Source organism: Rhinatrema bivittatum, chromosome 11, assembly GCF_901001135.1.
Source record: "Rhinatrema bivittatum chromosome 11, aRhiBiv1.1, whole genome shotgun sequence".
In the NCBI taxonomy this organism is placed as follows: Eukaryota; Metazoa; Chordata; class Amphibia; order Gymnophiona; family Rhinatrematidae; genus Rhinatrema; species Rhinatrema bivittatum.
This window is the reverse complement of record NC_042625.1, coordinates 97,268,852-97,379,399: the sequence shown is the minus strand read 5'-3', so window position 1 is coordinate 97,379,399 and position 110,548 is coordinate 97,268,852. Positions and strand designations below refer to the sequence as shown.

The following is a 110,548-nucleotide window of genomic DNA, read 5'->3' as shown; positions in this document are numbered from 1 at the left end:
ACCCCTGCTCTAGAGTATACATGTTTGATCTTAATGTAGCTCCCCTTTTCTCAGGGATCACCTTCAGAGCTGCAGAGGGATGTGAGTGCCACTGCTGCAGCCCTGGGAACAGGTAAAGTCCACCAGGGATCACCAACTGGGCACCAGACAGTCTCTGGGAGGTCCAAGGGAAGTCCTACCAAAAATGCAAAGTCCAATGTCCACACTTCTAGTTGGTTCCAAAACAGAAGATTTTATTTTGCAAATCCAAACAAAATCAGGCAGAATTCAGACCAAGATGATTCTTCAAACAATAGCAGTTAGATAACAGCTCAGCAAAATGAAATCAAGGAAACCCTTCTTCTCTTCTTATTGGGAGGAACTTGTCCAGCAGGAATTCCAGCCTTTCCCTTAGGGTTTTCTCTCTCAGGAATCTTCCGTAGTTTCAGGAACCCTTACACTCCCCAGCTCCTCTCACAGCATCTTAAATAACTTCTCCCCAACTCTCTTCCCACGGAGGAAATGTCCCTCCCCCTGACATCATCCTAAGCTTCCCCATGCATCTCTCCCCCCCTTAGTGTACGGGTTCTGCACTTTACTCAGAACTGCCAGAACTTTACGTGATACCTGGACCGCAGGAACCATCCAGACAGTGTTAGAACCTGCAGAGCAGGTTAGTGACCCTTGGTAGGGTTGAATTTAAGTCTGGTCTCCTTTATGAGATCTATGGGGACATTGAGTATGAACTATAGATAGAGCAGGATTCTCGTTTCCAGCTCCTCAGCTCCTTGGAAGAATAAAGCCAAACAGCTTAAGCTGATCACCACTTTATAAAATCGTGAGTGGGGTGACTTGGTTATTTACCCTTTCAAATCAAGGCCAGTGGAAGCACTGGACGGAGTAGGTGACTGCCTTGAGTGCCGCAAGTTTGGGGGTGACAGCCTAGTGCTCCCACCGGTAACCATCAGCTGGGTGCAGTGATAATGAGTCTGTGCCATAGAGGCAGACGGAGGCTCACGTGTCAGATGTGAGGGGGGGGGGGGGAGGGAACTGTGAGCTCCACGTTGAGGCCTGAGAGCCTTGTACCGGCTCTGCTTTAAATAACACAGAAACAAGGGCACACTCCATGAAACTCACAACCAGCAGGTTCAGTACACATCATAGAAAGCTGTGTAATCTGCTGCCAGAGGATGTGATGAAGGCGACTGGCATAGCAGGGTTTAAAAGAGGTTTGGACAAGTTCCTGGAGGGAGACTAAAGAAAGCCATCACTTATCCTTGGGAGTGAGTAACAGGAACTAAGTCTTCTCTCTGCGATCTGGCAGGTGCTTGCAACCTGGATTGGCCACGGTCAGAGGCAGGATGTTGGGCTCAATGGACCTTGGTTGACCCAACATGGAAATTCTTATGTTCTTACTCAATCAACGATGCAAGGGGACAGGAACCTAACAGTCACACCCTGCCCATGAAAGGACCGTCCGTCACTGTTTGTAAGTTTTGTATAAAGAGAGGGCAAATTTCAAAGGCACTTCCACAAGTGCACGGCTAGTTTGGGTAGCACCATTTTCAAAGGGAACATGTGCAAGTGAGTTCACTTTGAAAATTGGTGTAATTTATACAGGGTTTTGTTAGCTTTCTTATGCAGCTGTGACAAAATTATCCCCCTTGGGGGGTGCTTTTACCTGGGGACTTTGCAGGAGAAAACGTGCAATGCCCGAGGGGGGGGGGGGGGAACACCTGCCCCGATGTGCTCCTGCTTTTTCTGCAGATACTTTTCCCCTGCAAAACACCACGCGGAGTTTATAAAACGCAAAATGATGAGCGTTGCTGCCTCTCCTGCCCTAACCCTTCTTTTTCCATGAGTAAAATTAGATCCCTGCTGTATGGAAATAGCCAATTACCCAGGGACATGGCTTTTGGCAGAATAAGCAGACGAGTCTGTGATTTATTGTTACTGAATCTGAATTTTCTCCGAGGTTCCCTTTGCTGTTTTGAATATCAGAACCATCGAGTTTGTTAATGGATGTTTTATGTGTCGCTCATCAGGCAGGCCTGGTACTACCAGCTGGCAGCTGCGGAAACACTTCATTAATGGAGCAAAATCATGAAGATGCTCCTTGCTCCTTGAATAAACCGCTGTCCTACCCATTGCTTTGCATGTTTGCTGCTGAAGTGCCAGAACGGCTCTGTGGGGATCACCCGGGGACAGGCTGCAGAACGGAGCGTGTTATGTACAGGAAACAGCTGAGAAGGAATCGGGGAGGTGAAGAGAAGCAGAGAGAGAGGGAGGATGGAGAATTAGACCAAGAAGGGAGAAAAGCAGAAGATAGGAAGACAATCATGCAGAAAGAGAGAGGAGACGTACTGAAGCAGGGTGATGTTCTGAAGGGATGAGTGGGGCAGGATCACGACTCAAAACTGCACTTCCAGTAATCTGTTGAGAACATTTGATGGCCATCGAGTGGACTACCAGAGACATGGGAAGAGATGTAGTCTCTGGGCAAACGCCATATCACCCAAAAACAGAAGGGCTAAAGGTTAAAGGAGCATGGCGTATCTACTTCCAGAACAAGACAAGGAAATGCAGGGCAGCTTTCATGCCTTACTCCAGTATGAACTGACCCATGGACAGCACAGCGCAGGCAGTAAGAACCACAGAAAACCTGTTTTGGCCTGGATGCAAACCCTCCAAGTCCCTTTCCTTTCTTGGTTACAATTATTCAGCAATAAGCCTTAGTATTCATTGTGCCCAATCCTTTTGCAGGCTGGAGTTCCAAAATAAATTACAATGAATACCTTCAGCATTATTTTTATTTCTAATTCTTGTGCTAAACTCATTTATCATGGATGTCAGTGCTTAAATGGAGCTTACAATAAACCACCTTTTCAGGATCACCAGAAATCCAAGGAAAGGGGACCAAGCAACCTTGCCAGTTACACTACAAAGTTTAATCTTGTGGGGCCCTTTGCTAGCTGTGCATTGCTGGGCTGAGCTGAATGCCAAATGGAGATGTCCACTTTCTAGTTTAGATTGTAGATGTCTGATATGGAGACAAAGGCTTGCCTTCTCAGAAACATACAACAAGCAGAAAGAGCTGGAAGGGTTTGTCAGCTGAGACATGTGTGCCACAGCTGTCACAGGGACTCGGCTCACATGCTGCTTCAGGCTGGTCCTGTGAATCTCCAGATTCTGGAGAGATTTTCTGAGTCAGCTTCTTTTTAAAATTGTCTCCAAAAGGTTTTGTACATCTGCATCCTATGTGTACGTGTATCTATTTTGCACCAAAACTAATTTTCAACGAAAGCGTTCACCATGACCTTTGAGGCTCTTCTGAATAATCCCTATTGGAAAACAATTCCTCTCCCAATCCCCTGACTTGCATTTTTCAGAGAGTAGGTTCTGGGATGTTCAGTTGCAGCTGACGTAGATGTTTCTGCCTCATCCGGGAAGGGCACACACAAGCTGGAGCAGGGAAAAGATATTATGATGCCTCTGTACAAGTCTGTAACACCTTGTCCGATGCTGGAGGCTGCATCTTCCAAAGGATATAGGCGTGCCAAAATTACGACGTCCTTCAAGATTTCCAAATCAGACTTCTCATGATCAGGGTTTGTTGGTGACTCAGCAGCTTTGCAATAGTGGGGTTCATATAGGCTTGAATATCAGAAGCAAGTTTAATCCTAAATCCTTCCTCCTTCTCTGTATCTGGCCAAGACCATGTCCCCTGCAGCTTCAGGAAAGGCAGAAGATGTTAATATTCAGGCAGAAAATCAGGTGTCCCTTCTCTCTGGAGTGAGGTGGTCATTCAGGGCTTCAGTGCCAGACAGAATGCAGTTTCCATGCAGCCGAACTAATACTCCTTGTCAGGTCTCATCAAACTGTAGATCCATCACCAGCCAGGGGGGTTCGGGAGCCTCGGTGCTAAAAAGTAATTACAATTTATCCTCAATTCCCAGAGCGGTACCTGAAAAACACACAGAGAGTGGTCAGACATGGGGGCACAATGAGCCCTACTTCAGGGGACAGACACTGTAGCATTAATCAGGGGTGAGCCCTGAGTACTCGACCCCAGCAGCTGCAGCTATGTTTGAGAAAGCACCTACAAGCAATATTCAAGCACAACAAAATTAAAAAGCAAACAGCCCATGAAATCTAGTGGAAGGGGGGAGGGTTGTATGCCTCTGAGACACAACGCTCTGCATGCAAACCGTACTCTTAAGGTGCAGTACAGATTCAGAAAGAGAATCAGCCTTTGTCACGGCTCTGCCCCGATGCACTTCATAGACACAACGCCTTTCCTATAAACAGGGCTGGTGCTAGCTTTCTTACTGCCCTGTGCCCCCCCACTCATCATTCTCTGTCCAAAGAAATGCCCAGCTCCCTTCACTGTTACAAATTTAAAAAACTGACCCCCCACTCCCCTTCCCTGATCCCATGGCTGCTGCAAGGGTAGTAGGTGCCCTCAGCGAACCTTATAGCCTTGCACATCGCCCCCCCGCCCCATTCCACACACAGTTAAGAGTTATGCCTTTATATTTTACATGAAAAATATCAAAGTACAGCATTCTGCGATAAAAATATCCCTTCCATTATATTTCCATGCACTGCTGTGATGCCAACCTGAAATCCCTGCAAAAAACACTTGGAACCCATATGGTATTAGGCCTATTGTGATGTGAGTGGGGTGTGGGTTTGACCCTCCGAAAGCCCTAAAACACTAATATACTTCCTATTAGGAGAATGCCTCACCTCAGTCACACATGCAGAACATAAACCGACCCTCACCAAATACAGAATAGCACAACCATAAAGTAGCAATATAAACACACAGACAAAAACTGAACTGGAAACCGCAAGAAGCCAGACACACTGTGCAGTGCAACAATGAAAAAAACAGAACCATCACCATTCCCCAAACATCAAACAATAAAATCAAGAAATAAAATAAATACATAATCATAATACTAAAACATACTAATAATATTATTTTTTATAAGCTGATGAATAAAAGATCAAATCATTAAAAACTCATATACAAGTTGTTGGTTTTTTTTAATGTCCCAAACATTAATAAAATATTTCAAAACAGCAGACACAGCAAATAACACCTGAAAAATAAAACTAAAAGGGATTTTAAAAATTCACCCTCTCTATACCTGGGAACTTTGATTTCCAGTCATCCCAAGATTGTCATGGATTAGTGGGAGAGGGATGCACAAACTTTCTCCTCTCTTTCTTATATATACACACACAAGCTCCTACACACAAACGCTCCCTCTCAGACAAACCCGCAGGCGTCACCAGCTTTTCTTTGGTTGGGATCTGCCAGCAGCCCCAGTCCCTCATCTTCATTTCAGCTGCTGGCAGGTTGGACTCCACCTGCAGCCCCCATTCTCACACACAGACACACCCTCAGGCAGGCACCCATGCATTCACACACATACATAGCAATCATTCATACACAGACACACCCTCAGGCAGGCACCCATGCATTCACACACATACATAGCAATCATTCATACACACACACACACCCTCAGGCAGGCACCCGTGCATTCACACACATACATAGCAATCATTCATACACACACACACACCCCCAGTCAGGCACCCATGCATTCACACACATACATAGCAATCATTCATACACACAGACACACCCTCAGGCAGGCACCCATGCATTCACACACATACATAGCAATCATTCATACACACACACACCCTCAGGCAGGCACCCGTGCATTCACACACATACATAGCAATCATTCATACACACACACACCCTCAGGCAGGCACCCATGCATTCACACACATACATAGCAATCATTCATACACACACACACCCTCAGGCAGGCACCCATGCATTCACACACATACATAGCAAGCATTCATACACACACACACCCTCAGGCAGGCACCCATGCATTCACACACATACATAGCAATCATTCATACACACACACACACACCCTCAGGCAGGCACCCATGCATTCACACACATACATAGCAATCATTCATACACACACACACACCCCCTCAGGCAGGCACCCATGCATTCACACACATACATAGCAATCATTCATACACACACACACCCCCAGTCAGGCACCCATGCATTCACACACCCCCACCCCCAGGCAGACTCCCATTCATACACTTGCACACACTAAAGGCAGACCCCCTCTCTTTCTTTTGCCAGCAACCTCAGAGCTTCTCTCATTCCTCTGCTGCCACTGTCGCTGCTGCCGCATGGTTTTGGGGAGGCGCTGATTGCTGCTATTGACACTGAAGCCCATTCTGCTGCCTCCTCTGTGCAGGCCCCGTGGGTTTCCACTTCCTCCATGCTGATCTCCTACATTGTGAGATCCGCATAGAGAAAGTGCTACTCGTGCACATTCCCAAAGATTACATGCGCCAATCACTAAAAAGTAATTTTTTTACCTTTGCTGTCTGATCTTAGTTTTCTAATTTTTTGATCTCCGGCTTTTTTTTTTCCACCTTCCCTTTCTTTTTCTTTTTCAGGGTCTCTTATTTTTTGATTGATTTAAAGGCACCTATTACCTGCCCTTCCTACATTCAGAGCAGGGTACAATCTGGAACATACATAGACAACAGAGAGGAGGGAAGGTATTGCAAAATCTTAGGTGGGGGAGAGGACAGGCATCCAGGGGTTGAGATCAGATGTGACACGGGGTCATCAGAGAGGGGAGTAGGAGGCTTGGTAGCATCCCCTGTTGGGGGACAGGCTGAGGGTAGTCCGTTGTCATCTTGGTTCGGGAATGCTCTGTTGAAGAGGAAACTTTTTAGGGCTTTTTTGAAGAGTGATCTTGCTCAGAGACATCTTATTGTCTTCCAAAGGAGGGGTCCGGCAGAGAAGAAAGCGTGTTCTCTGGTTTCCAGGTGTCTGGGTTTTGTGGGTGTAGCATCTGGTTAGATGCTCTTAGCTTTCTGGTGGGGGTGTAGATTTTTAGTGTTGAGGAGATCCATGGAGAGTTTAGGTTGTGAAACGGAGGAGTGGATGATCATTGCCAGCGTATTGAATTCAGAAGGAGATAGGGAGCCAGTGTAGAGATTGTAGAATAGGAGAGATGTGAGCTCGCACGTGAGTGCCGATAAGGAGTCCTGCTGCCGTGTTTTGGATGATCGGTAGTGGAGGTGGGACGTATAGGGGTAGGCTTGTCAGGAGAGATTGGCAATAATCTATCCCCAAGAATAGTAGAGATTGGAGGATGGACCTGAGATCACACAAACTCACACACAGAGGCTCTCACATGCTGTCTCTCTGATCATACAGGCTCTCACTCCCACACACAGTCTCTCAACTCACTGTCATGCACACACACACTTTACAAGACCTCACCTCTTGGCCTCGGCTCCGTGGCGGCCCTGATCTTCTCGGGCCGCTGCAAGGTGGGATCCACAGCGGCCCTTCTACAATCTCTACTGCTCCTCCTCCTTCCTGCCCGTGCGGCTCCAGCAAAGTTTTTCTTCTGGGGCTGCGCAGGCAGCTGTGAATTTTTCTTTGAGCCATGGTGGGATGGCTCCGTTGATCAAAGTGACGTGCCCCCTGCCTCGGTATGAAACTACTTCCTGCTTTTTCCACCGGCGGCAGAAAAAGCGAAAATCTTCCACCACCGGTGGGATCGGGTCCACTGGCGGCAACACAGAACCCGTCCTGCTCCCGACGCCACCCCACCAGGTTTGCTGCCCTGTGCAATTGCACGGTTTGCACACCTGGTGGTACCGGGCCTGCCTATAAATGGGTCCCAAAGCTCTTCACAGATCATTCACCTGTTCAAAGACACGCAAAAGCCTAATGCTGGCATGACAAACATTCCTTCCAGGATTTCCCACTTCAAGCTTGTTCAGTGTAACAGCAAAAGTGAACATAAGAACATAAGAACTTGCCATACTGGGTCAGACCAAGGGTCCATCAAGCCCAGCATCCTGTTTCCAACAGTGGCCAATCCAGGCCATAAGAACCTGGCAAGTACCCAAACACTAAGAAGATCCCATGCTACTGATGCAATTAATAGCAATGGCTATTCCCTAAGTAACTGCAGCGCTATCTGGCCAGGGTAATGCAGATCCGTACCTGCACAGGATGTCATCTGCAGAGCTATCTGGCCAGGGTAATGCAGATCCATACCTGCACAGGATGTCATCTGCAGAGCTATCTAGCCAGGGTAATGCAGATCCGTACCTGCACAGGATGTCATCTGCAGAGCTATCTGGCCAGGGTAATGCAGATCCATACCTGCACAGGATGTCATCTGCAGAGCTATCTGGCCAGGGTAATGCAGATCCATACCTGCACAGGATGTCATCTGCAGAGCTATCTGGCCAGGGTAATGCAGATCCATACCTGCACAGGATGTCATCTGCAGAGCTATCTGGCCAGGGTAATGCAGATCCGTACCTGCACAGGATGTCATCTGCAGAGCTATCTGGCCAGGGTAATGCAGATCCGTACCTGCACAGGATGTCATCTGCAGAGCTATCTGGCCAGGGTAATGCAGATCCATACCTGCACAGGATGTCATCTGCAGAGCTATCTGGCCAGGGTAATGCAGATCCATACCTGCACAGGATGTCATCTGCAGAGCTATCTGGCCAGGGTAATGCAGATCCGTACCTGCACAGGATGTCATCTGCAGAGCTATCTGGCCAGGGTAATGCAGATCCATACCTGCACAGGATGTCATCTGCAGAGCTATCTGGCCAGGGTAATGCAGATCCATACCTGCACAGGATGTCATCTGCAGAGCTATCTGGCCAGGGTAATGCAGATCCATACCTGCACAGGATGTCATCTGCAGAGCTATCTGGCCAGGGTAATGCAGATCCGTACCTGCACAGGATGTCATCTGCAGAGCTATCTGGCCAGGGTAATGCAGATCCATACCTGCACAGGATGTCATCTGCAGAGCTATCTGGCCAGGGTAATGCAGATCCGTACCTGCACAGGATGTCATCTGCAGAGCTATCTGGCCAGGGTAATGCAGATCCATACCTGCACAGGATGTCATCTGCAGAGCTATCTGGCCAGGGTAATGCAGATCCATACCTGCACAGGATGTCATCTGCAGAGCTATCTAGCCAGGGTAATGCAGATCCATACCTGCACAGGATGTCATCTGCAGAGCTATCTAGCCAGGGTAATGCAGATCCGTACCTGCACAGGATGTCATCTGCAGAGCTATCTGGCCAGGGTAATGCAGATCTGTATCCGTGCAGCATGTCACCTGTAATTGGCCAGGGTAATGCAGATCCGTACCTGTGCAGAATGTCAACTGTAATTGGGAGCCTTTTACCTCTCTGGCCCACAGCTCTATGAACTTCCTTTCCATGAAGATTTGTCCCATCCTGAACAAAAACAAAAATATTAAGGATACAAAAATCAGGAAGAAGAATAAAGGAAAAAGTTACCTCTCATATTAAATAGTACATCCTGATTATTAAAAACAAGAGAATCTAATATAAACCTCATCGTACAATAGGTTGTATTATATTCTTTCACTTTTGTTCACTTTTAAAATGTATATCTGTTCTGGACCAGACAACGCAAACAATGCTGGGTTCTTTTGGTTAGTGGTTTTATAAACCTCTATCATTTCTCCTTTCTGTTGTCTCTTCTCCAGGCTAGAGAGCCCTAACTGTACATCTACTAGGGTGCATCAGTATACACACCTTGAACATACGCCCAACACACATCATACAGCAGAACCCCTTTACAGAGCGAATTTCCACGGAAATAAAAACTCTCTTTTTATGGCTTCCGTGCATGTCGTAATTTTTTTACCCCAGGACACATTTCAAGCTTTTTTCCATTACATTTTTGCTGTGAGAACCACAGCTTTCCTGGGAGAGTTCTTGTGCTGACAAGCTCGGAACTGAAGATATGCAGAAATTGAATTATTTACAGATCTGAACCGGCCATAGATAATTCAAAATATGCACTTTGAGAGTAGATGGGATCCGTGGAGAGCTGACGGCAGGTCTGTGCGCCATGCCAGTCACACGGTGCTCTTCTATATCTCCCTCAAGGTGCCACATTGACAAGGAGGCGCAGCAGAACATGACAGAAAGCATGCGAGGCAATGTAATAAAAACAGGAAACAGAGAAAACTTTTTCTCAATCAGATTTCCACCAGGAGCTCATTCACAGCTTGCGAGACAGGTGCTGGGAAATCAAGGAATATCAGCAGCTGCAATAGGAAAAAATTCTACTAATAACACACAATTTTATCTACTGTATAATCAGCCATGTTTTAGCACAAGCCGTCTCTCTATACTGCAGTTTCTTTTTCACAATAGTCCTGACTCAGTCTTGATTTCCTTTGCCCTCCCGTCTCCTAATCAAGTAATAAATCCTAGCCTCACTCCTGCCCTGCAACACCTTCTGCTATTCCAGTACTGAGACCCTCACACACAAAGCTCTGCCAATGCACCTCACTCCTGCCCTGCAGCACCCCCTGCTATTCCAGTACTGAGACCCTCACACACAGTTCTGCCAGTGCATCTCACTCCTGCCCTGCAGCACCCCCTGCTATTCCAGTACTGAGACCCTCACACACAGCTCTGCCAGTGCACCTCACTGCTGCCCTGCAGCACCCCCTGCTATTCCAGTACTGAGACCCTCATACACAAAGCTCTGCCAGTGCACCCCACTCCTGCCTGGCAGCACCCCCTGCTATTCCAGTACTGAGACCCTCACATAGCTCTGCTAGTGCACCTCACTCCTGCCCTGAAGCACCTCTTGCTAGTTCAGTACAGAGAGAGACATACAACTCTGCCAGTGCACCTCACTCCTGCCCTGAAGCAGCTCTTGCTAGTTCAGTACCGAGAGAGACATACAACTCTGCCAGTGCACCTCACTCCTGCCCTGCAGCAGCTCTTGCTATTTCAGTACCGAGAGAGACATACAACTCTGCCAGTGCACCTCACTCCTGCCCTGCAGCAGCTCTTGCTATTTCAGTACAGCGAGAGACATACAACTCTGCCAGTGCACTCCACTCCTGCCCTGCAGCAGCTCTTGCTAGTTCAGTACCGAGAGAGAGACATACAACTCTGCCAGTGCACCCCACTCCTGCCCTGCAGCAGCTCTTGCTATTTCAGTACAGAGAGAGACATACAACTCTGCCAGTGCACCCCACTCCTGCCCTGCAGCAGCTCTTGCTATTTCAGTACAGAGAGAGACATACAACTCTGCCAGTGCACCTCACTCCTGCCCTGCAGCAGCTCTTGCTAGTTCAGTACAGAGAGAGACATACAACTCTGCCAGTGCACCTCACTCCTGCCCTGCAGCAGCTCTTGCTAGTTCAGTACAGAGAGAGACATACAACTCTGCCAGTGCACCCCACTCCTGCCCTGCAGCAGCTCTTGCTAGTTCAGTACAGAGAGAGACATAAAACTCTGCTAGTGCACCCCACTCCTGCCCTGCAGCACCTCTTGCTAGTTCAGTACAGAGAGAGACATAAAACTCTGCCAGTGCACCTCACTCCTGCCCTGAAGCACCTCTTGCTAGTTCAGTACAGAGAGAGACATACAACTCTGCCAGTGCACCTCACTCCTGCCCTGCAGCACCTCTTGCTAGTTCAGTACGTATATTCTCTGCACATATGCATGGCTCTGCCAGTACATGTCAGTTCTATCCTCAGCACCTCTTGCTGTTCCAGTACTATATATAAATAGAGATCAATGATATATATGAATCTGACCATTTTGAACTAGGGAGCAGAAGTCACTTCAGTATTCTTTTTTTTTATTTTTAAACTTAGCTTTTCCTAACTCAGGATTCAATCTCCAAAATCACATCAGAGATCCCCAGTCTCTACTACCTTCACCATGAAGCCTCTGAGGTTTAAAAGGAACCTACTGTAAATTCCATTTTTAGGCACAGCAGAACTTGCATTTTATGGTCTGTTCACATTTGATGGATTAGATTAGTTTGTTTTCTGACCCCAGAGGTTTACTGGAGGAAAAAAGTCCAGCAGGTTCTGTACCAGATGCAAGAAGCGAACTGATGTGAGATGAATTGCTGCTGCATTGAGCGGTGATCATCATACATTCTGAAGATGCGTCATTAAGAGCAACAATTAACGCGCCCATTCGGCACTGGATACTTTTCCCATCAAAGCGCCTCTTGCAATTCAAGCTCATATTCTCCTTACGATGAGATATGTCAGTTCTGATCTGTTTCCTCTAATTTGTCCTTAAACACAGGCAAAAGGAGAAATATAACCCTCATCACCGATAAATAGTTTTAAGCAGTAAAGAGAGATCCTGAGATTTGCACTGTGATAGGGTTTGGTTTTTTTTCTGAACCAACACAAGAATTCTCCCAAAACACGAAGGTGGCCTGCATCATCGGCACTGCTCAGACCGTACACTGGTCCAGTACAAGGCACGGCTTTCTGCAGGATCAGAACAATTACTAGAACTCTGCGCTCTTTTAGAAATGCCATTTCCTGTTTCTGCCGAACTTCCGTATCTCATGGGTAAGCCTGGATGGACAATGCTGCCTTTCATTTGTAAACCCCATATGGCACAAGAGAGTTTCCAAATAAACCCGAGGAGGTGGATGGAACACAGCCACTGTTTTGTTATGCTCGTATGGGGTGAAATGTGAGAGCTTTATGTCCCCTTTTTGGGATCTGGAATGATATAGAGACTCCTTAGAAATGAGGTATCATGTAGAGATTTTCTGTTGTCCCCTATTCTACTCTCTCCTACAACATCCAACATTTTGATTACAAACTTAAACCTACTTGCAGGATGTATTTGCTGGTCCAGGATTCACGCACAGTATATTTAGCATGTAAAGTAGGGATTATTGTGTGGCTCTGCTTTTGGCTATTGTTCTCTTTATTTATTTATTTTATTTTATTTTATAACTTTTATATACCGGCATTCGTAAAAAAAAAACATCATGTCGGTTTACATGTAACTGAGAAAGGAAATTACAATGATAGGTGGAGGAAAGATAGATAGTTAAGAGATAAGTTAACTTTACTGTGGTGCCAACGTGCGTCACAGTTAAACGAGATTACATGTAATAAACCATATTAGACAAAATTAGACATATACTAAATATAATAAACCATATAATAAACCATATTAGACATGTTAGACATATTAGACATATTAGACAGTATATATACATATAATAAACCATATTAGACAGTATTAGACAAAGTTAGACAGAAATTAATTATGTACAAGGGGAGGTGGTGCGAGGGGGTGGGGGGTGAAGCGCAGTGGGGAGGTGGGGGAGGAGGGGTTGAGGGAGGCGAAGGGTGGCAGGGGAATAAAGGGGCAAGATGGGGAGGGGGGATGGAGGGTAGGGTGGTGTAGGAGGGGGTGTCATATACGTGATATGGCGATCATTATGAGTAATTGTGCAAGAGGCGAGGGAGAGGGAAAAGTAAGAGGGGGAGGGGGAGGGGGTGGAACTGTACAAGGGAGCTGTGGGTAGAGGTGGGAAAGGTGCGTTGGTAACTGTAAAGGAAGCTGCTTAGAGGAAGGAAGGTGGTGGAGGTGGGTGGGGGGAGGAGTATGGGGGGGCAAGGGGCAGGGGGAAACTGAGGGGGGGTGGGAAGGTAAGAGTGTTGCGATATTAGATTGGCCATAAAATAAAAGAAGGCATGGGATGGGCTATTCAGTTTGGTTTCTGCTCAGGACTTGCCTCTTTGGCTAGTTTAGCCTGATAAAATCAAATACCTTCAAGGTCTGGTCCATATCAAATCATATTGGAGGCGCATTTAGTGAAGTTTGAGGGATGGTCTAGAGTCTGGCAACTAAGATTTAATGTTAAAAAATGCAGGGTCATGCATTAGAGTTGCAGAAACCCAAGGCAGCAGTACAGTATAGGAGGTGAATATCTTCTGTGCACAAAGCAAGAGCTGGATCTGATGGTGATCACCCCTAATGTCCTTAACATGGCTAAAAAGGTAGACGGAATGAAGACGCACGTCAGAAGGATATTTGAGCCACTAGGAAAAAGAAGGTAAACCTCTGGCGAGACTGCACACAATTCAGGAGACCACAGCTTCAAAAGGATAGAAACAGGATGGAGTCCAGAGCACCATTCCTAGGGGGACTGAGAAAGCTCTCAGCACGTATACCCTAGAGGAGAGGACGGCGAAACTGGGAGATATGAGAGAAACATTGCAATGTCTCTAAGGAGGCTCTGCAACAAGGGGATGAAAGGGGCTAGACTCAGGGCTTAGGTTTCTTTGCAGAAAGGGTGGTAGATACATGGAACAGCCTACCTGAAATGTAAACAATATTTGCCAAAATTTGTTTACCTATTTTTGGAAGAAGGGTGAAAATTGAATCGGCACATTCCCAATCGGGGTCACATGAATTCCATGAAAGAGCTTTCTGGAGCTTTGTTAGGGAATGAGAGCTTTGAATACAGATTGAAAAGGGTAAATCTATGGCCTATGACAATGATATTGCGAGAGGGCCAAATGACTCTGAAACATGTCTGCTATGAATCATTGGGTAAGTTTAAAAACAAAATGCTTGGCACCTAAATTTAGAGAATTTTCTTTTTTTTCTAAGGCTGGAATTCACTAAGGCTTTTCTCCCATTCTATGTCTATGGGGAAAAATGGTTAGGGAATCAGGCCCTAAGTTTGCTGAAAACTTCAGCTGAAAATTCACCTTAATTTAAGTCCTTAAAATTTAGCAAGGCAATTCTAACTAATTTCCTCATTCTATCATAGTCTTCCTTTTAAAAGTTATATGCTACTGCAGTAGCTCTGCTTAACATCCTCCCCTTCCGTAATTTATATCAGATTTTGATTTAATTATGATCACTATTGCCAGGCTGTACCACCACAGTAACTCCTGAACCGGATCCTGTGTTCTACTGAGTACTAGATCTAAAGTAGCTGCCCATCTTATTGTTTCTAAGACCATGAAGCAGTCATTTGTGGCATCTAAAAATGTAACTTGTCTAGCATGTCCTGATGGCATTGCCCAAATTAGTATTAGAGTAATTGAAGTCTTCCATTTGCCCTTCTGTTTTCTGCTAGCATTTCTTCACCTTGGCCAGGTGGAGGGTAGTATACACCCACTGTTATACTTCTATCCATCACACATGCAGTTTCCTTCCCTAAAGACTCCATTGTGCATTTTGTTTCTTACAGGACATTTATGTGCCTAACTCTATGCCATCTGTCATCTGACCTGTCAATATCATTTATACCCTGGCATCACAGTGTCTTATTGGTTATCCTCCCTCTGCCACATCTCTGAGATGCCTGCTTTATCTATTTATTTATTTATAATTTTTATATACTGACATTCTTACATTAAAATGCAAATCATACCGGTTTACATAAAACAGAAAAAGCAGGAAAAAATATTTCCATAGTCAAATACAGAGAACATTTATAATAAAATTGTTAACAAAGGCATAAGGTAGGAACTTGAAAAAAGGTTACTTAACAGAAAACTTAAAAGAAAAAATAGTAAATGAAGCACAAAGAGTTGACGTCGGGGGAGGGGCATGGTCACACATCGCAGTCACCCATTTCCCCTCACCTCCTGATGATAGTTCCGTTTCTTTTTTATTATTTAAGATGGTGTTCACTTCTTGCGGGGGCCCAGGATGGAGGGTGGCCTCCCTGCTTGCTGGCGCCTGATGATATTTATGTTCTCCTGTGCCATACATTCCAACTCACCAATTGTATATTTCAGACTTCTGGCATTTGGATACAGACATTTTAAAAATAACTTTTAAATTTTTATTTCTAATTATATTTGTATTCACAACCTACTAATTAGCAGATGATACGGGCAGTTTGGAGTCATTCCATTCTCTGTGCTCTTTATTTAAATTCTTCTGGGCTACTTCAGTCTCTATTGGCAAATTTTAATTTCCCTTTTTTTCCAGTATCCTTGGAAGAAATCTCCCGTAAAGCCATGCACTTCTGAGCAACTTCCAGTTTTCTCCCATGGAGTAGTTTAAAGGCTGTTCTATCTCCTTTATTAAATATTAGTGCCAAGAACTGGCTTGTACCCTGGTGGAGCCCATTCCACTGGACCGGGCTTCCTCCTCCTCCTCCTCCTCCTGGGATGCTCGCCGGTGCACAGCTGTCCTGCCTGCAGCTCTGGAGCCTCTGCATTTCAGTTTCCTACCTAAAAGCCCACATTTAGCCTCCAGAACCTCCCTCTCACCATCCAGGAGTCAAGGGCTTCTTTCACTGCAGTCAGCTCCTGAATGCCTGGCCTAGCAACAGCCAGAAAGCCAGGCACACGTGCATTACTGCTGCTGAGAGCAGAAACGTTTTCTTCCCCGGGTCCTGCTCTTTCTTCCACGTGGGTAAGGGCAAGGGGGCAGGGTCTCTCTGCTCTCCGGCCAGGAATGCTCGCAAGGACCCTGCGGTCACAAAGAGACCTAATCAGAGCCCCAGCGGCCTCCCACATGGCAGGATTAGATGAGAAGGGGATAATTTCTTATACAACATTTGCTTGTTGAAAAGCAATCACGTCTGAACATTAAAAAAAAACTGCAGAGCTATTGGAGGATTAGCCCTGAATCTCTCCTGTTGCTTCCAATTTTTTTATCAAAGGATTTGTTCCTCAACGCAAGGTTTTTAATTTCTCCCTTTTTGCTTCCCCTCCTCTCTGAAGAGAAGCAGAGGGGGGAGGTTATCTAATTGCCCTGCTTTTAATGTTCTCCCTGCTCTGTTCGGAGAGGGTTTTAAGGCTCAGCAGAGCTCGTGTTGCCAACCTCCAGAGACCAACGGCAAACGAGAAATGGAAAATGGAAAACGTGCAGTGGGACCCCAGAATAATTGGGTTTCACGGGTCCATTTGTTTCACATGCAGGAAGAGCAGCCACGATCCACACCCTGCCCCCTCTCGCCCGGAAGCCTCGCTCTTCTGCGACTGGCAAGGTTGCGCGCTCTAAACGCTACCAGGACCATTTTCAAAGGCTCTGCTGCAAATTGCTAAGCGAATGTAAGGGCTTCCGCCTTTCAGCTGGACTGCCAGGGGGCATAAACCCGATTAAACCAGGGAGGAAGATAACCTGGCTGCGCACAGACAGAAGATGTGCTTTGTTAATATTCCCAGAGAAAGCAGCTGTAAGGGGGAGTAAGAGTTAGGCAGGGCTAGGGATGGGCCAGGGGCCTGAGGGAAAGGGAGGTTGCAGAAGCCCAGGGGTCAGGTGGTGACCTAATTAAGAGGGAGGGGCTGCAGCAGATAGAAAAGCATTTGCAACCAGACCCTTTGACCCAGGCAGCTGAGACGCGGGCCTGACTGCAGAATTCCACAACTGGATTGCAGTGGGAGGAACAGGAAAAGGTTCCTTTAGGATCCTGCAGAGGGAGCTGGCTTGGAAAAGTTCAAGCTGCAGAATCCTACAAGGCACTTCCTGACAAAGGTACATGTGCTGCAAGTACTCCTCATGCTATTTGAAAATTGCTCCTGGAAACTAGGGATACACACCCAAAACCAGGCCTGATAAGGAGGAACAAGCTTTACACAAATTAAATTGGCTTAAAGTGAATTAAAACCAGCTCAAAGCGGAAGAGCATGTGCAGATCCGGATGTGAATTCTAGACCTGTGGGTACAGAGTTTGATCTTAAAGGCTTTGGTCTGACAAGCAAACATGCTTTCTAAACTCAGTTAGATAGGGACTCCAAGCTCAAGGCTGCTGCTTCCATTAGATCAACTGGGTGGTTGCCTAGAGTGCCAAACTTTTGGGGGCAACAAAATCCTTCCAGCACAAGGCCCAGACAGGTGCTGTGTCAAAGCCTCTCAAAGAAGAGAGCGCTGTGCTGAAGCCACTGCTGCCAACAGGAGAGAGCGCTGTGCTGGAGTTCCTGCCAACAAGGAGAGAGCGCAGTGCTGGAGCCACTGCTGCCAACAGGAGAGAGCGCAGTGCTGGAGCCACTGCTGCCAACAAGGAGAGAGCGTTGTGCTGGAGTTCCTGCCAACAAGGAGAGAGCACAGTGCTGGAGCCACTGCTGCCAACAAGGAGAGAGCGCTGTGCTGGAGCCACTGCTGCCAACAGGAGAGAGTGCTGTGCTGGAGCCACGGCTGCCAACAAGGAGAGAGTGCTGTGCTGAAGCCACGGCTGCCAACAGGAGAGACTGGAGAGCACTGTGCTGGATTTCCTGCCAACAAGGAGAGAGAGCTGTGCTGGAGTTCCTGCAACAAGGAGAGAGCACTGTGCTGGAGCCACTGCTGCCAACAGGAAAGAGCACTGTGCTGAAGTCATGGCTGCCAACAAGGAGAGAGCGCTGTGCTGGAGCCACGGCTGCCAACAAGAGAGAGCACTGTGCTGGAGCCACTTCTGCCAACAGGAGAGAGCGCTGTGTTGAAGTCACGGCTGCCAGCAAGAAGAGAGCACTGTGCTGGGGCCACGGCTGCCAACAAGGAGAGAGCACTGTGCTGGAGCCACGGCTGCCAACAGGAGAGAGCGCTGTGCTGGAGTTCCTGCCAGCAGGCAAGTTGGGAGTCAGAGGTGCATGGCTGAAGGTTTGCCTTGGGTGCTAAATACCTTTGCACCGGTTTTGTCCAGACTTTACTTGTAGCATGTTACTGTATCCCATGGTTTCTCTTGTAGCATAGTACTCTATCCCATGGTTTCTCTTGTAGCATGGCACTCTATCCCATGGCATCCCATGGTTTCTCTTGTAGCATGGTACTCTATCCCATGGTTTCTCTTGTAGCATAGTACTCTATCCCATGGTTTCTCTTGTAGCACGGTACTCTATCCCATGGCATCCCATGGTTTCTCTTGTAGCATGGTACTCTATCCCATGGTTTCTCTTGTAGCACGGTACTCTATCCCATGGTTTCTCTTGTAGCACGGTACTCTATCCCATGGTTTCTCTTTATCCCATGGTTTCTCTTGTAGCATGGTACTCTATCCCATGGTTTCTCTTGTAGCATGGTACTCTATCCCATGGTTTCTCTTTATCCCATGGCTTCTCTTGTAGCACGGTACTCTATCCCATGGTTTCTCTTGTAGCATGGTACTCTATCCCATGGTTTCTCTTGTAGCACAGTACTCTATCCCATGGTTTCTCCTGTAGCACGGTACTCTATCCCATGGCATCCCATGGTTTCTCTTGTAGCATGGTACTCTATCCCATGGTTTCTCTTTATCCCATGGCTTCTCTTGTAGCATGGTACTCTATCCCATGGTTTCTCTTGTAGCATGGTACTCTATCCCATGGTTTCTCTTGTAGCACGGTACTCTATCCCATGGTTTCTCTTGTAGCACGGTACTCTATCCCATGGTTTCTCTTGTAGCATGGTACTCTATCCCTTGGCATTCCATGGCTTCTCTTGTAGCATGGTACTCTATCCCATGGTTTCTCTTGTAGCATTGTCCTCTATTCCAAGGAGCAGTCCATAGTTTCTCCTGTGCTTGAAGGGTTGAACAGGAATCTAATGCAATGCTATTAAGCCAGAAAGCGCTATGGACTCCAGCCTGGGCCTATGTTTTTTATTTTATTTATTTATTTTCTGTACCGTTTTTCCACAGGAAGATTACAATGGTTTACAAAAGTAACATTTGTCCTTTAGGTCATTACATTACGGTGTAACACTTATTGGTCTACCATACCATAGAAACATCAGCAACTTGCACTCCTACAGCCTCAGGAGCAGGGAGGAGGAATCACAGACAAAGTCTTGGGATCCGGGGAAGATAGAAGGGTTCTGGAAACAGCGTGTGTGTGTGTGGGAGAGAGGAAGGGGAAATGACCGAGCTGTTAGCCAGAACAAGCGGCAGCTCACTGCTGCTGTACAGAGAGAAATGCTATTGGTAACAGAATGAAGGCTCTCCATAGGATTTACGGACATATAAATCTGGCATTTTGTGATTATCTAATAACACAAAGGAAGACATTTTCTACAGCACGGAGGGATATTGGTGTTCACTTTCCTTCTGTTTCTTGTGCTTGTAACTCAGTTAGAACCGGGCTGGGAGCTGGTACCAGGAGCCGTCATGCTCTATCCAGGTACCAGCTCTATCCTGGTACCAGCTGGGAGCTGGTACCAGGAGCCGTCATGCTCTACCCCTCCTAAAGAAACACAACCTGGACCCTAGCGAATTAGCTAATTTCCGCCCCATCTCCAATCTTCCTTTCTTAGCCAAACTTACAGAGAAACTGGTAAACACCCAGCTCTCAGATTACCTAGAGGATCACAACTTTCTGTACCCTTCCCAATATGGTTTCCGCAAATCACGCAACACGGAAACCCTTCTCATTTCTCTAACAGACCATATTATTATGGGGCTGGACAAAGGCCACTCATTTCTTCTAATTCTCCTTGACATCTCGGCGGCATTCGACACCGTCAACCACTCCATCCTCCTGAATCGCCTGTCAGACATAGGCATTTCCGGAACAGCCCACAGATGGTTCAAGTCTTTCCTTAGTAATAGAAGCTTTAAAATCAAGATTAATAATAAAGAATCGCCGTCGACAAATTCTTCCCGTGGTGTACCCCAAGGATCATCACTATCTCCCACTCTATTCAATGTCTACCTCTTCCCCCTCTGCCATCTGTTAACTAGTCTCAACTTAATTCACTACATCTACGCCGATGACGTGCAGATTCTGATTCCCATAACAGAATCCATTACCAAATCACTCTCGATCTGGAACAACTGCCTACAATCTATCACCAGTCTCCTCAGCAGTCTTAATTTAGTTCTCAATGCCTCAAAGACTGAACTACTCCTCATTTCCTCCAACCAAGACAACCTCACTCCACAGACCCAACGCAACTCACACCACAACTCCCATCTCACCCATACTCATGTAAGAGATCTCGGGGTCATATTAGACAACCGCCTCAATCTAAAGAAAATGATCAACACCACAACCAAAGACTGCTTCCACAGACTACAGGTACTAAAAAGACTCAATCCTCTCCTATTCTTCCATGATTTCAGGACAGTTCTCCAATCCTTAATATTCGCCAAAATAGACTACTGCAGCGCTCTCCTCACAGGCCTTCCCAGCTCAACCACCAGGCCGCTGCAGATGATACAGAACGCCGCGGCCAGAATTTTGACCAGCACCAGCCGGAGAGAGCATATTACTCCCATCCTCCGAAACCTACACTGGCTACCAGTCAACTTCAGAGTCCTACACAAATCACTCACTTTAATACATAAATCCATCCATAATCACCTTCACCTCGATCTCGAAATCCCTTTCGGACTCCATACCTCCAGCAGACCGATTAGAGAAAACTACAAAGGAGCACTTCAACCCCCCACAACCAAAGCCACGCGCCTCATCTCGACCAAAGACCGAGCGTTCTCAATAGCAGGCCCAGCCATCTGGAACAACCTCCCAGCAGATCTCAGGCTGGAACCCTGCCTAGTAACATTTAAGAAAAAACTCAAGACTTGGTTGTTCCGCCAAGCCTTCCCGGACCCCTCACACACACATTAGACGACGAACCGGCTCATGAGCAATGGAACACAGATCCTCTCTAAATACTACACAAGCATCAGTACTTTCATAATAGCTCAACTAGCACTAGCACGGACTTTTAGGTCTTAGTTTCTTAACTTACTACCCTTTTAAGCCTTCTTTCCAGCTGTTCTAAGCTTCCAAGTTTTGCAGTCCTTGTTAAATGTAACTTTGTTTCTCCTGATTATAATAAGTTGTTTATGTTTACTGTTTATGTCCCTGTTCGATGTAAACCGACCTGATAAGGTATTTAACTTTGAAGGTCAGTATAGAAAAATGCTAAATAAATAAATAAATAAATCCCCTCTCAGTGCAGCGATGGTCCCAGGCCTACTTCAAGAAGCCTGCAAACACAGGCCCTGAATCTGGCCACCAGATGTTTCCCTTCCATGATGCCTGGCACTCCCTCTCCTCCGCAGCATCCTCATCCCGGGGAGTAGAAAACCTGAGCTAGGAATCGAGCCCTGCCACGTTAACACCAGGACAGCCCTAGTTCAATCACGTTAAGGTAATTTGATTATGCAATGAGAAGCAAATTTCACAGCAACTGATGGTATCATCACAGGGGTGAGGCAAAAGGGGTATTCTTTTCACAGGAAGAAAATAAAATTCAGGGTGGCAAGGTAGGAGGGCATTTGACAGATGAAGCAGATCTCCTCTTACCAGCAGAAAATGGAATGGGCAGGGTCTGAAAGTGGCAGAGCACCCGCGTGCAGGCCTTCGGAAAGTGACGCAGCTGGACACCCACTTTCGGGATATGAGTTTCTGGGAACCGTGGTCTTATTTCTGACAACCCCTGTGGGAAAGTACAATGAATTATTGTTGGTACCTGCCATGGTCTTACCCTGCACATGGGCTGCAGGATGAAACATTTGCTTCACAAGCCCCGGCTGAGCTGCATTGATCCTGAAGTGAAAACACGCAGGTGTGGGGGAAATGGAAGAGCCCAGGGGCCACGCTCTGCCGTTCCCCCAGCACCCTGTGCAGCTATAAAAAAAAAAAAAAAAGGCTTGTGCGGCTGCGGTGCCCGCGTTGACAAGGAATGATTACCTGCAGACAGAGACTAATGATAAGGGATTAAAAGGCAGGCTCTGGATGACAATCACAGCCCCCGTGACTTGCAGCATCACAGGAGCGCGTACGCCGCAGTTTGCCTGCATTGATTTCCTCCTTTAATTGTCATTGTTGGGTCTGGCTAATAACTGAGCAGTGCACAGGTACATGATGTGCAGACGGCCTCAGGAGCCATTAAAGAATGTCACATTTACCTTCTCTGGCACGGCAGCCAGGCCTCGCCTCACTTTGGCAAACCGGGCAGAAGTGGCAGGGCTTTGACAGTTCTGTTTGCATTAATTTCGACAACACCCCTGATTGGGTCCAACCAGAAAGCAGCTTTCTAATGATGCCAACAAGGTCTATTACCATAAACACTTATAACGCTAAGTGTCGTCAGCTCGTATCTTTTTTTTTTTGTGAGATAATTGCCCACCACTGAAGTTTATTTAATGTATTATTATTTTGTTACCCAGCTTTCTGAAAGAGAATTTAAGCAAGGCAGGGCACAACAACTTAAAACAGCCAGAACAGCAGGAAATGTCAATGCAGACAGGGCCTTACAGAAGGCACATAGGATAAAAGCAAAACAGTTTTAAGATGGCACTGTTTTGTTTTGTTTTTTAAAGGATGTTTTAATATTTTATATGGTTGATTATATATTATTTTTATTATGTTGTAAACTGCTCTGACCAGCTTTTTCTGTTGTGCGGTATAGAGAAGCTGAAAAATAAATACAAATAGAACAAATAAATAATCCTCATGCATAGCTGCTGCTATGTGCTTATAGCTAGTACATCAGATAAATAATAATACATAGAGTAAATACTGCACAAACATGGATATTGTCACATGAGTGGGAGGGGAACAAGAGCGTGGAGAAGTGAGTGACAGAGCATAAGACAGGAGAAAAGAGAGATTTAAACATCACAGCCAAGAGAGAGCCAGAGTTCAAACATTGCGTTTCAGCCGGTCAGAAGGGTCACCATTAGAGGGCCAGGCAGAAGAGCCAGGCTCTCACCAGCTTGTGGAATTGGAGGCAGAGCTGCAGGGAGTGAAGCTCTTCTCAAACATTGCGTTTCAGCCGGTCAGAAGGGTCACCATTAGAGGGCAGGCAGAAGAGCCAGGATTTCCCCAGCTTGTGGAATTGGAGGCAGTGGAGTGAAGCTCTTCTGGGCAGAGTTCAGAGGGTGGACGCTGCTGCTGCTGCTGAGAAGGCCTGCTGATGGCTATCGTACCTATTGATTTCTTTCAGGGATGACACAATTATGGCGGCTGCTTGGGAGGATCTTAAAGGTCAAGCAGGGGCACAGAAGGCTAACCTGGTCCATTTCTTCACAGGGTCTTGAAGAGGAGAGTCAGGGTTTTACATAAGGCCCTAGAAAGAACTGGAAGCCAGGATATGCTTTGTAGGCTGGGTGTATTGTGATCCTGTCGCTCATGTTGTGATGTTCAGGATGGGCTGAAGCTGCCGTCAGTCCATTAGAGAGAGCATTACAGTGATCCAATGTAATGGCCCAAGTCGGGGTCAATAGGTAATCAGCTCATTAAAACCCACTAAAAAGCAGGATTTAAATAATTCCTATGTTTTTTATTTACATCCCATTATCACAATTTCAGCTAAAAGTTTCTGCAGACAATCTTATTTTATTTATTATTTATATATGCGAAAGCTTCTCCTCTGCTCCCTCCACTCACAGAAATTTCAGTGCAGACTACGACAAATCTGTAAAACACAATGGGCCAGATTTTATAACATGCGCACGGGCGTAGATTTGTTTGCACAACCCGGCGCCAACAAATCTACGCCCGATTTTATAACATGCGTGAGCTGCAGCGCACGCATGTTATAAAATCCAGGGTCAGCGTGCGCAGGGGGGTGCACAATTGTGCAAACTGCGCGCGCGCCGAGCTGAGCAGCCTGCCTCCTTCCCCCCCGCACCTTCCCCTCCCTTCCCCTATCTAACCCGTCCCCCAGCCTTAACTAAACCCCCCTGACCTTTATTGAAGAAGTTACGCCTGCCGGCTCTCCATCCCCCGGCCCGGTGGCTGTTCCGGAGGCCTCGGCCCCACCCCCAGGCTGGCGCCCCACCCCGCGTCCCGCCCCCGGAATGCCCATTTTTTTCCAACCCTGGGACTTGCTCGCGTCCCGGGGCTTGCGCACGCCGCCCAGCCTATGCAAGATAGACTCGGCGCACGCAGGGGGAGGCAGGGGTAGGTTTTCGGGGGGTTGCGCGCGTAAGATACGTGCGCAGCCCTTTGAAAATCTACCCCAATAGTAATACAGTAAAATGAATAAAACACTTATAATAAACATAAAATAAACTACCAGGCAAAAGCTTCACTGAACAGAACTGATTTTAGCTGTCTTCAGCCGTCCTTTACATCTGTTAAGGATCTCAGTTGAAGAGTAAGAGTTCCACAGAAAAGACGAACCCTAGCTTTCCTGGCATTCCACGTCGAGACAGACAAATACAGAGACGCACACACGCGTGCTATCAAAGAGGAATGCACTACTGTTTTTGCCGCGGGCTTCTGAGAGCCCATAAGCATTATCCAAAGGCAATGAGGATGACCCATGTGTGTAACACGAGCCCTCACAACTCACAAGCAATCCTGTTCTCTCCGAGATCAGTTTGATTACCAGGATGCTGAACACTGAGCTGTGGGGCTTTTCTTTTGTTTGTCACTAACATGGGAAGAGAATCTGATATTTAAATCTCTGACCGGCTGTAGATAAACATGACCCCATGATGCATGATTCATTGAAAACTGCCAACCAGCAGCAGCCAGAGAAGTCTGCAAGATGGATAAGCAGAGAAGGCCCTGACAGCCAGGAGAATGAATCTTGACAGATACCGATTTGAAATTCATACTGGCTGCCTTCCCTTCATCCATATTTATAGCTGTGCTTGGGTAGCAGGTAGCAGCGAGGGTTAAAAGCAAGGCAAAGAAAAGACAGAAATCTTTCAGCCCTGAGTGAGGGCCCGGCCCAGCTCCGCTCCATCTTCCCCTCTATCTGCGCCCAGACACGTGGAGAGAAAATGTGACATCTATTGGCAGCCAGTGCGCAAAGTGAGGCAGGAAAATAAATTAGAAAGATGCAGAGGCATCAAGCTGTCTTTTAATTATAAGGTCGTGCTTTGGAAGCATCAAAAACGGTTTAATTCGTTGCAGGAAAGTCATTCATCTCAGATCCTGGTATAGGGGATTATGGCTCACCAGCTCAGACTGAGAAAAAAAAAGAAATATATATAGAAAGAGAGAACAATTTCAAAGCTATTGAAGTGGGTAATCAGCATTTTACCCCCGTTAATTGACTGTCTAAAAATTCTCCCCTCTCAACGTGGCTAACGGCGTGGCGTGCTCGTTATCCCACAACGTGCAGACTCTTAGTCGCATCTAGAGGCAGAGCTCCCAGGGAGAGGGGACATAATGCACAGAGATCGCATTTTCAGAGCTACAAAAAGCATCTTCAGAAGATCAGATGCAAACGGCCATTACCATAGCAACTTTCAAAGTCAAAGGAAGCGTGAACTTACACTTTAGTAAAAGGTCCGTGGGTAAAATGTACCCGTGGTCTGCGTCCCAAAGTGGACATTTTGAAAATCGCCCCCAAAAAACAAGAAAAAGCATAATTATCTCCAATTCTGGACTGTAGCATGATAAAGTGACATCACCTTGCATGGAGCAGCAAGGCCTAGAAAATCATCTTCAGTCCTGGGGAAGTTAGATTTAAGCTACCCGTCAGGGTGGAATCACTGCCTCCCATGACCTTCACAGAAACAGACCTTACGGTCCATCCAGTCCCCCCATCCTCATCTCCTGCTTGGCTTTCCCGTCCCTCAGAGATCTTCTGTGCTTGAATTCAGATCCCGCCCTTGTCTTTACCTGGAGGCGGGTCCATGTCTCCTCTACAGATGTGCATTCACTTCTTCTATTTCAACAGGAACACGCATTGTTTTATTCCTTTTTTTAAATTTGAAGTAAAGAAATCTTTTAAAAGGGATTGTTCAATAGTGAACAGACTAATTTGTATGTACATATATTATTCACATAACTCATTATTAAAAATACATGAATATCCATTTTTTGTGCGTTCTAGAAAGTCAGCGAAGTACACGTGTACTTATCAAAATGGAAGAAATGAATGCACGGCCCTAGCGTCAACTACCCTTTCTGTAAAGAAATATTTCTTATCCCCGTTCACCCTCATCCCGAGACTTCTCATTCCAGAGTCTCCTTTACATAGAAACATAGAAATGATGGCAGAAGAAGACCAATAGGCCCATCCAGTCTGCCCAGCAAGCTTTCACACTTATTTTCTCATACTTATCTGTTACCCCAACCGCTGAGTTCAGGGCTCTTATTGGTATCTTTTTTGATTCTAATTTCCTTCCACCCCCGCCACTGATGCAGAGAGCAGTGTTGGAGCTGTATCAAAGTGAAGTATAAGGCTTAATGTTTGAGGGTATTAACCATCGTATCAAACAACTTACCCCGATGTTTGTATACTCACACTGCTCAGATCAATGCCTTGTTAGATGTTGTCTGGATGTACATCCTATTTCTTCATTCTCCCCTGCCATTAAAGCAGTGAGTTTCGCTGGATATGCTTTCCAAGTGAAGTAACAGGCTTAATTGGTTCGGGGTAGTAACCACCGCAACAAGCAAGCTACTCCCACGCTTATTTGTTTACCCAGACTGTGCAATTTAGTCCTTGTTGGTTGTTGTCAATGTAAATCCTCTTATCTTCATTCCCCCCTGCCACTGAAACAGAGATCTACGCTGGATATGCATTGAAAGTGAAGTATCAGGCTTAATTGGTTTGGGGAAGTAACTGCCGCAACAAGCAAGCTACTCCCACGCTTATTTGTTTACCCAGACTGTGCTACCTTGTTGGTTGTTGCCTGAATGCAAATCCTCTTTTCCACATTTCCTCTTGCTGTTGAAGCATAGAGCAATGTTGGAGTCACATTAACTGTGTGAACGTTTATTGATTAAGGGTATTAATCACCAGGTAGTAGCCTGCATTCCCGCAAGCCACCCCCATACCTCTTCTCTTCATTCCCATCTTCCAGGCTTTATGGATCCACAGTGTTTATCCCACGCCCCTTTGAAATCCTTTACAATTTTAGTCTTCACCACTTCCTCTGGAAGGGCATTCCAGGCATCCACCACCCTCTCCATGAAGAAGTACTTCCTGAAATTGTTTCTGAATCTTCCTCCCTGGAGTTTTAAATCATGACCCCTGGTTCTGCTGATTTTTTTTCCAACGGAAAAGGTTTGTCGTTGACTTTGGATCATTAAAACCTTTCAAGTATCTGAACGTCTGTATCATATCACCCCTGCTCCTCCTTTCCTCCAGGGATTACATATTTAGATTCTTCAATCTCTCCTCATAATTCATTCAATGAAGACCATCCACCTTTTTGGTCATCCTTCTCTGGACCGCCTCCATCCTGTCTCTATCCCTTCGGAGATATGGTCTCCAGAACTGAGCACAGTACTCCAGGTGAGGCCTCACCAAGGACCTGTACAAGGGGATAATCACTTCCCTTTTCTTACTCAATATTCCTCTTTCTATGCAGCCCAGCATTCTTCTGGCTTTAGCTATCGCCTTGTCACATTGTTTCGCCAACTTCAAATCATTAGACACTATCACCCCAAGGTCTCTCTCCTGCTCCATGCACATCAGCCCTTCACCCCCCAGCGAATACATTTCTTTCAGATTTCCACACCCCATATGCATGACTGCACTTCTTGGCATTGAATCTCAGCTGCCATAACTTCGACCAGTCTTCCAGCTTCCTTAAATCCCATCTCATTCTCTCCACTCCTTCCGGCATGTCCACTATGTTGTAGATCTTAATATCATCTGCAAATAGACAAACCTTATATTGTGAATCTGCCTATGGCATAGAAACATAGAAATGACGGCAGAAGAAGGCCAAACGGCCCATCCAGTCTGCCCAGCAAGCTTCGCACTTTTTTTTCTTCTCATACTTATCTGTTTCTCTTGGCTCTTAGTAACCTTTTGGTTCTATTTCCCTTCCACCCCCATCATTAATGTAGAGAGCAGTGTTGGAACTGCATCTAAGTGAAATATCTAGCTTAATTAGTTAGGGGTAGTAACCACCGCAGTAAGCAAGCTACACCCATGCTTATTTGTTTACCCAGACTATGTAATTCAGTCCTTGTTGGTTGTTGTCAGTATATAGATCCACTTTTCTTCATTTCCCCTGCCGTTGAAACAGAGAGCTATGCTGAATATGCGTGAAGTATCTGTCTTTCTCCCCTGCCGGGGGAGAAAGACAGATACTTCACAGCGGACTCCCTACCTTTTACCAGCCTCAGCATGGCCGGCTGGGCTGCCGATGCAGTTTCTTCGCGGTAGGTCGTGCCGCTATGTCCCGGCTCCCCCGCAGTCCTAGCGCTGCCAGTTGGAGCCGTCCTTGCCGCTCCTGCAGCCTGCCTCGTCCTCTTCTTTCACGGTGGGGCTGCCGCCGCCAAGAACTCCTCCTTCTCGGCCTGGAGGCCACACCAGCCAGCTCCTCTCTGCGTCATGGAGCCGCGATGCCATTGCTGGAGTCCTCTTCGGATGGCAGGAGGCCGCCCTGAAGCCTGCCTGCCTTTCCTGGTGTCTGTGTCGGCGTGCAGGAGGATTAACGTTGTCCATGGTCATGTGCTCTCTTCTTGCTTCCTGCTCTAGGCGCTGGTGTGCGCCTTTTCAGTACATTTAAAGGGCCCACAGCCGGATATGCCCCGGGCCCCACCTGATGACAGCTTCCTGCTTCAGCCCTATTTAAAGGCCTCCTCTTCAGTCACTCCTGGCCTTCTGATAGAGTTCCACAGTTGTCTTTGTCTTCTCTCCGGTCCAGGTCCTCCGTGGTCTTCTCCTGCTTTGACGGCTTCGTCTTCATGTTCCTGATGTCCTTCATCCATGCCTCCAGATGTCTTCAGATGTCTTCGTGTTCCTGATGTCCTTCACTTGTACCTCCTGATGTCCTTCCTGACGCCTTTGTCTTCGCTTCTGCCTCCATGCCTTGGTTCCTTGATGTCCACTTTCCTGGCATGCCATTGTCATGGTCTGTGACCAGCCCACGGGCGGGCTGTGTAGGGCGCCTCATGGTACAAAGGCCATCTTCATCTCCACAGTGCAAGCCTCCGGAAGACTTCTGCTTCAGTCCTAAGTCTTGAATCCTGAGTTGTCTTTGAATCTTTGAAAATCCTGAATCCTGAGCTTGTATCTTGTCCTGGTCTTCGGAGCTCCCTTGCATTTGTGTCCGTCCATGTCAAGACTCTGTTCGAATCTGCTCTGCTCCAGCGTGGTCCACGACCAGTCCCACGGGTGGACTGTGTAGGGCGTGCCCTGGTGCAGGCTTCTTCAGAATCTTTGCCATGTTCCAGCATCTGCTTCCAGTATCGCTCCTAGAGTCTGCTTCGAGCCCAGCGTGGTGCGCGACCAGTCCCGCGCGTGGACTGTGTAGGGCGCGCTGCATCACCGTCTCGACCCAGTGCCTTGATCCTTTGCCTACGTCTACAGTGTCCTCGCCTGAGTCTTCGTCCAAAGTCTTCTGTGTTCTAAGGACTCCGTCTGCCCTCGTCCTCTGTCCAGCCTGCCGCCTTTTGCTGATACCCAGCGGCAGGTCAAAAAGGGCTTGGAATGGTCAGACTGTTCATTGATCAACATTGCGTTGGTCATCCTGGGGCGTGCAGGTCCGGTAGAGGGTCAGACCTCCATCTCCTTGTCTTCACTTCAGCCTTATCCTGCTCCTCGTTACCTATGCTCGCAGCAGCTCACCTCCCGCGGTGTGTCTTGGGGCTCCTCCCTGAGTCATGCCGTGGTCCAAGGGCTCACAACACCCATTTCAGAAATGACCGCGCCTCCGCGCTCGTAACAGTAGCCGAAGGCCTCCAAGCCCTCGGTTTGTAACAGGCTCTGGAAGGCTGCGCTCATAACACCTTACCTTCTATCTCATCCGCTATTTATTTATTTATTTATAGTTTTTTATATACCGACATTCGTTTGCACATCACATCGGTTCACAAGGAACTATTGTAACAAGGTAAGAGAATTACATGGAACTGGTAGAATAATGTTGCTCACAAAGATCTTGAACATGATTGGTCCCAACACTGACCCTTGTGGCACTCCGCTCATCACCGCTCTCTCTTTAGAGTAAGTTCCACTGACCATCACACATTGTCTTCTGTCCTTCAACCAGTTTGCTATCCAGGCCACTACCTTGGCACTCACAACTTTCAACTTTCTGTTGAAAGAGGCTTGCCTCCTGTGCATTTATTTCTTGGAGGTATTCAAATGTATCTATCCTAGCTCCCATAAGCTATATGATGAAAAGCTCTGGACCAATTCTTTTTAGTCTATAGCCATCTGAAGGTGCAGTCTCCAGAACTTTACACCATGTTCTTATAGAGAGGCAATGGCACCTTTATCCTGCTGACAATTCTTCTCCCTATGCACTCAAGCATCTTACTGGCTTTTGCTGAAGCCTTATCTACCTGTTTGACCACTTTGAGATCATCAGATATGATCACCCCCAGATCCCACTCTTGTTTTGTGCTTTACCCCCTACTCTGTACTTCTCCCTTGGATTTATGTAACCCAAATGCAAAACCCTCTAAGGTCAATATTCAAAGCCATTTAGATGGATAACTTGCAAGTTATCCATCAAACTCCAAATTATCAATTTAAATATTTAGTTTTGAATATTGACCTCTGCATGGTTTTTTTTTTAGCATTAATATATATGCATCTTTCCAACTGCGTATCAGTTGCTGAGTTTCCACGATCCAGGCATTGCTATGGGAATGCCTGAGGGGCAGTCTCATTTATAATGCATCTCCTTTGACACAGAGTCATCTTTTTGGTTTGTTGAACCATTGATTGCACTGAATAGATAAATATGCTTATTAGGGAGGCTGGCGTTTCCATCTTTACCTAGTGTAATTCCATGCCGAGTGATGACCTTGTCCTAGGGATCTGCAGTAACACTCATCCCAATGCACGTCAATCTTAAGATCATTGTTGTCCTTCATTAGACAATTCCCATCGTGTACATTCCAGTTCCTGTAATCAGTCATCCAATGACCAATAAAGATAAGGTTGTCCAGTTCTGCATGCACACTGCTGGGTCTCAGTGATGCTACTAGTGGTTACACTAGGGTAATGGGGTGGAAAAATGTCTGAAGACTCAGAGACAGAAGCCCCTGCAAAATAAAGTTAATCTCCTCTCCGATGCAAATTATTCTGTTCATTATTGGACAGTCCCCTTTAACAGATTTCTTTACTTCAAATAAAAAATGGAATAAAATAATATTACTCTTTGTTGGTGCCAGGTAATAAAGATTAAGCAGCAGTTTCTTCCAACAAGGGCAAATCTCTAAATTTGGATTCACCCACTAAGTTCCAGACAGACAAGTGTTCAATGTTATTCAGCACTTCAGAGCATTTAGGAATATAATTACCTTTTCCTTTTGTACATCAGATAATACTGAAGAATGTAAGAGCTATGGCATTATTGGCAATATATTCTGAGCTCAGTTCCACAAAGCTGCAAGCGAGTGCAGGGTCTGTCAGGAGCATTCTGCCCTGCTGCTCCTGGACTCTTCTCCTCCTCCTCAGGCAGTTTTCAGGGTAACCAGAAATAAGAGAAGCGAATCTAGGGATGCAGGCAACTTTCCTACACATTCTTTGTGGTTTTCCTCAAGAGCCAACCTGTTTCGGGGCCAGAAGGCCCAAAGGTCAGACCCACTATTTTCAGATCTCATTTACTTTAAGGAAAAAATAGTAAAATAAACCCCACTGTATTTGTGTAAAATATCTCTCTTCTATAATATAGTTTAGCTGCTTAAGGGGTCATTTTGTAACACTGCGCATCAGTCACACTCATTTTGAAAGCGGACTTGAATGAAAAAATTCTGCTTTGAACATGTCCCTGCTAAAAATTGTGCAGAATGTCTCTTGAAAATGTATGCACCATACAGTTAGATTTTGAAAGCGTGGCTCATGCAAAAACAGCCCCATACGTGCATAATGTAGGCCACACGAGCAAGGCGAATGTTAGGAAGCTGGGAAGTACTTGCATACATACCCGTGCGCGCGTCACGAATAAGCAGGTGGGAAAGGGGCGGGGCTAAGGCTGACTGTGGCAACGCTCACCATGTGGCCCGCGCAACTTTTCTACTGCTCCTGATGAGGCGCAAGTCTGAACATTTTGGGCCAGAGGGATCCTGAACACCGGGGGGGGGGGGGGGGGAGGGGAGAGTGAGAGACAATCTGACACTCTATATATCTCCCACTGTAAGAGGGGCACTTTCAACTCAGGGTGGGTTTTGGGGAGGTGTTACATTTGTCTGCCTAGGGCGCGAGGGGGTCCCCCGCCACTCCAGCCAGGCCCTCGCTGGAGTGGCGGGGGACCCCCTCGCGGTGCCAGTATTACTCCGGCACTGCGAGGGGATCCCCGCCACTCCAGCCAGGCCCTCGCTCCTCACAACTCCCATCTCTGGGCAAACATTTCTTCTGAGGATTCAGGACCTCGCACAAAGTGGGGGAGGTTGGTTGAGGTACAACATGTCTTCCCCCCCCCGGGAACGAATGAGAAGAAACCCCTGCTTTAGAAGTATCACCCAAGCACTCAGTAAGCCACAAGCGGGTGAGAAGCCAGCATCACTCAGATCTGAATCTGCTGCTGACTCACTCGGCTCCTGCCATCAGTGAGGCCCTTTCTGTTTTACATTTCAGGGTTTCCATTACCGGTTGAATGGATAAAGCCTGGAAGCTCTTAAGCAATCTCCCCTCACAATTACGTCCCCAGCTATTGGCAGAGCCCTTTGGAGAACGTTTAATTAATCACAATGAGCAATGGCTGCCTACGTTTCTCCACTTGGATTAAAAAACCAGGGAAGGCAAAATCAAGCTGCTGGTAAGTAAAACGTATGAGCAGGAGAATGGCTTCAAGAGCACCATAGCATGAGAGACGCTCCCCCCAAAACAGTGAAATACTGATGGGGCAGTACAGCCTCCTGCGGCCTTTATGGCAGGATTCACTTTAACATCTGCGATGGAGGCAATGCTGATGCGCAACTTGGTACTTGGGAAAGGAGCTGCATCCATTACTAGCGCTGGGGAGTGAGTGTGAACCGCGGCGCGGATAATGGTACCCAGACGATCATCCCATCATATTTCCCTGTACCTGATCACCGCCATGCACCGGAGTTTCTCTCAAGCTGCTCTCTTTACATAAATGGCGCTGTCCTAGTCCAGAACCGGCAGCGCCACTGGAGAATCCCGCAACTCGATGAGGCGACATCGCCTAAGAAAACATTACAGACACATTTCAACAGCTAAAACGTTAGGTTACTGTTGAGAGCCAATGTCTGCCAATCTGGGCACTTGTGACGAAAGAGTTCATTTCTCTTAATGCCAGGCTGTCTCTCTAGATGAGTTACGCTCTTTTTTAAATTTTTTTTTATATTTGACATTTGTCTTTCTGGTCAGTTGGTTTTCCTCTTACATAGCCTAACCTTTAGCCTCTTCCTTTAGGAATAAAGTTACCTAATAAATACCTGACAACCTATTAAACTTTTACTGAAGCTTTATAATCTTTCTACTTCCCCAGGTAATTTTGAAGCAATTATTTGTTCAGTTATAAATGTATAAATTTAAATGGAAAATGTCAGACAAGTACAGCATAACTCAGAAAACGCTGAGCTATTTATTAAAATCTTGTACTGCACAACTTCCTTACACTTAGCGTTCAGAGGGGAGCACATACTAAAACATTAGTACAATAAAATCACATAGAGCAAAACATACACATTTTTTTGCATGTTCCTGACCCCTTCCTGCTGAAATCAATCAGGTTGATTCTTGTCCTGCAGTTAATGCGGGGGTTATACTATCTCCGTATCTCGAGTTATGAATAGGGCTGGTCCTTGACAAGGCATGAAAATAAAAAAGCTTCTGCTGGTAATCCTAGCTAGTTACTGAAGGATGACTGATGCACCCTGATTGCTGGAGGTGCTTAACACTTCTAGATTGCTGCTCTTAGATCATAAATTAATACACATTTGAAAAATCACTTAGCCCTGCCTTAAGAACACTGAGTTATTCCAGGTCAGACCTCGCTTAGATGCGTGTGTCACTTATACAATAGTCAATAGCGTAGACATGACATGAAGAGTTAAGTAGGATCCACAATTCTAGACACGTGACAAGGTTACCAGCTAAGTGCCACCACGCACCCCCACTTCATAATGGTGACCTGTAGTGAGTGAGTCCTGCTATGCCCAAGAGAATGAGAACCACCAGTCCCAGAATGCAATGAGACAGAAACTGCAGAAGCAGGGCCAGCGTAGCGTGGGTCTTCTAAAACCGGTCCACAAATGGGGTTCTGCATTCCTAGAGCTCCCAACTTATTACGTTATGCGACTTTGCTGCCGTCCCAGTGGGTGTTGGTGCAAGGGCTGCCATGTGATACGATGTCCGGACTGAATCCCCCTAGCTTTGGCGATCCCTATGTGCTGCTGGCCTGCACCGTAGGTAAACGGAGTGAAGCTGCACTACCACATTAGCGCAGTGGACCATGTGGTCGCATGAGGACATCATGCAGCCTTTCCTCTTAAAAAAACAAAAGTGTCTCGGAAATGGATTTCAATTTTCCAGCCATCTGTTTGGCCAAATGATGTTCCTTATTTCATAATTACTTTTAGGCACTTATGAGAGAGTCTAGTTGCCATGGCAGCTGGATGCATCTCGTTCATCCTCTATTTCACAAACCTGTTTTCTTAACATATTAACTGATGCAAAAATGAAATGCCTTTAAAAAAAAAAACCAAAAAACGGTACATGCTTTTGCTGACAGTGATTTTAAATGAAAATGTCTCTGCTATACATCTCAATTTGACTGATTGATGCACAGACATTTTGCGAGCAATGTTGAAAGGGCTTGCCCACTCCACTCCCCTACAGGAAAGTGTGCAGGATAGGGGCAGGCTGGGAGCAGGGCCAGTGCGAGGGCATTAGGTGCCCTAGGCGAACCTTCACTCTGGCCACTTGCACCCCCCCTCCAGCCTACCCCATACACAATTAACAATTATGCACTTATAATAGCAGATTGTTAATGAAAAAGAACATTCAAAGTACAATTTTCAGAGTTAAAAATATCACTTACAATAGGAATGTTATATTTGCTTGCACCACTGTATGCCGATCTGAAAACCCTGTTAAAAGGATAAAAAGACACTTTGAACCCATATAGTCTTAGACCTAATGAAACACATGTTGGGTTTGGGTTGTGCACTCAGAAAGCCATGAGTAAACAGAATTACTATTAACATAGAGTAAATCTCCCATGCCAAAACAGCACTAACTGCCAGCTCTCAAACAGTAAGAATCCTAGCTATGAAAAGGCAACGCTGTAAATAGTACATCAGGCCAGGCCCAGATTTAGGCAGAGGCAATGTAGGCCACACGCTATTTTTACTTCTTCAAGCCCCAAAACAGAGGTGAGGAAGGAGGGGAATGGGGATTTTAGCAGATGGGATTCTCCCCACCCCAATCCCCTACAGGGAAGAAGGGGAGGACAATACCCCTCTCCCAATACCTATGGGCACATGTCGCCTTAATCCAACTCTACACCAGGCTCTATAACACCAGTACACCTCTTATTAAGAAAATAGAACAAACCAGGCTGCTATAGAACCCTACACAGAAACTACACGCTCACAGATACCTCACCTCAGTCACACATGCAGAACACAGACAGATCCTCAACAAATACAGAATGACGAGACCATAAAGTAAAAACAATCTGCGGCAAAAACTGGAAACTACAACAAGCCAGACTCTGTATGTAGCGCAACAATGGAAAAAGAGAAACATTGCCATTCCTCATAAAATATCAAACAATAAAGTCAAACAACAAAATCAAGTAAAACCAAGGAATATTTCAAAATAGCTGACAAATAGAATAACATCAAATAATTAAAAAATCATATTTAAAACAGTAGACACATCAAACAACACCAGTCATTAAAAATAAAAAGGATATAAATCTACCAGCTCTCCATACCTGGGAACATGATTATCATGGATTAACTGGTGAGGTGGAGAGGGAGTGAGTTGTTGTGCACAAACTCTTTCTCTCTCTCACATACACACATATTCTCTCCACACACTCACAGGCTCTCCCATACATACAGTCTCTCACTCTCACTCTCACATACACATACCCCCCTCTCTCACATTCACACACACACACACATGGGGTTTTTTTCTCACTCACAAACATACCCTCACACAGGCTCCCTCTCTCTCTCACACACATACCCTCACTCACTCCTACAAGCTCCCTCTCTTTCATACTCAATCTCACTTACTCACAGATGCCCTCTTTCTCTCATACACACACACACACCCTCACTCACTCACACATAAACCCTCATGCTCACACATTCAGGATGACTCACTCTTACACAAACACATATAAGTTCCTTCTCTCATGTACACATGCTCGCTCTGTCACACAAACCCTCACTCCCTCCCTTAGGCTCCCTCTCACACACATACTCTTACTATTTACAGGTTCCCTCTCTCACACACACAAACACTCACTCACACATTCAGGCTCCATCTCTCTTACACACACACCCCCTTTCCAATTCTTACTCACACACAAATACACACTCTTTCTTGCTCTCAGGCTTCTCTCCTCTGCGTCTTCAGCCACAGGCAACATGGGCTCTGCTTGTGGCTCTCCTGGGCCTCTCTCCTCTGTTTTTTTGGGCATGGATGGGGATGGGCTACATCCACAGTCTCCCTATCTGGGTCTTTATATCCTGCTTTGTCAGCCAGGGGCAGGATGAGCTCCACCCTTGGCCCTGCTGCCTGGGCCTTTCACCCCTGCTTCTTCAGCCACTGGGCCAGGAGAGCTTGTGCTGGAGATTTTAGTGCCTCAAAGGGTTGGCACTCTAGGCAACCATGTAGTTCACCTAATGGATATGCTGGACCTGGGGAGGACAGCTAAAATATGCACAGAGATTTCATTTTAAAATCTCTACACATTCCACACCTGCAAAGTACGAGTAGTAAAGCATCCCCAGGACTCCAGCCTGCCAGAGGCTTTTCAAATGTCTTGCAAGCCCGCAGGTATAACGAAAGCACCATAAAATTCTAAATTACCATCTATGACTAATAAATGACAAATAAATGATAAATTTATTTAATCAGTGGAGCAGTATGTCAGATATTTGCCTTCATATTGTAGATTATTGCATATACCATTTAAATAGAATAAGTTCTTAGATATATACAGCTCCTGGGCCTAATTGTAAGGGAAAAAATGGTTGTGATGGTTCTGGGGATTGGGTCAGTGGTTCTCAGGGGATACACATCCAGAGCACCCCCATCACAGCGAGAGGGGAGCCCAAGCCGTGGAAAGCAACCACCTGCCCTAGCAGACAGCAGAGCCCTCCTGCGCAGAAGAGCTCTCTCTTCCTCCCATCACAGGGGCTTCCTGATTAGAAATGAAGCTTACACAGGGTAGAAGGAAGAGGAAGTAGCTATGGAAGCAAGAAACCTGGCTAGGTCTCACCTACATTAGTTTAACCTTTTTTGATTTACTTTATGAGTGAGTGAAATAGTAAGCCTGGTTTAATAAGGAGCCTACACTGAAAGAGCTTTAGACTGGCATTCATCAAAGGGCTTTCCAACACACAGTGATGCATACACTGCTTCTCTGGCATAGATTATAATCCTGTGTTCAACCAGTGAAAAGTCCTGTCAAAGCCAATCTGAGTGAGATGTCTGCCCTTCACGTAACCCTCGGCTCAGCTCCCTCTTCACCTGTAAGGTACACACCAAGAGCATTTGCCAGAAGCAGACTCGCCTTTTCTGCATATCCAGCAAGACGTTACAAGACACCATAGAGTCATGATTCACTCTAATATTTGCAGCATGTGGCAAAACATTCATTTATATCAACATCCCCGCAATGTACTATGGAAATATTCCCTCCAGAAATTTGATTAACTTGTATTGCTATTGTGCATTCTTTCTGATTGTCCGGGATACGACAACATCTTCAAATATTTGTCCCGGTTAGAAACTGTAGGATATATGTAAACAAAATGTACCAGATAATACCTCTGCCAAGCAAACGCCTGAAGAAATAACTATGGATGCATGCCAAAGTTATCAACGGCAGCATAGCTCAATTGAAGCTTAAGGAGAGTGCCAGAGGAAGCTAGAGCTGTCCAGGGTCCTGAGGAGCCAGACGCAAACTATTGAGTGTCCAGGCTGAATCAGGTGCCTGCAGCCTTGATGGGGAACCTCCATGGATCTGGGTGAAGTCTGAAAGGAATCCGAGAATGACTCTGATAAAATCCACAGTGGATTTCTCAGATCCATTTCAGATTCTTTTGCCTTTTCCTAAATAAACAAAGTTCACCAAATTCCATGAAACCTGAAAATATTTCTAGGTTTCTCAGATTTTGCTTTGCACTTTTTAGCCTCAGACAGGTCGAGTGGGAAACTCAGTAGCCACTGTATTGTGGCACCCATTAAAATTACATAGCCTCTCTATGCTGAATATGTTGCAACTGGCCTGAGTATTTTGCATTTAGAATTAGTTAATCCAAGTATAAGGTTTGGTCACAGAAGTTTCTTTCCTCTTTTCTTCCTTAAGAGATGCAAATGTTTAAATCCAATGCAATTAAGAACTCCATTTCTCACACTATTTTGCTTTGAACAGACATAAACGAGGATTACATAGTTTAATGAGAAATAGTCTATAATACAACATGTAAATAACTAAATGAGTACAGCTAACAGGGAGGGGTAATGAGGTGGTAGTTACACTAAGACTCCAAAAATCAGTATTGGATGGCCAGCTGTAACATTCGGGCAGGCTGCCCAAGGGTGATCTTCAGAGCAGGAGGCAATGCCAGCTCAAACATCTGCAATAGAAGGATGCTCCCGCTCCGCCGAGCACAAGGTGTCAGTAACCCCATTTAACAGCAGCTGCTGGTCAGTGCACAGACTTGCAGTGTTGACATGAAGAAAATGAGTTTGACCAGTTCTCTGTAGGAGTTATAGCTTCTCAGCCTATTAGCCTTGAACTTCCTCCCCATGATTCCTGATGCTAAAAATACCTGTCAAATTTGTACCAACTAATCAAGGACCATAAAAATTAGATTGTAGTGGTATTTCACTAATACATTCTAATCAGTGCAAAGAAATTTCTTCTGGTTTTCTGACCAGCACAGCAGGTAATTGTACACACCTGTACTCATGTATGGGTCTAGTCCAGGCTGGAAACGGTTTAAATGCTTCTGCACTATGTTCTAGTATTATATCATAAGAACATAAGAAATTGCCATGCTGGGACAGACCAAGGGTCCATCAAGCCCAGCATCCTGTTTCCAACAGAGGCCAAAAACCAGGCCACAAGAACCTGGCAATTACCCAAACACTAAGAAGAACCCATGCTACTGATGCAATTAATAGCAGTGGCTATTCCCTAAGTATAATTGATTAATAGCCATTAATGGACTTCTCCTCCAAGAACTTATCCAAACCTTTTTTGAACCCAGCTACACTAACTGCGCTAACCACATCCTCTGGCCACAAATTCCAGAGCTTTATTGTGCGTTGAGTGAAAAAGAATTTTCTCTGATTAGTCTTAAATGTGTTACTTGCTAACTTCATGGAATGCCCCCTAGTCCTTCTATTATTCGAAAGTGTAAATAACCGAGTCACATCTACCTGTTCTAGACCTCTCATGATCTTAAAGACCTCTATCATATCCCCCTTCAGCCGTCTCTTCTCCAAGCTGAACAGCCCTAACCTCTTCAGCCTTTCCTCATAGGGGAGCTGTTCCATCCCCTTTATCATTTTGGTTGCCCTTCTCTGTACCTTCTCCATCGCAACTATATCTTTTTTGAGATGCGGCAACCAGAAAAGGGTTATTATATGATTATGGCCCTATGTACTATTCTCCCCAAAGACACAAAATGAGAGAACATCAGAACATGCCATATTGGGTCAGACTGAGGGTCCATCGAGCCCAGCATCCTGTTTCCAACAGTGACCAATCCAAGTCGCAAGTACCTGGCAGGATCCCAAGCTGCTTAGCTCAGGGATAAGCAGTGATTTCCTCGTCTACCTGATTAATAACATTTATGGACTTTTCCTCCAGGAACTTGTCCAAACCTTTTTTAAACCCAGCAATGTTAACCACCTTTACTGCGTCCTCTGGCAATGAATTCCAGAGCTTAATTGTGCACTGAATAAAACAAATATTTTCTCAGATTTGCTTTATATGTGCTACTTGGTCTTTTTATTTTTTGAAACTGTAAAACAGATTTGCATTTACCCATTCCACTCCACTCATGATCTTATAGACCTCTATCATATCTCTCCTCTAAAATGAAAAGCCCTAATCTCTTTAGCCTTTCCTCATAAGACGTTAGTACCCTGGTCCCTGTTTAAGGAAAAAGAGCACACACACGTTTCTGTATCAGTCCCACACTTTCTTAATAATGGCGTCTGTTTACAACAGAACCTTCCCAAAGCAGATCTCTGCTGCTCCTCTTATTAAAATCTTACTATACAAGAGACATTTGTCTTGTCCTGGATGCACAGTTCCATGCCCTTTGCTCCTCCTCCCTCACACGTTACTGCACTCTCTGTTCTTGCCAGTACTACCTGCATCTACGGGGCTTGTGATTCCAGTCATGCAACTGACTCCGTGTGCACTGCAGAAGGTTAGGCACCATTACGTAGTCCAAAGCCTTTCCCCTTTTTGTTAGACAAAGTGTAATTTAATTAACTTTTGCTTGCCTCTTTGGTTCACAGAATAATTCAAAAGATATTCACATAGGTCACCTAATTGATATTTCACAGAAATGCCACATCACATGGCCTTCTCTCCGCAGATTTATGAAGGTCATCTTACTTAGAACATCTGAAGAGAACGGCTGGACTTAGAGTTATCATTAGTGGTCAAGGAGGCCAACAATTAAGACATCAGTCCATGAAGATGTTCTCCAGTTTCTACTCATTTTATCTAAGTAGTATTCAGCCATCATGGATCCCAGGCAGGAAGGAGGTCAGCAGGAAGCACCTTCTCTCTCAGAATGGCCACGTTATAACACGGAAGCATGGCTTGGCTTCTGCCGCGGCCACATTTCTCTGTAATAGGAAATGCTGAATGCAATTTAGGAATATAACCCTTCCTTTTTTTTATAACTGAGTGTTTTTGTAAGGTGGATCCACTATATTAATCAGTTTAGTGCTTCACATAATCAAAGAGGTTTCCATTAGAGCACCAAGAATGCAACCTTTGCCAGATGTAAGTGACATGCCAGCCTATTCTGGCATCTTCAAAGATGACTTAATTGCTTCACAGCTGTGCTTAGTATGCCCCACTGTGGTAAAAATGCTTCATTATCCAATTTTCATTCCCCTCTCATTTCTCTGTGGATTTCAGCTTATAGGCAGCAGAGCCTGGACTTAAGCAACAGGAGACAACACTGGGCCCTGCTAACGTGCACGACTCAACATTTTCCCTTAGAGGAAAAATAAAATGGAGGCATGACTTCTGAAATCCTTCTATTTCTCATAAAATAGGATTATTTGTGAGGCAGTCCTTAATAGGGTTTCTGGTGTCATTTTAAGCCCTTTTTATTCCGACGCAGCAGGCACAGGCTACCATGTTATTTCGCACAGTTGTGGCCTCATGAATCACTTAGTGCCGTGTGATCAGGATTCAGGACTCTGCAAATAGAAAATCTGCTGCAGAATGACCTAGCATTTCTTCCCCTGGAAAAATCACTTAGCTATTTGGCTGATAAATGTTTTTATAGCCAAAAAGTGTATTTACAGCAAACTATTTCTTGGATTCTTATCTTTGACTTTTTATTATCTTTGTGTGTTCGGCACTTTAGTATTGTAATTGATGGCTCCTTCTATGTATATTGACTGTGGTGCTGGTTGTTTTAAAATAAAATGTTAAAAAAAAAAAAGAAATTTGCCTAAGAGATTGAATTAGCACAGGTTTCAAACTTGTGGGCAGTAAAACCAATCATGAAGGTTTCAGTTCTGGCTACTGTCCATTCATTCATAATTCCATCATCTTTTTAAAAAAAAATCTATCTCAGGCTTGGATGTAAAATGGCTGAGAAGAATGCAGGCTGCAAATTCTTAAGGAATTTCTAGTGAAATTTAAATATCAACAGGTGGACAGGTAGGTGAGTGGATGTGAGGAAGGGGCTGCTAGGAAAAAAAAGCAGCTAGGATGCTTATCCTGGGCTTTGCAGCTAAACTCACAAAAATGATAGCAAGAATCATACTTTGCACTGATCCTGCTGTCCTCTTACTATATAAATGTCAAATTTTAAAATCTTTTTTAGACTTTTAGATTGTCCATTGAATTAAAAGTACTATTGGTGCTCTTGCAGCCAAGTGATGATCTCAGGGGATCCATTTCCTAATGGCAGGCCAAAGGCAGATTCTATAAATAATGGATACAGGCAGATACGGATCTGCAAAGAGCATGACCTTGATACAAAGGTACAATCTGCCTAACTTTATTGTGCACATGGCAACAGACATTGAATTAGCACACCATGAGCCATGGCACCTGACGTGCTGTACTGTAAAACTTCTCAAAACTAAACAAGGTAGCTCAACTCCTATTTCCTCATTTTTAGCTCAGTATTCTAATCCAGCTGCAGCCTTTGAATCTATTCCTGGGGCCTGGTGATCCTGCCCTGGACTTCAGATTGCCTGCCCTGGCATTGCCAGGGTCTTTTCTGGGCATCTAACTGTCAGAAATCCCATTAGGCACAGCTGGTCAGCTGTAGTCTCTAGATCGGCACTGCAGACCTGGTAGCTGCACTCTGGACTGTGGATCACCTCGTTAGCTTTTTTGTAATGGAATAAACAATTCCAAGCATATTTGAAAAACACAATCCATATTCTACAGTAAGAGCACTCTGTTAAGTGTCTCCTGATTATGACTTAATTTGGTATTCATTGTCACAGTGCAGAGTATAATGAAATGAATAGCATTTATATGGAGGGCTTATTTAAGTGTACAGGGAGTTCATTGTATTCTGCACCCATTAGAGGAGAATTACTGTAACATACTTTCTCTCTGTAATTATTTGACTGCAGCTCTGCATATTGTTCCATCCCAAACCATTCTATTTCTTGTCCATCATGCCCAAGCAACATCCTCGGTGCCTTATGACATCGCTTCTGGCACCTACTGTAGTAATGTCTGTCTTCTATTTCCCAGCCCCAGGTTAGAGGTCTTAAACTGCTCTGCAACAACATACCACCTGCTTTTCTACTGATCTCATTTTTAATGTAATGAAATCAGGATTGTGGGGGAAAATGATCTAAACAGCAATTGTTAGTGCACGAGAGAAAGTCATGGAAACATGCATCTGCATTTATTGCTGGTGGGTGGAGAGAAATGCAGGAAAAGACAGAGTCAGATGGAAGGCAATACTTGCATGCAGAGGTGTGGAAGCAGCTAAGATTTCATCAAACCCATAGACCAGTGTTTGTAAGATGCAGCACAAAGAGAAAGCAGAGAGAAAATATGCTGGGCAGGCAGTTTAGCCATGCACCATGTCCCAGCAATGGAAGGAGGATGTGAAAAGTTGGCACTGGGGAAGCTGTTACCATAACCCCCAATCACCCTCCTCTCCCAGGTCTATTTCAGCAGGCTCACCCATGCCCACATTGCATGCACAGAAGTATAAAAGCAGCACTGCAGCTCCATGCTTGCCATAGGAGCTCAGCTGGCAGCCCTAACAGATGACCTGTGAGAACTCCTCTCAGAGAGCACCATCCAAGCTGGACCCCTAGGATCCCTCCCAGAAAAGAAACAGTGATCTGAACCAGGAATTGGTAAAGCAACATGATCCAGTCCACAGCAAAAAAAGAAAGCTGCCAGACTATTGGCATTTCCTTTACAGCATGAATTTAGGCAGAGTTGCCCCTTGCCCAGATAGAAAGCTGGACAGATGAGAGAACATCTGAGCCCTGTAGCAAAGAGCTGCCTGTCAAAGATCTGTCAGCCAGTGGCCACCACCGCTCCTGACGCTTCATAAAAGCCACTTTCTTGCTTCTGCATAAAGGCAGCAAAAGGCACTCAGAAATGTGTTGGTATTTTAAATTATCTATAAAAAGCCAGTATACACGTGGGAATGTGTTTAAAATGCCATCACTGTGTTCCTGGAAAGTGCATTCCCAATGTGCGTGCACAATTAATTTTAATAGTGCAATTAATGTAAATAGATCCTCACTTGGTTCTGGATGATTGCAAAGTAATCGTTTACCTGTCTCTGAAGGAAAACGGAATATCTGCAGACTCTTTCCAAGGGAGCCTGGAGCCCTGTGCTGAGGGGCTGTGGGGCCCTCTAGTACCTGACAAGGCCCTACAGCACCTTTCCTGCTCCTCACTGGCCCGGGCCTTATCATGATTCTTTCTGATAGGTAAGTCACATAGTTGCAGAGTCCCTATCCAGAAGAGCTCATGTTCAAAACTTGCTCGGAGTAATAGTGAGTGGTGGTGGAGATGGGAGGTTGCTCAGGTTTCATAACAACTGTGCTCCACTGCCAAACCTTTCAATGCAGCAATGGTCTCATCCTTCTTCTCTCACATACCCAGCGGGGTCGCAAACCACAGCAAATCCGACATCTCGGGAAAGCAGGGGGAACTGCCCCCCTTCTCTCCTGTGTTTGCTTTAATGGTTGCAAAATGAACACAAAGAGCAATGAATTGATTTATGAGACAAGCCCCGCTTCTAACTGCTGTACTTCTGGCTGTTTATTTATCTATTTATTGTCTGCTTTTTACCAAAAAATGGCCTCAAGCCAGATTGCAATCAAACTTAGGGACAGACACATTGAAAGTGAGAGAAATTTAGTAGAATAATCATCTGATACCAACAGCAAACTTTCTGGAAGGCTTTTTGTTAGAGCCATGGTTCAGGTGCCTTTATGAATGTAGCGAGTACATAGTTTTGTAGAAAAATCGTAATTTACACAAAAGCCTACACACACTCCAAATGAATCAAAAAGAACTGGCTCTTTGCAATGCTGGCTGTCAGAAAGCCGGGTGTGAATTGGGCTCCTGCACGGATGTTCTCCATTTAATGGCCATGAAAGAACCCAACACATATAGGGACCGCTAAAATGATTCATCAGTCTATACCAACACTTCAAATTACTCTTCAAATTTACAATTGTATCCTTATATTTATTTAACATGTTACATTATAATCACTAAATATATCATTTAAATTACATTAGATACATAATATCTCTTAACATCATACTCAATATTGTATATTCATAAATCCCATTACCCCTTGACCTGTAAATGACTTGTCATAATTTCTAATCTAATAATTCAAATTACCTCTTTATATACACCTCACCCGGACAAGTTCTCAACCACTGTTATTCCAACCCTAACCCCCTAATACCACACAAACACACTCATTCATTCATCCATTTCTTGTCACGCCCCAATCTTCCTCAATCAGCGTAATTGATGTCCAATGCCCCAAGAAAGAGTGGGGCATCAGTACATTGATCACAAGGAATCGCACTGAATATGAGTCAACTTATAAATCTATGAAATGTATAAATACATGAATACATGAAAATATTAATGAAATAAGTGAAATCAATGATATTAGATTATTTTTATGGAGTACGGGGTTTTAAGTGGATGAATGAATGAGTGTGTTTGTGTGGTATTAGGGGGTTAGGGTTGGAATAACAGTGGTTGAGAACTTGTCCGGTTGAGGTGTATATAAAGAGGTAATTTGAATTATTAGATTAGAAATTATGACAAGTAATTTACAGGTCAAGGGGTAATGGGATTTATGAATATACAATATTGAGTATGATGTTAAGAGATATTATGTATCTAATGTAATTTAAATGATATATTTAGTGATTATAATGTAACATGTTAAATAAATATAATAAAGGATACAATTGTAAATTTGAAGAGTAATTTGAAGTGTTGGTATAGACTGATGAATCATTTTAGCGGTCCCTATATGTGTTGGATTACATAATTATTTGGGGGACGTATTAATGCTCCATAGTGATTGTGCCATGAAAGAACCCACCAATGACTGCCTGCACAGTTTTAAGGAAAAAGCAGCGATCCACTCTTCACAACAAGCAATCTCCTGGCATGAGGGGAAGGGAGGAGAGGACTGACACAGGCTCCTGTGACGCAGAGCGGAAGATGAGGAGAGAAGCGCCGAGAGGCAGGCCCCCTCCGAGGAATCACCGTGCTACACGCGTCTGCCTGACATGATGCACACATGCACATGATAACAGCCCTTGGGGGCGCACTGGGAACATTTTTAGTGACTTGGAATTGGTGAAAGAGTGAATGTGGGGAAGAAGGATAATCGAATTGCAGTGATTAACGTGTGGGTTCTAATTCTGGTGAATGAAAGGGGTGCAGTCAGTTTGGTGGTGAATAAAAGGTAAACTACAAGTGGCTGCTCAGATTTCTTTTGTAGGGGGGAGAGGGGTAAATGGGATATTTTATACTCTGCCAATGTCCAATGAGCTTTCAGCCTATCTTCTATATATATAATATGCTTAGCTTCCAGAAGCAGAGTCATGGTATAGCCTACTGATTACAGAAAGTGTCAGGGCTGATGGGATTTGAACCTGGGTCCCTGGTTTCCCAGGAGTCTTAGTGTATTTGTCCAGTTTCCTGGGAGAGTCAGACAGGCCTTCACAGTCCAGCACTGGGATGTGCCTCTTATTCACAGCAGTATAGAAAGCATGCTCAGAGGACACACAGCCATCTTGGCTTTCAAATTGCTGTGAGAGAGCCCATCCCACTCACGGCTGAAGACGTCGGAGGCATGGTATGGTACGCCATGAGCAGAGCTCATCCCCCTCATGGCCAAGAAGCATAAGAATATAAGAAATTGCCATACTGAGTCAGACCAAGGGTCCATCAAGCCCAGCATCCTGTGTCCAACAGAGGCCAAACCAGGCTACAAGTACCTGGCAAGTACCCAAACATTAAGTAGATCCCATGCTACTGATGCCAGTAATAGCAGTGGTTATTCCCCAAGTCAACTTGATTAACAGCATGAACACGAGAGAGGCCTGGGAGACCCACCTGCAGGTGATAAGAGTGACATGGCCTGAGTATGTGTGCGAGTAGAATGCCAGGAGGATGTGTGTGTGTGTACAAAATGACAGTGCACAAGAGGGTTTGTGGTGTGTGTGTGTGTGACAGAGTGATTTTGTGAGGGTGAGTGTTTGTGTGTGTGAGAGGGAGCCCATGTGAAGGACTGTGTGTGTGAGAGCGAGAGGGAGCTTATGTGAGGGTGTCTGCGAGAAAGAAAGAGAGGGAGTCTGTGTGTGTGTGTGTGTGTGTGTGACAGAGTAATTTTGTGAGGGTGAGTGTTTGTGTGTGTGAGAGGGAGCCCATGTGAAGGACTGTGTGTGTGAGAGTGAGAGGGAGCCTATGCGAGGGTGTCTGCGAGAGAAAGAAAGAGAGGGAGTCTGTGTGAGTGGGTGTGTGTGAGAGAGAGAGAGAGAGAGGAGGACAGAGGGAGCCTGTGTGAGGGGGGAGTGTGTGTGAGGGGGGCAGGGAGCCTCTGTGAGGGGCTTATAGGAGAGGGGTTACTCCTGAGGTGCAGGAGGAAAGAAATGATAAGAGAGTGGAGGAGTTAGATCCTGAGAGGGCAAAGTGAAACGGGTCTGGCCAAGGGAGTAGGGAGAGAGGTTGGAAGAGACCCTCTTACACTTCATTTCTTGGGAATTCTGCTCAAAATATTTTGGACTGCATCTTTGGGTAATAACTTGTGTATTACATTTTCAGTTAATTACTCAAAGATTGATATAAATTGTGTCATTTTGACCAATATAACATTTGCAGAATTTTACAATTTTGTGTGCAGAATTCCCTATGATCTGCTCTCTCCCTATACCCAGATTTCTTACCCTCCTTCCTTTCCAGACCCAGTGTATGTAAGGGAATGATGGTTGGGGGTGGAGTTGGAGGCAATTTGCATGCCCTCCCCCCAAACGCAAAGGCGTTCTGCTGCCCCTGCTCCATCCTGTTTCTATCCTTTTGAAGGTGCGGTCTCACCAGGGACCTATACAGGAGCAGCAACACCTCCCCTTTTCTGCTGACCAGTCCTCTCCCTATGCACCCAAGCATCTTTCTGGCTTTTACCATCGCTTTAACTTAGATTCAGGCCTTATTCAGTAAGGGGCGGAAAACGCCCATCCAACCCGCCAAACCTAATAACGCCCTCAACATGCAAATGCACACTGATGGCCCTATTAGGTATGCGCGCGGGATACAGAAAGTAAAATGTGCAGCCAGGCCGCACATTTTACTTTCAGAAATTAGCGCCTGCCCAAAGGTCGGCGCTAATTTCTTCCAGCACCGGGAAAGTGCACAGAAAAGCAGTAAAAACAGCTTTTCTGTGCACCCTCCGACTTAATATCATGGTGATATTAAGTCAGAGGTCCCGAAGAGTAAAAAAAGTTAAAAAAAAAATTGGAAGTCGGCCGGCGGCTGTCGGGTTGAATACCAGACGCTCAATTTTGCCGGCGTCCGGTTTCCGAGCCCGTGGCTGTCAGCGGGTCCGAGAACCGACGCCGGCAAAATTGAGCATCGGCTGTCAAACCTGCTGACAGCCGCCACTCCTGTCAAAAAGGAGGCGCTAGGGACGCGCTAGTGTCCCTAGCGCCTCCTTTTGCCCATTTCTACCGCTGGGCCTCATTTAAATACTGTATCGCACGCACAGGCGAGTGGCCTGTGCGTGCGCCGGGAGAGCTGGCATTCACCCGCTCTCCCGCGGACTTTACTGAATCGGCCTGCATGTGAGCACTCTGGGGACAAGGAAATACCTGAATTGCTTTGAAGTGGCTGAGCAGACAGGAACGGTGGTGAGGAGGATCCACAGGTGCCTCACCCTGTCAGCTTTGGAGGAGCTTTGAACTTCTGCAGGTACTGTACGTGCTGATCCATGTGCGTAGCTCAGGGCATATTGGGTCAGCATCGCCAGCCTGACATATCCTCCATTGCATTTTCAGTGGTTGTCAGCAGTTAAAGAAGCAGCAGGAACCCCATCTATAGCATTTGCTCACTGTGTGACTTTCAGGGGAGACCTTGAGACTGCGCTGCAGAGGTTCCCAGAGAGAATATTTGGCAGGAAGATACAAGTCAATGCAGGACTATAAATCAGAAGGAGAAAAATAGAAAAGGTTGGGTTTTTGTTGGGTTTTTTTTAAGTGGCAGCATGTATTGTTGCTAAATTACTTTTCTTCCAAACTTCTTGTAAATATAGTTTTAAAGATCCACTGAATGCCAAAACAGGCACCTAATATAAACAGTGTTGCTAGGCTTAGATTTGTCAACAGGGACATTAGGTCTGTGGGGGCTGAAGGTTTGCTGCCTTCCATGTGTACTGAATCTCACTCTGCAGAGAAAAGCCCTCTGCTTCCAGGCAGCTAGAAAAGAAGAGGGAGGCGTTAGCCTGAAGCAGACATAGCCCGAAGGGCTACCGTCTCCCTAATCCAGCCCCTCCTGTCTTCTCATTCAGGGACAGGAGGAAGGGCTTGAACCCGGAACTGCCAGAGCACGAGGGGATCATTTCACGGAAGTCAGGAGGGACTGAATGAGGGAAGCACAGAGGCTGGGAAAGAGAGGGGATGCATTTGTGTGATAGAGGAGGGGCGAATGGGGAGACAGCAGGGGTCAATTTCTGAATAGTCACTGACCTGGAACCTTTTTGAACTTGCTTCCTTTTTCCCATTAGGAAAACGTGGAAGGTGGAGCCACCACGGGACCTGACCCAGTACTTTTTTTTATTTATAAAATTATCACTGCAGGAGGGGACAATGTTTGTGTGTCTAAGAGAGAAGGGTTGGTACCAGGTGTGTTTATGCCAACTTGGGTAAGAGCTTTTAGAGGTCATGCAAGGAGAACAAGATCATGATAGGGACACATGCCTCTTCTCATCACTCCAATCCCCCCTCTCCCCCACCACCACCACAATTCAGATCCACTCTCCCTTGATCTATGATTCTATCCTGTAGATCCTGGAATCTCCCTTACTTCCTTCTAGGGATGAGCATTTGTTTCATTCGTTTCAGTGGTACCCGTGTACCTCACCAACTTTATAGTACATGGATAAAAATGGATCGTATGCGCATTACTCATTATTAAAAATACACATGCGTGGTACAGAGAAGGGAAGATAATATCACCAACAGTTCCCAGGGGCAGCAAAACCTCAAATCCATCACTAACTGTAGAAAGGTTAAATGAAAACCAATGGGACATCACTGTCTTTATAACAAACCTAGAAAAGGCCTGGATGGCTGTCACAAAACATTAGCTCCAATATCTTGTTGCTGAGGGTTCTGATAAGTGTTAAGACCATGATGGTCAGGGCCCCTTCTTTACTGCTCAGTCTGAACAGACTAGAATTCCCCCAACTCAGGGGAGCCTCGATCGATTTATCTAATCTCAACCTCCTTAAAGAGCCCAACCCCATTGCAATCTGGGACTTGTATTATGAATGACAAGGACAGACCCCAGAAATCAGGACACCATGAGCTTGTCAGTTGGTAGAGACTGGTATACACGGGCTGATGCGCTCGTTTGGGTTGGCCATTTCCAAGAGTGATGTAATGTTAGAAAGAAGCCCCTGGGGATATTCACCTGCTGTGACCTGCTCAAAGTCTTCACACAAGCCCAACAAGCTACCTTCTTCTGTCAACTGGACATTACTAAGGAAACCGCCAGGCCAAGAAAGGGACACCAGGCAGCATGCACCTAAGGAGGAAGCAACTGAAGACCTCGTTCTTTTGCAGCTCTGTGTTCTCTCCCTACTGGGAAGTAGATGGGTTTATACAAACTACTCCTGCCTTCTTCATGAAGAGCCAACCTCACCCACCTCTGGAGTTCATGCACCTGGCAGGCAGCCAGCGAGGGTAACAGACTCATCCCCGCCCTTCTCTGATGGTACAAAGCCGCAGTGAGCAACAGAGAGATGTGCAATCAGCTGCTATACCAGAAAACTGATTTCTAGTGTCTTTTCCTTCCCCCGCCCCAGCATTCAAAAACTGTGCTAACCTGATTTGCAATTTTCTCTGCTGCCTTCCACGCTGCCGGTGGAAGGAATGTGACAGTGGATAGGGGAATGATTATTACCTCTGCACGTCACACTGCTCAATCCTGCAAGAAGGGGGAGCCACCTTCCTCTAATTACAGGGTATCTCTTCCTGCCGAAATTTCCTTCTGTCACACTGGGCTGTGCTCTGGCATCTCTGTTGCGATGAGGTTAGACAGCAGACAGGTCTGCTACAGGGATGAATCAGGAAGACTTAACTGGAAAATGTACAATTCTGCCTGTCATCTGGCAGAGACATCGTGGGAGTCTGGATCAGATCTACAATTCTGAGCAATTCCTGAAATCTTTATGTCCCTTCTTCTCTGTATGGATTTTGTCCTTAACCCGTCCCCATCCAGTTCTCCTCAGAGACAATAGTTACCAGATGCTCCCAAGCCATCAAAAACAGGCTGAGAAAACCTTAGTGGTGTACAGTGGGAGTAAAACCAGGAATGGCTCAGGCTGTCCTGGATGACCTCTCCTTTTACCCCCTTCCTACCATTTAAGACCTCCTGTTTTTGATTCAGAATCAGTAACATTATATTGTGAATCAATCAAACTGCGTCCCCATCGGTCCTGCAACACTCTGTCCTAATCATGCAAGGCGCAGGACAAGTTAATCCTGAAGCAGCACAGCACATTTTTCCTTGTTCAATGTGTGCATGAGAGGGGGGGATTATAACCATCAACTCAGATCAGCTGATGCTGAAAAAAAGATTTTACGCAGCCACGTGGCTCCTGGGACTTAAAAACCAGCAGCAGCTTCACCCGGTTCTTGCTTAAGACTCTGCTGTTGGATATGAAGCTGTTGTTGCCAAGTCGATACCAGGGAAGTGATTTTTGAAGCAGGTGCACGTCTCTTGCCCACCTGAGCCATGCGGAATCCATTAATTATGCGCCTGTTGAAGCACAAGTCCATGCAGTGATGCAAACCCCAGCAGAGACTCTAGGGGACAGGTCTTCCTGTGTCCCGCCATCACGTTACAGTCTTAGGTACATTAACATTTCAAGATGAGATGCACCCAACACAAAATAAAACCAAGACAGGGAAAGTGGTGGAAATCAGAAGAATACAAAATATAACCCAGATGTTAGAAAACGTAACAACCAATAACTAGATGATAGACCGTATAGGGATGTGCACTGATTTTTTTTTCAGGTCATTCTCGTTTTGGGTCGTTATCTGTTAGATTTCATTTTTGAAATGGTTTGGGGGGTATTTATTTCATGTTTCCCTACTTCCAGAAATGTTACCAATAAGTTAAAAATGTCAATTGGGAAGGAGTTCGTTATCTAGCGGTATAGTTTGCATTCCCACTGGCTGTCTCCTTAGTTCCTTTTTTGTGTTGCCGAGGTTGCAAGGTGGTGTTTGTGGGGAGATGGCCAGTGCCCGGTTACAAGTGTAAACTACAAGTGATATAATAATAGCATCAAGTTCTAGTCAGCAAAAGCATGTAATCATAAGAACATAAGAAATAGCCATGCTGGGTCAGACCAAGGGTCCATCAAGCCCAGCATCCTGTTTCCAACAGAGGCCAATCCAAGTCACAAGAACCTGGCAATTACCCAAACACTAAGAAGATCCCATGCTACTGATGCAATTAATAGCAGTGGCTATTCCCTAACTAAACTTGATTAATAGCCATTAATGGACTTCTCCTCCAAGAACTTATCCAAAACTTTTTTGAACCCAGCTACACTAACTGCACTAACCACATCCTCTGGCAACAAATTCCAGAGCTTTATTGTGCGTTGAGTGAAAAAGAATCCCTTTGTATTTTAGGAAAGGGGACATGGCATTTTGAAATATGCATACTTTGAATTCCGTTGGTGTGTGTCTCTGTGTTTGGATGGGGAGGGGGGGGGAGCGGTGACTAGTGAGAGGGGAAGTGAATTGGGTGAATATATGGGGTGACAGGTGGGAGAGAGACTAGTTGGGATAGTGACTATAGAGAGAGAGATTCAACCTGGTGTGTGTGGAGGGTAACCTGTCACCCCATATAGTTAACCCAGTCACCCCCCCCACACACACACACACCAGGCTGCCTCTCTCTCCCACTTCACCCCATTTAGTCACCCCAGTCACTTTCCCTCTCACCAGTCCCACCTCACACAAAACAGGCTGCCTCTCTCTCACCAATCACCACACCAAGCAGTCTCTCTCTCCCCATCATCCCATATAGTCACCCCAATCACTCCCCCATCACCAGTCACCCCCACACACGGATGCCTTTCTCTCACCACTCACCAACCAGTCTCTCTCCCACCTGTCACCCCATACATTCACCCCAGTCACTTCCCCTCTCACCAATTACTGCCCCCTCACCCAAACACACAGACAGTCACCAGGGGAATTAGAAGTATGCATATCCTATAATGCCAGGGACCCTTTCCTAAAATACAAAGGGATTGGCAAATTTTAAAATATGCATTTGCATTACATGCTTTTCTTATTCTGACTAGAACTTAATGGTATTATTATATCACTTGTTTGTTTACATTTGTTACCAGGCACTGGCCATCTCCCCACAAATACCATCTTGCAACCTTGGCGACACAAACAAGTAACTAAGGAGACAGACATCCAGTTAGCATGCACTAAGTCCCGTTAGTGCGCACTATGTCAGTAAATAGGAAAACTATAGTTAGTGCGCTCTAACGGGACTTAGTGTGCACGTACTACATGTTAGGGCGCACTAAGTTCCATTAGTGCGCACTAACACAAAATACTAATTTTTCTGAAATTTTGTCTTTTTTTTCTTTCATGACACTCCCGAAACAAGATGAAATAGACAATTTTGTTGCCATTGTCTATTTCATTGAAAATGAATGCACATCCCTATACAGTCCATTTCAAAAAGCACAAAGAACAAAATGATAGATGTTAATTATTCATCATATATGAGCAAAGCTTTGTCATACTTTTCTACATATTGAACACTTTTTCATTGAAATGAATTTGTGTATTTTTGTATTCACTTCCATCTGATTTGTTTTTTATTGATTGTTATTGTATGATATATTTTGGGTGCAATTTTTGCACATTTTAGGTTGCACATTTTAGGTTGTCCTCTACAGCTGCCCTCACAACACCTAAAAGCCCTTTTAGGCTATAAGGTGCCACTGGCCTCTCTCATTTTTGTTATTCTTAGCTAGCTGCTCCTTTCATCTCCTTCCAGTTTATGGTGATCATACTGTACAAGGGGCAATCTCTTAACAATCCTCTGTAGGCCTGTTTACCACAAATATTTCCCCACCGAATGTTTGTTCCTATAACTCAGGATCAGATTAGACAGTAATTATGGGATAACCTGTGTCTCATGGTGAGAAATGTTATCCCATAGTAACCTTGTATCTCAGACTGTCCTTAATCCATCGTCTTTCACAAGTGCTACGTTTGCTACAATGTTTCTCGTTGACCACCACACACGTTTTACTGAACAATGACTACTCCGCTAACATCAAATATAAATTTGTTTGTATTTCTTGCCTCTGAGCCAGGGACTGACACCAGCGGTTTCTGTCAGCCTTCCAGCTCCCGGCCGCCTTCGCTGCACTGAATCTGTTGTCATTTGTATGGCTGCCATGGAATAAGCCATCGCCTGCCAAGCCAATATGTCAGGGCCTCAGGAGGCACGCATCCCAGGGACAGCATCGACTGTCGAAATTTAATAACTCTTGCTCCTACAGATTCATGTTCCACTGCCACAACCTGGCAGTGACCCACAAAACAAGTGGAACTGATGTGGGGGTCAGAAGAAAACAGCACATTGTAAACTCCTACTTCTGCAGTTCTTAGCGTTCAGAGGCTGTAACCGTGAGACTGTGGTACCAGGATGAGAGGGGCGTTAATGCATGTGCTTGATTGTAGCTCAAATTAATATTATTCAGTCATCAAAAAGAGCAGAGTTACATTTAATATACTGGGATCAATAGAATGCTGACACTGCAGCACCCCCTGCTATTCCATTACAGTGACCCTGACACACTGCTCTGCCAATGCACCTCACTCCTGCCCTGCAGCACCTCCTGCTATTCCATTACAGTGACCCTGACACACTGCTCTGCCAATGCACCTCACTCCTGCCCTGCAGCACCTCCTGCTATTCCATTACAGTGACCCTGACACACTGCTCTGCCAATGCAGCTCACTCCTGCCCTGCAGCACCCCCTGCTATTCCATTACAGTGACCCTGACACACTGCTCTGCCAATGCAGCTCACTCCTGCCCTGCAGCACCCCCTGCTATTCCATTACAGTGACCCTGACACACTGCTCTGCCAATGCACCTCACTCCTGCCCTGCAGCACCCCCTGCTATTCCAGTACTGAGACCCCCACACACTGCTCTGCCAATGTACCTCACTCCTGCCCTGCAGCACCCCCTGCTATTCCAGTACTGAGACCCCCACACACTGCTCTGCCAATGCACCTCACTCCTGCCCTGCAGCACCCCCTGCTATTCCATTACAGTGACCCTGACACACTGCTCTGCCAATGCACCTCACTCCTGCCCTGCAGCACCCCCTGCTATTCCAGTACTGAGACCCTGACACACTGCTCTGCCAATGCACCTCACTCCTGCCCTGCAGCACCCCCTGCTATTCCAGTACTGAGACCCCCACACACTGCTCTGCCAATGCACCTCACTCCTGCCCTGCAGCACCCCCTGCTATTCCATTACAGTGACCCTGACACACTGCTCTGCCAATGCACCTCACTCCTGCCCTGCAGCACCCCCTGCTATTCCATTACAGTGACCCTGACACACTGCTCTGCCAATGCAACCTCACTCCTGCCCTGCAGCACCCCCTGCTATTCCATTACAGTGACCCTGACACACTGCTCTGCCAATGCAGCTCACTCCTGCCCTGCAGCACCCCCTGCTATTCCATTACAGTGACCCTGACACACTGCTCTGCCAATGCACCTCACTCCTGCCCTGCAGCACCCCCTGCTATTCCATTACAGTGACCCTGACACACTGCTCTGCCAATGCACCTCACTCCTGCCCTGCAGCACCCCCTGCTATTCCAGTACTGAGACCCCCACACACTGCTCTGCCAATGTACCTCACTCCTGCCCTGCAGCACCCCCTGCTATTCCATTACAGTGACCCTGACACACTGCTCTGCCAATGCACCTCACTCCTGCCCTGCAGCACCCCCTGCTATTCCAGTACTGAGACCCTAACACACTGCTCTGCCAATGCACCTCACTCCTGCCCTGCAGCACCCCCTGCTATTCCAGTACTGAGACCCCCCACACACTGCTCTGCCAATGCACCTCACTCCTGCCCTGCTTCACCCCCTGCTATTCCATTACAGTGACCCTGACACACTGCTCTGCCAATGCACCTCACTCCTGCCCTGCAGCACCCCCTGCTATTCCATTACAGTGACCCTGACACACTGCTCTGCCAATGCACCTCACTCCTGCCCTACAGCACCCCCTGCTATTCCAGTACTGAGACCCTCACACAGCTCTGCCAATGCACCTCACTCCTGCCCTGCAGCACCCCCTGCTATTCCATTACAGTGACCCTGACACACTGCTCTGCCAATGCAGCTCACTCCTGCCCTGCAGCACCCCTGCTATTCCATTACAGTGACCCTGACACACTGCTCTGCCAATGCACCTCACTGCTGCCCTGCAGCACCCACTGCTATTCCATTACAGTGACCCTGACACACTGCTCTGCCAATGCACCTCACTCCTGCCCTGCAGCACCCCCTGCTATTCCATTACAGTGACCCTAACACACTGCTCTGCCAATGCCACCTCACACTCCTGCCATGCAGCACCCCTGCTATTCCATTACAGTGACCCTGACACACTGCTCTGCCAATGCACCTCACTCCTGCCCTGCAGCACCCCCTGCTATTCCAGTACTGAGACCCTCACAAGCTCTGCCAATGCACCTCACTCCTGCCCTGAAGCACCCCCTGCTATTCCATTACAGTGACCCTGACACACTGCTCTGCCAATGCACCCTCACTCCTGCCCTGCAGCACCCCCTGCTATTCCAGTTCTGAGACCCCCACACAGCTCTGCCAATGCACCTCACTGCTGCCCTGCAGCACCTCCTGCTATTCCGTTACAGTGACCCTGACACACTGCTCTGCCAATGCACCTCACTCCTGCCCTGCAGCACCCCCTGCTATTCCAGTACAGTGACCCTGACACACAGCTCTGCTAATGCACCTCACTCCTGCCCTGCAGCACCTCCTGCTATTCCATTACAGTGACCCTGACACACTGCTCTGCCAATGCACCTCACTTCTGCCCCGCTGCACCCCCTAGTCCTGCATTGAGACCCTCACACTGCTCTGCCAATGCACCTCCCTCCTGCTTTGCAGAACTCTCTGCTTTTTAAATCCTTCCTCAGCTCTCCAATTTGTGACATGAAAACCAAGAGAGACCAAGTAACCACCAATGTAATTTTAGCAGAGGCTAAAGCTAAGTATGAACCTCTGGACCGAAAATTGAAAGCTTCCACCCCTCCAAATCATGCAGGCTCCCTCCTCCAACAAACACAGTTTACGTACTGTTTTCATTCGTTCAGCTCTATACATATGCACATCTGTTTTACAACCTCCTCACTAAAGAGAGTTTCTCCAGTATAGCATTAAATATTTATCCACTGAACATTTGCAGCTTTAATTTACTTGTTAGGACGGCCATACAATCTGCAATGTGGGTTTCTCACACTGTACTGCATAGGCCTCCCACCCAGAACTCGCTTTTCTCTCTTTCGTTAGCCACTCCTAGCAGGACCCTCTCTCTTGCTCAGAGCACAGGACACAGAAGACATCCTCTGCTTGTGCAGGGGACAATTAGAGCCATGGGATCACCCCCAACACAAGGTAATTGCTAAGAGAAGAATCACATTATAAAACACCTATCAGTTCAGTGCACTACGGTTTTAAAACCTCCGAGACATATGATGCCAACTCAGGAATGGATGGCTCTGGCAGTACGATGATGTTTTTGGCACAGCAGCCTACATGTGAGCTTCCAAAGGGAGGAGAAGAAAATAGGCAGTGTTACCATGAATCACAGAATTAGAAAGGCTGTTCAGTGCAAAAACCATTAGATGATGATCCAGGTCCTGCAATGCCTGAATCACTAGTCCAGAACCAATCATGGCACTCTTGCCCTAGAGTTGCCAGTGTAGAGAGAACAGACACTCCTTCAGTACTGCTGAGCTGAAGCCCAAAATGTTACACAAAAATAAGGTAGGATAGAGCAGCACTAGCCAGCGACCTGTCACGGCCACACCAGACTCTAAATAGGCCAAGGCAGGGCTTTCGGCAGCCTGCATGTAGTCCTAGCAGGCTCTAGTGATTGTAGTCATGCATGAAGCTTAGGCTGGCTCACTTCTCATTACCTTCTCCCACAGGACTGACCCAGCCTGCTTCTGAGAGCCTGGAACTCTTCCAGTTCTGCGTCTCATTGACTCGCTGAAGCATCCCTAGTCAGAGAGATTGTGGAGGCGTGCGCACGGAGGATGGAGGGACCTTACCTCATCAATTCTTTACTGGGGTGAGGGGAGGAATCCAAGGACCTCAGCTGAACAGGAAGAGCTGTACTTTTACTGCAGGAAGCAGTAAAAGGTGCTTCCTGCAGACTGTGGCTGAAAACTCTGCACATCACAAACAATGCCAGCTTCTTATTTAATGTAATAGTGTAAGGGTCCACCGAGATCCCCCTTCTTCAGGAGCCAGGCTCAGGAACCAAAGCAACAGATCCTAAGTAATATTTATCGCACAGTTCCTGCAAAACGTCGCACATTGTCACGGGCAACCCTTGCTTCATTTTGTTTCTCTTCTCCGTACAATGCCACAGACACCAGTTCACCTCTGGCTTTCTCCTCACCTTCCTCAGCTAAACAGTCCAGGCTGGGACAGAGAAAGGAGAAAGACGTTCAGGCCCCTCAGATTTATGAGCGATGCAGAGGAAAGAACGCTGCCAGCACAAGGTCACAGGAGGAGGCTTCCAGCAGCCAACAAAGCAGGTTCAACTCCCCCTGCTCGTCCATTGCCCTCCACTACCCCAGGCACAAACTCGGGGCCCGATTTACTAGACCTGTAGATTGGGAATAGGGAAATACCTGTTGCATCCGAATATAACACGCCTTGTCCTACCAATGAGAAGGGGTGAGCAGAATCGAAGCACAGAAAATAAAAACAGGCAAACTCGAAAGCAATATCAGAAAATATTTCTTCCAGGAAAAAGTGGTGGATACATGGCTTTGCCTCCCACGGGGGGTCCTGCAGGCAGAAATGGTAAAGAAAGCTTGAGATAAGCCCAGAGGATCCGTTGATGATGCTGGTCACATAAACCCCGCTGGTAATGCGCTATTTATAGGGCTGTAATATCTTTACAGACCTAATTAAAACACAACCAGATAAGATCAGTTTCATCCTGCCTGCAAAAACGGATGCATTTCCATTTATATGCTTAGCCAAGAGAACTTTTACTGGCCATTAAAGCAAAGGTCACGTGGAAAGGTTACTGCAAAAACTGAGAACGTGTGAAAATATTTCACCCTCCTTATGGAAAACTGGAGCTAATCAGGTGATGCTCTCACGCTGGGCAGCGGCCCTGGCAGCAGTACCTGCTCAGATGATTCCTGAAGGGGAACGTCCTACTGCTGGCAAGATGACACATTAATGCAAATTAGCACAGCTCAGGGAAGGAATAAAAAAACCGAATAATTACCGCCTTATGCGACCTTAGAGGAAATGCTTCAGTATTATTTGGAGAAATCTAATATTAGCTTTGAAAAGATTACCAGTCAGTGTTTCTGGAACGTGCACTCCCAGTAGACCGTGTGCACCTGTGACCTCATTTACTGGACAGTAAGAACTGTTCAAGGGACAGTGATGGAGAAGCACGAACCTTTCGGACCGTACAAGGCCCTGTGTGGAAGACCCTTGCGTACTAGTGGGGAGATTCTGAGGCCACAGTCATAAAAGCAACAGGAAAGGTAAAGAGTGGACAATTTGTAGGGGACTTCTGTAATATGCTACCCAGAAACGTACATTGCATGACAAATTCCTAGTTGCGTTAAGAACCTTTCTATCCTGTAGCTCCACCACTTTAAGAAAACCTAAAGCTTAGGGAGATTCAGCTTTATTACGAAGGCCTTCTCTCACTCTGCACCTACAGCAGATCTTCTCAGTAAAAGGATAAACGTATTTCTCTATCCCAGACTTCATGTCTTCCTGATCTCGCTGCCCCACTCTCTCTCTTCCCCCATTGGTTTCTCCATCTGCCCTTTTCTGTCTCTGATTCCTCATTCTCAAATGTAATTAGCAAAGGCAGGCATTTTCTCACCAGCTTCTACATTGTTCTCGCTTGTGTAGAAGATACAGGCATCAAGGGCTGCCTTCTATCTGGCACACTCACCCTCAACCCATTAATCCAGGCCGCATTGTGTCTTCTTGTGGCGTGGTAAAGAGTATTTCCTGCAGAGTCCTGCTGGTCTTCCTGCAGTTAACACCTGTGCACAGCGCTGTACACGTGCACATAGGCGACAGCCCATGCTCCAAGGGGGGTTTAAAACTGATCAATGCAACAGACTCTGCCCTCTCTTGTTCCAAATGTTCCTTTTGATCAATCAATGTATAAATGCATATAGCATTATCTTTAAAGCAAACACTGAAGAGAAGCACGACTGCTCTGCTAGGGCAGAACCTGGCAAGATGGCAGGCAGAGCAGTGAGAGGGGAGCTCGGTCAGACGCAAGCTGTCTAGGTCTGTAGTGAAGGAGAGCATCAGCTGGGGAGGGAGGGATGAGAGAAAGTCCCAGAGGAAGACTATCATCCACCCCCCTCAGCCTTCTCTTTTGGAGAGATGGAAGTCCGTGCTATGGCTGGTGCATGATAGACACCTTTTACATTTACATGCTACGTGAGCGTTTGATATTGCTGGGTACGGCTGTCATTTCACTGGTAGGACCGTGTGGCTCAGGAGACGCTTTCTGGACAGACAAAGCCTGCTACCTCTAGGAGTGGATGCTTCAGAGCAACGGTGCATGGAGAGAGAGACCCTTTAAAGCCTGGGTCAGATCTGTAAAGACTGACACGCTCCTCTAACAATGTGCACTTTTATACTTGAGAGTGCTAAGGGACATCCTCTTTTACTGGGCAAGAGAAAAATAGGAAAATGAATGAACTAGAAAGGGATCTGCATTAACCTGATGTGCTTTTCACTCTGTGGGCGTGGGCAGCACTAAAACGACCTCTCGTACACTGCAGAGCGGGGCAAGGCTGCTTGGACATGAAGGTTGCACAACTTCTCCCAGTCCCTGAAGGTGGGCGATATTTGACAAAATCCCACCGTGCCATCAGCCCTTCTTTACTGCACTGGTTCTGGGGATAAAATGGTGGCTGCGTTTCCAGGAGGCTTCATTGAAACACCTCTGCAGAAAACTCACTAGAATCCATTTTCAAATGGATTCCGGGAGTCTGTCCAGTTAATGCTAACTCTCCAAATCTCTTGATGTTAGCTGGGTTGTTTTTTTTAATTTAATGTTATTGAATTTTTCAGATAACACAAGAATAATCTTCTTCCAGTAATGGAGATAGATATCATAATTGAAAAAAGGAAAAAAAACAGAAATATACAATAAACATAACACTTATATATCTTCAATCTAAATATCTCCAAATAGCAAGAAATGTGGGAGAGCAAGGTAATTACAGAGTGAAAAGTATCAGAAAAAAATAAGTGTAATCCCAACAACTGACATACGAGGAACATTAAGTACGGGAATCCAGGAATATCCGTAGTTGCGAAGGTTCAAGGAAAACATAATTGGAATTTTGATATTTAAGTAAACATTTACAGGGATATCTCAAATTAAATTCAGCCCCTCACCCCCCACCCTGATATTGCCTCTGGTCTCATTAAGAGAAATTTCCTACGTCGTTCTTGAGTTGTCCTTGTAATATCAGGATATATCCAAACGTTTTGTCCATGAAATAACTGCGAGCGATTTCGTAGGAAAAAAAATCTCAAAACTGAGTTCCTTTCTGAAACAAAAGCAAAAATAATCCATAAAGTTCCTCTTTTTGAAAAACCGTCTCCTGGGATAATTCTAGAACATCTGTCAAGTTTAAGAAGGATCTGATGCTAGATCTTCAGGTGTTCCCTGCTCAGGTAATAGTGGGAATAGCTTCTCAAGGAATTTTAAGAATTTGAGACAAATGATTCTTAGAGAGATCATTCTAATAAATGGGAAATTTAGAACCCTCAGGTTCAACATTCTTAATGAATTTTCCACATTTTCCAATTTTTTAGAATAAATTACATCAGATTGAAGCTGCACAGTCTCCACAGTTGAAATTTGTGATTCCAATTCTTCAAACTTAAGCCCATAGGTGGCAACTTGGCCTTCAGTAGCCAGGACACGGCGATAGAGCAGATTCCAAGGAAACATGAGTGTTCCACGCTGTATCTCGAGTTATCACGGGAGGTTTAAGTAAAGTAGGTTTAAATGTCAGGCCCATCACCTTCACTCCTAAGATTTACATTGCCTTCCTCAGCTCCAGACAAGTTTGAGATAACGGGGAAGCCCATGCAATCCTTCACCCATGGATTCTCCGCAGGAAATAAAGCCTCAATATTCCTTCTTGGGGTCTCAGAACTTAAACTCATATCTTGGAGCGCTGACTGAGCCACGAGAGTGGCAGAAAACGCAGCATATGGAGGTAAAGGCGCCATCGGCGCACCAGGGCTGAGTGACACGTCTTCGGCCTCCACGCCAAGCTCCGGAGCGGCCCCACGTCCGGTGTAGCGTGTAATGGAGATGCAAAGAAAGACTCAGTCTGGGGCTGAAACTGTTCAAGTAAGCAAGAACTCTCCCTTAATTTCGCCTTCCTCTTAGTTTGCGACATATTTAGTTAAGAAAGCAAAATTCGGGAGGTAAACAACGGCGAGAGCTTCCATAACGTGCAACTCAGGCGGCAGCCATCTTGGTCTCAATGTTAGTGGATTTGACGCCATGAATTACATCAGCAAGGAGGCCCCCGTGGGAGGTGTTAGATCCAGCTCAGTCTAGGATGTGATGGAGCATCGATTGTGGGAGAAGGAAGTCAGAAGATTGCTCAGTCATCTGCCAGGAGAAGGGAGTACCTCAGCCTCCCCTTCTTATCAGAGCACACTAAGGAGGTCTGGACAGGCTGGGGGCAAGGTGAAGGGACGAGGCACTGATCTCACACTCTGCCAGGCACAGAAGGTCCAATCCAGAAACCTTTAGCATTTTATGGGGCACAGGATATTTTAGGGACTGATCGCTACCCTCCCCCAGACTGTGGGAAAATTAAAATCTTCATGGAACAGATTCCCTGATCATCAATACAAGAAAAACAAGAGGCGAGGAGACCACGAGGGACTGTTTGCTCATAATCCCATTGGCAGGATGGAAAATATTTTAAAGACCCTGATTATCCACAGCTTTAATCCTGGGATTGACAGGGATTACTTGTTTTGGAGAGAGCAGGAAAGGTGTATGACTAGAAAGCGGAGAATAAGGGAAGAGTAAGAAGAAATGAAAATAAAGGAGCCAGTTCTAAGCGTCCGAGCTGTCCCATTTTGAGATGATTATTGCACACAGCAGCCTCTCTCCTGTCCCCTGAGTAGTGTTTGTCTTCCATGGGAGAGTGTTTATCTTCTCTTTGTATGGGAATCACTCAAACATCATCCGCTGATAGCAAGGATGGATGAGGCAGGCAGTAGGGACCGATTGCTTATGCCGTGGAAAAAGCACAGTATTTTCCTTTCCTTCCAGTACTGCATCAGCTCCTCCGGTCCCCACAGGAATAGGTAGGGACTGAGGGTGGCGTTAATCATTGTAAGCAGTTTCTGTGACGTGCAGAGTAGCACCGACAATGAGCTGGGAGGTGGGGTAAAGGACCAGGGAGTGTGCAGTATCTGCTGCTTAAGATGATGGATTGAAGGAGTATGCGGTTCATTAGCTGGCATTTATTCCTTTGTGCTTGCATTTCCAGCAAAGGCACAGGTCTGCCAGTCCCTCTCCAGTCCCCCTGAGAGGAGGAGCGCTCTGCTGGATGGGGAATGAAGAGACCATTGCAAGTTTGTCCTTCCCTTAGCAATATTTGACATACGATTATAAAGACTAGATCAGCATCGTCTATTCTATCTATATATTATCACAGCCTGCACTGCACTGTCCTTGGAGGAGTGATTCTCACCCTCTGATCTGCAGACAAATCTAAGTGTGGGGCTTTCAGGATGCTTGTAATAAATATGCATTAGATATATTAAAGGCTCAAAGCATGCAAAGCTCCCTCATGCATATTCATTACGGCTATGCAGAAAGCCAGACTTGTTAGTGTTTGCAAGCCAGTGCTGGAACCGCACCTGAAGGTCTAAGCGAAAAATATTTCTCTTACAAAAAGAGAGAAAGCAAGAGGTTTGAGAAATTGGGTGATAAGGAACTTGTACGTGGTCAGAAAATGAGAAGTGGATTCCCACTTCTGTGCTTGAAGCTCTTTTGCCAGACTCAAGTAACTTCACAGTATTATGGGCCACAGTTATGCAATGTTCCCAGCTAAGTACTGTGAGGATTTGTTGGGTAGGTTTCGCCTCCCACCATCAGGGGACCTCAGTCACAGCTATCTGTCTAGTCCTCCTAGCACTATAGCTTGAGCTGAGGCATAATCAGGGCCGGTGTGTCCATTAGGAGAACTTAGGTGGTCACCTATGGCGACAAACCTTTGGGAGGAGGGTGCTGAAGACCAGTGAGATGTGCCGTGAGCAGAGCCACTTGTGGCAAAGAGCAGTAGAGATTTGTTGGGCTGCGAGCAGCCCTGAGAAGCAAATGAGGTAGGAGGAGTCGGGCCCAAGATCGGAGGAGGCGACGCAAATGGGAGGGGGTGCAGCACAGCGCGAACAAGGGGGGGACGCAAGGGAGAAGTCGTCTAGGGCACCCACTACCCTTGCACCAGTCCTGGGCATAATGGTTGCTCTTCTAAGCTCGGTGGTCTGTATCTCCTCTTGGTGGCCATGCAGTTCCTGTTTGTTTTAATTGCTTCACAGTATTCTCTCTGCCAGAGCCTGCGGTCTGGTCTTGGTCCTAGTCACAGTCCTGTCTTCATCCTTATACTCTCAGACTCTGGTCCTCTTGGTCCTAATTTGAGGCCTTCAGTTGGCCATACTTTCGGGCCTCCATATTCCAGTGTCCATCTCTTGCCTTAATCTTGTTTCTGCTATCTAATGTACTTGTCTATTTCAATCTTTGGTCCTAATTCTGTTCTGTGTTCTTGAGTTCCTGAATTGCTTTAGTGGGCACCATCTGGTCCCTGTCTTGCAACAAGTCTGCCCAGCTCTTCTGGGTGCCTTTTAGTTCCCTGTCTAAGATCTGCTGACCACCAGCATTTGAGGGCTCAACCCAAGGAGAAAGTGGCTGGTACAGCTAGACGAATTCCCAATTCCAGTTCTGCTCCAGCCTCTCTCGTCTCTCTTCACACATTGTTCCTTGTTACCTTTCAATTTCACTATACCACTTCGGACCTTTCTTCTTTCTCTGATGTATCTGAAAAATGTTTTATTACCTCACTTTACCTCTTTGCTAATCCTTTCTTCCACTTGACCTTTTGCTTTCCTGATTTCTTTCTTAATCTCCCTCAGTTTCACCAGATATTCGTACCTGTGTTCTTTTTTATGGATCCTTTATACTTCTTGAACGCTGTTCTTTTTGCCTTTATTTTTTCAGCCACTTCCTTTGAGAATCAGATCAGTTTCTTTATCATCTTACTCTTGTTTACTTTCCTATCATATAGATTTGTTGCCTTTGTAATCGCTCCTTTTAATTTGCTCCGCTGTTGTTCCACCTCACCCATTTTCTCCCAGTCTTCCAGCTCTTCCTCCAGGTACATCCCCATTTTCAAAGTCCGTATTTGTGAAATTCGAAACTCGGGTCTTTGTATGACTTCTCTGTATCCTATCTGCAATATGGAACCATACTGTCTGATGATCATTGGTGCTCAGATGAGACCTTACCTGATATAAGAGACATAATGCCCATTAATAAGTACTAGATCTAGTATTGCACCCTCCCTCGTAGGTTCCATTACTATTTGTTTGAGCAGAGCCCCTATCTCTCTCCTTCTTGTAACGTCGCAGAAGGGATGCTCCAATCCACATCCAGAAGATTAAAATATCTAATGAGCAAAACTTCTCTCTTCTTTCCCACCTTGTGGATGTCTATGTCCTGTTTGAGTCGGAGGCCTGTGGATCACACCAGTAAAAATGGAAGCACCATCTTCTTTTTTAGGATGGTCCATAATACTTTTTCTCTACCCCACGTCTCTTGCAGTTCAGTTGCTTGGATATTGTTTTTGACATAAAGAGTTCCTCCTCCCCCTTTTTTATCCTCTCTGTCCTTCCTTAACAAGTTATAGCCCAGGATGGTCGTATCCCAGTCATGAGAATCTCTGTAACAGCAACAATGTCCAAGTCCACCTCTACCATTAGGGACTGCAGGTCTGGGGTTTTATTGCTCAAACTATGAACATTTATGGTCAGAGCTTTCCAGCTGCTCTTTCTAGTCATCTTTTCTGGTTTTGTAATTGATTGATTTTGTTTCTCTCTTGCCATTTCCTATATTGCTTCAGGGTGACTGGCCCCCTCCTGCCTCCCCCACTCCCTAGTTTAAATGCCTTATAATGTATGATCTGAATATCTCACTTAGCATCCTCTTTCCTGCCACAGACAAACGTAGGCCATCCTTACCATATAATTTTTTATTGCTCCATACACGGCCCCGGCCTCCAATGTATCCAAAACCACTTTCCTTACACCAGGTTTTGAGCCGGGCATCGAAATTCTCTGTATGGCATAAACCTTTCCATGAACAGGTAACACTTCTGAAAAGGCAATAGTCTTTGCCATGAGCCTAATCTTTTCCCCTAGATTTTGGAAATCTTTCTGTATTTTATGGACACATTTCTAGTGAGGTCATTGATCCCCAGATGGATGATAACATTGCTATCAGAGTCCTTACTTTCTTCTATAATTGCATTGACCACCTGGTTTGCATTTCTATTAGCTGAGAATTCTGGAAGGCATTTAACTGTTTTGGTTAGGAAACAAATGGTGCATGTTAGCTCCCGTGAAAGTCTGTGTCATCTCAAAGCTGGCATGAGCTATCTCCATAAAAGAGACTGACAGAGTTAATTAGGATAAAAATCTCCCCCATGATCCAAGGTAATAACCAACTATTAAATATCAGAGGCTGGGTCAGTCTGTATGAGCAACTCAAGAGGCTAAGAGCTTCCTCTACCTAGAATATGAAGCTGGTGAACCATCCAGGCACCCCCTCAGAGCTAGGGAGTGCCTCTTATTATCAAACCATATAATGTGACCACACACCTCTGAGGAAGATGGTTTGTCAAGGTCACACCAACTTAAATCTTTATTCTTGATGGTGAACCCCTCGATTCCTGAAGATGAACTGAGGAAGGCTGACAAGCCAACCTCATGCTAGTTTTATGCCATATGCCTAGGGTGGGAGAACCCTTTCCCAAAAGAGAACCTCAAATGTTACCTTCCTGCTGTCCACTGGATACCTTGAGAGTAGGAAAGCTGCATGAGAACTAGTGTTTGAGGTGATGTTAATAATAATAATAGGGTAGGTCCTGCAGTACAGCAGAGCAGGATGCCTCAGCTTCATTCTTACACCCTTCCTCCTGCTCTTTTCACCAAGCTCAGCACTGGCTAAGGAAGGCATTTAAACCAAATTCAGATTCAATGGGCATGTAGGCCAGCAGTCTCAGAAGCTTAAATTCATGGTTCTCCCTTCTCCTGACCTGGCCGTGTCCCTGGGAAATTCTCATTTTCGGAGGAGGGAGCAGAGATCCTGTCCAGCCTACAAATCCCTATTTTAGCGATTGCTGTATTGCCACGTGGCACATGTACGAGGACGACTTTTATCTGCTGACAGCAAAATAATAAGCAGCACAAATAGAAATGGGATTAAAGTGCTCTTTGGGGAACAGTGCGCCTATCTCCCTGATAGCTATCGCGGAGAGGCAGAGAAAAGTAATTCTCCTTTAGTGCCGATGGAACTGGCTGTGCTGCTTCTCCAGAGCAGAGTTTATACCTCAGCATTTGGAAAAGGAGGCTGTTCTCAGTGGGGACATTTAAAGCATGAGAGAAGAAAGTGAAAAGTAAAAAAGAGCAAGAAGATAGAAGAACAGAAAGAAACGAAAGCAAGCAGAGATGAAGGAAGTTTCCCATCATAGGTTATAAATCACCAACACCTCCCATTTATAAACATGAGACACGGTTACAGAGATTGCATCCTATACCATGTGCATTAGCCTTTCTGATTAGATTACCCACGTTAACTAATTAAAATCGTGTTCATGCACTCAGTTAATATCACACAAGGCAAATGGGATGCAAAAGTGTCCGTTATTATCAATTACCAGGTGCTAGGAGAGACATGCTAGGGCAGGGCTAGGCAACTCTGCTCCTCCAGTGCAGTGTCTGCTTTGCGGGATATCGACAATGACAGAGATCTGCATTCAACAGAGACAGTGCATGCAGATCTCTCTCATGCACATTCATTGTGGATATCCTGAAAATCTGGCCTGAATGCGGCTCTCCAGGACTGGAGTTTCCCACCCTTATCTAAGAGATGCTGCATCCAGCTCACTCAGTGAGCAAGTCTGAACTGAAAACACCTTGCATAATAAATGTACTAATTAGATGCAATATAAAAATGCACTTTTAGATCAGCATAATGCATACAGCATTCCACAAAAGAAATTCACATGGTTACAGTGCCCTGCTCCAGCCAGCTTCCACTCTAAGCTGCAGTGCAAGTAAGTTGAGTGACTTGCTGAGGGACCGAGGGAGTGATGGAGGGAGGTGAAATGGAGTCCTGTCCTCAGCCCTGATATGCAGTTCAATGACCCATCCCTGGGCTGTTCGCCAGGCAGTATACTACTCAAGAACGCATGCATCAAATGTATTGTGGGGAGATGCCACATATCACACGCAGCAGAGGTAATTTCTTCTCCATCTTTGCCAGTGCCTGATATGTGTATAGAGAGTATGCCCATGCAGCTTTCTCAGGATATCTCACTCTAAGAGACAAGTTTGACTGGACACAGGGATTAGTCTGTCTTTTCTCCTGTTGCTTATGACTTAATTGTCTCTTCCCCTTATGCCATGTGTTACTTGGATAACTGTAATAAATTTAAAGCTAATACATGCCAATGAACAGTGACCTCCGGTGACGTGTGCATTTATTGGACTAAATCTGGGCTTGGTGACTCTAAATAACCTTCGGCTGATCATGTCTTCATAACAGTAATAATTATTATTTAACTTGATATATCACAATTCCATATAAACTATCAAAGTAGTTTACAATAATTAAATAAAAAACATTATATATAATTATAATAAAACAGAAACATTATATAAAACCCTAATTAATAAAATAAAATAAATTATAGACAAAATCTTAATTAAAAACTCAGAAAACATAAAAAAAACCCAATAAAACATCAGTAAAAAAATTAATCCAAATTAAAAACCTGCTGAAAAAAAAACAAGCTTTAAGATTCCTATGAAATTTTGAATACCATTTCTTTGTCTTAATATATTGTGGAAGACTATTCCAAAGAGTAGGTGCAATAAAATCATTGATAAGTGCAACTGAGAAGAAGGAAGACAAGGTGTCAGTTTATAAGGCATTAAAACGTCAGCCAGGTAATGAGGATCACCTTTACACAAAGTCTTAAAGTACACCTCACAGAAATAGGCAGCTGCTATAAATACCTCAGAGGTGGTGTTACTGAATCATATTTCTTAGCCCCAAAAATCAACTTAGTGGCTGTATTTTCAACCATTTGCAGGTACTTCAAAAGTTTAGCTGTACAGTCCCAAAAGAAAGTATTGCAATAGTCAAGTTTCATAAGAATTAAGGCACGAAATCAAAGATTCCAAGTCTTTTTTTTTATCCAAAAATGCTCTAATTTGTCATTAAAAAGCATAGCTGAAAAAAACTGGAACATACAACTGCTGACTTTTGATCACCCATATCAAGATTAGAATCAAGTTTTATTCCTAAAACAGTAATAACTTTTTTTGGATAAATGACTACTCCGGCCAGGAGCTGATTAGCTCTACCTAGCCATAGAGCTTCAGTTTTCGATGGATTTAATTTTAGCCAGTGAACCTATAATCATTTAGGATATTGGTCCTAACAACTTTTGATGGTAGCTTCCATGCCTACTGTGCTGACAAGGAGCCTAAATAACAGCCTACCAGGTTCAGGGAAACAGCAGGCACTTAAATGACCACTTACGACTTAGGAAAGTGTTATGGTTTAGCGGTGTTTGGGTGGATTCTCGGGTACTGTGGCAGATGACCACGCCCATGGGGAGGAGCCCCGTGAGGAGCCACAGTACTGGGCTAGACTCAGGACGCACAAACACAGAATTAGATCTTTTATTGTGCAGCTGATGTAAACCACCAGAGGTGGCAGTAGTGAGGTGATGCAGAGGTAGCAGTCTCGGGACCCTCGGCAGAGGGAGCCCGTCTCACCGCGTTGGTATAGGGGGATTCCGGTGTAGGTTTCCCAGCAAGGCAATGCTGTAGATGAGACAGACTGAGAGTTAGATTACTCACTAGATGGTAGCTGTAGGTTGGAGATGGCACCGGGCAGAAGTAGATGGTAACAGGCACCGAGGCAGGGAGAGCAGGCCCTCGAGGAGCGAGTACCTGATCCCAGTAAGGCACCTGAAAGGAATGCAGAGGGCCCCTGAGGAGCGGGTACCCAGGTTAGAGATTACCCCGAAGGGCAGAGAGAGAGCTTCCAGCAGCAGCACGGAAGCAGCAGAGTAGCTTAGACCGGACGAGTCCAATCCAGTATCCAGTCCTTGCTAACTCGGTTAACTTATAGAAACATAGAAACATAGAAATGACGGCAGAAGAAGACCAAATGGCCCATCCAGTCTGCCCAGCAAGCCCCACACACACTTTCTCTCATACTTATCTGTTTCTCTTAGCTCTTGGTTCTATTTCCCTTCCATCCCCACCCTTAATGTAGAGAGCAGTGATGGAGCTGCATCCAAGTGAAATATCCAGCCCGATTAGTTTGGGGCAGTAGCCGCCGCAACAAGCAAGCTGCACCCATGCCCATTTGTTTTACCCAGACTATGTTATTAGCCCTTATTGGTTGTTTTTCTTCTCCCCTGCCGTTGAAGCAGGGAGCTATGCTGGATATGCGTGACGTATAAGTCTTCTCCCATGCCGTTGAAGCAGAGAGCCATGCTGGATGTGCATCGAAAGTGAAGTATCAGGCCCATTTGGTTTGGGGTAGTAACCGCCGTAACAAGCCAGCTACTCCCCGCTTTGTGAGTGCGAACCCTCTTTTCTTCTCCCCTGCCGTTGAATCAGAGAACTATGCTGTATATGCATTGAAAGTGAAGTATCAGGCCCATTTGGTTTGGGGTAGTAACCGCCGTAACAAGCCAGCTACTCCCCGCTTTGTGAGTGCGAACCCTCTTTTCTTCTCCCCTGCCGTTGAATCAGAGAACTATGCTGTATATGCATTGAAAGTGAAGTATCAGGCTAATTTGATTTGGGGTAGTAACCGCCGTAACAAGCCAGCTACTCCCCTCTTTGTGAGTGTGAATCCTTTTTTCCACATTTCCTCTTGCTGTTGAAGCTTAGAGCGATGTTGGAGTCAAGCCTGTGTATGTTTATTTAATAAGGGTATTGACTCCAGGCAGTAGCCATCATTCTGGCGAGTCACCCACTCTTCATTGGCAGCCTCTTGACTTTATGAATCCACAGTGTTTATCCCACGCCCCTTTGAAGTCCTTCACAGTTCTGGTCTTCACCACATCCTCCGGAAGGGCATTCCAGGCATCCACCACCCTCTCCGTGAAGAAATACTTCCTGACATTGGTTCTGAATCTTCCTCCCTGGAGCTTCAAATCGTGACCCCTGGTTCTGCTGATTTTTTTCCTTAGGAAAAGGTTTGTCGTTGTCTTTTGATCATTAACACCTTTCAAGTATCTGAAAGTCTGTATCATATCACCTCTGCTCCTCCTTTCCTCCAGGGTGTACATATTTAGATTCTTCAATCTCTCCTCGTACGTCATCCGATGAAGATCCTCCACCTTCCTGGTCGCCCTTCTCTGTACCGCCTCCATCTTGTCTTTGTCTTTTTGAAGGTACGGTCTCCAGAACTGAACACAGTACTCCAGGTGAGGCCTCACCAAGGACCTGTACAAGGGAATAATCACTTCCCTTTTCTTACTCGATATTCCTCTCTCTATGCAGCCCAGCATTCTTCTGGCTTTAGCTATCGCCTTGTCGCATTGTTTCGCCGACTTCAGATCATTAGACACCATCACCCCAAGGTCCCTCTCCTGCTCCGTGCACATCAGCCTTTCCCCCCCCATTAAATACAGTTCATTTGGATTTCCACTCCCCATATGCATGACTTTGCACTTCTTGGCATTGAATCTCAGCTGCCATATCTTCGACCACTCTTCCAGTTTCCTTAGATCCCGTCTCATTCTCTCCACTCCTTCCGGCGTGTCCACTCTGTTGCAGATCTTAGTGTCATCCGCAAAAAGACAAACCTTACCTTCTATCCCGTCCGCAATGTCGCTCACAAAGATATTGAACAGGACCGGTCCCAACACCGATCCTTGCGGTACACCACTTAAAACCGCTCTCTCTTCAGAGAAGGTTCCATTTACCATCACACATTGTCTTCTGTCCGTCAACCAATTTGCAATCCAGGTCACCACCTCGGCACTCACTCCCAAGCTTCTCGTTTTATTCACCAGTCTCCTGTGCGGAACCGTATCAAAAGCTTTGCTGAAATCCAAGTATATGATATCGAGCGCTCTTCCTCTATCCAATTCCTTGGTTACCCAGTCAAAAAAGTCAATCAGATTTGTCTGACAGGATCTTCCTCTGGTGAATCCATGCTGCCTCTGGTCCATCAATTCTCCGGACTGTAGATAGTTCGCTATTCTCTCTTTCAACAGTGACTCCATTACTTTTCCCACCACTGAAGTGAGGCTAACCGGTCTGTAGTTACCAGCCTCCTCTCTGTTCCCACTCTTGTGAAGCGGGACCACCACCGCTCTTCTCCAATCACTCGGCACCACTCCCGTTTCTAGGGATCTATTGAACAGGTCGCACAGCGGTCCCGCCAGCACATCTCTGAGCTCCCTCAATATCCTTGGATGAATCCCATCAGGCCCCATGGCTTTGTCCACTTTCAGATTCTTTAGCTCTTCCCATACATTATCTACTGTAAATGGATTTTCCTCTGTTCCGCTTCCCTCCAGTTTCTTGTTGTGTAGAGATGGTCCTTCTCCAGGGTCTTCTTTAGTGAACACAGAGCTGAAGTATTCGTTTAATATTTCTGCCATTTCTTCGTCTCCCTCCACACATTGATCATTTCCACCTTTCAATTTCACTATACCACTTTGGACCTTTCTCTTTTCGCTGATGTATCTGAAAAATGTTTTGTCACCATATTTTATCTCCTTGGCAATCCTCTCTTCTGCTTGACTTTTTGCCAACTTGATTAATTTCTTTGTCTCCCTCAGTTGATACAAATATTCTTCTTTGTGCTCCTTCCTTTGGGATCTTTTGTATTTCTTGTATGCAGTTCTTTTAGCTTTAATTTTGTCAGCCACCTCCTTTGAGAACCAGATAGGTTTCATTTTTCTTTTGCTTTTCTTTACATTTCTAACATATAGAGCAGTTGCCTTGGCGATTGCTCCTTTTAGATTGGTCCACTGTTGATCCACATCTCTCTCATTTTCCCATCCATTTAGTTCTTCCTCTAGGTACTTCCCCATTTCCTCAAAGTCTGTGTTTTTGAACTGTAAAACTCTGGTCTTTGTGCTCCTTTTCCATATTCTTTTAGTGATATTAAACCATACCGTTTGATGATCACTGGTGCTGAGGTGGGCGCCCACCTTGACATCAGAGACGATTTCTCCATTATTGAGCACTAAGTAACAAACAAGTACAGGCTAAATACCCGGATGGCGTGACGTCACTTGAGGGGGACGCCCCTGAGGTTCGCACCACAGCTGGAATAAAGACGTGGGTAGCGTGTGCACCCTAGGAGACCCTTGGGAGAAACATGGCGGGAGGCAACGTCATAGTCGTTCCGGGGACGCCGGAGAGCGCGGCTTGCAGACGCAGCGGTAGCCATCTTCCCAAGGCTAGCAGGGAGAGCAGAGAAAAAGGTGAGGCACAAGGGTCGAAGCCATCTGAGACTGACGGACGCAACAGAAAGGAATAGGAAAAAGCACAATTCTAGGCCTTGAAGTGGGAATGAGAATGCTTTACAGATACACTGGAGGACCGGGCTGCTGCCAACACCATAGGAATACCCCCTTTATCATTTGTGTTGCCTCTCTCGGTACTTTTTCTAGCTCTGCTCTCTCTTTCGAGCTGGAGTTGGCAGAACTGCACACGATTGAAGTTGCTGTGGTTAAAATGGTCATGTTTGGGGCCAGCTCAGTGGTAAGAACTGTGCATTGCCATGTGAAGGAGTTGGATTCAATCCCCAGACCAAGTGGGGATGCTGTAGAGGTAGCACTCAAGGCCAGGGCTGGTGCAAGGGTATTAGGCACCCTAGGCAAACCTTCTGCCTTGTGCGCCCCCTCCCCCTCCCTATCACACTGTTCCCCCAGGTCTCAGCCCCGACTTCTCCCTCCATGCCACATCTCCAGGCGCTGCTATTCAGAGTCTCAGTCCTGTTCTCCTTCTCCCCTCAGGGCTGCTCCTCTCCCCCCCCCCCCCCCCATTGTTGTCCTCTCTGTCCGGCTGGGCGCTTACTGAGATTTCCACCCTCCTCCCAGAGGAAGCATTGGCTCAGGTGACTCACCTGCAGGCTGCAGCCTGGATTTCCTCAGCCTAGGCAGGATGGATCTGGTCGGTGCCCTGCTGCATTGCTCCTGTCCCGCTCCTCCTGGAGAGCTTCCCTGCTGCGTCTGCGCACTCCATTACAGACAGCGTTTTCTGCGCGCTGACTCGCCAACAGAAGTGAAGGTGAAGCATTTTCAGGGGCCCAGGGAGCAACTCATGGAGAGACTCAAGTGAAGCCTTTGAGCCGATAGTTGGGTGAGGACAGACGGGTCACTCGTCGCTGAAATATCCTGCCAGCAGCTACTGCGCTGCCACTACCGCCACTGCGCCAGCGGCTGTCTCTTCTCGGCACGGCGATGTGAATCAGTTGCTCCGAGTCCCCAATTAATTTATTTGCACTGCCGTGAGACCGTCACTTTGCTGCCTCTTGTTGCATGCCGTAGCTGCTGCCCCTAGCACCCTAGGCCGCTGCCTAGTGCTTCCTCCGGCCCGGCTGGTGGAGGGATTCTCAGATATCACTCACACCAGTGGCCAAACTCACAGTCCATGCCAACTGAGTTCCAGAGGAAGCCACTGAGCATTGCCCTGGCCAAGGAACATCACTCTAGTGACGAGGCTAAGTTAGAGGGAGGAGTAAAACAATAAGAAAAAATTGCCAGATAGCTGCTAATGAAGACTCCTGATGCCATAGCACAACAGACATTTAGTTGTGACACAGCTGGAAGCACAAAAAGAGGGAAGAAGAAACTGCTGGCTCCCAACCCTCCCCCCACCATCACCAAAGAAACAAATCACAGGATTAAAAATAAAAGAACATCATCATGTGAGGATGGGTGGAGAGTCAGAGGTGCAGCAGCACCACCACCTGCAAGCTCGTCGTGACAAAAATGTGAGCTGAATCTGCTGACAGTGCTGATCTTCTTCTGTGTGCATGCAAAGAGCTTCATGCACCACGACTTTATTATTATTTTAAAATGAGAATCCTCCTGCCTGTCACTGTTGTCTAATGGAAAATATATTTTCTTCATTTCATTTCAATCCAGATAGCTCTCGTCACTAATGGAAAGATTTTTCCCCGGTGAAGTTCTTGATGGCCAGTTGTGTGGCGCGAGCAGCTTTCAACATTGCCTGGTCTGAGTTCAGAGTCACTGAAATGGCAGCAGAGGGACTTTCACTCAATGGTCTATGAATTTGAATGACAGAGGAGCCTTTCCAGGGCAGTAAAGCACATATCCATGCACCACACCTTCAAGGTCTGGCGTCTGCTCCTGCACCATCAAACCTTTTCTGCCATGAAACACAAAGATGTCAGCACGTTAACTTTCAGTCCAACTATACAGAGCACATTCCCTATCTAGAGCAATTTTGCATTTTGCTTATTTAACAAGGAGTTGTCATGCACAGACATTTTATTCCAAGCTAACATTATGAGTAATAATGGCTTACAGTGCTGAAATGAGCAAGGTGGCGGAGGAAGGAATATCACCCAATGCATGGACACACTACAGCATGGACCCAAGAAACAAATCGGAAGCCGATCAATAATGCTGGAAAGCAGGACACAATGTAGTGATCGGTAAAATTGGCTAAGACCAATAAAGAATCCCCAATTTTACCGATCACTACATTGAGTCCTGCTTCCCATACTACAGCATGGCCATCCTTAAACTTTCACTGGTAGGAAGGGCTTCAGTCACTGCAGATGCACAGTTGAGAAATGACATGGCTGGCCATGATCTGACACACAAGATACTGTACAGAATGCCTAATAGAAGGGGAAATATAAACGTAATTCACAGTAACATAACATTACAAAGTAAAGAAAGGACTTGGGCTTACATTATAAAATCCATTTAAAATTTGTTGGAGTATCCATCCTAACTGGCTCTACTGCTTGTTGACAAATATTTTTTTATTGAAGACCGGAACAATGACCAACACCCATTAAACATATTGAATCAATCTAAACTAAGATCATCTGCCTTCGCCATATAGCAGGGTCTGAAAATGTGTACACCTTCTCTGCCTGTGTTCCTTCTAAACTACTCATTACATGTATTTATTCTATTACAGCACTTTGCCGGAGAGGTCTGCTTCCTCTGCTCTCCAAACTACAAAATCAGGTCACGCTCCAAGAGTAATCACCTCTCTAGGATCCTGACTACAGTGCTTCAAAGCTCTCAGAGCCCGGGAGTGCTCCATCCAATGTGGCAATGTTTGTGTAGACTGCCTCAGAGTTTGGACTCTTATTTTAAGTTTTTACATTTTTATTCAACAGTAAGCTGAAGCATTTCAGCACCATGGCCAGAGTCCAGGACCCAACTGCTGAAAGCTGGAAAGGGAGCACTGTTAGTAAAGATTACTTAAGACTAACTAGTTACTACTCAGAATAATCAAGCCATATAGCTGATCACTATTCTGTTTGGGTAACAAAATGTGCCGCTATAGTACTTTAAAAGGTGAATTTTAGAAGCCCAGCATGCCCTGAAATTAGGAGATGCACATGCATACAGGGCTTATGTGCACCCACCGAGTTTTAAAAGCAAAAGCCACCCAGATGTGCGCACATCTCCAGTTGTGCACATATCTCGGATTCAAAAAGGGGCATGGTGTGGGCATTGCCTGGGAGGAGCATGGGCATTTTGGGGCAGGATCAAGAGATGTACGTGTAAATACTTATGCACACAGGTGCACACCAAGGTCCAGTGGCCTGTATAACTTTGCTTCTGCTATTGACAAGGTGTAAGTCTAAATAAAACCAGTTCCAGGCATCGCAGAAGGGTTTGAGGGGTCTGTGTTAATGCGAGGGGGATGGGACTGCAGGCTATTAAACCAAGGGTGTCTTGAGGACCTAGTTTTACACTGGGTGAACTGGTGGATGAACTTGTGAAACTGGTCATGGTATGGTTGCATGCCAGTTTTAAAATGTTCTGATTTATGTTTCAGAAATCTGATTTACATGGCTGGGTGCACATAAACTTAAAATTGTGCACCAAAGCTGTTATAACATGTGAACGTATGTGCATGCAATTTATAGAATCCCTGCATTCCTGGGTGCACACCAACATCTGCACTATGAGCCTATCTAAGTGAGGAGGCTCTCTCAGAGGCAGTTTCCTATTTTGTTTCCCTGTAGATACAAAAAGGGAAAATCCCTTCAGAACATCTAACCTTCTTGGTGATAAAATCTACCACTGACTCGCTATATGATAGGGATGTGCATTCATGTCTTCTATTTCAGGGGAACGTGTACCTCAGCAACTTTCTAATACATGTGAAAAAAGGGCTATTATGCGTGTATTTTTAATAATAAGTTATGTACATAATAGCCCTTTTTTCACATGTACTAGAAAGATGGAGAGGTACATGTGTACCTGCCATAATAGCTGAAACAAATGCACGCCCTTAGTATATAGCCAAATCATTTCAACTGCACTGGTGTATGAACTGTGATTTACTAATATTATTTCTGGTAAGATGACAACAAAACTGAAGGGTTTTTTGGGCTGTTCGAATTAAAGAATTTTTCCCCCTATACATTCTGGGAAACATGGAAATCTGAAAACATACTGAGGAATCAGAGTCTTTACAAAAAAAAAACCCAACAACAAACAACCCACAAAATAAGAAAAGCTTATTAGAATTATAGGGAGCCCGTTGTCAAATTCTGAAACACTTACATAATAGGATCTCACAGTCTGTGTGTCTTTTTGTATCACATTCCACATTGTTGCCTGTCAACAGTGTTTTCTCTGCAGAACTGTGTAGTCTCTGCAGGATATACAATTAATAAGTATGTTCCTGCTAGTACCAGCCTTTCTTCCAAAATAAAAGGCCATTGTTTTGTAACAATATCAATCTCACATGTCTAATTCCTTTTCTGGATGCAAATTTTAGATCACAAATTAGGATTTGTAGAGGTGAAATCCATGAAGCATTCTTCTTCTGGCAGAATAGAGTCATTTAATCCTCAAAAAGAACTCCCTACACCCATCCTCACTGCCAGCCGCTCACAGTCAAAGTGATGGCTAAGGAGGCTGATCTGAGAACTCTGCTGTAGCTTGAGCAGTAACCCGGGGTGGTGAATTCGGTCCATGGCACACTATTTCTGCCTCTCTGGCTTTTCCATCTCCTCATCTTGAACAGCCAGCAGAAATGAGAAGAGATTCTCACTGAACTATTAGTCAGCTCCTTTAGAATCATTTGGCTTTTCCTGATACATTGATGTAACATCACTGTTCACAACCATATTATAAAATAGTTGTAGCGGTTTTTAACAAAATCTAAGGGGCAGTCTTATTCTAGAAATGAATCACTAACCAATATATTAGCACTGCTTTGGAAACCAGTTCAAACTAGTGCACATTTTGTGCATATCTTGGCTTTCTTTGGAACTGCAGGGGCTGTCTAATGGCTTCTATCATGGCTCTTCATAAAAGGGCATGCACACTTTTATTCCAAGGAAATGCAAAAGAACATTTGGATCTGAAACAGAAAACTGGGAACAAGGCCAACAGAGAGAGAAACAGCCAAGAAACGTACCAGGATGAGGCTGTGAAGAAAATCCACTGCCATGCAAGCATTTGGCATGTTGTATGACATGCCACACACCCAAATAAAAAAAACCCATGTGGTTCAAAGCATTCAGTGTAAGAGGAGAGTGCTATCCCTTGCCCTTGGGATGAATGAAGTAGAAATGCTATGAGGGCTAATGCATAAAGAATTACTAATCCAGCATCTCAGTGGCAGTGCTGTTCACTGCCATGGGGGAAGGTCCCCAATTCAATCCCTGCATCAGCTCCTCCACTCTCTGGGTTGGCAGCACTCGCAGCTCTGGCGGAAGTTGGGGTGGAGTTGTGGTCATTGCTCAAGGGTCATGCTTAGCGGATGGATCCAAGACCCATGATTGCAGGTTCCAGAAGTAGCCCTGATGCAAGGCCCCTGGCCCAAGGCTCTCACTTTAGTGCACAGACTAGGGGTATGTTGGGGAAGGAGTCAAAGAATTCAAAGGGGCATGGGATAAGCACTGTGGATCTCTAAAGGCTCGAGGACGGAAATGAAGAAAAGAGTGCATGGGGGTAACTTGCTGGTGCAGCGGTCACTGCCCTTAGCAGAAGGCATGGGGATTACTACCCTTAACCAATGTGCAACATTTTTCCCCATGCAGAAGTGGGAGCAGAGGAATTTGATTCAGACATCAGCCAGGAGGGTCCCGACTTCTATGCTCTGGGGAGCCGATATGCAGACATCAGGGAGAAAGCACAGGACTGCATCTACAGCCAAGTCCGTAAGCAACGCACATCAAGCAGCAGGGTCTGGATTTTCAAGAAAGCTCCTCACCCAGTAAAGATGTAGCTAGCTGAAATGCTATGGGTTATCATAAGGCTTGGGATAACCGCACGGAGTGGCAGTTACTACCCTTAAGAAGTTCGCTGGGCAGATTGGATGGACCATGTGGTCTTTTTCTGCCATCATTACTATGTTAGGAAAAATCCCCTTGTACTTGCAAATGAAGGTTCATGGTAGCCAGAACTGAGCCCAGGTTCTGACTAAGATGGATGTACAAAGAAGTAGAAGGGAACTACCGGGTGAACTGGCTGAAGCTCTTCTGTTTTCACAGATTTCAGCTCTGGGAATTCTAAGAATTACACCATCTCCATAACCTCTGGAGTCTGCCATGATTTATCACACTGCAGTGCTTTCTCCATTTACTTTGTTAATTTGGTTTGGGTTATGGAAGGCAGAAACATTTTGGAGGTTTTGTCTAAATTCACCTTGATTAATTGCACACTAAACTAGGCAGCAGGCATGAAAGGGGTTAAAAAGCATTCTATTGAGATTCTTAAAGTTATAGACTCAGAGAGGTCAAAGCCCTTAGCTTGGATTGCTGTCTGCAGTGGTGCAAAATGATTCACTTTCAGGCCGATGCAATACTGGGCGCTGCGGCCAGCACACGGCTTAAGACGCGATTGGATGTGCGTCCATAACCCCCAATGCAATATGGGAATTAGCGCGTCCAAAACCCGTGTCCAATCGAGCACATGGCTAACAGCGCTCATCACATGTAAATTCCCTGCAGATGAGACAATCAGCAATCCCCATGATTCAAACAATTTCCGGGGCTGGTATAAAGGGTTCGGAAAAATAAAACTTCCTGGTTTCTGTGATTCCTCATTATAAAAATGAAATGAAACACAAAAAGCAAATCTCGGCTCCTGTCCAGATCTCCTCCCGCCCCAGGATCCCCAGGGATGGGGTAAGAGGCAGAGAGTTGCCCCCTATGGTGGAGGAAGGAGGTAGAAGGCCTGCCCTACGTGATTTCTTCTCTTTTTTTCTTTTTAAAGAAGCAAAACAAACAATAAAATGAAAAAAATAAGATGAAATTTGAAAACGTGCAGTGGAAACCCCTCTGAGCTGCACTCAAAAGTAATGAAGAGCAAAATAGGTAAATGAAAAGCAATGTCTAATGAAGATGGTGGAAGAGAAGGATTTGCACAGGGAATCGGGCAGAAAGCTGAGCAGTGGGCATGCACTGACCCCAGGTATCTATCCAGGAAGGCCCTTTCCCTTGCAAACTCTGCGGTGTTTGCTCTGCCGCTTCAATCCACACCTTTTAGGTTTACTTTTACTTTCAGAGCAGTAAGAGTCAGTGTCATGGTGCTTTCCCACTGACAGATTTAATCCTTTTTTCATTCATGAATCTTTTAGCTTCTAGAGTCCAAAATGATTTACACGCAACCCTTTCCATGCATATATAGCTCTGCTATTACACCTCACTCCTGCCCTGCAGCACCCCCTGCTATTCCACTACTGAGACCCTCACACAGCTCTGCCAATGCACCTCACTCCTGCCCTGCAGCACCCCCTGCTATTCCAGTACTGAGACCCTCACACACAGCTCTGCCCTGCAGCGCCTCCTGCTATTCCACTACTGAGACCCTCACACACAGCTCTGCCAATGCACCTCACTCCTGCCCTGCAGCACCCCCTGCTATTCCAGTACTGAGACCCTCACACACAGCTCTGCTAATGCACCTCACTCCTGCCCTGCAGCACCCCCTGCTATTCCAATACTGAGACCCTCACACACAGCTCTGCTAATGCACCTCACTCCTGCCCTGCAGCACCCCCTGCTATTCCAGAACTGAGACCCTCACACAGCTCTGCTAATGCACCTCACTCCTGCCCTGCAGCACCTCCTGCTATTCCAGAACTGAGACCCTCACAAGCTCTGCCAATGCACCTCACTGCTGCCCTGCAGCACCCCCTGCTATTCCAGTACTGAGACCCTCACACACAGCTCTGCCAATACACCTCACTCCTGCCCTGCAGCACCTCCTGCTATTCCAGTACTGAGACCCTCACACACAGCTCTGCCCATGCACCTCACTCCTGCCCTGCAGCACCTCCTGCTATTCCAGTACTGAGACCCTCACACACAGCTCTGCCAATGCACCTCACTCCTGCCCTGCAGCACCACCTGCTATTCCAGTACTGAGACCCTCACACAGCTCTGCCAATGCACCTCACTCCTGCCCTGCAGCACCCCCTGCTATTCCAGTACTGAGACCCTCACACACAGCTCTGCCAATGCACCTCACTCCTGCCCTGCAGCACCCCCTGCTATTCCAGTACTGAGACCCTCCCACACAGCTCTGCCAATGCACCTCACTCCTGCCCTGCAGCACCCCCTGCTATTCCAGTACTGAGGCCTTCACACAGCTCTGCTATTGCACCTCACTCCTGCCCTCCAGCATCTACTGCTATTCTAGTATTGAGACATTCACACGCAGCTCTGCCAATGCACCACCCTTTGTCAAGTTAAGAACTTCACAGTGCTTTAACAAGTCTTCTATAATACTCTACTTACAGAACAGTTTAATTGATATGAGCATTTGTGAGGCTCTCTGGGTCCAGTGGCTCAACTTCTCAGGCCTCAGGTTGCTAGAATTCTCCAGTGTACCAGCAATCCAGATCCTCAGGGACAGGGCCTGCCCCATGCAATCAGTATCCTGAGCCTGGCTCTGCCTGGTTCTCCTTCAAGGCACCAGATCCAGGCTCAGTGCCAGTCAGCACTCTTATTCCTGCCCTGCAGCTCCCCCTGCTATTCCAGGAGTAGAGCTCTCTTCTGTATCTACAAGTCCTTTCCAAACTGGTGTTTGGCTATGCGTGTGCGTGTGTGTCAGCATTTAATTTGGGACCAGACTGACAGATGAGACCACAAAATTCTTTTCACTTGTGACATCCAACAAACTGGTTTAACGTTTGTGCCCATAGAGGTATAAGCCTATTAGGCCTCCATTCATGTATATCCCCAGCTACTCTTGCTTAAAATGTGACTGAACTTAGCCAGTCTTCAACAATAACTACATGCTCAATAACAAATGGAGGGCTCCATGCCTTTCTTATTTGGGACTTGATGGATCTTTCATCTATCTTGGGCTTTGTAAAAGATGTTTCAAATGCTCCAGAGGCAAAAAGTCAAGCAGCCTGCATCATTTGCTTGATTTATGGCCGTGCTGTTCAAGAAATATTGTTTTGCCTTTTTTTTTTTTCCTTTTTATAAGGCAGCACATTTTCTCTGTTTTGGGAATGAGGAATGGCTTGGTGCTTGGCCCCGCAGGGCACCGAAAGTGATCCCCTTTCTTCACCGTGGCAGTCACAATCTTACCCCCATTCTTTTGCCAATGTAGGCAGGAGATGGGTTTTCAAAAGCCTTCTCTTCTGGTCCTGGGAAGAGGAATCCATCACAGCTGCCTGCACAAGCCGCGGTAAAAACCAATTAAACACAGAAATAGTCTGTCTGAGGCAGGTAGGTGGACAGCTGCACAAAAGGCCTATCGTGTGTCTGAGGAAAGCAGCTTCTCGGCGGCATTGAGTTATATTGGTATATTTATAAATACATGCAGCTACACATCTTCCATTCTTACTGCTCTTCTACTTTGATGGTTTTGGCAAAGTTCTTGCAGTGAGTTTGGTCTCAGTCCTCATTCTGAGATTTTCCAAGCACTAAAAGTTTCAAAGCTGTGAAGCGGTAGGAATCCTACTCATGAATAAGAAGGCCAGGTCGCTGCCGCCGCACTCTCTCAGGTCGCTCTTCTTTTCCTTCTGCACGGTCGCTGTTCTCCCACAACGCAGGCACTTTTAGCTTCATTTGGGAGGAGGAAATGATGCATCTAGATTGCATTTGAAATGAAAAAACTGCTGCAGTGTTCAAAGTGAAAGATTCCCCGCACTTTCACGTGGGGAAATGATGCAACCTTTGCACTTTGTCCCAGGTCGGGCAGGCTGAGAGTTTCCCTCACCTTCCCGCTAACTCAGTAAGGACTGGTGGATAGTTTCATTCACACTGTGACTATTAATCACTTCTTTAGTGCTTCTCACAAAAACACATAAGAGACAGCCCCTGCTCAGTAAAGCTTACCATCTAATCATGACAAAAAAGGTTAAGAGAGGCTAGGGGAGTCTCATTTATTTATCAGATTAAAGGCCTGATTTTCAAAAGCATTTACACTTCTAAATGCACTTTACCCATGTAAGTAGGATTTTGAAAATTGCTGTTATACATTCTATTGAATTATCAATAGTTTTCACCCACATGAAGTGTAATTACACAGATAAATTGCCTCTGAAAATGGCTATAATAGTATATTCACCTATTTTCTATGTAGTTTACAAAAAAACATAATAAACCAGACATATCTCTACAACAGTTGAAAACATAATACAATTAATACACAAGTCATCATTTACATGCAGAACTCTTCTGAAAATTACCTTCATAATGTAGAAAATTTGCAAAGTACAACACTGAAGGAACCAGGTGCACGAAGGTACTTTTCAGCATTACAGGCTTACAGCCAACAATGGCTGAAAAACTCTGTGTCCTGAGGTTCAGAATCTGGGTCAGATTCAGTAAAAAAAATAAAAAGGCACAGAAGAGAAGCGGTGTTGATAGAAAAATAGGATGTTTAAAGAAGCTTAGCAAAGCTAGGAAGGAACGGTTGAAGCTCATTACATGGGGCTGTGTGTATAAACCTGGTATGTACATGAAGAAGTGGGTTTTCAGAAGGGTGCATACCTGTATCCTGTCACGCTGCAGAGAGAAAGAAGGTTTTTCGAGGGCGTCCCAGGGCAGAACATAAAAACATAAGAAATTGCCATACTGGGTCAGACCAAGGGTCCATCAAGCCCAGCATCCTGTTTCCAACAGAGGCCAATCCAGGCCATAAGAACCTGGCAATTACCTAAACACTAAGAAGATCCCATGCTACTGATGCAATTAATAGCAGTGGCTATTCCCTAAGTAAACTTGATTAATAGCCGTTAATGGACTTCTCCTCCAAGAACTTATCCAAACCTTTTTTGAACCCAGCTACACTAACTGCACTAACCACATCCTCTGGCCACAAATTCCAGAGCTTTATTGTGCATTGAGTGAAAAAGAATTTTCTCCGAATAGTCTTAAATGTGCTACTTGCTAACTTCATGGAATGCCCCCTAGTCCTTCTATTATCCAAAAGTGTAAATAACCAATTCACATTAACCCGTTCTAGACCTCTCATGATTTTAAACACCTCTATCATATCCCCCCTCAGCCATCTCTTCTCCAAGCTGAACAGCCCTAACCTCTTCAAACCTTTCCTCATAGGGGAGCAGTTCCATCCCCTTTATCATTTTGGTTGACCTTCTCTGTACCTTCTCCATCGCAACTATATCTTTTTTGAGATGCGGTGACCAGAATTGTACACAGTATTCAAGGTGCGGTCTCACCATGGAGCGATACAGAGGCATTATGACATTTTCCATTTTATTAACCATTCCCTTCCTAATAATTCCCAACATTCTATTTGCTTTTTTCATCGCCGCAGCACACTGAGCCGACGATTTCAATGTGTTATCCACTATGACACCTAGATCTCTTTCTTGGGTGGTAGCTCCTAATATGGAACCTAACATTGTGTAACTACAGCATGGGTTATTTTTCCCTATATGCATCATTTTGCACTTATCCACATTAAATTGCATCTGCCATTTGGATGCCCAATCTTGCAGTCTCACAAGGTCCTCCTGCAATTTATCACAATCTGCTTGTGATTTAACTACTATGCAGAATTTTGGGTCATCCTTAAATTTGATTACCTCACTTATCATACCCCTTTCCAGATTATTTGCAAATATATTAAAAAGCAAAGCACCGGTCCAAGTACAGATCCCTGAGGCACTCCACTGTTTACCCTTTTCCACTGAGAAAATTGCCCATTTAATCCTACTCTCTGTTTCCTGTCTTTTAACCAGTTTGTAATCCACGAAAGGACATCGCCTCCTATCCCATGACTTTTTAGTTTTCTTAGAACGTACAATCACCTAACGGATATTAATTCAGACTTCTCTTTTGTCTGCAGTTTTTGGGTGGAAGGGGTCTGGAGGATTTGGATGGAGGTGTTTGGAAGTGCACACACAAATAAGTATTTTCATAAGCAAGATACAAGCATGCATCAGCCAAGCGTACAAAACACCTGCCTCCCGGAAATCATTTCTGCCACTTTACAGCAAGTCCTGCCATGTCCAGTCCTCTTAAAACATAGTAACACAATATTCTGTTGTGTTTCACTGTAGCTTCTTATACAGGCAGTCAGTTGTGCTGTCAACACTGAGAAAAAAATGACATGTCCGGGGTCACACGTGGGGTTAGTGGCAGAGTCCAGAGGAAAAGTGAGCTAAAGAGTGATGAGGTGCAGAGGCATGATCTGAAGACTTGTTCTAACTCCCAGTGGGACTGCAATTAAGGACAAGGCATTTTACCTTTGGAATATGCTAATATTTGAAAACAAGCAGAGTCAGAGAGCCCCCTCCTTCCCGGAAAGGTTTTCTATTGACGAAACACTCGCATTAATCATGGCTTCATGCTCCAATATGACACCACAGAAGCATTGACAAATGGCCTTCTCCAAGAACAGGGTCTCAGAGCAGGAGAAAAAAAATAATTCTTTGTGTCAGACAATTAATGTGCATTCATATGCATAGAAAGTGAGGGGTGAGTTAAGAAGTTCACTTCATACTTCCAGGCACCAGAACAATGGTAGCTTGTTGTTATATTACTGTGATTAATTAGGTAAATCTCAAAGGCACAGCCAAGTCTGTGTGCAAGTGAGGAGACAGAGTGTCAGAAGTAACTCAAATCTCTTTCAGCCCCGAAGCACAATGACCAGGATGAAGGAGCTCCACGAGAACTCTGGCATGACCATGTTTTGCTATCTTGCACCGCACTATTTAAACCTTAGGAACATAAGAAGTAACATACTGGGTCAGAGCAAGGGTCCATCAAGCCCAGCATCCTGTCTCTGCCAATCCAGGTCACAAATACCCAGCAGGCTCCCAAATAATACATCCAAACCTTCTTTCTTATAACCAGGGATAAGCAGTGGCTTTCTCAAGTCTACATGGCTAATAATGGCTCATGGATGTTTCCCCCAGGAATTTGTCAAAAACCTTTTTAAATCTGGCTATCCTCTGTTTTCACCTCATCCTCTGGCAAATTACACAGTTTACTTGTGCACAGAGTGAAAAAAATACTTTCTCTAATTTGGTTAAAATGTGCTATCTATCAGCTTCATGGAGTGTTCCCTAGTCCTAGTACTACTGGAAAGGATAAACAACAGTTCCCCGTTTACCCATTTCATCCCACTCAAGAATTTATAGACCTTTATCATATCTCCGCTTAGCGGTCTCTTCTCCAGGCTGAAGAGCCCTGACCTGTTTAACCTTCCTTCAGAGGGGAGCCTTTCCACCACATTTATCATTTTAGTCACCTTTCTGCTGTATCCTTTTAGAGATGAGGCAACCAGAACTGCATACTATACTCAAAGTGGGGTCGCACCATTGATTGATAAAGAGGCATTATCATACCCTCTATTTTATTTTCCATTCCATTGCTAATATTACCTAACATTCTGTTTGCTTTTTTGACCACATCTTATGCATAACCAGCAGGTGATCATGCCCTTGTACAGGTCTTTGGTGAGGCCTCACCTGGAGTATTGCATTCAGTTCTGAAGACCTCATCTCAAAAAGGATAGAGACACTATAGAAGCGGACCAGAGAAAATCAACCAAAATGGTGTGGGGTTTGCACTGGGAGACCTATGAGAAGATATGGAAGGACCTGAATATGTCTACCCTGGAGGAGAGAAGGGATAGGGGAAGAGGGTGCGATGGCCTGGAATGCCCTCCCAGAAGAGGTAGGGAAGATAGGCATGGTGATGGAATTCACATCCCTACAGGCTAGAGGATGGAAATCAAGACATGGAGAGGCCCAATACTGAAAGCACATTCAGGGCTTGATGGCTGGATTAAGTAAGGCTTATTCAGCTATTTAGCAGTCCACTGAATATTAGTCATTTATTTGGCTATCTTTTAGCTGGCCAATTTGTGGGCGGGCAGTGGACAGATCTGGGCAGCGTTACTTATCTGGTTAAGTTAAATATTCATTCTTATCCAGTTAAGTTAATCGGATAATTTAGACTAGCCATAGAGCTGATCTAACTTACCCTGATTTAACTTATCCGGCTAAGTAGCACCTTGACCGCAGATATTCAGCAGCATAGCCATGTCACTGAATATCCCTTGCAACTTAGCTAGATAAGTGATATCCAGCTGTCAGTATCAGGCCTGGGGTAACTTACTGTATGTTAACATAAAGTGCAACATTTCTACACAGGGTAACCTGCAGAGAGAGGCAGTTACTACCAAAAGCAACTTACTGGCAGACTGGATGGACCATTTTGGTCTTTATCTGCCATCATTTACTATATTACTATGAACTGGGTTGAGGATTTCAAAGTATATTATCTACAGTGATTCTAAGATATTTCACCTGGGTAGAGAAGCCCGATATGGAAACTCCCTCAGTCTCGTAAGAGGCGAGTGCTTAAAGGTTTTTTTTAATGATGCTTTGGTCTTTCATGCCGTATTCAACCCCAGTGTCACTTTGCCAAAAGCAGCTAGAAAAACTTTATCATTCAATTCAAGTTTCAACATTAGAAGTGGTTGAGAAACACTAGTACATAAAGTTGAGTGTTCGTAGCAACACTCAACAGAAATATATCAGCTGTGAATGCAATGGCGTTCAGGGCAGCCCATGATTGCAGCCCGACCCCAGCCATGACAGTGCATGAAGAGCAAAGTGAATCTCCATCTCTGCTCCTTGACTATCCCCTCTTTATTAGCACCTTGGGTAGGGGGACTCTTAAGATTAGTTGTTGTATGCGCACAGTAAGAAAAATGTGACACAAAACTTGCATTTTGGGTCATTTCATTTGACAACAAACCAAAAACATCCACCAGCAGAATAGAGGGTTTTTTTTCGCCATTGTCTTTCATTTCAGAAAGTCAGTTTAAACCCCCCGTGTAGCCAGCACCCAGCACCCCCTGACACACATTTCTCTAATACCTTCCTCCATCCATGGGGGGCTCAGAACTAGCCATAGGAGGCAGAAGCACTCCCCAGTTGCTCCTGTCCCACCGGGTCCCAGCATGGCAGGAGCAAATAGAGAAGACTCCTGGCTCGCTCTGACCCCCAAGGCTGGAGGTAAGTTAGAACCTGGGGGGCGAGGGATGATGGGGAAAGCCATGCAAGCTGGGGTAAGGGAGCAGAATGTTCCTTTTAGTGCTTTCATTTTGGGTTTTTCCCTATTTGTGTTTCAGTTCCATGTTTATGTCATTTAAATGAAATGAAACAAAATTAACATAAAAAAAATAAAAAAAAAGAACCTCCCCCCCACCAAAAAAAATGAAAAATGTAACCCAAACGTTTGTATGTGCACATCCCTAATGCATCTGCCTACAAGGAGATTCTTGCACCTCTCTTTCAGCTTTCAAGAAATGTATGAATCCTTTGGTATGTGAGTCCCAGTTCTTCTGGAGAGGACTGGTAAGCAGTGTTTTCCCCTCACAAAACTCCCCCTGACAGTCAGCGCGTTGCAAGCTGAGCTGCGTGAAGAGGAGGTCATTCCCAGGAGAGGGAAAGCAACATTTGCAAGTCAATGAAAAAGCAGGTGCAAGTGTCTATGGCACTTTCACTTCAAAGCTTGGGGCAAGGTCGCTGGGGTCTTTGGACGATGCCCCCTGTTTGACGTGGCTCTTCCTTCAGCTGCGCATTCTCTGCTGTCAAATTATTCCCAAAACAGACCCAGTTTCCTGCTTCTCTTATTTACTCTCCGAGTACTTAGAGCCCAGCTTAGCAGAGCTCTTCGTTGTTTTAAGAGGAAATTCCCAGAGGCACGGGTGCGACATCATGACTGGAGATCACCAACAAACATTTTATGTTACCAAATTAGCAGGAAGGGTCTGCAGAGTCTTTATCACTGGGAGACAAAGTCCCTCAGCTTTTGCTCTAATGCTTTACTCCGTAGCTGAGGCACGCACTAATGACCCGCTTTACAAGCACAGAAACACGACGGCAGAAAAAGACCGCATGGCCCATCCATCCAATTAATTTAGCTTTACAATTCTACATAGAAAACGACGGCAGAAAAAGACCGCATGGCCCATCCATCCAATTAATTTAGCTTTACAATTCTACATAGAAAACGGCAGCAGAAAAAGACCGCATGGCCCATCCATCCAATTAATTTAGCTTTACAATTCTACATAGAAAACGACAGCAGAAAAAGACCGCATGGCCCATCCAGTCTGCCCAGCAAGCTTATGGTAGCATCCTTAGAGGTCCCCTGTATGATTCCCAGGCTTTCCTGAATTCAGATGCTGTCCTTGTCTCCACCACTTCCACTGGGAGCTCTTTCCATGCATCCGCCACCCTCTCTGTAAAGAAATATTTCGTAAGTTTACTCCTGAGTTTACCTCCTTTCACCCTCATCTCATGAGCCCCCTTTCCATTGAAAAAGTCTCACCTCCTGTGCATGGAAACCTCTGAGATATATGAATGTCTCTATCATATCTCCCCTGTCTCTCCCGCTTTCTTTGCATTACTGTTGGAGCTTCTTGATTACTTGAGAAGAGTCCATGTCCTCAGAAGTAATAAAACCTCTGCTCCTTGTTTGAGCAGAGGACTAAATTCAGAAGCAGTCTCATCATCCACGTTCCTGACCGCATTACTGTAGGAGGTCAGATTATGCATGGACCTTAGGAAAATCAGCTATTGCCACAATACTATTCTGGCCTGAAGAAGGGAGCCTGAGCTCCTGGAAGCTAATCATGTGTCAGCTTTATTTCCGGGAATGCCAAGTGCATGAGACCATGAAGGCTGGAATACGGTGCTCCAAGAGATCCCCAGAATGACCCCGCTGCCCTTCCTTCTCCTCTCCCAACTCTCTCTTACCCTTCTGCCCCCTTTTTTTTTATTTCCTACCATTAAAAAGTATAAGTAATTTAACAAAGCATTTAGAGAAGGAGAGAATTTTGGAAATTCCAGACGCCGGCTCTTATTGAGGAATTATAAGTCACAACATGAAGAGATCAGTGGCCGTCCATACATCAGAAGAAGAGGAATTCATGTTGCTGCATGGCCAGATAAACGTTTCCTGAAGGGGCACATTGTGAATGCGCATTTTATTTACATTTTAGCTTTCCGGGGGCCCTTTATTGCTTTATCATGGCAAACATTGAACTGAAAGCATATTATTTTTCCAATTTCTGGAGGGGGCTCAGCCACTGCAGAATCTCAGGAACAGATGAGCAAGATCAATACAGGGGAAAAGAAATTATTAGTAAACAAAATGCTCCATGAGGTTGTATTACCTTGGAGAGTTAAAGAGAACACAAAACGAGGTACTGAATGGCAGAAGGGGTGAAGAAGGGCCTTCTCCGGCCCCCAGAACTCGCGGGCAACTCGGCGTCCATGTTGGGTCGTTCTTCCATCGCAGTCTGGGAGGGGTCTGGGCTGTAACTTTAAGGGAGCAGTTTTGCCAGGTGAGCTGACCAAGCTTCCCCTCCTGAAACGAGATGCCCGGGGAGGGGGATGGAGATAACAAGAAGGTGGAAGGCAGACGGACGGTTTAATGTGCACACTTTGTGCCTGCTCTCTCGGTGCACGAGGGCTGAAACATCCCCCAGGAATCGGTCGCTGTAACGTGGAAACAGAGGAGAAACGGATGAAGTACCTAAAAAACATTCTAAAAATCTCTCATCAACAAATCTACATGAATTCATGTTTCTGATTAAATTATAATTGCTAAATGTTGTTGAAATATTGAATTAATAAAATCTAGAGAATCGGCAAGGCAAAGCAGATATTGCTTTTCCTTTGCAGCCTAGAAGTGTAGCAAACCCACAGGGCACACACCTGTCTTCTTGCTATTACCGAGCATTTTGCTTGTTAATTATTTTCAGTTTTGGTTCCCGTACTGGGAACCCAGACTAAGCAAAGTGCAATCACAGAGGCCACAGAGGCATGGGAACCAGTTACAAGGGAACAAGAGACGGAATACAGTCTATTATTTGGAGAGTTACCGCAAATCTCAGGAGAGACCCTGTGTTCCTAGAGAAACTGTAATAACTGGTAGAACAGGAACTCCTTGGCCTCAGATCTTACAAAAAAAACATAGGAATACACTGATGAACTTTTCAGTAACAAAGTCTATAGGGAAGCAAAAACAATCAAACACGAGACCATCGGAATTGTCATGGTGGGTCCTTCCATCTGGTCCGGCATCCTCTGGGTCATCGGGAAGTGCCCGGCAGATCCATTTCTTATTGCCCACTCCCAGGTGGCTGAAAATATGTTCTGGACTTTTCCTGTGGGAAGTCGTGCAACCCCCGCTATGCCAGTCACCTCTACCTCGCCCTGAGGCAACAAAGCTGTAGGATAAGCTTCCTGGGCACATTCTGCTCAGTTTGGATGCCATAAAACATCTCTCCTTAGCATCCTCCATTTCCAGATGAGTATTTTGTTATTTTACATACCTCAGACTTGGTCACTAAGGAGACAAAATTGTATTTGTTTTTCCTATCACCTCCTCACAGAGGGAAACCAGCTGTCTTTCAGTGCCTGCAGCCTCACCAGCGGGGCTTCGCATATATGTGCATCCTTCCTACTTCAAACAACATTCTTTTGTAGCTGCAAAAACAGTACATTTTGCACAAATGTTGCATTTTTATTGTCGGTTCTGTATAGATGCAGAAAAACACTCACTAGAACACAGTGTGTGGCTATTCCTAGCTCTCACATCTCAGATGCTGAATCTACGCTACCTCTGAGAACGCCATAGGAATGGCCACGAAAGCCAGCGTGATACGGGAGCTATAGGGAGAAAAGGTGACCTGCCCAAGGTCACACAAGCTCATGGCACAGCCAGGAGCAGCCCAGCAATACCACTTCACGTTCCCTTTCTTTAATTGTACTTAGCAAAAAACTTATTGAGCAAATAATGGTTATTTTTCTTGTAAACCATCCGGTGAAAGCCGAAATCATGCTGCTCACTCTGAGGAGACAGACATCAAACCTTTACCAGGCTGGATAAAAGGAAATAAGCATTTCACAGGGTGCACCACTAGACAGGTAAGAAATTATTAAAGCTGGGGCCAGAGGCAGAGGCAGTAAGATTACCCGATTAGTGTACTACTACTGTCAGAGCGGCCTTTCTCACGCACCATAATAAATCAGCAGCATTGCTCCAGAATAGAAAGTGATAAAGTGACTGCTCAGAAGTGGATCTTAAACTGAACTTTTTCCCATAAAGCAGGAGAAAAGGTTGAGTACCCACTTGCTACAGAGCTAACTTGGCCAAGGGAGCTGTGCATGTGCTCTGCATCTGCCTCCTTTTCACATCTGCTCAGTTTATTGGCTCGAATTCCTTTTTCACATAATGTGGATTATTTTCCTGTGCAGCAGCAGAGTAGAAAGCTAAAGGATGGATTAATTCTGTCATAATTAGAAAACGGTTTTCCTCCAGTTTGAGAACATGAGGTCCTGAGCATTAACTTCCAGTTCCTCTGAGCAATAACACCGGATTAAAACTGTTCTAATTAATAAAGTGAATATACATGAGCTGGAAGTCTCAGAAAGCAGTCACAAGACCTCATTCTATAGTATAGAGCGACTTTGGGAAAATAGGAGGTGATATTCTCAGTACAGTTCTGGAGGCTGCACCTTCAAAAGGATAGAAACAGATGGCGTCAGTCCAGGGAGAGGCTACTAAAATGGTCAGTGGTCTTCATTATAAAATATATGGGGATAGACTTAGAGATATAAACATGTATACCATAGAGGAAAGGTGAGCTATGGGAGATGTGATAGAGATAAATAGATAAAAACATAAGACTTGCCATACTGGGTCAGACCAAAGATCCATCAAACCCACTATCCTGTTTCCAACAGAGGCCAAACCAGGCCACATGAACCTGGCAAGTACCCAAAAACTAAGAAGATCCCATGCAACTGATGCAATTAATAGCAGTGGCTATTCCCTAAGTAAACTTGATTAATAGCCGTTAATGGACTTCTCCTCCAAGAACTTATCCAAACCTTTTTTGAACCCGGCTACACTAACTGCACTAACCACATCCTCTGGCAAAAACTTCCAGAGCTTTATTGTGCGTTGAGTGAAAAATAATTTTCTCTGATTAGTCTTAAATGTGCTACTTGCTAACTTCATGGAATGCCCCCTAGTCCTATTATTCGAAAGTGTAAATAACCGAGTCACATCTACTCGTTCAAGACCTCTCATGATCTTAAAGCATATGGGGATAGACTTAAAGATCTAAGCATGAACACCCTAGAGGAAAGGTGAGATAAGGGACATATGATAGAGACATTCAGATATCTCAAAAGTTTCCATGCACAGGAGGTTAGACTTTTTCAATGGAAAGAAGGCTCTAGAATGAGGGGTCATGAGATGAGGATGAAAGGGGGTAGACTCAGAAGTAATCTTAGGAAATATTTCTTTATAGAGGGTGTAGATGTGTGGAACAGCCTCCTCAAGGAGATGGTGGACACAGGACAGTATCTCAGTTCAAGAGAGCATGAGATAAACACAGAGGATCTCCAAGGAAGTGGTAGGGATCACAAAGCTGAGTAGTTGGTGTTAATGGGCAGATTGAATAGATCATAATAGTCTATTTCTGCCATTCGGCTTCTATGGTTCTATACTGAAATGTATACAAAATAATGTCTCTCTCTCTCCTTCTCTTCCTCCTCTTGAAAAGATATGAAGGAGCAGAATCAAGATCATTCTGCTACACAAGGTAATGCATCTGGGCTAGACAGACCTCCCAAACCAAGAAACAGGACTGATGATGTGACCAGCTGAGTTATAAGAACTGCAGGGACAGAGAGAAAAGATTCATCTTCCCTCCCGGGGGGATAGGCCTCTTCCCCAGTGCCCCCAACCTCTCCTCAGCTTCCCGTACAGTGCCGGCCCTGGAGTTTCTCTTCTCAGTCCTCTGCAGAGGGGCACTGGGATGTGCTCAATAAGCCAAAAGGTGGGAATGGTTTCCAGAACCTTGGCTGATCTCAGCCAAACTCCCCACTTTTGTGTGGCTCAGCTTATGAATCTGATCTGTGACAAATGATAGTGCCTCAGCTTCTCATTCCCCGAGTCTTCTGCAACAGCCGCAGTGAGACCACCAGACCGACAGCATGTGCACTGCCTGAAAGAAAGGTGATTTGTAAGTGGCGGGGTGAGCATTGCACAGGGAGTGTCAGTGAGGAGGGAGAAGGTGGAATAATGCAGGCTGCAGCAGCGGCGGAAAATGCAGATTAAAGGCAGCAAAGGTGACGTCTCTGCACGTTGCTTTCTTTACCATTGTCTGTCCTCCTTTTGTCACCTCATCCCTCACTTCCAGGTCCTGCCCAACAGGGGGAAGGCGGTGCTTCATGCATGAGCTATGCAGTAAATATGAGTGATGCCAACACCTGGCGGGATGATCTGGGTAATAACTTCTAGCTGACCTTGGATGAAAGATAAAAATAGAGTTTGGAGAGGGGAGAAGGAAGTGCATGGACGTTTCCTCTTCTCCCGTAAAGGACTGGCACCAGGGCAGGCTCCTAACAAGTGTGAATCTGCCTGCACTGACCCCCGAGTGCCTTCCGCACGGAAAGCAAAGCTCTCAAACTCATTAGCTGCACCACATCTCCAATTAGCTCCCAACAAAGCAAACCACATTTCATCTTTTGTGAAAGAAAGCTTTGGTAAATTCCCAGCAGGGCTGACTGGAGCAGTGCTTCCGAAAACCATGCATGGAAAGAAGGAAGAGGAGGAGAAAGAGCGGAGCAAAGGAAGGGCACTGCTGCCTCTTCCTTCTTATATTCTATGCTCTGCACTCCACCTTGTCCACCTCTTCCTGTCTATGCAGGTACAGACCATAGACTCGCAGGGCTCCTTCACGCAAACGCACTCTGGGACGCGTGAGCACCAACAACTCATCACAGATAAGCAGCCGGAAGCTCCTCATCAATATTTATGTCTGTGGATGAATAGCGTCCTCTGCCTTTCGTAATATATGTTATAGGAGAGGAGTGCTTATGTTCTGCTGTGTGATTTCTCCAGTGGCACTTGTATAGTGGGTTTATCTATAAGGTGCCATCAGCCTCTCTCATTTCTGCACAAGTATGAATTCTATTACTCCACTGGGGACAATATACCGCTGTCTTTTCCCTACTTCTCTTGTTTTGCATGTAAAGTATGGTAACTGCTGAAGCCAGGTGCTTCAGTGGCTGCCCCTGCCCTCCTCCTTGCTCAACCGCTGGTCATCTCCCTCCCTTACCATGGCTACCAGCCTTCTGTATCTATGCCCAGCAGGTCTGACTTCCATCACTGGGGTAGAACCACACAGAGCCAGCAAGAGGTTAGTGAAAGTTCAAGTTACCACAGTCACATTTCCGTTTCCACCTCCACGTGTTTGGAAAGTAAAGTAGTAAGAGAAAAAAAAGATATATTTTTTTAAAAGGCAAACATCCATTCCCAAAGAGGAAAGGTTCAGTGGCTCGGTGCCAAATCCCTGAGCCATTCAGTCAGCAAATCACAACATGCCTCCGACTCTTTCAACACCCCCAAGCTTGCTGATGACCGATTAAAGAATATAAAAATTCACTCGGGTTTAATTCGGTCTTCCTTTCTTCCTGCTGCATGCATGTGCTGGTGGGAGAGAGGGGAAGGGGAACCGGAGTGTCCGTGTGGTGCCCGTCTTAAAGGCTGAAATACTGGTGACGGAGCTAAGCTTCCCCAGCACTGAGCGGAATGTAGATGGGAAAAATTAGATGCCCCTTAGAGTAAAAAAATTAAAATCCTGCAGGAAATTTCGTGCCAGCATGACTTCCATTGATAAAGCAAAGAGGAGGCAAAGTCTGTGGGAGTGCACATTACAGAGATGTAATTATTAATTCCAACTAAGGTGATGGTGTTTGGGAAGAGCTATGCTCCAAGAACAATTTTAAAAATCACAGCTATGAAGAGAAGCTATGGCGATGAAGTTTGCAAACCAGAGTTCTCGGTGTAAAGATGAGAGGAATCCCCACAACATTGAGGAGCCAGGGACAAATGGAGTGGGGGAGAAATCCAGCAAGAGAGCTTCAGAAGGAAAACAAATGCAGTACTTAGCTCATTAAATGCCAGGCTGATGCTCTTAACATTACTACAGATGCGCAGTCAGATAAATAACACTGAATTAAGGATTTACAATACTGCATTGTTTCTAAATGCTGCTCACAGACATCCAAAGACCAATGAGTCTGCAATAGTGCTGAGAGAAACCCTAACCCCATGCCAGAATTGTTGTTGCTGACAGTGGGGTTGGAAAACTGCCCCAGACAGGACTAGAACCAGACAGTGGCTCCAGGGAACAGCCCAACCCAGAGAAAGCCAAAGGATCATCTACTGGCCAAGCACTGGAGCACATTCTTGTGTGAATTCAGTCCTCCTGCCACTAGAGGACACTCATTGCAGGGCAACATGCCCAGTGCAGGAAGCAGAAAAAAGCAGCTGCTTTTCCACCTTGCACTTTCAGAGCAAACCTTTCCATCACAGTTCCTCTCTATATTGCTTTATTTTTCCCCTTTCAAAAGCATTTATAAACAGTCTTTCAAGAAATGTCCTAAACCTTCTTCATAGTAAGATGTACAATTTTCTGAGATAGCGGTGTGGCAGAGATAATCATGAATAACTTGTCCTGACTGTGCATGGCTTTTCTTTTGATTAGATTTTAGAGGGGTAGGGAGTTAAAAATAAATGAGTATCTTATACTACCCATAGGCCCTTAACACTAGTGCTCTTCTGATGCCATCTAGTGTTTACACTGGAGGACCTGTATTCAGATACACACTGGATGCTAGTCTAGCTCATGAAAGGCTGAACAAACTGCCCAGGCAAAGCAGGAAATCATGTGCACCTAGATGGACAGGTCAGCATCATGGTCAGAACTCAATAACTTGATATCTTACTCCCACTCACATCATTTTAAGACCAGTTTTATATAATTCTGATTCCCAACAAATTACACTGCCCAGTATAAAGACAGACCTTGTGCTCACAAAGGAAAATTATTGCAAAACTAAGCTAAAAAAAAATACAGTGTCCAACTGGAGGTCATCACAGCTCAGAAATTCCATCACAGAAGTGTGAAAAAAAATGCTATCAATATTTCACTGGGAAAAATGGAAAAGAAAAAGACGGTCCCAAAAAACAAAGCGGAAGCCGATCCAAGATGGCTCAGGGGCTACTGTATACAAGAAGTCCAACTGGACTGATGCCAATCAATGAAATAACAGGTAATGCATACGGTAGTTTCTTAACAAACACATCTGTTGACTCCTCCTCGTGCACACTACTTTTGAAAATTATTATGGGATATTGATTGTTGAAGCTTTTAATGCATTGTAAACTAAGTATAAGAAGTATACTTAATGCTTGAATCCACACTAGTGTTGTAAATGCATCAATATCACCACTTGTGTTTACTGTCAGCAGCACGAAACTGCGGCACGCCGTGGAGTAGAATAGTGACTGTTCTTGTATACAGTAGCCCCTAAGGCAGCTCCTAGAGGAGCGAAACTCGGCCAGAGTCGGGCAAAGATTCAATAAAAGTCCTTGTTTTACTGATCCTTCTCTTCATGTTTATCGCTACTAGAGAAAAAAAGACTACATACCTATAATGTCTGTATGCTAATGCCAAAAGTCTAAGAGGTAATATGGGAAAGTTAGAGTGTATAGCAGTGAATGATGAGATTGACTTAATTGGCATCTCAGAGACCTGGTGGAAGGAGGACAACCAATGGGACAGTGCTATATCAGGGTATAAATTATACCACAGTGATAGAAAGGATCAACTTGGTGGGGGTGTGGCACTTTATGTCCGGGAGGGTATAGAATCCAACAGGATAAAGATCATACAAGAGATTAAATGCTCAGTAGAATCTATATGGGTAGAAATCCCATGTGTGTTGGGTAAGAATATAGTAATAGGAGTATACTACCGTCCACCTGGACAAAATGGTCAGACAGATGATGAAATGCTAAGAGAAATCAGGGAAGCAAACCAATTTGGCAGTGCAGTAATATTGGGAGATTTCAATTACCCCGATATTGACTGGGTAAATGTAACATCAGGACTTGCTAGAGACAAGGTTCCTGGATGGAATAAACGACTGCTTCATAGAGCAATTGGTTCAGGAACCAACAAGAGTGGGAGCTATTTTAGATTTATTTCTTAGTAGAGTGCAGGATTTGGTGAGAGAGGTAATGGTGGTGGGGCCACTTGGCAACAGTGATCATAACATGATCAAATTTAAACTAATAACTGGAAGGGGGACAATAAGTGAATCTGCAGCTCTAACACTAAACTTTCAAAAGGGAAACTTTGATAAAATAAGAAAAATAGTAAAAAAAAAATGGAAAGGTATAGCTAGAAAGGTTAAGCGTGTGTAACAGATGTGGACATTGTTAAAAAATACCATCTTAGAAGCACAATCCAGATGTTTTCCATGCATTAAGAAAGGTGAAAGGAAGGCCAAACAAATGCCGGTATGGTTAAAAGGTGAGGTGAAAGAGTCTTCTTTTAGCCAAAGATCTTCATTCAAAAATTTGAAGAAGGATTCATCTGAAAAAATAGGAAAAAGCATAGGCATTGTCAAAGTGTAAAAATTGATAAGGCAGGCTAAGAAAGAATTTGAAATGAAGTTGGCCATAGAGGCAAAAACTCATAATAAAAACTTAAAAAAATATATCCGAAGCAGAAAGCCTGCAAGGGAGTTGGTTGGACCATTAGATGATAGAGGGGGTTAAAGGGGCAGTTAGGAATGATAAGGCCATTGCACAAAAACTAAATTAATTCTTTGCTTCGGTGTTTACTGAGGAGGACGTTGGGAAGACAACCCATTCCAGAGATGGTTTTCAAGGGTAATGGTTCAGATAAACTGACCCAAATCACGGTGAACCTGGAAAATGTAGTAGGCCAGATTGACAAACTGAAGAATCGTAAATCACCTGGACCGGATGGGTATACACCCCAGAGTTATGAAAGAACTAAAAAATGAAATTTCAGATCTATTTCAATTAATTTGTAACCTATCATTAAAATCATCCATTGTATCTGAAGACTGAAAGTTGGACAATGTAACCCCAATATAAAAAGGACTCCAGGGGTGATCCGGGAAACTATAGACCAGTGAGTCTGACTTCACTGCCAGGAAAGATCATGGAAACTATTGTAAAGAATAAAATCGCAGAACATATAGACTGACATGATCTAAATGGGACACAGCCAACTTGGATTTACCCAAGGGAAGTCTTGCCTCACAAATCTGCTTCATTTTTTTGAAGGGGTTAATAAACATGTGGATAAAGGGGAACCAGCAGATGTGGTGTATTTGGATTTTCAGAAGGCGTTCGACAAAGTCCCTCATGAGAGGCTTCTAAGAAAAGTAAAAAGTCATGGGATAGGAAGTGATGTCCTTTCATGGATTACAAACTGGTTAAAAGACAGCAAACAGAGAGTAGGATTAAATGATCTGTTTTCACAGTGGAAAAAGATAAACAGTGGAGTGCCTCAGGGATCTGTACTAAGACTGGTGCTTTTTAATATATTTATAAATGATCTGGAAACAGGTACAACAAGTGAGGTGATCAAATTTGCAGATGACACAAAATTATTCAGAGTAGTTAAATCACAAGTGGATTGTGATAAATGCAAGAGGACCTTGCGAGACTGGAAGATTTGGCATTCATATGGCAGATGAAATATGTGACTAAGTGCAAAGTGATGCATATAGGGAAAAATAACCCTTGCTGTAGTTGCACAATGTTAGGTTCCACATTAGGTGTTACCACCCAGGAAAGAGATCTAGGCATCATAGTGGATAATACATTGAAATCGTCGGCTCAGTGTGCTGCGGCAATCAAAAAAGCAAACAGAATGTTAGGAATTATTAGGAAGGGAATGGTAAATAAAACGGAAAATGTCAAAATGCCTCTATATCACTCCATGGTGAGACCGCACCTTGAATACTGTGTACAGTTCTGGTCACTGCATCTAAAAAAAAATATAGTTGCGATGGAGAAGGTACAGAGAAGGGCGACCAAAATGATAGAGGCGATGGAACAGCTCCCCTATGAGGAAAGGCTGAAGAGGTTAGGGCTGTTCAGCTTGGAGAAGAGACGGCTGAGGGGGATATGATAGAGATGTTTAAAATCATGAAAGGACTTGAATGGGTAAATGTGAATCGGTTATTTACTCTTTCGGATAATAGAAGAACTAGGGTGCACTCTATGAAGTTAGTAAGAAGCACATTTAAAACGAAGCAGAGAAAAATTATTTTTCACTCAAAGCACCATTAAGCTCTGGAATTCATTGCCAGAGGATGTGGTTAGTGCAGTTAGTATAGCTGAATTTAAAAAAGGTTTGGATAAGTTCCTGGAGAAGTCCATAAACCGCTTGTTGCCGACATTAGTAGAATGGGATCTATTTAATGTTTGGATACTTACCAGGTACTTGTGACTTGGATTAGCTGCTGTTGGAGACAGGATACTGGGCTTGATGGATTCTTGGTCTGACCCAGTATGGTGTATCTTATGTTCTTATATCACACCCCTAATGGCAGTCCCTCCAAGAACAGACTGAGGTACACATCTGAAGAAATGTGTGGGAGAATCTTACACAGCTACTTCTCACATTCAGGCTGATACAGTACCGACGCGTAAAATAAAGTGCGCAGTGTCCAGCGCCCGCTCATTTGCCATGCGCACATTTTGATTCACAATCCGCTCGATTCAGTATTCAAATTAGACGCAAATCCAAGAGATGCCAAAGGCGCGTCTATCGTGCGGTAGGCGCTTGCTATCCATTTTACTGTATAGGACGTTATAGAACTCCTATACAGTATCCAGGGTGCGCTGCTTCCATACCATACATGTCATTTCAATGGAATGGGAAATGTCATTTTTAAAATGTTACAAAAATGTAACGAATTCCAAACTTTTCATCAATCTGGAAACTTATCCCGTTGTTCCCCCTATGTGACATCATCGCCGCATCATAATCCTACCTTGGACGTGTATATAAGTCGCATCGCCAAGTAAGAAAGTCCCTTTGTATTTGGTTCGGGCCAGGGAAGAGTGGTTACAGCGGTACCTTTGGCTATCTTTCGGAAGATCGGCAACACTTTCAGCAAGTAAGAGGCATACTAATGGACGCTTGGACACCACATGGACACCAGGAGTCATGTACGCTCAGAGGCCACTGCCTTGAGCACCCAGGCGTCCATGATCGGAGGCCCCGCTGCCTTCCACGTCCAGGCGCTCAAGGCAGCTGCCATCGATGTTGGAAGGGAGTGGGGCCTCCGATCATGGACGTCCAGGTGCTCAGGACGGCCATGGAAGTTGCAAGGAGGCAGGGGCCTTCGACCATGGACGTTCCCGCCTCTTTCCGACCAATGTCCATGGCGTGGTCGGAGGCAGGTCTCGCAACCTGGACGTCCGTGATCGGAGGCCCCGCTACCAATCCTTTCCAGACGCTCAAGGCAGCGGCCATGGACATTGGAAGGTAGCAAGACCTGCCTCAGACCACGCCATAGACGTTCCCGCCTCTTTCCGGACGTCTATGGTCAGAGGCCCCGCTACCTTCCAATGTCCATGGCCGCTGCCCTGAGCATCTGGAAAGGATAGGTAGCCGGGCCTACGACATGGACGTTCCCGCCTCTTTCAGACCGACGTCCTTCGGTCGTGGCGCCGTCCATTGTGTCATTTTTTCTTTCATTTTGCTGATTTGACTCTTTGATGTATACTCTCCATGTGCTCCTCTTCCTTTGGGGTCATTCTTGGGTTTGCAGATTTTGACTCTTTGCTGTTTGCTCTCCACATGTGCTTCTCTTCTGTTTTGTGATTTTTAGTCTTTACTGCATGCTCTGCATCTGCTCCTCTTCCTTTGGGGTCATTCTGTTCTTCCATGATCTCTCCATTCATTAATCCCTTTCCTCCGTTTTTTTCTCCTATTCAGACAATCATGCCAGGAAAACATTCCATTGCATGGGTAGAGGCAGAGTCTGGAGATCGGCAACCGCTGGAAGGCACTAGTTCAGGCTCTTGCTTGATGCTGTCCATGGGCCCCTCTTGTTTCTGATTCACAATTTTTTTCATTTATTCTGCTTTTGTCTATTTCCGTCATGCTGTCTCCACATTCATTAATCCCTATTCTTCTTTTTTTTCCCCATTTAGGCATTATGATGGCTGGAAAACATTCTATTGCGCACATCGAGGCAGAGTACAGTGAACATCAACAGCTGGAAGGCACAAGTTCTAGCCAGCTGTCCAAAAAGCGAACCCATAACGCTCGCTTCACAGATGAAGAAAAAGAGTTACTGAGCTGAGCTGTCTGTGACAAATATAAAGTTCTATTCCAGTCCAAGGTTTCTTGCTCCACGAAGAAATGGATTTGGGAGAAGATCGCACAGGATGTGAGCTCCCTTTCTGTCACACCTAGGGACGTAAAACAGGTACAGCACCGGTGGTGCGACACTAGAAAAGAGGTGAAAGAAAAGGCTGCCAAAATTGACGCGGCAGCAAAGAGGACCGGTGGAGGGCCACCTTGTCATATAGTGTTGACACCTGTGGAGGAGCTGGTTCTCAGTACTGTAAGGCCAGACGTCATCGGCGGCATGCACACACAGTTCGGCACTGACACAGGGGCAAGTCGAGGTATGCATAAACATATATCTTGTTTGCATTGCATGTTGACTTTTGGGTTCATGAGGGGTAAACTGATAACTCTAACTGCAACCTCTTTCTCCATCTTTCTCCACAGATCGAGTGAACGATGGTGACGTAACTAGCAATGAATCCATTCCCCATGTCGAACGCGGACTCCCCCAGCCAACACATCTCCACAGAGGAAGTGGTCACACTTAATCGGTTCGATGTGTCTCCTGAGAGCCAACAACCTCAGGCATCTGCACCCCTGGAACCATTTGTAACACAACCTGAGGCATCTGTCGCCATGAAACCGTTTCTAGCGTCAGAACCATCTCCGCTACAGACTGCTGCTCCACCGGCACAGGAAATGGCCTCAGTATCACAGGACCTGGAACAGGCATTATTTGGAATTGACAGCCTAAGCAAGCAGTTTATGAATGGAATCACCTCTCAACAGGATCAACACAATGACTTGATGCTCCAGGAAATGAGGTTGAACCGAGCTGACATCAATGCACCATTGCTGGCTTCTCACACAATTTTGATGAAGGAAATGATAACAGAATTGATCGGTGCCGTTAGAGATGTCGCCTCAGCTTTTTGTTCCATTAACCAATAATTTTTAAATAGAAATTTTTTTTGTCCATAAACTGATGTTTCTTTTTTATGTGGCATGCCACTCCTCACAACACACAATAGTTTCATTCAATAACTATTCAAAATAAATTGGTTAAATGAAACTCATACAATTTTAACATTCAAAAAATATATTTTTTTTAACTATTTACAGAAACTATTTATGAAAAAAAAATATTTTGTATAATGGGATGGAGAAGGAAAGGGAAGGGACCATGCCATGGGGGAAGAGAAGGATCATCGACATTCACGTTGATCAGATGGTGCCCTTCCCGCAGGATCCCACGCCATGACGAGCAGGGATTGTGCTCCTGCCATTGTGCGCAGGAGCTCTATGATCTCCTGCTGGCCATGGCGCAGGTCATGCAGGATGGTCACCACCTGCACTGCCAGTCCCTCCTGGAAATCCAGGCTGTGGATCAACCGTACCTGGAGAGCCACCACAGCATCCAGGCGTCCCTCAAGGGCTGAGGGCCCTTCCCCAGCTGCTGCGCTGGCCTCTGGCCGTCGACCCGCACCTGGATGCTCTGGAGAGACTGGGTTGACAACGTCAATGACGATGTCCTCCTCGTCTCCCATGGCTGGTGGGGCAGGAGAGATGGGGGGTGGCAAAACAACAGGGGTGGCTCAACAACTGGGGGTGGCTCCTTGCCTTCCTCCTCTGCCGATGTGTCTGAAAAGAGAAAAAGCAAAAGCGTTATTGCTACCACGCATGCAAACATCCAGAATGGTAGGAAGGATAACTAGCTTATAGCCATTTTTAAACAAGTCCCTCACCTCTAGCATTACCGTAAGCATGACATTTAAAAATGCAAATGTGAGCGGCGTGCCACACGGCATAAAACATTCATATACTTTTACAAGGCCAATACTATTAAAGGCTCACCTTGCTGTTCTGCTGGCGTGGAAAGCGGAGGAGCGGATTCGGAGCTCGATGAACCCTCCAAGGTGGTCTCTGAAAACAGAAATAGCAAAAGTGTCACTGCTGCGCATGCAAAGATCCAGAATGGTAGAAATGATACATTTCTTACAGCCATTATTAAAGAAGACCTCGCCGCTTACATGGTAACCATGACATTTCAATTGCTAACAGCATGTACCTTCCTCCGCTCTGCGGTGGGCCTGCAGGTATTCGGGCTCCTCCCATCATATCCGCCTCGCCTGTTTTTTCAATGTCTCAACCTGGCGAGAATAAAATACAAATAGGAAACACAAGTTGATATTAAACTTTTACTTTGCTTTTGAGGCAAAAAACAATTCTAACCAAACAAGTCAAGTGTCAGTTTTTCTTTTCTGACCCCTAGCAATACAAAACACCACCAAAATACTAAATTTAATTTAACTTGTTTTTTTTCTGCTAGCTAGAAGTATAAGCTGTGTCATTCCTTACAAGCAACATAAACCAGACCTTGGCCAATCACAACATAGGCCTATGAACTTACCTTCCTCAGGTAGGACAACTGGGCGTTGAATTTCGCCCTGAGCACTCACCAGACCTCATCAGCCCGGTCCTGGTCCCGCGGGCACCCAGGGCGGAAGTACAGGTGGCCTACATCAGCAACAATTAGAGATGCCAGGAGCTGGACATCCCCCTCCGTAAAATTGGGAAGCCTCCCACGGAGCATGTTGGAAGTCGGAGTAGCATTAACAAAATGGACGTCCAGGCATGGCTTTCCATGTGTAAGCGTCCTGTGTCCTTCTCCTGGCGTCTGTGCAGGTGATGGACCCACGGAGCCGCAGGGACACCTAATTGTAGACGCCGGAAGAAGGCCTGGCGCGGCGTCCTTCACCCGGCATCTGTACAGGTGCCCATGTCTGCAATGGACCCGCGGAGCCACAGGGACGAATGGTAGACACCGGAAGAAGGCCTGGTGCGGTTTCCTTCACCCAGCATCCGTACAGGCATCCATGTCTGCGATGGAGCCGCAGAGCCGCAGGGACGCCTAATTGTAGACGCTGGAAGAAGGCCTGGTGCGGTGTCCTTCACCCGGCATCCGTACAGGCATCCATGTCTGTGAAAAACCCGCGGAGCCGCAGGGACGCCTAATGGTAGACGCCGGAAGAAGGCCTGGTGCGATATCCTTCTCCCAGCGCTCGTAGAGGCGTCCATGTCTCCACTGGTTCACGGAGCATAATGGACGCCAAAATAACATAACGTAAGAAGTTATAATAAAAGGAAAGGAAGCAATTTATTGAGGATTAAATGGGAACACAATTTATTGATTTTATACTTCAAGAACTATAAATGATGCAATGGAAAACACAGAGAAGACAAGGGAAAATTCCATCTAAATTTTATTTGTTTCACTATTATTTGTTATTTTAAATCAACTTCTCTGCTTGCTGGGAAATGGTTTGATGGCTGTATCACAGCTCCTGAAAGAAACACAACACAAGATTAAACATACTGTACAGTCATAAAACGATTATATCTTAAATTTTGCAGAGCTATGTACTACAATAAAAGCGCCACATCAGTATGGAGAAATGAATGTATTACAGTTAAGAACTTACACGAGAAATAAGATTCAATGATCCTTCGTCAGACATCATTCCCCTTGTGGTGTTGTTCGCCTCGGCTGCCGGTTCCACAGGTGGATCTGGCGGCAAGTTTTCTGCTACCTCTGCATGCACACCAAATCGCTGACAAATTTGTTGCCTGCAGCATGCAGCAGGCATTGTTGCCTGCAGCATGCAGCAGGCAACAATGATGTTTGCCACCTTTTCTGCACTGTACTGCAGGGCTCCCCCAGAGTGATCCAGACATCGGAATTGTCCTTTCAGAACTCCAAAAGTCCACTCGATAACGTTTCTGGTGCTGCCATGAGCCTCATTGTAGTGTTTTTCTGCTGCAGTGCGTGGAGACTGGAGTGGAGTTAGCAACCAGGGCTTACAGCCATAGCCGCCATCACCTATAGGGGGAATAATCAGGAATGCATCAAAAACAACTTCACAGCGCTTAACATCTTAAACACATCAAATATATAAATGCACACATATTGTATACCGAACATCCCAGATATAGAATCCCAGGCCATAGCCGATGTCACTTACCAAGTAGCCAGCCTTCACCATACTTCCCCTCTGGGAAATGGGTCCCCATAGATGAATGTGCCAGAATGAAGGCGTCATGGAGGCTTCGCTACAACATTTAGAATCCAAGGTGTGCATCGCAAATGACTTGAACATTCATTGAATGGAAGTACTTGCAATTCCGGAATGAACTCTCTTCCTATGACCTGGGGGTAAACGCAATATGGATGCAGTCTATAGCACCCAATACGTTAGGCATCTCTGCAATAGCCGTGAACCCACTGCGGATCTGTTGCAGCTCCACTGGATCCATAGGATACACGATATACTTCCTCATCTGCTTCATCATGGCCTTCAAGACCTGTGCCAGATGCCGTGAGAAGGAGGCCTGTGTCATACCCACAATGACACTCACGAGGGTTTGAAAACTTCTGGTACCAAAAAAATTTAAGGCACCAAGAAGTTTCGTCAACCCTGGCACAGCATGGTGGCTTGTGGCCAGGGGCTCAAGGTCGCAGCAAGATCTTCATAGAAGAACAGGATTGCCCGTGAGCTCAGCCGGTAGGTTCGGACTACATCTGACTCGGACATGCCAAATAGAGTTGTCCATGGGCGAATGATACGTCCAGGTCTGCCGATGGCCCATCCTGGTCTACCGATGTCCCTGTCCTGTGCACGGATGACTCTGTCCCGCTCTGCCTGCGTGAAAAACAACACAAGAAAATCAGCATAACCTAATACATCTTGATTATTCATTTAACAAATAATGAAGTGGAGCCTCAGGGATCCCTAATTCTAGACGCTGGAGGAAGGTCGGTTGCAGCGTCCTTCTCCCAGCGTCCATACAGGTGTCCGTGTCTCCGCTGGACCCACGGAGCCTCAGAGACGCCCAGACAGAAAAATGATACCGTTGGATATTAAAAAACAACACATATACATACCTCATCCGGTCTTTGTGCCGGGTTCTCCTTTGGCTGTTGTCTCCAATAGGCCATCTAGAATTCGCTGGCAAGGCATTTCTTAATCTCGTTCTCACCCGTAGAAAAAAGCGCCAAAGCCAATATATACATGTAGTCTATGACGCTGTCCGATGCTGTCCGTTGGATATTCACTGACTGTCAAGAGCACAGCACCACACTAACGCCAGGGTCAGGGTAGGCGGTAAAAACAGAGGGTAAAGACACGGAAAATGTGCAGGTTAAAGACGCGCTATTTTGGGCACACGTTACTGTATCGAGGGGAATAGCTAATCTGTTCATTAAACACCATTTACATAGCATCTACATGCAGCGGGTGCTAATTGTAACGCGTCATTTTCAGCACGCGCTAAGGAAGCGTTAGAGCATATACTGAATCATGCGTCTAATTCGCGTTCAAAACCGTGCAAGCCCGGCCGCACTTTACTGTATCGGCCTGAATGTAAGCAAGGCTTTGGGATAGTCTCCAGGGTAAGTGGAGCAGAGGGGGGGGGGGGGTGGCTGGTCACTTAGCATGGGCAGCTGGACAGCTTATGGTGAGAAGAATAAAGGAGAGACATCCTGCAGCGGTCAAGCTAGAACAACCAACAGCTGGGAAATTGCCTTAGTGCAGAGGGCGGTAATAAGAGCATTAACCAGAGCTGTAGGCAGGAGCAATTGGATGAATTGTGTTGTGTTGTGTGTAGCTTGCACTGATGCCTATGCTGTATCTGTTCTGTGATGGAGCAGTGTGGATTGCAGGAGATGGGAGGCACATTTTTCCTGGCACGTTTATTCCCTATTTTCAATATATTCAATCAGCCTTGATCTGCCTTAGCTTCCTGTAGCAGGGAGCTCCTGTACAGTCCTTACTTGGCTATTCACCATGATTTAATACCCATCTGACCTGACCTTTTTCTACTGTCAGTGCCCTCTAAAAATGTAGATTTTTCCATTAGCTAGAAACATCTCAGAGATTTGGTCTGATTCCATGATTAATTAAGCTCCGTCTCAGCTGAAATAAGGTTATCCCCTGAAGCCACACTTCGGAATATTAGCAGAGATTTATGATTCAGGAATTTGGTCCCATCACCCTGTCTTCCAAAACTGATTATTATTGAAGTCTTAAGCAGTAAATGGATAAGAAATCAGCCAGCTGCAAACT

General features: G+C 45.5%; 1 long non-coding RNA gene across 1 annotated transcript; it reads right to left on the bottom strand.

Annotated features, from left to right (window-relative positions):
• Window positions 1–218: 218 nt before the first annotated feature.
• Window positions 219–59,978, bottom strand: LOC115073391. Its single transcript, XR_003852002.1, has 3 exons — window positions 59,835–59,978; window positions 9,257–9,345; window positions 219–3,943 (listed from the first exon to the last, which is right to left on the bottom strand). It is a non-coding gene; the product is annotated as an uncharacterized LOC115073391 (long non-coding RNA).
• Between the last annotated feature and the right edge of the window lie 50,570 nt (window positions 59,979–110,548).